Here is a 141,128-nt window from a genome sequence, read left to right as displayed (position 1 = left end):
GAACCTAACCTAACCTAACCTAACCTAACCTAACCTAACCTAACCTAACCTAACCTAACCTAACCTAACCTAACCTAACCTAACCTAACCTAACCTAACCTAACCTAACCTAACCTAACCTAACCTAACCTAACCTAACCTTTTTTTTTTTTTTTTTTTTTTTTTTTTTTTTTTTTTTTTTTTTTTTTTTTTTTTGTGGAAAATGCGTCATGCAGAAACACACCCCCGGGGGAGGGTGTGAATACTGCCGGACTCCTACCGGCTAAAAACCACATGGCATTCCCTCGCCGCGCCTTAGTGTTGGGGACCCGGGTTCCCTTGCGTAGTCCACCGGGATCCCAACGGCGTTGGCCCGCACCGGCTCGCGGGCCCCGACTCAGTTTGGGGTGGGTACGAGATGTTGAATACCCACCCCCATCTAGGGGAAGCGCGCGGGGATGCGCGCGCGACTTCCCAGGGCCATGTTGGTATGGGGTGGGACTGCCCCCGCAGTCGTCACCCCGGCCCTGTGGCGATACAGAAATCGCCGGGGAGGAGCGGGCCTAAGAAGCCCGATTCCACCTCCTCCCGCTGCTCTCTCTCCCGACCTGCCTAATTGTTGCGTTGGCCGGGCGGAGGAGATGGGACACTATTGGAGTCCCTCCTTCTTCTTCCTCTCAATCTTCTGCGACGAATCAAGGCCGCGGAGGGGTCCAGTTCACGGTCCCTTTCTGCCGCCTCTTTCTTGCTCATCACGGCCTCGCAGAACCGTACAACCGCCGTCCAGCACTCCCGACTGGTGACCATCTGCCTGGCTATCGCCGATAGCGAGAGGTCATTTCCGATATCCGCGACCAGGTCGCGGCGCTCCTCAGCAAAAGCTGGACATTCCTCGATGACGTGCTGCGCCGTGTCCTGGTCGCAGACGTCGCACTCGTGACATTTAGGCGAGACTTCTCTTCCGGCAATTTGGAACAGGTACTTACCGAAACAACCATGTCCGGTAAGCACCTGTGTCAGACGGAATGTCACGGGACCCCTACGCCTTTTGTTCAGCCATTCCGACAGGACGGGCAGAATGGCCTCCACTGTCCACCGACCGGTTCGGGAATCCTCCAACCTTGCCTTCCATTCTCTCCTCAGGGCCCGCTTCAGTTGAGATTTCCTGGCGTTGACATCGCCAGGAAGCGGCTCTTCGCCCCGGCTTCTGAGAGCTGCGCGCCAATTGTACATTGATGCGCGAGCCCTCGCCTCCAGGTCCCAGGGAGGGGATCCCGCCAGCAGACAGGCCGCGTCCCCCGAAACGGAGCGATACCCTCGTATGGCCCGTATCGCCATAGCCCTTTGAGGGCGACGCAAAGCGGCCACGTTCTCCCTATCGAGAGCCCCTACCCAAATGGGGGCACCGTAAAGGGCCATCGACTGAACCACCCCCAGGTATAAACGGCGACAACAGTCGCTCGGCCCTCCCAGGTTGGGCAGGAGCCTGCTGAGCCCGTTCGCAGCCGCCATGAGGCGGGGGGCCAAGTTTTGAAAGTGGGCCCTGAAATTCCATCGCCCGTCCAGAGTCAACCCCAGGTAACGGAGCTGCGGCTTGACCGGAATACTCGTCCCGCTGACCATGATGGACGACCCCTGTGGCGGGGCACGACGTGGGCCGTGGAAGCAAATGGCCTCCGATTTCTCTAGGGCCACCTGAAGACCCAGCCGACGGATACGGCCGACTACTAGAGCTGTGGTTGCCGTGACCAGCCTTGACGCCTCTCGGTAATCGCGACCTCGAGCCGTGGCCAACGTGTCGTCCGCGTAACACGTGAGGCCCGCACCCGGCAGCAAGGCACCCCGCAGAACAAAGTCGTACCCGACATTCCACAGGACCGGGCCTAGAACCGAGCCCTGCGGAACTCCACGCTCCACCTCTTTCCTTATTAGTCGGCCATTGCGCCCCACACAGATCACCGTCCTGCTTTCCAAGTAGGCGCCGATAACATTGCGCAAGTACCGAGGCACGCCGTGACATTTGAGGGCCTCCTCGATGCAGCAGAAGGGCAGGGTGTTGAACGCGTTGGAAATATCCAACGACACCGCAATAAGCACCCCGCCCCGGGACACCACCTCATCAGACATATCCCTGACCCGCGCAATAGCGTCAATCGTGGACCGACAACGACGGAAGCCAAACTGAAACGGAGACAAGTTAGGACCCTCTCGTTCCAAGTGTTTCACGAGGCGACCGGCAAGGATGCGCTCGAAAAGCTTACCGACCTCATCGAGCAGAACGATGGGACGGTAAGCCGACGGCGAGTCCAAAGGGCGTCCACCCTTCAGCAGTAGGATGAGCCTGCCCACCTTCCACCTATTAGGGAACCGTCCCGTTTGCAGACAGACGTCGTAGACTCGCCGAAGATAGTCCCCGAGCTCGTTTAACGCAAGCGCCAGCGCCCGATCGGGAACCCCGTCTGGGCCCGGGGCGGTCGATTTGGCCCGCATTTTGTCCACGGCCAACTCGAATTCAGCCGAGGAGATACACGGCGCTTCTCCCTCACTGTCGTTTCCTCGTGCCGGTCGCCCCATGGGCGGAGGAGCAAATTCGGGCTGCGAAGGGAAGAGTGCGGTCAATATCCGCTCCAGTCGCTCGGGTTCCAGCGTCTCCGTGAGGGGTGGTGCCCAAGGGCGAAGTTTTCCCCTGACACAACGATAAGGCCGGCCCCACGGGTCCCGGTCTAGAGTCCCTAGGAGTTCCTCCTTGGCTTTAGCCTTGGCTTCGCTGATCAGGTGCTGAAGGGCCTTCTTGGCCGTGCGATAAGAGTCGTATAGCTCGGCTTCGACATCTCCGCTGCGATTGAGTCGTCTGCGACGGTACCTGGTGTATCGCCTCCTGGCGGCCGCGCAGTCTCTCCGCTGGATTGCAATTTCTTCCGACCACCAGTGTACCTGCCGCCTGGGAGGTGGCGGTTTAGCTCGTGGCATCGCAGCGTCGCAGATACGCGTCATGGCCGCGCCGAACTTAGCCGCTCCCGCTTCCACCTCGACTTGTTCCTCCGAGTTTAGAAGCCAAGCTTCGACGATGGCAGCCTCCAAGAGAGCATCCTGATCAAGGCGTTTCAAGGCCCACCTAGGGAACCGAGACGCGTTACCCGCCTGCGAGGATGAAGTGCGGACCTCCTGCTGGACATCAAATCTGATGTACGCGTGGTCAGAGAGAGTCTCCACATCGGCCACCACCCGCCAGCCACGGACACGGCTCGCGACGGATGGACTGGCGAAAGCAACGTCCACTATCGACTCTCCCTGCCAGCGCACGCAGGTGGGAGTATGGCCCACATTCAAAACAGATAGGCCCGCGGCCAACGCCCAATCCTCCAGGACGCCGCCTCTCGTGTCAGTTGCTGGGGAACCCCAAGCCGTAGATTTGGCATTAAAGTCCCCCATCACCAGTACTGGCCGAGTGTGGTACCGGCCTAACAGAGCATCCAGCTCGGCAAGAAAACGCTGGAACTGGGCGACAGTCCTGTTGGGGGAGAAATATACTCCGACCACCACTATTCCCTCCCATTCTACCAACACGGTGCCTGCTCCTTTGGACAAGAGGGTAGTGGGAGCTGAGGGAATGTTACGTCCGGCAGCAACCACGGCCACAGTACCATCTAGGTCGCCGAAACAGTTCGCCCCGTCGGGCAAGAAGTACGGTTCCGCGACCACCATCAAATCGATCGACCACTGCGCCGCGCTCTGCATAAGCAGGTCCTGAGCACGGACGCAGTGGTTGATGTTCGCCTGCAGTAGACGATGAGCCATTTAAGCGGCGGTGTCCATTGCCTCCCCCGCACCCCGGCCACTGGGCTGGGCGGCCGCCTTCGCGGCTCCTTTCTTTTGTTTTCGGCCGGTCGGTGCGCAGTTTTTGGCACCCACGAAGTGCTCCGCCGGACGTCCTAGAGAGGCACAAACCACACACTTGGGTTTGGCAGAACATGTCGCCGCTCTGTGCCCCTCTTTACCGCACCTATAGCAAAGGCCGCTGCGGTCCTCTTCCTGCGGACACTGTGCCCTCACATGTCCACCTTGCAGACACTTATAGCACCTCAGCGGTCTTTGCTGCAGCAACTCGCATCGCGCCGAGACCCATCCCACGAGGATTCTACCCGCCGAAGTTATCTTCTTGATGGCCATGACCGGGCCGCGGACCCAACAAGTGCCCAGGCCGGAAGCGTTGCGACGGATTTCGCCGACTTTAATGCCCTCCTCTCGGCATTCACCGGCCCGAGCGACAGCAGCGGTGAGCTCCTCCCGGGTCACCGAGTCGTCCAGGCCCGAAATGCGCATCTCGGCCGTCTTTTCGGGTCGGGACACCTGGACCGCACTCTCGGGGAGCACCTCCCGGAGTTTTGAGGCAAGAGCGTCAGCCTTATCCCCGCTCGTGGCACCAGAGATTTCGATGACTCTGGCGCCGGTTGCAGCGGTTCTGCATCTAATAGACTCAATGCCCAGGGAGGGAAGACTTATTTGGGACTTTGCTTCCCTCAAAACCTGGGCGTAGTTAACGCCATTTCTCTGTGCCTCTTCGTTTATGGCGACAACCACCGCCGCCGAACGAGGAGGACGCAGTTTGGACGGCGCCGGCTTCTTCACGCTCTGCGTCGCCTTTTTTGGCGCGCCCGCCTGTGTTTGCCGTTTCTTGGCTCCCCGTTTGACGACGGTGGTCCACCCCTCTTCGTTAGTGTTCGCCACCACCGGCTGGGGCTGCGCTCGCGGAGCGGCGTCTGGCGCCTGGGACCCTAAGTCCTCGACCTCACTTGCCCTTCCCTTCCTCGCCTTTTTCTTCTTAGTCTTTGAGGCATCCGCCACGGTTGGAGGCTGAGGGACCGACCCACCAATTGGCTGCGTTGCCGCTGATGCTCCCGCTTCTGCCGCCCTCAGGTCCGCGGCAAGCGGGATACGCCGCTTTTCCGGTAGCAGCCGGTCCCTGATGCCATCGATTTTTTCATCGATGGCATTCCTAATCATCAGCATCAGCTGGTCTAGGACGTCCTGGTTCCCCAGTAATTGAGGGGAGTTGACGGGCAGCGCAGCCGGCCTCTCACTTATAGAACGCACTTCGGCGCGTACTTCTTGGAGCTCCTTGCGGACGTCATTCAGCTCCGCACGCAGCCGCGCATTCTCCTCGATCAGCTTTATGTTGTCCTCAGAAGAGGTACACTTGGCTATGTTCACAGTCGCCGACCTGACTGTTGCGACCACGTTCTTCAGGTCGCGAACATAGCCACCCTTCAGGTTTTTAGACCTGGCAGCAATTTGGGCGACCACTTCCATGGCGTCATCAATCACTTTGGACAGCTCATGGGTTGTTTTCGCCTCTTCCGCAGCGGGCAACGCTGCCTGCGCGCCTCTGCGCGGAAGAACCCGGCGTGCCAGGTCCGAAACTTCTTCCATAGCCCGCAGCTCAAGCTCTTCCCTCTTGACCTTGTTCAGGTATTCCTGAGCTTTGGCGAGCCCGACATATTGGCCGGTTGTTGGCGGCCGACCACGTCCTCTGCGCGCTCCTTTCGCCATGGAGGAAGGCGATGACCCCTGCATTACTTCCGAGCCAGAGTCGGAATCCGGCTCGTCCGCAAACATCTTCTTTTTGACCCCGCCCGGAGTCGGCCCCTGAAAAATTTGGAGCTCAACTCCCCCTCAGTGGACTTGGTCTCCTCCATGGGTAGCGACGCAACAGTCATCAAGCTACCCGTATCCGATGAATCCAGAACATCCATCCTTTCCTCGCTTGCGGTTCTGTTGAGTGCAACACTCGGGCTTCGAGTCAACACCACCGCGCACTCCTTCAATCTCACCATCTCTTTCTCTCCGCCCTTCCCGGGCTCCGTCACCACACCGCCCTTCCCGGGCTCCAACGTCGCTCCGCCCTTCACGGGCTCCAACATCACGCCGTCCTTCTCGGACTCCAAAACGTCAAAAGAGTTTTTTATATTTAGCGATTCCATTTGATTCCCACGAGTATGGGGGATGAAGTCACACATGGGGTCGCCCCCTGCTTCCATGTGCGGCCTAATACACACTGGGTGCGGCAGGTGCCCAGCGGTTGGTGCCCTAACGGCCGATATGACGTTACCGACCACCCATTCCACGAAGCACGACGTCGAACACAGGAATTTGCGCCCCACGGCGCGATCCGCAGAATGAGCTGCCCCTCGCCGGGCACCGGAACTTGGTACAAACGGATTTTTATAGAGGTTTACTCCTCGCGGCCCGGGCGGTTAAGCCAAGGCCCCCGTCCCCTCACTCAGGTGTAAGACATGACCACGCCTTCGTGAGGGATTACGGTTTTTCAGCGGTGGCACAGAAGCCAGCCCGGCTGCGCAGCAAAGCACCCGCCGGGCCCGCCGACCACTCCTACTACGAGGAGCCACGGGACAGAACCCGCCCCCGCAATGAAAACACAACGAACCCAAACTTGGGCTCGCCGCACACCACCTCTGTCGGAATATTAGCCGTCGGTAAGTGAGATCTCTAAATAGCGAGAAGTCACTTACCGCCGTTGCCCAGGATGCACCAGGCCCCAGCCATTGTCAGCCACCGTTCCCGCCGGACGTATCCGCACCAGGACAAGTGACCGTACAATGAGCCAGGGCACTCTTGGAGGTTTTCCGACCCAGCACCCCAACCTAACCTAACCTAACCTAACCTAACCTAACCTAACCTAACCTAACCTAACCTAACCTAACCTAACCTAACCTAACCTTTTTTTTTTTTTTTTTTTTTTTTTTTTTTTTTTTTACATGTGGAAAATGCGTCATGCAGAGACACACCCCCGGGGGAGGGTGTGAATACTGCCGGACTCCTACCGGCTAAAAACCACATGGCATTCCCTCGCCGCGCCTTTGTGTTGGGGACCCGGGTTCCCTTGCGTAGTCCACCGGGATCCCCAACGGCGTTGGCCCGCACCGGCTCGCGGGCCCCGACTCAGTTTGGGGCGGGTACGAGATGTTGAATACCCACCCCCGTCTAGGGGAAGCGCGCGGGGATGCGCGCGCGACTTCCCAGGGCCATGTTGGTATGGGGTGGGACTGCCCCCGCAGTCGTCACCCCGGCCCTGGGGCGATGTAATTATCGCCGGAGAGGAGGGCGGGACTACCTGCCCGTTTCCATCTCCTCTCCCTCCACACTCACCCGGCCTGCTGGGTTCGGCAATTTCACCGGTTGCTTCTTACGCTTCTTAGGAGGAGTGCAGGCCTTGGACCCCACCCAATGGTCCGACGGCCGGCCCTGCGCTGAACACACAGCGCACTTTGGGTCGGCCGCGCACATCGCCGCCTTATGGCCTTCGTTTCCGCAGCGGTAACATAGACCGCTGCGGTCCTGCTCATGACTGCAGGATGCCCGCACATGTCCTTCCTCCAAGCAGCGGAAGCACCGAAGCGGCCTCTGCCGCAGGAGCTCTGCTTTCGCCGAAACCCAGCCTATACGAACTCGGCCGGCGACCGTCATCTTCTTAACTGCTTGCAATGGAGCTTTAACCCAGCAAGTGCCCACCCCAGATCTAGTACGTCGAACCTCTCCGACTCGCACTTGGTCCACCTGACAGCCGCCCTCCCGGGCAACCGCAGCGACCACTTCCTCCGACGTAACACTGTCGTCCAGGCCCGATATCCGCATCTCCGCGGACTTTACGGGCCTGGAGATTTTGGCCATATTCTCCGGGATGAACTCCCGGAGCTTCGACGCCAGAACGTCGGCCTTCTCCGCGCCATCAGCACCTGGAACCTCAAGAACCTTACCGCCGGTGATCGCGGTGCGAAACCGCATATCTTCGATCCCCAATGCGCGGAGATCGATCCTTCTCTTGGCCTCCGCAAGGACATTCGCATACGCGACACCCTCCCTTTCCGCCTCCGGGTCCAACGTAATAATAACCGCCGCGGAGCGAGGCGGTTTCAGTTTAGAAGGCGAGGGTGCGCTCGTCTTCTTTGCCTTCTTCGAGGGGGCCGAACCGGCTTTCGTCACCGGAGGGTTGACAGCCACAGGCTGCCCTTCGGGAACACTGACGGTCTTGCCCCGTTTTCCTTTTACGACCGTCGCCCAGGAGGACGCGGTCACCTAACCTAACCTAACCTAACCTAACCAAACCTAACCAAACCTAACCTAACCTAACATCTAACCTAACCTAACCTAACCTAACCTAACCTAACCTAAGCCCGACCCGTTTCTGACTGGGGAAGAGAACCCCGGTCGCCGACTCTAGGGGTGTCGGGCACATCTGACGCCATTGTTCCAGCCTCTGGCAAGGTTTGCGTGGAGACCGCAGACGCAGACGACACCTTCTCAGTGGAGGGGAGAGCAGAGATCATCTCTTTCACCTCCTTCATAAGCGTCCCTACCATTTGGCGGACGATTCCGCCGACGTACCTCATTCTTTGAACGCGGAACGCGCTCGCCTCTCTACGACAGGGACAACATCCGCCGAGATACCGGCATTGGCCGCTGGCTTGGCAGCTGGCTTGGCAGCACGAGCCTCGGCCAACTGCCGACGCAGGTACTCGACTTCCTGCTCAAGTCTCAGGTTCTTTGAGACCAGTGGAGAGACCGACGTCGGAAATAGATCCCCCTCCAAGGTGTCCACAACCTGTGTGATCCCGGCCAAACCCTCTTTCAGGGTCCTTAACCTCCCTTTGAGGTTCCCTGCCTTCTTAACAACATCGGTGAGAGCATCCGCTTGCCGGTGGACGAACACTTCGCCCTGCGGATACCTCCTCGGCCACTTTAACCTCTTATTCTCGGCGGCGGCAGTAACAGTGGCGCCAGACCTAACGTCGGCCTAACCCGACTCCGACAGTATATCCGACGCTTCATCCCCTCCGGAAAACCTAACACTCTCATGATAATCCAAGGCCGTCGCTGGAGGGCAACCAGACCTTTAACCTAACCCAGCGGAACCGCTAACCTAATCTTCCTCAAAGAATCGGTATATGAACTGCCGCCGACAACCTCCTTCTTAACCTAACCTGCGAGAACTTAACTCTCGACCCCACTCTAACCTAACCGGACCTTTTGCGGACGGAACTTGGACATCGCCCTCATCCTCAACCGTAAGTCCTGTATCAGACTCAGCAATGTACGCCTTTTGCGCCAGGAGCGTAGTCCAGACCTAACGGCAACGGTTCCATTTCCATCTCCTCATCAATTGGGGATGTGCACACGAGCTCGACCGCGGAGACCCGCAGTCGATCTCGCCCGCAACCGCTCCTCAACAACTGTGACGAGTGCGACGACGACCTAACCCACAACATCCTCGCCCAGTACTACCTAACACTCTTTCAGAACCTAACCTAACCGACTTCTTACTAACACCGCCCTTCTCGGGCACCGACTTCTCTCCGCCCTTCTCGGGCACTAACTTCTCACCGTCCTTCTCGGACACGACATCAATTTTGGGTTTTGTTTTTGACATATCCATACTTGTTCCCACGAGTATGGGGGAACCTTCACACGCAGGGGAGCCTAACTGCTTCTGCTGCTAACCTACATACAACGGGGTGCGGCAGATACCCCGAGGTTGGTGCCCTTGCGGCCGATGATACTCCACCGACCCGCCCGCAGCACAGAACACGCTAACCGAACTTATGATGTCCGGTAGCGTGCACCGCACAACGAACTATGCATCGCCGGGCACCGAAGCTTACACAAGAGGATTTTTATAACCTAGGTTTACCCTCGCGGCCCAGGCTAACCTAACCTAACCCCCGTCCCCTCACTCGGGTGCGAAACATAACCTACCTACCTCCGCGAACCTAACCTACGGTTTTTCGGCGGTGGCACTGAAACCAGCCCGGCTGCGCAACGAAGCACTCACCGGGCCCGCCGACCACTCCCACTACGAGAAGTCGCGGAACAAAACCCGCCCCCAACAAAACACGACAAACCCCATTACTTGGGGTCGCCGCTCACCACCTCTGTCGGAACATTAGCCGTCGGTAAGTGAGATCTCTAAATAGCGAGAAGTCACTTACCGCCGTTGCCTAGGATGCACCAGGCCCCAGCCATTGTCAGCCACCGTTCCCGCCGGACGTATCCGCACCAGGACAAGTGACCGTACAATGAGCCAGGGCACTCTTGGATGTTCCGACCCAGCACCCCAACCTAACCTAACCTAACCTAACCTAACCTAACCTAACCTAACCTAACCTAACCTAACCTAACCTAACCTAACCTAACCTAACCTAACCTAACCTAACCTAACCTAACCTAACCTAACCTAACCTAACCTAACCTAACCTAACCTAACCTAACCTAACCTAACCTAACCTAACCTAACCTAACCTAACCTAACCTAACCTAACCTAACCTAACCTAACCTAACCTAACCTAACCTAACCTAACCTAACCTAACCTAACCTAACCTAACCATATCATAGTTGAAAAATTTTTTCTGGAATTTCGCTGTTTTCTCGCTGTCCCTCGTTGTCAAAGTTGTTGTCTAGTCGCTCCCTACAGTTTAATATAGTTTTTGCACCCCTCACCCCTTTCTACCCCCCGTTGCAAGTAGTTTTTTGTTATTTAGAAATCTCAAAAATTCTCTCGTAAATTGTCTTTTTTCGTCGTTTTTTCTCCTTGAATAAGTTAGTTTTCGTTCCCTCTTGTCGTTCGTCTACCTATCACCCCCCTACCCCCGTCAACCCCCTGAATTTTGACTATATACCTACACGAAATCGTACTATTTCTCCCCAATTTTCTCCCCCCCTGTCGCTTTTAGAATTTTTCTAGTATTTTTCCCGTGCTGTGCGCTCCGTCCCGAGTGCATAGACACCACACTTGTCCCCATCGGAGCACTTTTGCGAAATAGCATCGAACCGAGCCTACCTAAGCGCTCCAAGATTCAATAATAACATATCATAGTTGAAAAATTTTTTCTGGAATTTCGCTGTTTTCTCGCTGTCCCTCGTTGTCAAAGTTGTTGTCTAGTCGCTCCCTACAGTTTAAAATAGTTTTTGCACCCCTCACCCCTTTCTACCCCCTGTTGCAAGTAGTTTTTTGTTTTTTAGAAATCTAAAAAAATCACTCGTAAATTGTCTTTTTTCGTCGTTTTTTCTCCTTGAATCAGTTAGTTTTCGTCCCCTCTAGTCGTTCGTCTACCTGTCACCCCCCTACCCCCGTCAACCCCCTGAATTTTGACTATTTACCTACTCGTAATCGTACTATTTCTCCCCAATTTTCTCCCCCCCTGTCGCTTTTAGAATTTTTCTAGTATTTTTCCCGTGCTGTGCGCTCCGTCCCGAGTGCATAGACACCACACTTGTCCCCATCGGAGCACTTTTGCGAAAAATTTGCCCGCCCACCCGCCCATTTTTCTCACTGTATAAGGTGGAAATTTTCGAGACAAAAAATTTTTATTTTCTTTTTCGTTCTTTTTCGTTCTGGAATTGATAGTGCTGCCTCTCAGCAGCCCCCCCGTCAACTTCTTACTCACCTTTGCTCCCCCAGTTAGCGTAAAACTTGAAAATGATCCTAGCACGGTCACCGGTCAGGCGACCCGTCAACTTGCCGTCGGAGTCAGCCGAGGCTCGCAAGGCTGATTCTGCGGCCCCTCAGGCTTCCCCCTTCTTCAGGTACCTCTCATCCACTGATTTTCTCCCAACGTGGAGACCAATAACAGACTCAAACTCCGCCAGCCTCAGCCGCCACGACAGTGTTTTTGATGATAGTTCAGCAGCTATCTCGTTACCTCTCTCACAAAGTACTCAGTCGAATGTTGTAGTAGAAGGAACTGACTGCTCGGAACGCGTGCAAACTCTGGCATTGGGCATTGTCAGAATCCTAAGACAGGCCAAGTCTGTCACTGCGGATATGAGAAACAGAGCCATCGACTCGGCAAATCAAATTGCTTGGATAGCCGGTAACTCCATGGCCCGCCGCATAAAGGAGATCGAGACAGAGTCCGCTGCACATAAACAGGAGCTCACGTCTGTACGCAGCGAGCTCAGTGAAATTAAGGCCCTCATTGAGAGAAACAAATCGGATAAAATCTATAGTGACGGACAGACAGATCTAAACTCACTCACAGCTACAGCTCTAGACCCAATAATGCAGGAGATTCGCAATCTAAGGGCGGAGCTGACTAAGCGGGAAGAAGTCTGTTCCGCAATGCACGTCACTAAAGAGCAATTGGATAGGATTCTCGATGATAAGATAGAAGCCATAAAAGCCGATATCTCCACAGCAAAAACTGCCATCCTAGATATGAAAGAGGCTAGACATGAAGAAGTCATGGCATTAATGCATGAACAAGGCACTGCTCTTGACACCGAAGTTGCTCTCAATGAAATCAAGGAGCAAATTAAAGAAGTCCAGACTAAAATACAAGAAAACGCTAAGGCGACCAGTGTAGTTGTGAACGGACCAAATGCGAAGAAGCAGGATGATCCGTCAACTGCAACTGTAGCACCTATCATAGAACCCAAATCAGGCAATCAGATCAACAAAAATAAACCGCGTCGTCCCAGCAGTTATGCTGAAGCCTTAAGAAAACCAAATTACGCGGTCTTAATTGAATCGGCCGATCCCAGGAAAACGTCTGATGACGTTATAAATCAAGTAAAACAGAACGTTAACGTCATCGATTTAGGCATTGGCGTAAGCAGAGTAACCAAGATCAAGAACCAAAAGGTTGTTATGGCATGCGGGTCCCAAGAAGAACGCAGAGCCCTTCAGGAGGCGATACGCCAAAAATGCACACAGATTTCGGCTAGAAGCACAAGGGATAGACTCCCACAAATTAGGCTTGTCGGAGTTGTAAATAGCCTCACAGACGAACAGATAGAGAAAGCGGTCACCAGCCAAAATCGACATCTGCTTGGCTCCCTCCCTCCCAATTCGCAGGTCAGGACACTACGTAGGACCAAAGGTAGAACACAGGAAATCAAGAACGTGATTCTGGAAGTATCGCCTCCGATATGGAAAGCAGTTCAAGGACAAAAGCTTCACATCGGCCTGCAACTGGTGCCTGCAGTCGATCAGTCGCCTCTTACCCAGTGCTACAAATGCATGGGATATAATCACAGGGCGGCTGAATGCAATGAAACAGATCAGATGTGGGCATTGTGCCCAAGAGCATGATACCAGAGTGTGTCCAAATAGGAACTTGACCCCTCAGTGCTGTAACTGCAAAAAGGCAAAGAGAGACCTTGAGCCTCATCCAGCATACAGCCAAGACTGCCCCGACTGGCAGAAATGGGATGGAATAGCAAGGGCCGCTGTCCTATACTGCTAAGGGCGTCGATACAGTCAGGGCAACAAACGCCCAAAATGCACAGGAGCAAATCAAGATAGCACAAATTAACCTTGGGAGGGGACATTCCGCCACACAAGAATGCCTGAGAGAAGCCAGTCAGAAAGGTTACTCAGTCTTGCTGCTTCAAGAGCCTTACGTTGGCTCCAAAGGGTACTTAAGCGTTGGTAGTAACAGTCGAGTCATACAAAAGCTACATAACAGAAGCCACCCGGTAAGGGCAGCCATAGTCATACTAAATCCAAGTATACGCATAATAGAAAGTCAAGACTGGACCACAGAGGACATGGTTGGATTAAAAATCATCGTTGGTAACGTGACGTATACTTTTGTTAATGTTTACCTAGACAAGACGCACAACATTGAACAAACAATGAACACTCTTCGTAAAATTGTTGACTCGACTGGTACTGCCAACCTCCTCATTGCGGGTGACGCCAACGCCAAAAGTCCGTGGTGGGGATGTGATACCGAGGACGAACGAGGCAGCAAAATAATGGACACGTTTGCAGAGCTTGGGATGGAAGTCCTCAATCAAGGGTCGCAACCGACATTTCTGGTGTATCGACAAGGACAACCATGCCAAAGCATCATTGATATTACGGCCTGCTCGTCACAGATCCTCAACACAATTACAGACTGGCGAATAAACCCAAGCCTCTGCTCGTTGTCGGATCACATCCCGATTACCTTTAATCTTAAAGCCACTACAAATCTTGATACACACTCTGGTTCGTCTACACGGGTATTCTTTACTGCAAAAGCCGACTGGAGCAAATTTGAAGAAGCACTTACTAATAACCTCCAACAACAGAACATCACCACTGAAACAATATCGAACACAAATAACACTACTGATCTTGAAAACTTAATACGGAAATTTCATGACGCTCTAACCGGTGCTTGCAACGACTCGATTCCCAAGCTACATAGTAAAAAATCTATAAATACTGCAAAGTGGTGGACTTCAGACCTCTCTAACCTAAAAGCAGAACTTAAGAGAAGCAGAAATAGAATAAAGAAGGCAAACGCCAATGCTAGAAGCTTTGTAGTACAAGAATACCTAAGGAAAAAAGAAGAATATAAGAAGGAGATACAGCAAGCGATTACAAAAAGTTGGAAAGAATTCTGTACGGGTGAAGAAAGAGAAACGGTCTGGCAAAGATCCTACAGAATCATAAAACACTCCAGCAAAGATGTTCGCGAAAAACTGCTAACGGACAATAACGGTACCACACTCTCGGCGGATGAGTCTGCAGCCCTCCTAGCCAACACCTTTTTTCCAGAAGATGATCCCACAAAAGACAATCACGAACATACTCAAATCAGGCAAAAATCAATAGAAATCTCTTCAAAGAATCTACCCATCGACAGGCAAATTGATCTTTTTACTGAACAGGAGTTACGCTCAGCATTACAGCATGCGAACTCTAAAAAAGCCCCAGGTTCGGACGCATTCACTGCAGACATCTGCCAAAAAGCCTTTAAGACATGTCCTGAAGTATTGCTAGCGATCTATAACCGGTGCCTTCTCCTGAGTTACTTCCCTGAAGTATGGAAGGAGGCCCATATAAAGGTTATACCTAAACCTGGCAAGGAAGACTACAGTATTCCCAAGTCATATCGACCCATAGGCCTTCTTTCACTATTAGGGAAGACCCTAGAGAAAATGATGGTGAAGAGAATACAGTGGGACCTTACTGGTCGGGGCTCTCTACACCCCAACCAGTACGGCTTCCTTCCACAAAGAAGTACAGAGGATGCACTTTACGACGCACTGAGCATAGTTAAAAATGCCATAAAAACTAAACAACTGGCAGTCATTGTCTCCCTCGACATCCAAGGAGCCTTTGACAGTGCTTGGTGGCCCACTATTATTACACAGCTGGATACCATGGGAATCGACAAGGACTTACTACAACTGATAACCTCTTATCTGTCGGGAAGGAAAATAACTATTAATTACTCTGGTGCAACAGTTAACAGGAAAACTAATAGGGGCTGTATCCAAGGATCGGTCTGTGGACCGATTCTGTGGAACGTTCAATTGAATCAGGCACTTGAACCCTCCCAATATGACGGAGTACACATACAAGCCTTTGCAGATGACATACTCCTCATAGCCCAGGGTAGCACTGGAGAGGAGGTGGAGAGAAACTTGAACCAAGCGCTTTCAAAGATACTTCAATGGGGCAACAAGCTCAAGCTCAAATTTGCCCCACACAAAACGCAAGCAGTTCTCTTCACCAAGAAACTCAAGTATCATACTCCTAGGCTCGTGATGGACGGAACATCTATTGAACTGCGGGATGAAGTTAAGGTTCTCGGTTTAACCATAGACCGGAACCTTAACTTCAATTCTCACATTCGCGCTGTCTCTGCAAAGGCTTTAAACATATATAAATCAGTGTCTAAGATGGCCAGGGCTCAATGGGGCCTGAATCCCGGTGTCCTCAAGTTAATTTACCAATCAGTTGTAGAACCGACCATCCTCTATGCCGCCAGTTGCTGGGCCCATACCACCTCGAATCACAATGTTGGGAAAATTCTTGACAGAGTCACCAGGCTCTTTGCAATCAAAATATGTAAAGGACATAGAACTACCTCGTTCTCTGCCAGCGTGGTGCTTGCGGGGATTCTTCCCCTTAAAATCAAAGCGATCGAGCAGGCTGAGCTGTACTTAATTAAGAGGGGAGAACCTTTGGGAGCGCTGCCTGGCAGAGAATTTGAAAGTCGCACACCGGTCTCCTTACTACCACATCCAACCAATAGAAATACAGTTCCTTTTAAAATCATAAGCAGTCAAACCGAACTAGATGAGGTTATAGATAATAACTGGCCGAGGTTCTATACTGATGGCAGCAAGATAGAGGGTAAAGTCGGCGGTTCTGTCACATGTTGGATCGATGGTAAAGAAGTCTACTCAACCAGCTTCCGCCTGGAAGATTTTTGCTCCGTCTTCCAGGCGGAACTAGCAGCCATACTGAAAGCCATCGAGACAATGTGCAATAAGTCGAGATTCCATACTGCAAACATCTTGAGTGACTCGAGATCAGCTTTAGAGAGTATTGCAGATCCATGTCCACTCCACCCCCTCACCATGAAGATCCGGCAAAAAATTCAGAATCTCCAACAATGCGGTGGAAAAGTATGCTTCTATTGGGTGAAAGCTCATACAGGAATAATTGGCAATGAGCGCGCGGACGACCTCGCCAAGACAGCGGCTCTGAAAAAGAAGACAAGGCCCATATATGATCGGTTTCCTCTAACGTACGCCAAAAAGGTATTAAGGGAAAAATCACTAGATAAGTGCCAAAAATTATATATAGAATCCAACACAGCAGCCGTAACAAAAATATTCTTACCAGATATTCGAAAAGCATATAAGATAGTAAAGGAAATAGAAATAGATAATACAATAACTCACCTTCTCACCGGACATGGAGGAAACCGATCATATCTTCACAGGTTTAAACTGATAGATAGCCCCAGCTGCCAATGTGACAGTGAAACCCCGCAAACCATACAGCATATACTTTTCGACTGCCAAAGATTCGCTAAAAAACGGTTTGAGTGCGAGTTCAAACTGGATGCAATACTGTCAGAAAGCAATATGGAATATATATTTGAGAATAAGGAAACCAGGAATATATTCCTTAACTTCGCAAAGTCTCTGCTAAGGGTCGTGGCAAGAGAGAATGGAGCAAGAATAGTTGATTAAGACGATAAAGGTTTATACACAGCTATATACATGGTTAACAATTCATATTTACATAGTTTTACAATTTTATATACACTAAATTTATACATGGAAAAAAAAAAAAAAAAAAAAAAAAAAAAAAAAAAAAAAAAAAAAAAATCCTCAGTACTATACACAGTTATAACATATACAGATAAGAAGGTTGTCGCAAGAACAATAGCGACAGAAAACACAGTTGAATAAAAAAAAAAAAAAAAAAAAAAAAAAAACCTAACCTAACCTAACCTAACCTAACCTAACCTAACCTAACCTAACCTAACCTAACCTAACCTAACCTAACCTAACCTAACCTAACCTAACCTAACCTAACCTAACCTAACCTAACCTAACCTAACCTAACCTAACCTAACCTAACCTAACCTAACCTAACCTAACCTAACCTAACCTAACCTAACCTAACCTAACCTAAACCGTAGGTTTAATTATTCTCGTATCGAATATCTTGAATGAGTTAGAAGAAATTATAGCGAGTTTTATATTATCAGTCACGACATCTTGTGTTCTTTGGTGGCACTATTACTTTATATGCGACATCTTGTTGCCAATAGTGGTACTATTACTATTACTGTCGACATCTTTGGCCAGCGGTAGCACTAATTAATTTTAGGTCGCAGGACGGTGTCCAGCTTAGAATATTGTTTATATTGTATTATATTCTATATTTTGAATACGACCATACGTACGGTACGGTACGGTACGGTACGGTACGGTACGGTACGGTACGGTACGGTACGGTACGGTACGGTACGGTACGGTACGGTACGGTACGGTACGGTACGGTACGGTACGGTACGGTACGGTACGGTACGGTACGGTACGGTACGGTACGGTACCGTACGGTACGGTAAGTACGGTACGGTACGGTACGGGTACGGTTATTCTCGTATCGAATACTTGAATGTACGGAAATTACGGTTTTATATTATCAGTCACGACACGTGTACTTTGGTACTACGGTATCGGTACGGTACGGTACGGTACGGTACGGTACGGTACGGTACGGTACGGTACGGTACGGTACGGTACGGTACGGTACGGTACGGTACGGTACGGTACGGTACGGTACGGTACGGTACGGTCCTATGCGATTCGACAATATGCGTTCTAAAAGTAAGCTCTTCACACATCAAAACCGCCAGTTCTCTCAACGAACTTACCCTACTTATCAATAAGCTACCCAATTGATAATTATAAGTAATCTTGTTTACATTTCGACTAAACGTGTTGGAGCATTTGTTGTTATTGAATATTAAGTGATTTTTTTTCACTCCAAAAAAAAAAAAAAAAAAAAAAAAAAAAAAAAAAAAAAAAAAAAAAAAAAAAAAAAAAAAAAAAAAAAAAAAAAAAATAGTAATAATAATTTGGGAGAAAATCCAACAGCTGAATGTTTCTGGAGAAGTACGTCATTATCTACACTATCGAATGCCTTTTTAATATCAAAGTAAGCTGCATCCACCTGACAGACTGGGTCCACAGCCTCTGTTACATATGTCCAAAATGACAACAAATTAGTAGCCGTCGAACGACCTGGCCGAAAACCATGCTGAGGTTCATTAACATCCGCCCGTCAAGCTGCCTACTAATTCTATAGTGTAGAACCGATTCGAATAACTTTCCGAAGGCAGACAACACAGCTACCGGTCTATAGTCGCATACCTCTGATTTGCAGTTACCCTTAGGGATAGGAAATACACGTGAGATTTTCCACATTTCAGGATAGACACACTCCTTAAGACACAAATTAATGAAATAGTTAATAGTTGATTCACCTCCTCTTCTTTCAGCCATACGCCTTAATACAAGATTTAAGTTACGAAATGCTAGTCATAAATTATTTGCTCTTCAAAATTACAAAACCAATGCTACTTACTATATACTTCGTACTATAATCCACTCGTTAGAATGTGCCGATAATATAATGACCTTATGCCCGACCACAAATTCTTTGATTCAGACATGTAACTGTCATCACTCAGGGGGTGCGTGAGCCGTTTGGCATGAACTTTTATTAGTATATGGTGATGTAGTTCATGTTTAAATTAATAACTAATTATAAGATAAGTATTGATATTATGTAATTTAAAAAAAAAAAAAAAAAAAAAAAAAAAAAGAAAAAGAGTTTGTAGATCCATGTGTGTGGAAATTTAGTATTCACGGTCTTTGATATCAGATTCTTTTATATCCCAACGATGGCAAACAAGTAAACGATCTCAATTGTAAGTAAACAGTCACTAATTGGCCTTTGAAGATTGCAACACCAAAGACTGCCACATCCATAAACCTCCAGGGACGACGACGACGACCAGGGAATTAGTGGATGCAGGTGGCTCAAGATCGTTCTTTATTGCAGTCTATGAGGAAGGCCTGTTCAACAGTGGACGGACAATGGCTGAGATCAGATGATATATTTTATTTATAATCAGTACTGAAAATAAAACACCAGCTCTATGAACTTTCCAATGACAGTATCTTTATTTTTATCATCTACATTTAAACAATTCTAAATGGCCCGGTCAAAACCTAACACAGCCATCGCTTCATCATTGGTTTTACATTGGAAGTTTATTGTTAGTTGGCCCCTTACACGTTGAATATTCAAAATTCCTTTCTTATTGTTCACCAACGCTATGTAAATAAAGAAACTATCTGTAAAATTTAATGATCTTAGATGTAGCAGTTTCGGCTGTGATTGTGATGTTGATATATGGGTCAGTCACTCGGCATATATATATATATATATATATATATATATATATATATATATATATATATATATATATATATATCTGACTCGGCAAATGTTGTTTTACCATATACATTATTTTCTTTTTTTTTGGGGAGGGTCACCCTTATATGCACACAAAATTTCATTAAAATCGGTAAAGCCATTTCGGAGGAGTTTGGTAACAAACACCGTGACACGACAATTTTATATATTAGATATATATCTTTTATATGTAGATATATATCTTATTGGGTAGGTCTGAGAATCGGCCAATATCTATTTTTCATACCCCTCAATGATAAGGGTGCCCCCTAAAAAAAAAAAATATTTTTTTATTTTTTTGACAAAATTTTTTATTTTTATTTAAATATGATTTAGCATTGAAAAATACATACAACTTCAAATTTTCACCCTTTTACGATCAACCTCTGTTTTTTAAGCGCGATTTTTATATTCCGCAATAGGGTTTCAAGATGGCAATCGAATATAATTTTCATGTATAGTTTATAATTACAATATGCTTTAATTATATCTTTTTTATCAACTCTCACCGGTCGATAATTGATCAACTAACAATCGATCATTTACATTACGGAGTAGGGATGAGGGCGAAGCCGGCCTCCTTTCTCTCACTCTCTTTACAGTTTTCGTCCATTTTTTTTTTGTTTTTAACTTGTCTAGATCGTAGCGGTGATTGTTATACGTCATTATATCACTTTAACTTTTCAGTGCAACTCTCATGTTAATTTTATTCTCATAGTGAATTTGTTATTTTTATGTTGCTATTAAGTGGTCATTTGTATTTTGGACAAGGCATGACCATAATGTATATGGCAAAACAACGTTTGCGGGGTCAGCTAGTATATATATAAATGATATTTCTTAAGTTTATTTATTATAATTAAAGAAGTGCTATAGAATAAACTTTAAATGTCGTTTCTTTGTTTACAGGTAAGATATAACTGTAATTCATTGTTTTAATATGATTAGTGTTATGTTATAATAAAGTTTTAATATATTAATAAATTTATTTTATTAATAATAAAATAAATTTATTTATTAATAAATAAAGTTTTTTTTTTTAATTTATAAAAAAAAAAAAACTTTATTTGTTTACAGAGAAACAATTTCTAGTTTATTTTGAAAACCCTTTAATAAATTGTTAATAATCTTATATTCATTTATTTCAACAGAACTTAATGAAATGTAACCAAGATTTAAAGAATATAAGAAATATATGTATATTAATTAATGATAATTCAGTATGACAATCTAAGCATACGAAGTTTTTCCCGTTTACATTTTCGTAAAGTTCTGTTGGGGCACGTTGTAAATCACCTTGCATTGCAGCGGCGAGGACTTGCGCTCACGGTTAATAAATAAAACGAAACAACTTTACATGAACAGATTTATTCGTTGACTCTCCGGCAAACTTAATTGGTCCACCTTTTATTGCTTCTAACTAGAAAGTGCATTAAGAAGGAAACGGGGACAGGGTGTGGGCGGCGGCGGCGACGGGGGAGGGTGGCGGGGGCGACGCGAGCCACTGGCACAGCACGGGCTCGACGGCATGCGAGTGGCCCCGGGTGAGTGCCGCCGCGTCCTCGCCGCGCCGGAACCGCGGCCGGGCGCTGGCGGCGTCCGGACGGGCCGCGCTCGGCCACTCGGGGGACATAGCGCGCGGAGGCGGACGCAGCCGGTGGACCAGCGAAGTTGCCGCGGCGGCTGACCGCGCGCGCACCTACTCTTACTTAACCTAACTATATACAAAATTAGTACCCGTTTAGTTAAAGTATGTAGAGACTATATACAGAATAGAAAATACTCTCTGCGAGGACGCTCTGTGGGAGTGTCCGTCGAGGGGAACCGACGGACCTCTGGGGTTAGAATCGTCTAAGTCGGAACTCGCGGCTCGCGACTCGCGCTAAGTACGAGGTGGCCTTCGCGAGCGCAGCCAGCGTCACTGCGGCGGCGCGGACGGCGCGGAGGGCGCGGAGGACGCGGCGGGCGCGGACGGCGCGGACGACGCGGCGGCCGCCGGCGACGCGGGCTCGGCGCTGGACAGGCGCGCGAGCGTCTTGTAGAGCGGCGAGTTGACGAACCGCGGGTAGGAGTCGCGGTGCATCAGCGTGTAGATCTGCAGCTGCGCCTCGTCGAACGTGTGCGGCGTCGGCTCCACCATGTTGCGGTTTACCACCTCGCGCACGCGCGAGTCCAGCGACACCTGCCCACCAATGTTACAACACCGTTACCACTCTGCTTGCTTACCTATTCTGTTAATAAATGTATATATAATAAAGGAAACTAGTGAGTGATTCAGCTTGCCCTGTAACAAGCGTAGGTATAAGGGCATACTCGTCTATTTCTCACAATAAATAAATATGGTTGTGCTACAACTTCCTTCAATTTATCCTAACATTCGTTATAAATGCCAAAGTGAATTTGTTTACTAAAGACCTAAATTTCTGAATAGATTATGATGAATTATAGTATAGAGATAGATACGACCCTGAAGACGGTTATAAACTACTGTTCTGACAAAATATATATATAAAATATAAGAATTATTTTGGTGAGCTCGATTGCAATAGGTTCATAAGATTTGTAAATATGAAGTATAAATACAGGTAGCAGTGTACCTCTTTAGGCGACAGAATGGAGATGTAGTCCTCGTAGATGAAGCGCGCCTTCTCCTCGACGGCGTCAGGGTCGGTCTCGCGCTTGAGCTCCTCGCACGCCAGCCAGAACATTATATTCTCCTCGGAGTACTCGCCGCGCAGGAAGTCACGGAACACCTTGCGGCCAGCTGCCGGAACGACAACTACGTCAGTACCCACTACCAACTGGCATAGGGGGGAAAAGATTGTCAGTAATATGGACTACCAATTCCATTGCTAGAAATATAACCTGTCAGCTTGATCTCCCCACTAGGACCGCGGACACGATTCATCACGATGGGCTAACTGACCTACATTTTCATTTTCACCTATCATCCTTCATTAGAGTCCCGCCAGACGGGGGGGGGGGGGGGGGGGGGCGTTACCATTCCATTATTCTACATAAAAAAAAAAAAAAAAAAAAAAAAAAAAAAAAAACCTCAAATTATACGAGTTAAAAGTTAAAATTAAAACGTTAAAAGTGATACTAATTAGTAAATAAAAAATAAATAAATGTTTAATTATTGTTAATGTAATGAGGATTATGCAAATATTTATATTATTTATCGAAATATGAAATATATATTATAATTGTAAATATAATTACAATTTTCGCCCATTTTTGTTTAATGGAAAACATAGCAGTAGTTAGTTATTATAAAGTAATTACTTCCAAAATATATTCACATATATTTGTGATTCGTACTTAATAAAAATAATAATGCTTATTTTTTGCGACCATGCAAACATACAATATTTTTGTAAATAAATGTCATTTCATCCATTCTTTTGTGTTTATTTCTCTATCTTCCGCCTTCATGATAAATTTATTTAGAAGTTATCTCTCTACGGAAATATTGTACATTAAGAACTATACAGCACCTTCGAATCTTTCGTCTTAGTCACGGTCGCTTTATTATATAACTAATATCAAAATTCATAATTTTTACATTTAAAAAAAAAAAAAAAAAAAAAAAAAAAAAAAAAAAAAAAAAAAAAAGAAATAAAAAACGCCTGTACATTTTTATTATAAATTTAGTATAACGTAATTGCGTACTAATAATCTAAGATTTTAAATAATCTTTTATAAAGATAAAAGATTTATCATCTTTTTTCGTTCCCGAACATAGTCTATGGTCGCCAACCGAAATAAATAAATACGGAGCAACTTCATGGTCGCTTTACATTACTTATTTCGGTCGTGTTTTGCTTAGAATACGAATTCAAACTGAATGTTCCACGGTAGCCACTCTGCACTACAGAAAATTATATTGTGTGTGACCGACCTGCACTCCGCATGAGCCTGTCGAACGACTGCCCCCAGCTCTGGATTTCCTCTAGACTCGGCCTGGAATACACCAACTTGTGAACATTATAATTTAGCGGGCCCTGCCGCCTCTACGGAGGACTACTTAATAAATCATAAAATAGCTGGTGAGGCTCGAGACAAGCAATAGAATACAAATTGGCTAGAATATTTTTAAAAAAAAAAAAAAAAAAAAAATTAATTCCCCAGTTGGACGACGCACATGTGTCCTCGTGAGTTACCGTACATGAAGACTGAGGGAGGCATTATACCTCTATACCCTGTAATGTCACTGTCATATTCCATCCTACAACCAGCCACCTGTATGCTATCGATTTAGAATTTTGAATACTTTTAAACTGTGAAAATTAAATGTCGTATAAGAGAATATCTTAGTATACGAATGGCTGTGCCGTGTTAGTGTTAATGGCGAAGCGGTGAGTAGTGTACTAACGGCGCATCTCCGTCGGGCAGCAGCGGGTCGTGCGGGCCGGGCTCGCGCGGCTTCTTGCCCGGCCCGCCCTCCGAGCCGCGCGCCGCCAGGCTGCAACCACACACACCTGCTATTATTATCACTGCATCGCTCTCCATTCCAGTGCTCCTATTGTCTAAACGCGACCGACATTACTTATCATTCTTATATTTAAAGATAATGGTGGATTTTCTTCAGAACGAGACTGTAGGAGTCTCTACTGTGGACTGGTAAGTAACGGTAAAGGTTAAAATAACAAAAATACATAGCACATCGGTAGATATAAAGTGGTGTGTTGTGAAAGGTTTAGAACATCCAATAGGTTGAGCTTTTATATTTGTCATACGGCGGACCTATCCACAGAGACAGATTATAAAGTTTTGTCGTAAATGATTAATGGTATTGCAGTGTAAATCGAAGGGTTTGGAGGAGTTTGGCAAACCGTACAATTGTCTAATACGCTACGGCTCTAGTAGCCAGTAACTAGGCGATTAATTTGCATTTTTAACAACTAAGATCTCGAGAAAAGCATTCAAGAAGATGACCTACTACCTACTGCTATATTTTGTTCAAAATATTAGCACTAAATAAAAATAAAATTACTATATGAAATGATAAATCACGAAAAGATGCAGTTTAATTAGAAAAAAAAATATGATACTGATCCGTGAATGCAGTAGTGTGGCGAGGTAGCGACGCGGAGCGGGGGCCGCTCGTGCTGCGGCGGTGCGGCGGGCGGCGCGGCGCCGGCCGCCAGGGAGCCCGGGGCCGCGGGGACCACGCAACTTACCATTTAGCCCTGCGTTCAAATAAGCTATAACGTAGTAACGTAGTTAGCGGATAATCCTAATGGACAAAACGGACGAATGAAAGGCGACAGACTATGGTGTTGCACTCACTGTCTCGTAATAACTATCTTTTATATGTGTGTATCTGCCTGTATGTATGTATGTATGTGCTTGAGAGAGAGCAAAGATAGGAGCCTCAACATGATCCTCAACCTATCATTGTCCATAAAACCCATAAGACAATGTTCATCAAATTAAAACTCTATAGTTAAAAGGACATTACTTTGAATGCCGTTTTGAATTTCTGACTTTTCAATTATAGCAGGCAATGTCGCTGTATTAGAAAATTATGCTGGCCATTATAGTCAAATATATTGGATTCAAATGGTGTGGGAGCAACGAGGATAAGTGAAGTGTTACATTGACCATGTCCGCGAGTCTACTGGTGGCTGCGTCATTAAACAAAGTAGCCCGCAACGCTTGCAGCTCTGTGTTCCGCTTTAAGTAGTGAGACAACCGCGAGTTGTGGTCTATACGCGACAATGTGAGGCAAGTGACGAGCGGCCGGGGCGTGCGGCCGGCTGTGTACTGACCAGGAGCAGGAGCAGCAGCAGCACCAGCACAGGCAGCACGGCTTGGCGGCGGGAGCGGGCGCGGGCCGGCAGCCGCGCGCCAGCGCTGACAGGCTGCACATCTGCAACACGACAGTGCAACACATGACACGAGTGTCACCCGCCTCCACCACCCCGCCCCTCGCTCACCGCTCACCGCTCACCGCGCCGCCTGCGTATGTACCTAGCCACGGCTTTATTCGATTATAGTAGTATAACTACATAATAATGTAGTCTTTCCATCCTATTTTACTATTACCATTAAATTACATGCTAATCAATGCTTGTTTTATTATATATAAAAAAAAAAAAAATTACCTCTAAAAATGATGAATAGAAAATAATGAATAACAAACAAACTCAATTGATGTAGTGGTAACGAGCTGCGAATAAATAATGCCCTAGTTGTATTATAATAGGAAAACACTGATTTCCAAAGTTCTCAAATTAATATTTTTATACATCTGGACGACACAGTATACTCTGTCATATCCATGGTACCGTCACCTATATAAACAAGCGATAGTTTCGCTTTACATCAGGTAAGCCGACAGCTTGTTTGGCATTCTAAGCTGCATAAAAAAATCTAAATTGTTTCTACATTGGGCTTCTGTTCAGCTCAAAGAATTAGGTGAAAGGCCCGCAACAGAAATGAAATATTGAGTGAAACATGGCCACGAACAATATCCCCTTGAGGAGAGTCTGTTATTTTAATAAGATCTCTCTCCCGTGATACACTGGCACACATTGTCCCACACACGGTTGAAATAGGTCGCGCGCCTCGCGCAGCCCGGCCGCCCCAGTCGCCCCAGTCGCCCCAGTCGCCCCAGTCGCCCCAGTCGCCCCAGTCGCCCCAGTCGCCCCAGTCGCCCCAGTCGCCCCAGTCGCCCCAGTCGCCCCAGTCGCCCCAGTCGCCCCAGTCGCCCCAGTCGCTCCAGTCGCTCCAGTCGCTCCAGTCGCTCCAGTCGCCTGCCGCACGCAACCATTGCACAGGAACACATTCTTAAACACATGCCTACAATTGTGAATAATTAAATAAATAGTCAATAATACTAACAGACTGTAAGCGTTCCACGAAGCATATTGCCTACTTCTTCACGTTCAGTGATTTACATCCCATTCATTAGAAAAAAAAAAAAAAAAAAAAAACAATAAACGATCGTACAATGTTCCTATTCTGGAGGCGACTATATAAAGGGCCCAAACACAAATATATTTTTACCTATCGAAACATTAAAAATTGTGTCCCACAAAAAAAAAAAAAATCCGAATTCAAATGTGACTAAACCAGTTATTTTCCGACCAACTTTTCTTTTTTAACCGAATTTCTATGAAACTAATCTGTATTAATATCCTTTCAAAAAAAAATCCTAACAAACAGTCGAATTGAGAACCTGCTTCTTTTTAAAGTCGATTGAAAATAGGAATTGTACGTTTCGTTATATAATATTTATCGTAAATTACAATACTGGGGGTACACCGAACAGCCAGCACTACAGAACTAGCCGAGATTGAAGACATTTGGTTAGGTATTCGAGTGTAGCTAGGTACTGGAACGAAATATTAATACATATTATAATTGTGAAAGTGAGTTTGTTTGTTTGTTACTTTATAGCACCTTAACAGCTTAAGCAATCTCTAAGCAATTTTGTATCCACATACTGTACAGGATAGAGGTTATAGGCTACTATATATGCTGGTCAGTAGACACGTCGCGGGCAAAAGTTAATATTATTACAAATACGAAATTTTATGATAACTAATGGGTGTTTGTTAGTCTCTTAAATAATAACTACTAAATGAAATTGAAAGAAAATTTTATAATATATATTTACGCGTCATACAATGCCAGCTATTACTCTCAAACAAAACAGAGCACGTTATTACTGACTCTGGGACACGACGCACATAGGTACGAATATGTATATTGAAATATATTGTATATATTGTAATGTATATTGAAAAATAAATAAATAAATACATGTTTATTAAAAAATATACAACAAGTAGCCCTGACTTTACTTAGGGATAGGGCCACCCTGTTCACCTAGCAGTATAAAATATACTTTACGACCTATTCTCTACCTACCAAATATACATAAAATAAAATTATACATTTCAGAGGATTGCAACCATAAACACCGTGACATGAGATTTTTATATACAGAAATTTTATTATTTCAGTATTGCATTGTAGAACACTGTACTAGGTACAGTGTGTGTACAATACACGAATACAAATGTTATATTTATGCAGAAACAGTAAATATAATGTTAAATCCCATTATTATTAGACATTAAAAAAAAAAATATTCACTACTGAGATAATAATAACATTGCTGTAATCTAAGCAATAACATAGTAGGATTGATAATAATGGGGATTAGTAGCCCCATTGCTAGCACACCTTGACATGTCAACCTCCTCGCAGTTCCCCCTGGAAACCATCGTGTTCTAATTCCCATCGCGATGAACTAACTGACCTGCCTTTTCATCTATCATCCCTCACTGATGGCCCGCTAGCGTATATTGTTAGCACAGGCGGAGTAAACATTCCATTATAATCCATTAAAAATAATAATAACATTGATCTGATGGTGTTGAGAGACCAGCAGATAACAAGATTCCCGAGAATGCACAACAGATGGTTGGTAGGTCGCGATAACAATACGCTGGTACATGGCCACCACTAAACTCTTACGAGGAACAAAACAGAGCACAAAAGAAAACTGAAAATTATGCGATAAACGCAGCTAATTGTAATCTCTTGATAATTATAGTTGGTAAAACAAAGGTAATCAATAATTATATAAAAATTAGACGTGCAAAGCGGATGACCAGAATGTGATGAGAGAGATAACATACAAAATGTGTGGTCTATAAGTTGGAAACCTTTGGCCATATATATCTTAATCTGTCTGTGGCGTCATAGCTTTCAAACGGATGAACAGGTGCAAGTACACTGAATGTTCTATTAAAGAAAACATTCAATTTGATAACTGTGCCGTAGTTTTCTCTCAACTCCTCCCCAATTTATTGCCAATGTCCATAACATGTTATTGGCCCGAGTGTTCAGGTGCTCCAACAGCTGCATATAAAGCTGGATTTGCAACCCGTACACCAATAGTATTACTCTGAGTATTACTCCATCGTACCCATCTACCACACCAAGTGTTTGGATGCCAATATAACCTTATCCTCGAGTTCATTACAGAATTATACGTCTCTAGCGGTACCAGCGGGAAGACAAGATTGGAATGCTCTTGCATATGGGCAGAGATGCGTACTGACTGATAAAAAGTGCCTATATTCTTTAATTCATTGGTATTTGTGATACAATCTACTTTTAAATACAGTACATGTGCATACACAACACAGTGGGTGGTTCGTCGGCCTACTTCAACGCTGCGTTACAGTGAAACAGTGATGTGAGGCGGTGCACGCGTACGCGTAGCGGCGCGGAAATGGCACATGCGAGACGTGAAGTAACGCGAAAATAAACAAGAGTTTGTTTGGAGGGTAGTAGGTGAGGGTCGCAGCGAGCGGCCGCGGGAGGAGAGCGGACAGCGGAAAGCGGAGCGCCGCATGTATTTATAGTCCGGGCGCTCTCATTGAGACGCCTGGCCGCGAGCCGTGGGCCGCTGGCGGCGGCCGCACGGTGTTTACTGCGCGCGGCCGGCCGCTGGCCGACGCTATATCGGTGCGGCGCCGCCGCAGCTGCAGCCGCCTCTCGATTGTAAACAACACGGCAACGCAACGCGCGCTCTATTCACGTTATGGATTCGGCGCGCTCCTCGTGTCCACACTGCCCTGCCCTCCTTCTGCATCTCGAGATAAATAGTAGCGACCTGCCCAGTGATGCGTTTTGCATTGAGTACTAGTTGTTTATATTGTTCGATGCGAAATTATCTTTCTGAGCAGCTGAACAAGGGCTGAACAACACTTTCAGCCCTCGTTACAAAAACTAGATACTCCAGGTATTACGAAATAATCATGATGTACATTCTATAACTGAGACGACTGTACCGTTATCATGCTGCTGGGTTTCATCGGTACCACAATGTCCTATCAGGTCGAATTACTAACATTAGCATCACTGTTTTGTTTATAAAGCATAGTGAACATCAGTACACAGAGTCACTCATAACTATTTAGGCAGAATATTTGCCAACTTGGCTGCACTTGACTGCTGTCCATTCAAAAGAATACATTCACGGGCCGTCTCCAATACTATAACTTTTTTCGTATAGAAAAAATTTTCAGATTTTCAGTTCTTCATCAGCGAAGCTCAAACACAAACCTGGTCGATATGACCAGAGCACACACTAGTGCTGGGGGAGGCAGAAGAAGGGCTCGACACGATCGACAGAGCGCGCGCAGCACGTGTGCGCGAGGCGCGACACATGCGCGCGGCGGGCGGCGGGCGGCGGGCGGCCGATCGATGCCGCAGCACGACCAGGGCGGCGGCGGCGCAGCTCACCTGCCGGCGACGGGCGGACGGGCGGAGCGGCGGCGGGCGGCTCGCCGGCCACGCCGGCGCTAGCGGCGGCGCGGGCGCGGGCGCGGCATGCGGCGAGCGCGCGGCCGGCGGCGGCTGCAGGCGCGGCGGCGGCGGCGGCGGCGAGGGCTGCACGGGGACGGGCCGCGGTCGGGGCGCGACTGAGCATCGACCGAACCGCCGACCCGCTCTCCGCCCGCCGCCGCCGCCGCCGCCTCCGCCGCCGCCGCCGTCGCGCAGCCGCACGGCCTCGCGCCTGCGCGCTGCACACGTCCGCCGCCGCCGCCGCCGCCGCCGCCGCCGTCGCACCGCACCGCACCGCACCGCACCGACCGCACCCGCCCCACTGAGCGCTCTTCGAGCCGCGGCCGAGCATTGTCTTCGTGGTCTCATCGACTCTTACCTGACAGAAGTACAAGATACGCTTCAACGAATATTAACTTTCAATTATCGATATAATAATAACAGTAACAGTGGGTTTAGACTTTTGTATTTGGCGCTTGGATATCAAGCAATCAAGATCTTTTAGACGGGTCTCCTCAAACTCATAAATGTCCTTTGCGATCTTATGACGCCATTGTGGTCAATGCATAGCAGGTTCTTCTCAAAGTTCGCCGATATGCTATTAGAGAGCAAATGACGTTTAAGTACGTCTCGATATTAAAGATGCTACCCCCGGAATTACGTTTTTCCTTCGAGAATTCCGTATTGAATACATTTTTAAGAAGCCAGCAGTCATTCATACGGCACATTTCAGCTGAACGTGACCAGGCCACCTACGCCAATTTTTATTAAAATGATTTCAATCCTAAGTACTGATGTCTGACTCTACATATACGGATCTCAACAACTCAGTCTACTTGCCCCGCCAGAGTATACCGATAGTGCAGGCGAGGTTACGAGTACCATTTCATCTTCACCTATTAAAAAAAAATCTTCCCCTTATGGAGCTTATATTCAGCAGCGGACAGTAAGAACTGAAATAATAATAAAAATAATATTAAAAAAAAAAAAACCAGTGCAGTGCACCTTGCACCGCGAGCAGCTGGACTTCAGATGAATTATTATTGACGAGTATCTATAATCGGGACAATACAGTGAACAGGCCATACTACAAAACACCCGACTACGTCGGCGGGAAAGGGATCATCAGTAGTGGGCTCTTATAGCCCTAGTGCTAGACATATACCCTATCAGATCGAGCTACATACGAATTTTTGTAAAATTCGTCACGTTGGGCTAACTGACCTTTTTTAGGTATCATCGCTGACTGGTGCCCCGCCAGCGTATGCCAATAGCCCTACCACAGCGGGGTTACTATTTCGTTATCACCCATTACAAAAGACCTTATTCGTCTTACTAATAAAGAGTTAAACTTGCTGTAGACAGGTGTTCGATACTTGATTGAAAGTCACTACAAAAGCGTGCACTACAAAACATTTGTTTATTATCTAAATAAAAGAAAGTCTAAGTTATTAAAAAAATAAAAGACGTTTATCTAATATATAAAATTCTCGTGTCACGGTGTTTGTTACCAAACTCCTCCGAAACGGCTTTACAGATTTTTAAGAAATTTTGTATGCAGGTAGGTCTGAGAATCGGCCAACATCAATTTTTTTATACCCCTCAATGATAATGGTGACCCACCTCTAAAAAATATTTTTTTATTTTTTTGACAAAATTTTTTATTTTTATTTAAATATGATTTAGCATTGAAAAATACCCAAGCAAACGACTTTTGTACAAAGTCTCCCTCTGGTAAGCATCTTTCTGCATCCTAATGTCTGTATCTTCATCTTCAATCTAGTGTAGGTTCAAAATTCAACATAATTTAAAGTAAATATATACTTACTTTACTCTTCGCATTGGGAATGTAAGGTAAGGGAGGAATCTGTTGTTATTAAATAATATCAAACAGCCTCGTTTCTATATTTTCTTACGTCGACTTTCTCACGGCTCCTGTTGAAATGCCAATAATTAATAAACTTCTCAGTTAACTATCGATGTATTCAGTTCAGTGTGACAGCATAGGTACTCTTTTACGAACTTAACGGGTTATTATTAGAGCATTTAAACCTTAAATTTACCAGAGGGAAACTACATAAAACTCGTCTGCTTGGCCAACTCCAACTACTCATGGTCCACTCCTCATTCTTGCGTCCTGCAAGTTGTGTGTGTATGTGTGTGGTTGTCCTCTGATTTGAAGCGTGAAATATAGCTGTATGAATTCACTGAACTGATTTACAGGGTATAAGAGCTCAACATCAGTGCTTAGGAATTGCAACGTATGAGGCGTGTCGTGGATGTCATGTAATGTTCAAATTGCTGTTCATGGCTAACATGGGAATTGACAGGGTACAGAAGAATAACACCTGAGTCCTCAGGAATGGCAACGCATGAGAGGTATCATGGGCGAAACAGTATACTCTGTTATGTCCATGGTACTGCTCGTGTCTCTAGGCGACGGTTACCACTTTCCATCAGGTGGGCCGTCAGCTTGTTTGCCGCATATACGTTTTCCATGGAAATGAGATAATTTACTACAATTAAAATCATTCTACATAGTGAGGTTAACGGTCGTCTGGAGGAGATTACATTAGCGTTAAAATCGCCTATTGTATTGTATTTTCTACTGTTTTCATTTTGCTCCCTTTATGTACTTTATTCTTCAGTATTGGTGTAATTAAGTGTTAAAAAATAAATACTGACCTAGAGGCACCACACAAGTTGTCACCACATCAAAACTGTCAAAATCCATAATACAGATATTACAGGAAAATAAAACAATGTTAGCCATACGGTCTGGTTTTTACAAAATAAATAATTCCTAATTCCATTATTGTGTCCATGTAAGAGGCCGCGTGGTCCCGGCATAGAATAAGCCACCCCTTCCTATCCCGTGGCTGTCGTAGGAGGCGACTAAGGAAAATAATGGTCGACGATAGGCAGCAGCGTCCCTCTTACAATATCTCCAGTCTTACTACGGTTGCCAACCCGCCTGCTAAGCGTGACATCTACTGGATAAATCCCCCCCAAGGGGGCGGCTTGTGTTTAGCAGTGGACAATTAACGGCTGATATGGTATACATATAGGAATGAATAATAAATTTAAATTATTCAATCTTGTTTCGTTTTGCTATATGGAATTTTTTTTAATATCTAAAAGAAAGAAAGCAACGCGAGTTCATAATCAAATACATTTTTGTGTAAAGAAAATTAAAAGGTAGTTAGAGATTATTTTCTGTACGGAACCCTCGGCTTGTACGTTCAATGTACACTTGACCGGTGTTATTTACGTCCTAGACTGTGTGTTTATCTCAAAATCTACATAGCTTGTATTTTAAATTATTTTACTAAGAAGTTAGAGTCTTGTGACAGACAGTCTGATGGACTGCTGTCCGTCCGTCCGTCAAGTGAAAATTTTACTACTTGTTCACTAGCGCGAATGATGGCAAAGGTCATGCCATGTTTACCAAGCATTAGATAATACTAGCTGTGTGCCGCGGCTTTACGTCAACGTAGGATATACAAACCTCCACGTTTACAATATGAGTAGTATCGACCAATGACTACGGGCTAGTCATTCGACAGCAACATTGGGCGAATACGAGGAATTGATAAAAAAAAAAATTACTTTTTTAATAAGGTTTTTAATTATGTACAATACAATTTATCTGTAGATAAAAGTGGCACCTTTATTTCATTTATTCCCACTGGTGGGTCAATGGTTGATATAGATGAAAGTAAATCTACTCTTCCACCAGTTCCTGGGGAAACGTACCTGCGGATCAAGAGGAATAGCTCATAATTTCACTGCCAAGATGAAATTCAACCTTCAAATCGAATCCTCTTCTGTAAACATTAATTTGTTTAGTTTAAGTGTTTTGTAAAATTAGACATTTATTTATAACCTAAACCTTTATTGTTGTGTTTGAATTATCTTTAAGATATATTTTATTGATTTGATCTTAACTGTGAACTAATTATCATACGACAATAAATAAGGTTTTATTTTATAGGTAAATGCATCTTGATTAATTCGTTACTTAAATATATGAAAAAATGATTTTTTTATGCGTTTCGTGCAAGCATATTCCGTAATTTATTAGTCCTGTTAAAATAAAAAGTTTCAGTTAAACTTGATACACAAATACCCTCATTACTCTGGACTGCAGAGCTCTAATATCATTGTGATGGGTTACTGGCTGATGGGCTAGTCGAACACAAGCACACGCACAGTACACGTACACGCACACGTACGCGTACACGCACACGCACACGCACACAGGCCATCAAGAAGGCCGTGTGAATCTGATTTACGACAGTGACAGAAAATGAAGAAGCAACAGGGTGTTCACGCCGTAGAGTTACGATCCGGATGACTGGTACGACGTAGATAATGTTATAAATGTTAAAATGGTTATTTTTGTATACTATACTATACAGTGTGTATGTTTCTTACTATTACTGGAATCATAACCACAGTAAAATACCTTCATAGTAAAATAATGATTATCAGTATAGTTACCGAAATAATGAGTGTTTGTTACGTTTAATGCCCTCACAGTATCAGTGAAATTAAAGATTTCATGCAGTACCTGTTGCAATAAATACCTAGCGGCAAATAATTTTAAGGTAAGGATAAAAAAATAACTGTTCTCCAATTAGTCATAACGTTAAACAAAGAGAACATGAAATGAGAAGGAGGCGCGCGCACCGCGTCCAGCGGCGCCGACTTCCGCGGGAGGTGGCGCTCGGCTCGGTGGCGGTGACGGTGACGGTGGCACGGCCGGCTCGTACATTGAGTATCCGAACATGTAAGGGAGCGACGAGTCGAAGGTTCCATTGCGTAGTCACGCATCGCTCAATACGTTCGTTATAGTGAATGGGTGAGATGAAGACGGGCGGCGGGTGGCGCAGGGGGCGGCGGGCGGCGGGCGGCGGGCGGCGGGCGATCGATGGGCGGGCGCCGGCAGGGGCAGGGCGGGTGGCGTCAGTCGCGGCCGGCGCGCCGCCCGGTGCTGACTGCGGAGCCGAGCGCCAGCGGCCGCGTCGCGCGCTATCGACCGCCGACCGCCGCCCGCCGCCCCCGCGCACCCGCGCCCCCACCGCCCACGCGATCGATCGCCGCCCTGCGACCCGCGGCTCTCGCAACGCAACACCGTTTAGTAGTTCGACTAGCAATAGTTCCTCGGACGCATATACGCATAGGTACGTAGCGTCCTCGCGACCACCACCCCGATATCGATATCGGCCGTGTCTCCAGGCACTCCAGGCACGGCAGCGACCATAGGCACAGTCCGAGTCCAGTGTCATCCCGCCGCTAGAGAAAATGTCGCACCTTTTTCAAGCGAATTGCGTTGAATTTACAAAACCGCTGAGCTGGAACAGTGGTGCGCGTGGACGAGGTCGGCGGAGGGCCGTGGCCGTGCAGGCGGCGCGGCGCCGCCGGCCGAGCGCTGCCTACCCGCCATTGACGAGGGCCGGGGTGGCTGCGTGCGTGCTGCACCTCCACTCCACACGCGCCGCAGCCCCGCGCCCACCGCCTCGCTCGCCGTCGCACCGGTGCCCATATAACCACCGCTATATCACATCGATGCGCCAAATTAACGAATAAATCGAAACACATATTAAAAAACCCACCCATCCGTCGTAAATAATTTAGTTTTTAAAATCGGTCGTATTGAGCAGCAGTACATTCTGTGATAATGATTGACAATTGAACAAAGTACGAGTACGTACATATAGGTGCAGGCTTATTTTTTAAGTGTGCTCGGATCGCAACAATCGGGGACATTAAATAAAATAGAGTACGAGTAGAGATAAGTACTGGCATGTCGTACTAGCTGACCTGACGCCGACCGACGTTAATTGTCCTATCTAAATTCCAATTGTATTTAAATGACAAAATCAGTATGGGATCAACATGGAATTATCTATTGATTGCTAAAATAATTATCAAGATCGGTCCAGAATTGGCGAAGATATCGAGGAACTTAAAAGATTGCAGGCCAATTCAGAACATCGTGTTCTGATAAAAAATACATTACAGAATTTTCTTTGTCTAATTGACATTATAGATTGGTGTCATAATTGCAGTTTGTGTATGTGGTTTTTTTTTTTTTTAATATTAACATATTCGATTAAAATTTTCAAAAATCTATACATTTCTAAATAGACATAAATTTTTTATGAAATTAGCCCCGAGACCATTTCAAATTATTATATTTTTCTTTTCTTTACTATACTCAAAAATACTGTCTAAGACGATATAAGCAAATTTATTTCATTGCATAATATAGTTAATAAATATTGAATTAAGTCTAATTATGGACCCTGTCGTGCGCAGCGACTAGGAGAGAGGAGACTTTTTTACTTTATAAAAATAATTAATGAGTTTAAGGCAATATTATACGATCTTTATAATTTGCTTACAGTAGGTACGTATTTTCTGTATTATTATTAGTACTGATAATTTAAGTATTGATATGTATTTATTGATATTGTAATTATAGTCAATAATCTCTATAATAACTTAAAGTTCTTTAATAAATAGTTTATTAATTATAAAAAAAATATGTAGTTTAAAATTCAGCCGTCCACATACAACTGAAAAGTTGGTTGTTGGTAGTGTTGGTTCACGTAGCGGTGTAGGGAGGCTGCCTGGTGGCCGCTGCGAAGGGAATGGCAATACGACAAGCTCACTGCCACCTGTTTTCAGGCAACGCAATACTGCATTTTGATATGCCATACACAAAATGCATCTGCCATATAAATAACTATCTACATACGTTGCACCCAAATGCATTTACGGCGCAGGTGTACGAATACACCGATGCGTGCACAGAAACATTATTTGACATATCAAAATGTACTCGTAGCATGCTGCAACTGTACAATGTACAACTAAAACTAATTAAAAAAATAGTTATTACTTGTCTGCACCTGGTTTTTGTTTAATTCTTTTGAGAAATCTTATAAATTCTTTCCTTATCTTTCCCTAGCCCTTGTCTACATCTACATACATACAGCTCTATTTTTTTTTCTATTAGCCTTAATTAAGTACAATCTAAATTACACTGAAGAGTTCAATTATACCTATAGGTATAATACTACGAGTATATATAGAGAGCTATTCCTATACATTGAATGTTTCTTGAACAATTTTGAATAACTTAAGTATATTTCAAATTGTATTTTCCAAAAGAAATGAATCATTTTAGCTTAATAAAAAGTGTAAAAAACGTTATCCCTGGACGGTTGCATGCTGTGTGCATTTTATTCAACCACGTCTTTTTCATTTAATCACGGGTCTCTCCCAATAGCACAGGGAAGTTCCCATAGCCACGCTGCCCAGGCGGCTTGGTATAGCGTTTATTTCCGAGTTTTCAATCATTATTCTATTCTCTAAAGTGTTTCTTATTCTGGGACTAAAAAGGTGTGACACATTACATCGTATGGACCCTCGAATGTGTCGATTACACCAACTGCAAAATACGTGAAGAGACACGCACACCGATTGAATTTTTATTTTCTTTTTATAGATCAGTGATTGGCGGTTAAAAAAACAACGAAATGGAGGGTGGCGCAGGCGTGGGCAGCGTGGCGTCCCTCACCATGGACTGCGAGGACATGTTCAAGGAGATCACAAAGAAACTATATGGCGAGGAAGCGACCGTGGGTGTGGGCGTAGGCGTGGGAGTGAGCGGCGTCGTGGGTGTGGAGTTCCCGGCCGCCGAGCGCGACCTGGAGGACGAGCTGCGCCCCGAAGAGCACATCACCGCCTGGGGGCTGGCCGCGCTCATGCAAAAAGGCTTCCCACCTCCTGGCATACTACAGGTACCTTAATATGGTATATGGCATATTTATCTGTGGCATTGCTTCTATTCTAAGAACAAGGACTTGTATTTCATTTTGGTATTTCGTAAATTTTGATTAGAGACATGTATAAGCATATTGTCACAGAAATAATAGACATTTTGGAAATGTTTCGGAGCTTCTAAAACAAAGTAAGTAGCTGGCATGTGTATGCGGAAGGTCGGTCAATTCGCGTCTACAAAACCGTCAACCGTCACGCATAATTATATATATACGCGTAACTATATATTTATTACATTTGGTTAATGTAATCCCAGGCTAACTTCACACCACGTATCGACACGAGCGCCGAGGACCGCTGGACGGCGGCAGAGGAGCCCCTCGCGTGGGCACACTCGCGCATCGCCGCCTACAACCCCGCCCAGCGGCTGTTCAAGTGCGCCGACTGCGAGTGCGTGGGTTTCCTCGCGCGCGTCGCCGAACACTGGCTCGGTACACACTCGCAGGTATGCCCGGCGACCACACCACCAGGCCACGTGACCACGCGTGCTTACGACAGACGTGAGTACAGCGTCCGTGTGGGCGACGTGGGTTGCAGGCGCGCGCGTTCCAGTGCCCGGTGGGCGGCTGCGGGTTCGCATCGGGCTGGGCGCGCGGCGTGCGCCACCACCTGGCCCGCGACCACCACTCCGACCCGGCCGCCGCCGACCACCTGCTGCGGGACAACCCCGCGCTCGACGACCTCACGCGCTACCTGCAGCGCCTTAAGAACAAGGTACACCCACACCCACCATCACCGCTTCCCGACTGTTCATCTCGTTAAATATTCACCCCGTGTACGTCCATTATACTATCTAGTTTACTTTATTCACTACATTCTCTGTTAGTTTAGTGTTTATAATAGTTATACCGATGTGTAGGTGGAAGCGGGCCGTAATGACCGAAGAGGTGGTGGTAACGGTAGCGGCGAAAACACCCAGGCGACTGAAGTAGGCCCGGGAACGGGTGGCAGCGCGACGAGCGGCGTCACTAGTGAAGCCGGGAAGCGGTACGCGTGCGGCTCGTGCCCGTACGCCACCGACCGGCGCGACTTGTTCACGCGCCACGAGAACATTCACCGCGACGAGAAGCCGTTCCACTGCTACCTCTGCCAGAAGCAGTTCAACCGGGCAGATCACGTCAAGAAACACTTTCTGCGCATGCATAGAGATCAGCCGTATGATCTGAACAGAATCAGGCGCGCTCCTGCTAAACCGCAACAGACAGCGGCGGCCCCCGCCCTGCACTACTACAGTAAGCCGCCGGCGGAGCCGCCGCCCGCGGCGCCCGCGGCCGTCGCGTCGGTGGCGGCGGGCGCGGCGGCGGCGGCGGCGGCGGTGGCGGGCGGCACGCAGCTCGAGTACCGCACGGCGGCCCCCGTCAAGCTGGAGAGGGCGCCGCTCACCAAGGCCGAGAGCTCGGTGGCTGCGGTACCGGCCGCGCACAAGGCGGTCGCGAGCCTGGCGCCGCCCGCCGCCGCACCCGGCACGGCCGCCGGTGTGCGTCGCAAGGTAAGGCTCAGGTCGCAGTCCACGCCACTGCACGTATCGTAAACGTAGGCGGCCGTTGACCAGGCATGTCGTATCGCACAGGGCGAGAGGCGGTACGCGTGCTGCTACTGCGCGTGGTCGGGCGTGGACAACTGGTGCCTGAAGCGGCACTTGAACACGCACCTGAAGCCGTTCGCGTGCGCGCTGTGCGAGTACAAGGCGGCGCGCGCCGAGCGGCTGGCCACGCACGTGCACAAGGTGCACAACAAGAAGGCGTGCGCCAAGTGCCCCTACCTGGCCGACGACCAGCACCAGCTCGCGCACCACCTGCGGGACGCGCAGTGAGTCTCCGCTAGCCTGCATGCGCCTGCAACACACCGGCCGCGCTCATACCTACACACTACTACTACACGTACACAGATACACCATTACTTTGAACATGTATTATATACCTGCTTCACTGTCAAGCATAATGGTTTAATATGTTTATTTTCTCAAAGAAATACAATTCATTTACACGAGAAAATACAAAGTTTTACAAATATGAATATATGACAATTGACGGTAGAGTAGGAGTTAAATATTACTCTTCAAAAAGTATCTACCAAATTTTAATGCAAACAAAATAAAATCAATGTTCATGTGGGTAGGTAATGTATGAGACAACACCGACACAACTCCAATAACGTGTATGATTTCAAATATCGCTTTATATTTCTTGAAATATCGCTTGGGAAATATTTTTTGCTACGTTTGACTTAAATTTACATTAGATAACTATGAGTGGTGTCGTATAAATAGCTATGAAAGATGTAGCTTGTACAGGTCAGTCGCTTGTGTCACAGTCACATCGAGAGCCGCAATCTAAAAGTGCCGACGGGCGTCGGGCGCACCACCACGGTGGGATTCGCGAGCGCGGCGTCTCAGCAGGCGGGCGGCGCGGGCGCGAGCGGCGGCGCGGCGCCGGGCGGCGGCGCGGGCGCGGGCTCGGCGCCGGGCCCGGGCGGCGCCGACGCGGCCGGCGCGGCCAGCCGGCGCCGCGAACAGCGCGCCGCCGGCGCCGAGCGGCTATTCGGCTACCTGGAGGCGTCGGACGGCTCGGGCGACGAGTACGAGCCGGCGTCGCTGGGCAGCGAGTTCACGGCGGCGCCGGCGCCGGCCGGCCCGCCGTCCGCGCCGACGCACTACGCCCGCGACAAGGAGAATGCGGCGCCGCTGCACCACGCCGTGCACCACGACCACTGCCTACGTTACTGAAGGCCTCCCGCTCGCGCGCCGCTGCCTCGAGAGACAGACGACTAAATACCCCTTGCAGCTACATTCCATATCTGTGATTGCAGCGAACAATTTTGTTATGAACTTAGATACCTACCCATTCGTCACTATTTGAGCTTTCACATTCAAATGGCACATGGACCAACATAATTATTCGTTTTATCTGTGAAGACAGGGCCGTCTTAATCGTCTAACCCACTGGGGTACAAGTATCATCTGTGTATAGCATCCTTCCATCTATAATTTATCATTCAAAATTTGAGAATTTTTTAAAGGACGTATAAGTGGAAAAATCATTTGTGTCCCTTGGAAGTCTACTACCCGATGCCTCCACCCCTTGCATCCTCAGGTTACGACGGACCTGTGTGAAGACGATGGAGAATTATTTAATTAATTATTACGTAGGTATTATTTTAAAATGTTTATTAAAATTATGTGTACATATAGAGTGTAACTATGAGATTGTTAAGAATGATTGCTTGTTTTATGAGCGAATTTAGAAATATACGCAATATTTTTAATGTCATCGTTCCAACTGTTGTTATAATCATTTTACAACCCTATTTACCTACCCATTCAGTTGACGTGATGCCTATAAAAAATAAGTAAGTGAACGTCGTTGGTGTTCCTTAGCTACAGCTTTTGCCAGGAGGCGGGCCGTATGCTTTATAGTTTCAGAGTTGTGGATAACTTTAAAAAATAATATCACCAGTAAAATATAAAATAAAAAATTCAATTGTCATTTTTTATTGCTGATCATTTTATTTACCAGAGGGAGACTTTGTACAAAAATCGATTGCTTGGGTACCTCTGTCCCATTCGTGTTTCAACCGTGAAGCAGTTGTGTTTGCATGGCTGTATTTCGGTTTGAAGGGTGGAATATGGCGTGAATTTTCTGGGTACAGAGGAATAACACTTGAGTCCTCAGGAATAGCAACACATGGGGAATATCATAGGCGAAACAGTATACTCTGTTATGTCCATGTTACTGCTCATGTCTATAGGCGACGGTTACCACTTTCCATCAGGTGGGCCGTCAGCTTGTTTGCCATTCTAAGTTGTATAAAAGAAATGATAATGAAATACCAATTCCGCCCGCACTGTCCGTGAAAGAAGAATTACTTAGCTTTACGCCGTGACTACACCAAGAATTAACAGCGGCGGTGTCCAGGGGAAGCCGTCGCGTCGGTGATCATAGTCACATTTCACTTTCATGTGAGCAGTGAGCTTGTTCTGGGTGGTCTCTGCCCGTTACGACTCTTGGGTCCCATACGGCTATTATTGTAACCCACACAATACCAATTTACAACACGATTACAATTGACTGATGCAGGGGAAGGGAAGAAATTGTTAGTAATGTAGACTACCGATCCCATTGCTAACAATATACCTTGTCCTCCACGTGATCCTTTCTGGAAACCATCGTGCTAAATTCCAGGTGTATTCATCACGATGGGCTAACTGACCTGCCTTTATATTCTCACCTATCATCATTTACTGATGCCTCGCCGGCGTATCCCGTTAACGTAAGCAAGGCTACCATTCCAATATTATCTATGAGGGGGAATGGGATTATTAGTAGTGGGGTCAAATAGCCTCATTACTAGCAATATACCTTCTCAGGTTGACCTCCACGTGGTTCCCTCTGGAAACTATCGTGAACAATTCTTGTTGATTTCATCACGATGGGCTAACTGATCTACTTCATCCTTCACTGGTGCCCCGCCGGTGTATACTGATAGCGCGGGTGGGGTTACCATTCCACTATCCATTATCACCCATTAAAAATATATATATATTATCTATGAATAAAAAATTGACTGATGCAACATCAGTGAAATCTAAAATTGAGAGAACACTAGAATGGGTCTCTGATCGGGGGCAGTAAAACTTAGTCCAATTTAACCACGCTAAGAAACAAGCTTGCGCGTTCACCGCTAAAAGAACATGCGCTGTGGCTCCATATTTCCAGGGGACATCCCTTAACATCTCTAAAAACATTGGGATCTTTTGTGACGACATCTCTAGTGACGTACAGGTCCGTGACCACCTCTAAGCTAAGGTGATGCTGGCATCCAAAAAAAAAACTCGGCGTGCTTCATGAGCGATCCATCAACGACTAACATTCTATACATCGCAAATCCGGCCCCACATGGAGTATTGCTGACACTTATGGGCGGGAGCACTTAAATACCAGCTTGTTTGAGGGGGGGGGGGGGAGAGGAGTGTTAGTAATGCGGACTGCCAGTCCTATCGCTAGCATTATATCCTGTCAGGTCGACCTCCATGTGATCACCCTTGGAAACCCTCGTGCTGATTTCCAGATGTATTCATTACAATGGGCAATGATTTGCCTTTTCAACCTTACGTATCATCTTTCACTGATGCACCGCCAGCGAATGCTGTTAGCGCAGGCGGAGTTACTATTCTATTATCATTCATTAAAAAAATACCAGTTTGATTTCTTCCACTCGGTGAAACGACGAGCTATGAGAATTGTTGATGATCCTAGGCCTACATGTGGTGTCGAGTCCTTAAGATTTTGCCTCACTATGCGTGTTCTACCACTTGTGCAACGAACTGTGCTCGAAGGTTTGTTTGTTCATTAAATTCACGGCATCGATGCCAAGTTTTTTTTAAATGGTTGATAATGGAATGTTAACCCCGCTTGCGATAACGGTATACGCTGGCGGGTACCAGTGAGAGATGATAGGTGACGATGATAGCAGGTCAGCTAGCCTAGCGTGAAGAATTCCACTAAAATGAGCCACGATGGTTTCCAGGGGGAACTGCGTGGAGATCGACCTGATAGGGTGTATTGCTAGTAATGGGTCAGGTAGACCCTATTACTAAGAATCCCTTCCTATGCCATCGACGGCCCCCCCTCCGTCGATGTTCACCATCATATCTTAGAACCTGGATACTCGCATACAACGCGGTTTTAGAGATGTTTCCTTCACAAACGGTCAGGTTATGAAATGACCTCCCTGTCGAGGTTTTCCTAGATTACAGATGGGATTGTTAAAAAAAGTGGGGGGGCGGGGGTTAGTTTCTTCAATGTCGGCAACGTATGAAACGCAACGGCATTGCAGGCGTACATAAACTACGGAAATCACTTACCATTAGGCGGGCCATATGCTTGTTTACCACCTGTGGTACAGAAATAAGCGAGTCTCTTCTGGTCCTTCGAGCCGGATGTTATCATCATTACTTATTATTTGCAAACTACAAGTAATGGAGGAGGCAGCAGGTAGTTAGGTGTGATACAGTAAATAAAAAACAACATCTTGATAATACTGGTTTAATGAGTACATGTTACCGGGTGTACAGCACATTCGACACACTATAACAGCACGAGATGGCTCCGAGCACTGCGCCTGCCGATATAAGGTCACCACCACTGACAAGGTCGAGCAGCCGCACGCTCGCACGAGCCCGTTACATCTACACGTGCGTTCGTACTCTTAAGAGCGGTTATCTCGTCATTAAAGCCTTCTCACCGAAGACTCGACATTTAAAGCTTTAAAAAAATAAGACCGATATTTATATCACAGATAGCGTAATAAGATTCTTTACTCTACCCACGGGGAAGGCTGCCGACGAGATAGAACAAACGAGTGCGTACATATTTTGATTATTATAATTTTGTTCTCTCGTTCCGGAGCCGCGGCTTTAATAACAAACACAGGCGGCACGAGCGCTGTCGCCGTAACCCATAGCCTTATATAGCATTGTACACGATACCGCACGGCTACGGCACCGCGGGTGGGCACTGATCGAATTAAAAAAAAATTTTATACCGTTGCAACGTGATGGTAGACAATACACATACGCGTAGTAATTAAATAGAAGGATGCACTACATCATTATTACAAAATCGTTGTATATGAAAATAAACAGTCATCCGCAGTCGATTCAATCCTAATTTAAAGTATGCACCTCTGTTTACTTTGTACCCCGAAATATTCTCGGTCGCGACGCGTCCGACGCCGTCGCGCCGCGTCACACTCGTCCCGTATAAAAATAATACACTCTTACAATACTAGTACATTCAATATAAAACGATGGACACTTACAAGAACTACACTCCGACGCCGCGCTACCACCGAGGGTGATGAGCGTGCACCCTGAACGTTTTCACTCGTGCAGACAGTCGCCACGGACAAACGGTATACAGCTACGTCTCGAAGCGAACATCGGCACGAGTATTTTATTATCCCGTACGTGGACATAGTAAAATTACGATGAACACTTGGTCAGGTGACGCATTAAAATATGATATATCGCACCGTTGTACTCGAAGCTACACACTGCCCTCGGCGGCGCGTGCGAGGCGGGCCGTGCCGCGACTAGGCGGGCGCGTCGGCGGGCGGCTCGCAGTCGGCGGCGGGCGCGGCGGGCGCGGCGGGCGCGGCGGGCGGCGCGGTCGGCGCGGTCGGCGCGGCCGGCGCGGGCGGCGCGCGCGCGTGGTGCGGGTGCGGCGTGGGGCGGCGCAGCAGCGCGGGCTTGGCGGCGAGCGCGGGCTTGAGCGAGCCGCCGGTCAGCGTCAGCTCGGCGAACTTGGCCGCCACGCGCGCCGTGTTGCGCGCCGGCACCGGGCTGCCGCCCTCACCCCCCGCCGCCGCCGCCGCCGCCGCCCCGCCGGCCTCCGCGGCCGGCCGACCTGCGGGTCGCACACGGCTCATATTACATTATATACATACAGCTTCGAGCCTTAAAAACGACCACACTTTTGGTTTCCTTTTTACTAGTGTTATAACAACAAGTGTGCACGCCGTATCTTGAAGAGTCGATGTAATCGCTCGCAACCGATAAATATCTCAAATTTTAAACATACACACGTGTACATTCACATTTTTTTAACACAATTCGCCCTATTTTTAGTATTGCAAATATTTAAAAAAATTCTAAACAGTTGAACTAAAATTCCCGAAATGAAATGGATTTTTTTTCAACAAGAATTGAACTATTTTCAGTTGTATTTTATGCTACTTTCTTATTTACTATAGATACAATATTTAATTAGATATGTACATAAAATGTTACGACATAATCACTTGAACTATTAATAAAAATATTTGAAAAAAAAAGAAAAAAAATTTACTAAATTTAATAGTTCTATCGCTAGTGAATTTTGTGGGGAGCAACACAACTAGATATTAATATTCATTTATATATATTATTTATATAATGAAGGAGGCATTCGAGAAGAAATAGACAGCTAGGAACGGGGCCGTGCATATTTCGATAGACATTCGTGTACGGGTGGGCAGCCTTCCCTCGGAACTATCGCGGATAATTCCCCGAAAAATCGTCGCGACGGGTCGATCGATTAAAAATAAATATACCTGTGCGAGAGGCGCTTGCGCAGCGTGTCGCGGTTGTGCGCGAACGTGTCGGCCGAGTCGGTGTCGGCGTCGGTGTCCCCGGCGCCGTCGGCGTCCCCGGCGTGAGCGGCGGCGGCGCGGGCGGGCAGGTCCAGCACCAGGTCGGGCGTGCTCTCGGCCAGGCGCGGCGCCGCCTCGTCCGCCGCCGCCGCCGCCGCCGCCGCCGCCGCCGGCTGCAGCCCGGCGTCCGCGCCGCCAGCCGCGGCCGAGCCCGGCTCCACGCTCGCCGCCGCCGCCTGCGAGCACCCGCACGTAGTTAACTTCTCAGTTTACCGTTCCTTTTAATGTATTTATATAAAGTTTTTAATTAGGAAAATACTACTTGTTAAGAAAATAAAACGTCCGAAGTGCAGTGCTCACTGGATACTCGATAGAAATGTACTCGGCTCTCAACTAAACGCATCCTTTGCTATTTCTACTTGAGTCATTTTGTTAAGAAAATTAACAAGTTTATTACGAGTGATAAATAGAAAACCTATAGAAAACCATCCACAGGTTTTGACTTGGAGTGAGCAGTAACTCCGTGGCATTGAACAATTTTGGATAAACAAAAAATGCGCCGTATTGTAGGGCTAGTATTATGCGCAATTTAGTATTGGAATAGAATAACAATCATCTTTATTAAAACTTATTTGTTCCACAAACTTTTTTTAATTCTTTTTTTTTTTTTATAATTGCAAAACTTAATTCGGAATGTCACTATTTATATGAAATACTACAAAGCTATATTTTCCCAATATTTGGTATTACCTGCGTCGGCACCGGCGGCAGCCGTCGCTCTGCACTGCCAGCTCTGTAATATGTATTTTATTCCTCATTATTCAAGCAGTCATATTGCACAAACATAAACCGTCGTAACTATTAGGAAAATAGCCAAGTGCCACTAACAAATGTAGCTACTAGCACTGTTCATGTTGATAGTAATAATTGTACGGTGACGATACGTGAGGGCGAGGATTCCACGCAGTAGGGGTCACAGGTTCAGGCACCTGAAGGCACTTGTACAATTCAGACTGGTAGACAGCCTGCAATCGTCACAGGGATGCTCCAAACGGTCCAGAAAAACAATGCATTATGCTGTATATTTTAAGTGAGAGCCGACATGTATGTGAAAATGTGAAAAAGACTCCATTTTCCGCGCTTAGCCTCTCACTTGGGCCATTGTGCGTATGAGTCGTGGCTAGTGCAGCCAACCTAGCTCCACCCAGAAGCGCAGAAGCTTCCTGGGTTCTTCACAGGCCTCATGAAGCGACCTCACCGTTCCGAGGATTTCTAAACGTTGATGGGCCACAGCCTCACATTCCAGGATTACGTGAGCAGCCGTTTCTTCGGCGTCGAAACAGCCTCGACATAGAGGGCTGTCTGTGGCTCCTATTGTGTATAGATGTTTGTTTAATGGACAATGACCCGTTATTGTCCCTATCATTACTTTGAGGTTTTTTCTATCTAGATATAATAAACGTTTTGATAGTCGTTGATTCAACGTAGGCACGGCTAATTTTGATTGTCTGCAATCAGTAGCCTGTATCCATCTTTGGTTTTGTATGTTAGCGGATCTTTGACGAATCCACATTCGAAGTTGTGAGAATGGAAGAGGAAGAAGTGGATACGGGCCTACCACCCTCGTTCCTGAGCCTCTTCTAGCTAGTTCATCTGCGGCATCGTTACCATAAGATCCACTGTGCCCTCTTATCCATTGGAGGAAAACTCGGTTATTGGAAGATATCCTATCCAGTGAATGGTGGCATTCAATTATTAGTTTGTTGTTTGTCTTGTTGTTTCGTAATGCTTTTAGTACTGCTGCGCTGTCGGATAAGAATGTAATGCTAAAACCATTTATTCCTAGCTTATGTACAGCTGCAGCAGCCTCGGTTATTGCAACACATTCGCATTGGAATATTGAGCTGTGGTCACCAAGCGGTATGTGCACGTTTATATTAAGATCTAAGGAAAAGACTCCGGCTCCTGAACCGTTCTCAGTTTTGGAGCCATCGGTGTATATGCGTAATTCATGTACACCGGATAGGTCCTTTTCCTCTTCGTTTATTTGTACTTGGTATTTTTTGTTAAATATATAATGATTATGAGTCCTGTCACACGGAGCCGCAATCAAAGGTTGATATTCGATTGCCTGGTTCAGAATAGCAGTGTGGGGACTGTAGTGATTTTTATCCCATAGATCCAGATGCAGCTGATTTGTATTAATTCGCTATATAAATACTATGTAAATTGTTTATTTCGTCAACAAGTTTCAAAATAAGGGTGGAAAGATGATGTATGAAGATGACCTAGCCACATTCAGATGAACTATGCGTGTCCACCCATAGACATATTGTTACACTTGCTTGTCAGTAGTAAATCGTTAATAATACACAGCGCTCGTCTCCATTACATCCCACGTACACATCGATTAACCTTAAAATAAGTCACATGTATATTTGCGCAACTAATATAATATTTGTAGTCCAGTATTATTCAATTCCTTAACATTGTTTACTTCATTTCGCACTGTATAATTATGTGTGTGTAATACAGTCACATTATCAGATTCTAAATATAGACATATTTCATGTTCTTTGCTGGAGAAACCACGGATGAATCATATACTGTGGCTTATAAATGTCTTCTCTGTCACTTTAAATTGAATGCCAGTTAAAATACAATATCTAAAGCAATGTTTCCCAACCTTTTCTTTGTCATGGCCCTTTTGAATATTTTTAAAATTTTTATGCCCCTATTCATAATTTTTTTCGACAAATTTTACTTGACGACTCTTATTACCCAGTTGATATTTTGGTAACGTCAAACGAAATTATACCCAATAAATATTTACAGCGTTTTTTTTAATTAAGTTTCTTTGTTAAATTTGGTACAAGTTGAACAAGAAGGTTAAAATTTTTTAATTGCCCCCCCCCCCTTAACTATCAAATTGCCCCCCCGTGAGGCGTGGACCCCACGTTGGGAAACATCAATTTAGAGTTTCTTAGTGCTACTACAAGAGATGTAATATACAGTACGTGTTGTGGGTAGTTTAATAATAAATTATATGGTAACTTTAACTTGGTTCTTACTCTACACCAGCGGTGGAAACGTGTCGTATATAGTACATACTATGAAATGATTTCCGAAATTTCGGGGCCGAACGAAACACAAATTTGTTATTAAAATTGTATAATACAAATTGTTTAAAATGTTAAAATATCGTTCCTTTGGACTTTTATGATAGGATTTTTTTTTTACAACACAGGGGCAAACGAGTGTGCGGCTCACCTGATGGTAAGTGACTACCGCCGCCCATGATCACCCACAACATCAGCAGCATTGCAGGTGTGCTGCCGGCCTTTTAAAAAGGAATATACTCTTTTCTTGAAGGTTATGTTGTCGTATCGGTTCGGAAATACTGCTGCTGGAAGTAGATTCCAAAGAATGGTTGTGCGTGGAAGAAAGTGCCTTGAAAAACGTACGGTGGAAGACCGCCACTCGTCCATATGATTGGGATGAAACTTTAGTTTGTGGCGGGTTGTACGGTGGTGAAAATCAGCAGCAGGTTCGTTCGAACAACCTCAGAACACTCCCCATGATAAATTCGGTACAAGATGCACAGAGGTGCAACATCTCTGCGCAGTTTCAGTCATTTATGACGAACAACATATTAAACTCCATTTACTGTACCGATTCCTGTATGAACGAAAACACGAAATTAAGTCCGAAAATTTGTAAATTCATTTCATGGTAGACCCCCTGTAGTCGTACTATCCTTAATCTATGATTCTAGAGTTTTTTGTCGTGACTGGCAGTGTGTCGGTTATTGAGTGCGCGGGTATGACAAAAAAAAAAAAAAACGTAACTTATACTGGGTCGAGTTTTATGAGTGAAACAGTGAATTAGTAGAATAATGAAGGAGATATAGCAGTACATAATAATAATAATAATAATAATAATAATAAATTTATTTGCTTTAAATAGGGTAGGTATCGGTGGTCTTACATTACATAAAGTTTCGTGCCTATTTAGCCATTACAGAATAGCATGCAAATGTCACATTTTGACAGAAATTGATTAATTTAATTTATGCATCGACAACTATATTAGAAATTTATCTATTCTTTCTTGAAAAATTCGTCAACAGAGTAAAAAAAAGGTGTACATACGTAAACAAAAGGTGAGCATTACACAGACCTGTGGCTCTCTGTGCAGGCGGGGTCGCACCACTCTCCACTCTCGCCGTCTTCACTGATCTCATCTGGAAATATAATAAGTACAAGTTTTGTTTTGCACCATATTTACTTTTTATCAATACAGTTATTTATAGATTTTATAAAAAGTTTTGTCACACTATGTCACCGTTTTCTCTAGTCACACAATTAATAGTTATGACGTCAGTTTTCCGACAGGGGAAAGAGGGGAGCTTATTAATACGATGGTAGAATGATTATAGAGTGGTAGAGGGACGTCGAAAATTGACAAAAAGAACAATCGTTGAATCATTTAAGAGTATCGAGGGTCATCTTATTTTATAATATCATGTCGAAATGCAAGAATAGGCAGCGGGCAGCGGGCAGCGGCGGCCGGTGTGACGACAGGGACGAGACTCACCGTCGTCGTCGTCATCGTCGTAAAGCGAGAGGTCGTCGGCGGCGGCGGCGGCGGCGGGCGGCGCGGTGGCGCCGTCGGCGCGGTCGGCGGGCGGCGAGGGCGGCGGCGAGGGCGGCGGGCGGTAGAGCGCGTGCGGCTCGATGTCCTGCGGGAAGACGTCGGCGTGGTGCAGGATGGTGCGCTTGACGAGCTCGTTGACGAGGTTCTGCGCGGCCAGCTGCGCGCCGCCCTCGCCCCAGGCGGCCAGCAGCGTGGGCCCGAGGCAGATGGCCAGGTTCCAGGCGTCCATCATGTTGCGGTGGCTGTGCGCGGCCAGGTGCGCCAGGAAGGCGAACAGGTAGCGCAGCACGAGCAGCGCCGGGCGCGGCAGCGCGGCCAGCGTGGCGCGCAGCCGCCGCACGAAGTCGGCGTCGGCCGGCAGCGCCGCCAGCCGCAGCAGCGGCTCCTGCAGCGCCGGCGCCAGCAGCGGCGGCCGCACCGAGCGCAGGTACAGCTTCAGCAGCCCGCACACCTGCGCACGCGCCGCCTCACACACGCTACTACTACCACTATACGACGCTCCTCGGTATGAGGACGTAATTTCCTGACAATATCTTACACGAGGGAGGAAAGGGATTGTTAGTAATGGGGTCTAATTTCCGCATTACTAGCAATACACCCTATCAGGTTGACCTCCTCGTGGTCCTCCCTGGAAAACATTGTGTTGAATTTCAGATCACGATGGACTAACTGACCTGCATTTCATTCTCACCTATCATCCCTTAGTGGTGCCCCGCCAGCGCATAACGATAGCGCAGGCAGGGTTACAATTCCATTCTCACCCATAAAAAAAATATCGTACACGACGCGCCTATTCTGCTGGATAAATATTCGATAAAACTATTTATTTGGTTAACGACACTTCGTTTGATTCTGGGTCAGCAGTCCAAGACTATCCAGTGTATAGGATGTGAGACCGAAAAAACGTAATCCCATTTAAACTATTCCCGGCTACACTAGAAGACGTATTCAAGATTCTGAATTGAAATATACGAGGTATTAATATTGATGGCGTGTATATATCACATCTCCAATTTGCCGATGATGTATAGTATTGACTGAAACGTTGGAGGATCTCAATCGAATTATAAATAATTTCCAAAACTGCTTCAAAACGTATGAGGAATACCTATACCTCGGACAAGTGACGCAGCTTGGTCTGGGCCATTTCAATAAAGAGATTGATAGACGCATTCCGCTAAAATAATTGATATAGCTCTCATAAATGTCAGGTGAAGTAATAGAGGGCTATATTTATTGAGTCAGCAATGATAGATGGAGAAAAAAAATCTTGGAGCTGAGATCGCGTACAGAAAGATGCAGGGCTACTTTCCTTCTAGAGGGACCGACGATATTAAAAAGACGGACTGAAATGGATAGATGCGAAAAGCTAAGGATCGCACGTGGTGGGACATTGGGGAAGGCCTACGTATCGTAGTGGATATATACAGATTGAAATCATGATAATGATCGGTTTGGTATACAAACAAATCGTTTCTTAAAATGAACATATGATTTTGTGTTATTATTCGAGTTGTGCACATTGTACATGGAATGCAGAGCTGCAGAGCTTGTCATCACTAAGTATTACCGAGTTGATGTCGGAAGCGTCCCGCACGTGCGCCAGCGGGTCCTCGCCACGCTCGAAGGCGGCCCGCAGCGCCTGCATTTCCACCTGCGACCCCGATACGCGGAAGATGCCCTGGTGGTGCAGCCCTGCAACCACATTTATTTAGATCTACATAATCCATTTTTAGAACCTCATACAGTCGCTAATAATTCCGCCACTTGCTTCGATAACATTTTTTTTAAACTGTGAAGCTAAGGTTAAAATTAATTCTAGCTGTCTAGGCTCAGATCATTTTAAACAAAAATCGTAATTAAAAACAATAGTGACACAGGACCTTAAAAAAATAACATGTCGGCAGATCACTAAAAATAATTTGTCACGGTTTAAACGTAAAATTGAATTTAAAAGATTTGTTTCGAAAATATCAATGATGACTCGGATGATGCATGTGAATGAGAATGAGCGAATGTGAAAAACTGTTTAAATGTAATTGAACGTGAAGCTAGTAGTGAATTCAAAACAAAAACTTTTATTATAAATGTAAAAACAAAGTTTCGCGACTGGGCGACGTCTGGTATGTATAAATCTAGGGCCAACCTTTATGAATTATATCAACAAAGTAACTATACAATAGATGTATTGTTTCACGAGTATGTAAAATCGTATTTTAAAACGTTTAAAAGGGTTTACAAAACAGCTAAGTCCCTTTGCTTAAGCAAAATATTTAATAATTTTATGAGGATCTTTGGCGTATATCTATTAAAACAAATTAAGAAATAAATAAAAAACATTTGGTAAAATAATTGAAACTGATGCATCGTCTGTTGCTTTTATTTTTAATAGGATGACACTAAATTTCCTAATGTTAATTAAATAATGAAGTTTAGTAAAATTATATCGCTTTTTAAAGATGAAATTGAAAGTGATCTAGTACATTATAGACTCATTTCCAATCTTCCCGCACTGCGTAAAATTTTTAAGAAAATTATGTTGAATCAATAGGGAAATTATTTTAACGAAATAATTCATAATAATAGCGTTTTTAGTGATCTATCTAAGGCTTTCGATTGTGAAAATCATGATAAACTGAAAAAAGCTAGCTTCTTCTTCAACAAACAAACATTCTTACCGTAGTTTCACAGTACATATACGCAAACATTTTGTATATACGCAAAATCTTCATCTATTTCTTAAAATCAACGATCTAAATAATCTTAACACTAGATACAAATACGAACTTGCTGTTCCGAAATATCGTTTAGAAAAAGTTAATCGGCCAAAGGATATTTTGGGTCTACATTTTAATAAGTTTAAAACTGTTATTAAAAATACCTACTGAACAAAGCCTATTACACGCTAAACCAGTCTTAAACATAGTAGACAACATAAGTTTGGGAATCCCTGCACTAAACGATTACATGAATAACAAATGTGCATAATGTTAATCGATGATGCTCGGGCTTCTCAAATGATCATGTAATTTTAGACATAGTACATTTAATAATAAACATAATGTTAACAGAGATTTAAAAGAGTAACTGTAGACTTTCCTGCGAGCTCTTCTTAACAGATAACAACTTTTCGAATCTTGGAGTAGATTTAAAAAAAATACGATTATAAAGTACTTGAAAATAAGTCTGTATAAAGATGATTTAAAAAATTTGAATTTGGAATATGGGCATGAGCGGCCAAGCATACGTACCATACGTCGAGATGACGCGCACGCACGACGTCAGCACTACGGGCAGCCGGTTATCGAGTGGCGCCGCAAACTGGCCACGGCGCAGGCGCGCGGCGGCGCGGCGCGGAGGCGACGGCGGCGACGGCGGCGACGGCGGCGGCGGCGCGGGCACGCCGGGCAGCAGGCGCGCGCGCGCCGCCGCCGCCTTGCTCTCGAGGCGCGCGAGGCGACCCGCGCACGCGACGTACGAGCGGAACTTGTGCAGGTAGTAGTCCTCCTGGTCGCGACGCGGCGTCTCGGCGTCGTCGGGCGGCGGCGCGGGCGGCGGCGTGGCGCCGGGCCCGAAGAGGCCACTCACGTCCCACTGGGCATCGCCGCCCTCCATCTGGCGCACGAGCTCCGCCTCGGCCGCGTCGAGCGTCTTGGCGCTCTCGCGGCACTCGGCGCGCAGGCGGCGCGCGCCGTCCTCGAGCTGGCGCAGTCGCTGCGCCAGCTCGTCGGCCACAGCGTCCGCGGCCGCGTCGCTGTCGGGCGCCGCGCCACCCAGCAGCTCGCGCAGCTCGTCGTCCTCGCGCGCGGGCGGCGTGCCCTGGTAGGCCAGCGGCCGCGGCGCCGCGAAGGCGGCCGCGTGCGCGTCCACGAGTCGCTGGCGGTCGGCCAGCGCGTCCAGCGCGTCGGCTGCCGCCAACAGTGCGCCGGCCGCAGCCGCCGCCGCGTGCGCGCGCGCCGCCTCGGCCGCGGCCGCCGTGCGCACGGCGCGGCCCACCACCGCCTCGAAGCCGACCTCCGTGCACTGCAGCCAACGGTTCCCGGTGACGCGGCCGCGCTCGCCCCGGGCGGGGCGGGGCGGGCGCGGCCGCGAGTCTCACCAGCATTATGTCGGCGATGTCGTCGAGGTAGTACCGCTGCAGGGTCGCGTTGGCCGCCTCGAGGCTCAGGACGTAGTCGGCGCGCGCCTTGAGTGCGCGGGCCCGCGCCTCGCTGTGCCGCGCGCGCCGCTGCAAACGAAACGAGGTGAGCGCGGCGCCGGCGCGAGCGTGCGAGGCCGGGCGAGGCCGGGCGGCGCCAGCTCATTACCTTGTCGAGCTCCTTGTCGAGCGCCTTGATCTTCTTGGAGCGCGGCGGGTCGGCGGCGGCGAGGCGCGCGCGCTGGTCGTGCGCGGCGCGCAGCTTGGAGGCGGCGGCGCGCCAGTCGGCGGCGGCGGCGGCGTGCAGCTTGGCCGCCTGGCCCGCGTCGGCCAGCGCGGCGGCCAGCTCGTCGTGGCGCTCGGCGAGCACGTCGCGGCACTTGCGGTGCAGGCGCAGCGCGTGGTCGGCGGCGCGCTGCAGCCGCGCGGCCAGCGGCCCCGCATACAGCTCGCCGAGCGCGGCGTGGTCGCGGGACAGCGCCCGCGTGTGCTCGAGCGCGGCCTGCCAGCACGCGAACGCGCCCGTCAGCGGCCACTGCTCGCGCCTGCCACCGACGTCGCCGAGTTTTAAGTACGTCAAGAAACATTTTTTATCGAATACCGTATCAAATCTGACATCTTCGACAAGAAATATAGATGTATTGTTTTTCAAATATTAGCGGGGTAGGTGCTCGATTAATTATTGTAACTGTAGCGAACTCCTTCCTACATTTTTATATTCTTATTGTCATTCGAAATTTATATATTTTTATGACATATTGTTTTTACATTCAAAATACATTTTGCTAATGTCTGTCTCCTCATCTTTTCTGTAGTTTTCATTCTAAAATCCTCTCATTGCATATTAAAAGTATTATCTCTGTTTCAGTAACGATGCTCTTGATGTTTTATTTACTCGTATGGATTGCTGAAAACGTTCACCTTCAGATTCATATTTATTATTTTTTTTTATATATATATACAGGTTCGGGTGCCAGGTGTTCGACAGGGTTGCATTCTTTCGCCGCTATTGTTTAACGCATATACAGAATGTATTATGAGACTGGTGTTGGACGGGTGGGACGAAAGCGTCTCGGTTGGCGTCGACGGATGTGTAACTTGAGATACGCTGATGATACTACTCTTCTTGCGCAGTCTAAGAACGACATGGAATTATTTTTGAGACGCTTGGAAACTGTAAGCCTCTCCTTTGGACTCGAAATCAATAGAACCTAAACTAAAATGATGATCGTGGCCAGAGTTGAACATAACAGACCAAATATAATGACAACCGGCAACTGTGAAGTTGTTACGAGTCACGTATAACTTGATTCCACGATCACGGAAGGGTGTGAGGATGAAATAAGGAGATGTGCTATGTGCACAAAAACAGCTGCGAGTAAACTGTATAAAATCTGAAAGAACGGCAACATCACGAAAAATACCAAAATACATATAATGAGTTTGGTTTTCCTAATTTTCCTGTATGGTGTAGAAACTTGGACGATCAGGCAACAAGAAAAATTGATGCTCTAAAGATGTGGTGCTGGTGACGACTGCTGCAATTGGATTACCTTTCGAACTAACGTTTCCGTTCTGAACGAACTGAAAATCAGAGAAAGATTATCGTCGACTGTTCAAATACGAATTCTTAAGTACTTCGGCCATATCATCCGAAATGAAAATTGTATGGAACGTCTAAATGTCCAAGGGTCACACATCAATCTATTGTGGAATGCTCTCGCTCGGCTGTGAGCAAAAGTAGATGGAGACGCATTGCGAGGACCTCAGTCGCGAAGGAGGGCCTCATTGTTGATCTATTATTATTATAAAAATCACGATCACTCTGTCAAGAGTGTACGACTGAGGAGAAATATATACAGGTGAAAGGGGCAGATTGACCAAAACGAAAATAGCTGATTTAGATGAATGGTCTAAATCAAACGGCTTATTATTTTTCCACCGGAAATACACCACAGCCATATAATAAACGATTCTTAGTTTTGACGGCGCGCAATGTATTTTAAATTTTACGGTTTCAATATGTAGATTACATTGCTGTTTTTTGGTATTTCCCTAAAAACTATTATAATTTCTTTATATTATGACATTATAAAGAGTGATTACATGATTTTAAATGAAAAAATGACATGATTTATTTTATATTTTCCAGAAAGTTCGCAGTGTATTTGAGTTGAGTATAGTGGTGGCGGGGGAGGCAGTACTTGTGGCGGTGGTCGCGGTGGCGCTGCAGCGCGGCGCGCGCCAGCTTGTCGAGCGCGCGCGCGTAGTCGTGCTCGAGGTCGGCGCGGCGGCGGCAGTAGTCGTGCAGCTCGCCCGCCACGCCCGCCGCCGCCTCCGCGCGCGCCTCCAGCACGCGCGCCTGCTCGCCCAGCTGCAGCCGGATGTCTGCGCGAGCGCGAGCGCATCACATCATACCACTACTATACACTAATATACTCTACATACACATATTTGGAAAAGAAACAAATTAAGGTAAATACATGAAAATTGTAACTTTTTTAATTATTTAACTATAATATTTTTTTATTTATTTTTAATATATTTCAAAGAATGAGGTTTTAAGAAATAGTAAAATTTTAAGGTGAAGATTAAAAATCAATATTTATGGATCCACGTGCACTCTAAACATGGACAAATAATGTCAGTAAAAGTGGCAGCCATTTATATTTTTTATAATTAACTGATTTCTTTGAATATTAATATTTTAGAATCTTTGTAAATTTAAAATTATTATTAATTAGAGTCGAAATTAATTGAAGTAGTAATAATTTTAATTTAATACAGATTTTTAAATATACCTATGGTCAAATAACAAAGAGCATTTTTATAAAATATATAAAGTCCAATATAAAATCTCTTTCCTTTTAAAGTCCCCTGAAAATAGTGACTCTTTTATTAATAATTCAAGTAATTGTGTCATAACAATGTAATTTAATTTTATATTAAAGTGTTTGCATTATACTTAATAATATTATTGTATTCTAATATTTATGCTAATATTACACTTATATTGCCTAAGAAAATAGCATAAATGTACAAATAATAATTAAAAATAACTCAGTCCAAATTAAAAAAAAAACCTCGTTTCAGGAATTTTAACTAAATTATAGGAATTTCTTTTTTATAATAGTCAAAACATTCAATTTCCTGTTAACTCAGTGGAATGAATCTGATGATAATAAAATTATAAATACCTAGTCTGGACTTACATATACATACTTATTTTAATTAAATCGAAAATAACCGCCTGTAAATATGTTCGGTCCGGCCGCGTTATATACGAGTACGAGTACAGCGATATTCTATCAGAACAATATGACGACGTCCGTTATTAGTTAAGTGGTGCCGATGACAGTGGTGGTGGCGGTGGCGGCGCAGGACGGTAGCGGTAGCGGTAGCGGTAGCGTCACGAGCCGACCGCGAGCGAATTGCATGTACGAGGTTTGTCCGGAAAGTACGTATAAAAGTTTTTTAAAAATTTTATTTTACAATTATTCAGGTAAATCAATTTTATCCCCTTCAAAGTACTCCCCCTGTGACATAATGCACTTGTGCCAACGCCGTTTCCACTGTGAGAAGGCTCCTTGAAAGTCCTCTGGTTGTAGGTTTCTCAGCTGCCCCGTCGTAGCTTTTTTTATCTCATTTATGTCCCCCAAATGCCGCCCCCGAAGTACCAATTTGGTTTTTGGGAACAAGAAGAAGTCACACGGGGCCAAATCCGGCGAATAGGGGGGGTGTTCGGTCACCGTAATGGAATTTTTACTCAAAAACTCACGGACAACAAGAGAGGTGTGGGCAGGGGCATTGTCGTGGTGAAGAATCCAACGCCCCTCTCGCGCCAATTCTGGACGAACTCGTGCCACACGAGCTTTGAGGCGTCTGAGCACATCGACGTAGAATTTTCCATCAACTGTCTGGCCTGGAGGGACGAATTCTTGATGGACAATCCCACGAACATCGAAAAAAACAATCAACATTGTCTTGACATTTGAGCGGGATTTTCTTGATTTTTTTGTTCGTGGTTCCCCGGATGTCTTCCACTCTTTGCTTTCACGGCCATTCTTGCCGAGTTTCGAGAGAAACTTGATTACGACGCGCTGCTCTTCAACGGAAGCGGGCTCCATGCCGACGGGGTTTCGTTAAGAGGTAACTTCACAGATGGCGTGACAAGCCAGTTCGCACCGCACGGCGGTCAGACCAGAACTGAAGCATTGTTAGGGACATAAGGAAGGGGTCCTGCGCTTACCTGGCCTCCCCACTCCTCTTTCTCGCATTCCAGAACACTTTTATACGAACTTTCCGGACAGACCTCGTATATTACTTCTAGCAAAACTCGCACAATAAATCAAAATTCAATAAAGTTGATGGCCAAAGGATTATAGATTATTTTTGTCATGTATTAATAATATAATTCATGTGAAAACGACACGGGAGCAAACTCTTTTGATTAAAAACAATCATCAGAGCAATACTTAAAGAATGTAGTAATAAAAATACATAATTACATAATAAATTAAAAAAGTCGGATATTTTTGAAGTCTGTCAAAAATAATAAACGGACTAGACCATGACTCAATCAAGAGGAAACTTTAAATCAGTATAAGTAAAAATTTGATCGCTGATTCGCTCTTTTCGTCTCTTTATGTGGCCACTTGTCTAGAGACTCTGATCTCTATCAAATCTGACTCATTCCGGATCGCTTTTAGCCAAAACCTTGTATTTGGTGTGCGCGACTAACAATTATGCGAATACAGTAGAAAATTACTGCTAAACGTCTTAGACGGCAGTCTCTATTACTATGTTCACATTCTTGTACATAGAGCGAGCACTAATTATGAGAAAACATTGTCTTACATTCGATACCTAAATAACATTATGAATGTTCAATGTATTGTAAATATTTCCTGTTCCACTACGTTAGGTTGACTGCGAGTGATCACTTTGTGGAGGAAAGTTCACTATTGTTGGTATTATCTCTGGCTATGTTGTTAAGGTACACTCTCCTGTAGTGAAATGGTGTCTATATATTGTGGAAATAGTAACAAAGGAATTGGATAGATAGATAGAACTGTATTTGTACAGTCAATAAATAATATATAAATATTTATTATCGATAAATATTTGATAGCACTTTATACATATATATTTTGTGTTTTTGCATGATTAATTACCAGTTAAATCAAGTAACAATCGATAATAAGAGTATTCACCAGAGGGAGACTTTATACAAAAGTCGTTTGCTTGGGCACCTCTGTCCCATTCGTGTTTCTACCGTGAATCAGTTGTGTTTGTATGGCTGTTTCGGTTTAAAGGATAAGATATGACAGTGAATTTACTGGGTACAGAGGAATAACACTTAAGTCCTCAGAAATGGCACGCATGGGCGAAACAGTATACTCTGTTATGTCCATGGTACTGCTCATGTCTATAGGCGACGGTTACCACTTTTCATCAGGTGGGCCGTCAGCTTGTTTGCTATTTTATGTTGCATAAAAAAAATTAACCGACCATCATAACCGATCAAAAATCACAATCCATATTTCATAAAAAATAGCGATGGGTAACTAGCCAAAATTTAAATAACTCATTGAACATGGCTATTTATGGTTTAATAGCCGGCTATTTGGCTATTCAGCTATTGTATGAAAGACTCATTATAAATGACTCAATAGCGTTACGCTTAGTGTTAGTTATTTAATTAAAGAATGGCCTAACTACATCACATTGAATTCCATCCTCAACGGAGTAACATATATGTTAGAAGTTGCGATTTTTTTTATTTCATTATTTTTTATTAACCAACTACTTTGTAAAACAATCTTATAATTTTGTCCATAGCAGTTCCATCTATGGAATGAGTTAAGCTTTGCTTTATAAGATACAGGTCTGGCCTGGTTTGGGGACTAATGGTAATGCAGATATTTCCTCGTTGTATATAAATTGTAAAAATTGTAAATTGTACCTTATGCAACTGTATCTTTCTTAAATAAAAATATTATTATGTTTATGTTTTGTTGCATTGATCATAATTAAATGAATCAACTAAAATAAAAATGATATAGATTACAGATGTCGCTTACTCTTGTTAATGAGTTTTGATAATATCCACCGACGGCATTACTATTGACAGCACCAACTGTATTGTGAAGCCCCTAGCGCGTCTCATGCACTGCTATTTTGAGGACTAAAGTGTCTCCGACCCTGTACTTTCACTGCCGTATTGCACCCTTCAAAGCGAGACGGCCACGCGAGTACAGCCGTTTGGCGGCAGAAATACGAAGTGGACAGATGTAGCCCTGGGTAGGTACTCAAATCGTCCAAATTATACAAAAATCGTCTTCCTTATGTACCTATATATTTTTTATTAAATTTTTGTACAAAGCGTAAACAGAGGTATGCACACGCCTATAATCGCTACTGTACAGAGATGTACTCACTGTTGCCGACGTAGAAACACAACATTCAACGATATGTAATCTAATATAATAAAATTGTAACTGGACGATGTCTGTACATGGAAAATATTAAAAAAAATTTAAGTGGTCCTAATAGATGTAATACAAAACCAACCGCCGTGTGGTCCCGACGTAGAATGGGCCACCCCTTCCTTTCCCGCGGGTGTCGTAAGAGGCGACTAAGGGAGGATGAGTGATGGGCAGCAGCGTCCCTCTTAAAACATCTCTAAAGCCTAACCGCGGTTTCCAATCCGCCTGTCAAGCGTGGCAACTACTGGCAAAACCCCCCAAGGGGGAGGCTTATGTTCAGCAGTGGACGGTTGAAGACTGATATGATGATGAGGAGGATGTATATAAAACAAACGATTTTTTTAAATTTAGTCTGGCATCACGCAAGAATTACTGTATCAAATTGAATGCGGTTTTAACAGTTGTGTTCCTGAAGGTGTAACTTAAAATCTGGTGTTTTAGCACGATATACCATCTACAAATTGGTCTACTATATTGGTTTTCCTTCTTCTAAAAACTGCGCGTACGTTAAACTAGTATTTTGAACTGACTCAAAAAAGAAGGAAGTTCTCGATTCGGTTGTAGATACGTTTATTTTTAATGTTTGTTACTTCATAATTCCTTTAGTTGTAAACTAATTTAGAAAGTTCCTTTTTTATCTAAAAGGATATACTTACAAATTCGTTCCATAGAAATTTTATCGAAATCGGTACAGTAATTTTTTTTAGATCATAAAAAACTTGTACTGCCACAATTGAAGCCGATATTTTTTGTAGAACATAATTTAATTATGCAATATTTTTTACTAATGTTATACATGTAATTAAGTTGGCCGGTTTGTTTGTTTGTTTGTTACTTTTTGACTCCTTAACGAATCAGACCATCATGATGTGGCATATACGTACTATTTGGATATGACGGAGCCTTCTCTACCGTATCCTTACATACCTACTCTAAATTTTATTCCGATCAATTCACATATCCGGATGACGCGGACAAGATCGGGGGTAAAAATTAGTTAAGATATTATTAGTAAAAATAAGTTATAATGTTTGATTATTTGTCGCTTCCAAATTAATACATTGATGTGATTGTCAAAATAGCTACTTTGTTTTACATTTGATCCTTTGTTAAGGCTATTGGTTTGTCAATAAGTGTTGACTTTCCATCGCTTTGTTATTCTATTGAATAACAAAGCGATGAAAAACAAAGCAACCTAGTTATTACTAGGTTTTTCTCGCGGCTTTGTTCGCTTCTCAATCAGTATAGTCTAACGTGTTAAATTAGGTTATAACCCACGCATGCACCAAATTTCTTGTAAAACCTTTCAGCCGTACAAGCATGCTCGAGTATCAAACGTCTAAAGCTGCAAGCATCTTTTACAGAGTTTCACGTTTGTAATATTAGTACGAGTGGTGTCAGGTAGCTAACAGATCATTCGTTTATACCAAACACTGTTTGAGGATTGTTTACATCAATCTTACTGGAATGACTTGACTGCTTATAAGTATAATATATAACTATTCTTTCGTCTGTGGTTGATGAAGGTCCATTAGCATGAAACGAGCAGTCATATTAAAATTTCAAAGGAGAGAATGGTTTGGCAGTAGATGAATGAAAATTAAATAAAGAATATTAAAGTTAGAAACCAGTATCTTATAACTCTGCCTAACTTTGTACAATATCATTATAAAAGCTTCAAAGTATAAACCTGACCCTTTGGAGACCTGTTTATTTGCATTGAGACTATTTATTTTAAGGTTTACTTGCACAAGAAGTCGTAACTAAACAAAACATTTTTATATTTATCAAACAAGTAAATATATCCTGTAAGGACATGGAAACAAAGAAACTAAATAAATAAATGTTGGAATGATTTTTAGAGGAGTTTATTTGTCATTAGCCAAACTATTTGCTAAGTAGAATTTTATAATTTAATTTGAAATATCCTCAACGTTAGGTAGGTAAGTTTAATAATTACTTAAAACACTGCTGTTTACTATAATGTTAACGACGAATACTATAAATATCACTATGTAGGTATTAAGTATAAACATTACGGCGCAGACAAAGCCGCAAACAGATAAACGGAACGAAACCGAACGCTTTATAACGTCTGTAATAATTAGTATTTAGCGGATTTATAAGCCTTAGACAATGATACAACTAGTACCTACAATTACATATCTACCTAGCTGTTTACTATCGTATTTGATAACACGACATTTAAAGAAAATTAAGTTATTGCTATAAATGAATATCATTGTAGATGATATAGATCTAATGTTCTATCGATACCGGTATATCGCTCGTGAGAAGAATAATAATTGGTAGGACGGGGAGCAAAAACGCCATGCCACGCCTGGTGTGACTACACACATCGCCCTGTAGGAAGGAATGATGTTAATGTTTTTTAATTTAATTCGAAAACATGAATAAATTTCGTATATTTATGTAGTGACATAAATATACGAAAGCTAGCATCGAAAGCTAGTTACAATGCGCAGACTTGATTTTCTTATTTATTGTTAGCAACGTGCAAAAAAACTGAAGCCAGGCCGGCAGCAGCTGGCACGCGGCGACCGCCCCCACTGTTACCTGTCCGCTTTTGTCCCTCGTGTATGTACTCATGCACACCTGCCCGCGGCTGCGCCTGCGCCCATATGCCACACCGAGCACGGAGCCGGGCCGCTCGAGCGCCCGCGCTGTGCGTCGTGTCGCGTATGATACACGCACACGGCACCACTCATACTTGTACAGCACATTGTTTACACGCGCCTCTTACTAGTGCACAAACCCTAGACACCGACACACTTCTCCTTAACACAACACAAAAAAATAAAAAATCTAAAACAAAACGGGTAAACAAATGTGACAATGAAATCCACAGAGAAACGGTAAATAGATCAACGAGCGGCAGCGGTTCACGTTAGCGTTGTTATAATTAGTTATTGGCATATAACAAGGTGCCGACTTGTTTATGGCCACTAATAGATCATAACGGAACACCACGAAGTATCGCGATCTTGATCATCGGCTGCGTGGACGTGCTGTGACGATCGACGCGAATACATTTCTATCGAGTTAGCGATGGACGCCATCCTCGACATCTCCGGGCGCTACCCGCCGTATGAATAAGTGACGTGATGTGATGTGACCGTACCGGGGTGTGCATTGGCGAGATCGGGCGGCCCCCAGTCATGTCGTGGCTGCACGATGCAGTGAAACATCGCTGAGGCGGCCCGCAGCCGCCGGCGGTCGAGCGGTGGACTGCCGGCTCGGCGCGCCGGCGGGCGGCGGCGGAGCGCGAGTCCCGCCGCGCAGCCTCCGGTTCCCGCCCCCCGCCCCCCGCCCCGCGGCACCCCTGCGCTCGTCTCGCGCCCGCGCCGTCGCCGTCTCCCCACCCGGTATCTCGCACCCCTCGGAACTCCGCACGTCATCTCGTGCACCACAGACTCGTAGTTCTCCAAAACAAGAACGACGCAAGTACGACCACAATATGATCGCTCTTGGTTGCTTAATTTTACGTAGTCATTTGAAAGGGAAAAATAGAATTGTATGCTTGCCTGCGCGGTCACAAACGAGTTGATCAGTCGCGAGCCGATTCGATTGATATCAGTGGAACATGTTTTCGAGCCGATCACAACAAGGGAAGTTCACGGAGACTGTAAGATTGTAACCTCCACGGGCACATACGTATACACCATGTAAAATGTATAGGTTTGTATCGATTACTTGCTACTGCCATCGGAAGCAGTCTATTTATAAGACTTTGTTTATTTTTCAATTTTTATTGAATATCTAATGTAAACTAACTAATGTAAATAACCACAAATTAAAAATAATGACAAAAGACAGATTAATTTTTTTGCCCACCTATTTGTTTGTAAACTCAAAAATTCCTCAACCGACTATAAATATTATGTGTCCAATACAAAGCTACATTAGCAGCGAGTAACATCCATCCATCACATTTATAATATTAAGAATATTATAAATGTGAAAATAGGTTTGTTTGTATTACCTTACAGCGCCTTAACGGTTTAACCAATCCACAATCAGCAGATCTAATATCGTTATCAATCCAATCTATCGACAATGACATTTTGTATTGCAAACATGAAACAACAATTAGAAATTAGGCTAGAACCGAGATCGGCTCGTAATAGTTTGCATTGGCAACTTACACTTAATATACATGTATCAGAACAATGTGGAACTATGTATTATGTCGCCAATATTGCAATTTGAATGTACAAAATGTTTCAATTACAATATCGATGATCTATTGGAATTTAATTCAAGAGTAATTCCACAGGTATATACGTACTATATGAAACGAAAAAGGATGTAAGCAACTGTTTACCCCGGTCATCATATCCCGGTCACGTGGACAAAGTCGCAGGTAAAAGCTACTAGGCTATATATTCTTTTTAAAAGTTTGCGATTATCTAACAGTTTTTCGTTCAAATTAGCCAAACAAAATATGGGTAGAAACAACCGAATGATATAGTCATATAATGATATTAATACTTATTAAACTGAATATTTTCATATCACGGTTGATTATGTAGGTATTACATGAAAATTCCTCTTTAAACTATTCGAATTAGACCTTTCGTATAGAAGTGACGACTTGTGTAAATGGTGCGAATGAACTATATACAGCTATAAGCTTAGTGCTCTTACAGATATATTGTTGTTATCACATATTGGTGCAAGTACCTACTACATTAAAATACTATCATTCTATCTAGCCGTGCGAAGCGAGTCGGATTACTAATAGGTAATAAAATACTAGATGTGTTTGACCCCGACGCTTAGACAGTACATCCATACAAAAAAAAAAGAATAGGCTGATACTTAGGTAAATACGATGCACTCTAAAAATTAAATAATTATAACATAAGGTCCAAGTCCCACAAAAAAAAAAAAACAACTTCAATGGTGACAAAACCAGAAATTTTGATCTAACATTTAAACTACTCTATCCTTTTAAAACCTCTATCTGTCTGAAGTCAATATAAATACATTTGTATTATTTTTTATAGAATGCAAATTTTCAATGATCACTCACAATATTGGATTCTAGATTTGTATAGCTAGGACTGTACGTCGATGTGGGGAGCGTGTTATGTCTGACAGAACATTGGCTTAAACAATATGAAATAATTTGTCCTTTTGAACATTATAATATAGCTAGTTTTTTTGCTAGGAACAATGCCATTCATGGCGGGTCAATTATTATTTTAAAAAATGATGTAGAATATAAAAACCGTCAAGACATTGTAAATATTTCTATTGAGCAAACAATTGAACTATCTTGCGTAGAATTAGTTACTTGTATAATAATTTGCGTTTATCGTCCGCCAGCGGCTTGTTTTGATTCTTTTGAACTGGCTATGGAGGAAGCATTGAGACGAGTCGCACGGAGGAATAAAACATTATTTGTATGTGGCGATTTTAATGTTGATTTATTATCGGAATGCTCAATAAGCTTAAGATTGATTAACTTATTTAAATCATTTAATTTGCACAATCTTTTTTTAGAACCCACTAGGGTCGCAGGAAATTCTGCCACTTGTATAGATAATGTTTTTTGTAATTGTGAAGTAAAGGTGAAAATGAATTTCGACTGTCTTGGATCTGATCATTACGGACAAAAAGTTATAATTGAAACTAAGGGATCCAAAGGGACTCAAACAATTACATGCAGACAAATAACACAAAAGAATTTGGCACGTTTTAAAAATAAAATTGAACATAAAATATCTAGTGTCATAGTACCTCAATATGACCCGGACATTGTATGTGAACATATTTTTAATTTAATTGAACATGAAGCTAGCAGTGAATTTAAAACAAAAACATTTTCAACTAGTGTAAAATCAAAGTTTTGTGACTGGGCCACGTTTGGTATTTATAAGTCTAGGGCTAATCTTTACGAACTTTACGAAAAACGAAGCTATATATCCGATCCCTTATTTCATGAACATGTAAAATCTTATTCGAAAATATTTAAAAAGGTTTGTCATACAGCTAAGTCTCTCTATTTAGGTAAAATAATAACTAAATCTAAAGATAAAATAAAAGCCACTTGGAAAGTAATAAATAGCGAAACTGGAAAAGTTAATTTTCAAAACAGCAAAATAGCTTTAAATATTAATAACAAATTGGTAAATTCCGACACAGAGGTCGCGCATACATTCGAATCTTATTTTACTAATATTCCATTAATTACGACACAGGCTCTAAAATCTTCCCCGTCTGCTGCTGAAACTTTACTAACAGACAATGTTAGCAAGTCATCAGCTGTATTTAACTTTAGACATACATCATCAGTAGAAATAATGAAAATATTCAAACAACTTAATAATAAAAAAACAGAGGATCTATGGGGTATATCTGTTAAAATACTGGATAGTATAATGGAAATTATTGCGCCCTCTCTTGCTTTTATTTTCAATAAATGTATAGATGAAGGTAAATTTCCTAACATAATGAAAATTAGTAAAATCATACCGCTTTTTAAATCTGGAGATAGGAGTGACCCAATAAATTATAGACCTATATCCATACTCCCAGCACTCAGTAAAATTTTTGAAAAAATAATCCTTATGCAACTTGTCAGTTATTTCAATTTAAATAATTTAATCCACAATAGTCAATTCGGTTTTTCCAAAGGTCGTTCAACTACAGACGCAGGTGCAGAGTTGCTTAGACACGTATTTGCTGCATGGGAAACTAAAATGGATGTGATAGGTGTTTTTTGTGACCTTTCTAAGGCTTTTGATTGCGTTGATCATAATACATTGCTAAAAAAACTTGCTTTTTATGGCGTCAAAGACAATGCTTTAAATTTAATAAAATCTTATCTATCTGATAGAATACAGAAAGTGAAGATTAGCAACGCTACGTCTGACGGGTCACTTGTGCAAATGGGTGTACCTCAAGGATCTATTCTCGGTCCATTTTTATTCCTAGTTTACATTAATGATCTCCCATATGCCATGCAGGATAGATGCGGCATAGTATTGTTTGCAGACGATACTTCATTGATTTTTAAAGTTAATAGAATGACTAATAATTATGACGATGTAAATAGTGCTTTGCGGCGTCTCCTGCACTGGTTTACAACTAACAATCTTATGTTAAACGCTAAAAAAACAAAATGTGTTAATTTCTCTCTATCTAAAATTTTTAATACTAATTGCAATATTAAATTAAATGACGAATCTCTCGAATTTATAGAATCTACTGTCTTTCTAGGAATCACACTAGATAATAAAACACAATGGGGTGCACAAATTCAAAGCCTTGCAGCGAAACTAAGTTCAGCAGCTTTTGCCGTGCGTAAAGTTAGACAGTACACTGATACTGATACTGCTAGATTAGTCTATTTTAGTTATTTTCATAGTTTACTCTCTTATGGAATATTACTATGGGGAAAAGCGGCAGATATTAAGAATATATTCATATTACAAAAACGTGCCGTTCGAGCGATCTACTGTATGAAGAGTCGTGACTCATTAAGAGAGAAATTCAAAGAGGCAAATATTCTCACCGTTGCTTCTCAATTTATATATTCAAATATTCTATATGTTCATAAAAATCTTGACTTATTTCCAAAAAACAGCAATATTCATAATATTAATACTAGATTTAAAGACAAACTTGCTGTCCCCAAGTATCGTTTAGAAAAAGTTAATAGGTCTTTTATGGGAATAGGTATAAAAATTTACAATAAGATACCAAAGGATATGTTGGAATTACCCTTAAATAAATTCAAAACATCTGTTAAATCATATTTACTGAGCAAAGCCTATTACTCACTAAACGATTACTTGAATGACGAGTGTGCATGGCAATAGTTGTTCATGCACTGAATTTTCATTTAATGTTAGACATAGACACCTATATAAATATACATTGTAAATAAACTGGCTTTAAAAAAAAAAAAAAAGTAATTCAATTGAGTTTCTTGCCAGTTCTTCTCAATTGGATCTATATACCGAACTGGACGGTAGGGAAAATATAAAATTATAATGTAAAAATTTGACGTTCATAAGCGGCTAAAATGTCCTACATGAATAAATGATTTTTGAATTTTGAATTTTGAATTTTTCTGAAATTCTGAACATCGCCGAGGCAGTTCGAAATCTGGAGTAGAGACACTGTGGACAACGCACAATGGCTCATGGCTGAGCATGCGATCGGCCACCGTGGTATGGGAGCGTGTAGTGACTGGTGAGTGTCCCGGTGAGGAGGCGCGGTGCAGGGCGCCGGGTGGCTGCGGGCTGCGGGCTGCGGCCGGTGACCGTACAACCGGTCTAGAGGCACTGCACACATGCGATGCAAGCACAACACCTCGACATCTGGCATCTGTGGTGGCGCGCACTCACACCCACCCGCCCGCACCGTATACTTAGTAAAATGTTCCAATAAACAAAATAGATACTATTCCTATATACTCAAGTTTGTAGTAAACAATACATCCGGCCAATATTGGAGCACCTACAATATAACTGGCAGCTAATGCCGTTCACCCGTAGCACATGCAGGACACTTGGTCTGGACGATAGTAATCACATTTTGATACTCGCAGTAATAATGGTGGCTCTGAGAGGAATATTTCTTTTTATGCAACTTAGAATGGCAAACAAGCTGACGGCCCACCTGATGGAAAGTAGTAACAGTAGCCTATAGACATGAACGGTAACATGGACATAACAGAGTATACTGTTACGCCCATGATACCCCCATTGCGTTGCCATTTCTAAGGACTAAGGTGTTTTGTGCCTCTGTAAATTCAGCCATATCCCACCCTTCAAACAAAAACACAGCTATGCAAACACAACTGCTTCACGGTGGAAACACGAATGCGACAGAAACAGAGGTACCCAAGAAAACGACTTTTGTACAAAGTTTCCTCTAGTAAATCCATATACATGACTATATGTAACGCGCAGACTTGCCTGCGTGATTTACACGCAACAAAAAAATCCAAACAGTAGCAGCTGTTTTGAAGTAATGCGCTTACATACATCCGATATTGAATTTTTATTTATTTATAAATAAAATATTAAAGCAAATCTATAAATTGTCACTACGAGCAACCTTTATTGAACAAAGTAAGTACTGCTACATGTTTAGGTATCCACCAATTGCATTTGTGCATTATGTTATTGATACTGCCCGCTACTGTGACAGTCCGCAACGTATTTCTGCGACAGAATGATTGCCACAACTTGTGACGCCGGATATTTTCAATCGACTTAAAAATCAGTTCCGACCTCAGTTGTAGCAAAATCGATTATAATAATTTAAAATCTAAACTACTGAGCTGATTTTTATAAAAAAAAATATGGGACCAATCTTACACAGTACCCTCATACAAAAAAAGGCTGAAACGTAGGTAAATACGACGCACTGTAAAAATAAAAATAAAATAAAAAAGTCTGTGTCCCACAAGAAAAAATCACACACAGTCACACAACCAGTTCACAACCAGTTATTTTGGTCTAAAACTAAACTACTAAACCGATTATGATAAAATTTATATGGGTCCAATCTATAAGTCATTTATTCAAAAAACAATGTACATTGTGTGTGAAATAAAGGATATTCATACAAAAAGCATTACAATAAATTGAATATTACAACCATTCAATAACAGTTATAATAATAAATATATTTTACAATGAACAATGTCAACTTCATCCGTAATATTATATATATGTCAAATTTATTTTTAATTCTGGTATTTACATTAATCACCAGTACAGAAGTCATGAACGGAGTAATGACATTTTTTCCAATAAAAGGGATCGCAATTTAATCTTAAAAAAAAAATGAGATTTTGTACAAATTTCAACTGGACAGGTAATTTATTAAATAACACTACTGCCTGATGTACATAGATGAAGTATATCCTTTCAGATAGAAAAAAAAAGAATTTTCAAATCTGTTTACAAGTGACGAAGTTATGAGGTAACAAACATAAAAATAAATACAACCTAATTGAAAACTTCCTTCTTTTTGAAGTCGGTTGACAAGAGGTGTTTACGTTATTATTGCTTCTATATTTAATACGCGATCTCTTCGTCAATTCTAAAATAATTCAGTGGCTCCTACTCGTGTCCACAACGGAGTTGTCAAACAAATTCCACTTAGGACTCTTAAGGAGGTTATACCTTCTAAAGAGGCCAACACAACAGCATCTCCTGTGGTAGACACTAACGTCTATAATGTTAACTAGGATAATCATATTACAAAGACAAGTGATTTCTGTAATTTTAACACAATAAATCCTCAAAACTTAGTATTACCTTATAAAACTACAACTTTGTATAGCAGACATGCCTACTGTATTAAAATAAGCATTTATAATGAACTATCGGGCGAAATGAAAACACTACCCGTAAATATATGTAAAAAGAAACAAAAGATAGCTAATAGAAAAATGTTTTAACTCAATTAATTAATATTTTTAAGCTTAAATATAATGTGACTCAATTAATTGTCTGTTATTTGTAATTTTATAATTTATTATTAATAAGTAAATATGTTAACATTTATATAATATGACGACATAAATAAATATGTGGCATTCGGTTTTGTTTTGTGTTCGTATCATAGCACAATTAAATAAATTTTGTACACCAGATTCTGGTGAAAAGTGTGAACAATATTTAAATATTATGTACCATCCTTTTTACCACTTTTCAAACAAAATAAAGTTATTTGTATTTGTACAATAAAACAAGTCGACCGTCATCATACTCCAAGTATGTGTAAGAAATAAACGTGAAACGCGTACCGATTAGTCTACCGACTGACAGACCGACGGTATAAAAATAGCAAGCGGCGCGTACAGCGGGAACCGGGATACACAACCATATTTCTAATCCTGCGACCGAACTAAGGTAATCATATATGTAGAGATAGTAAGTTTTAACCGCGACTTCATCTGCGCAACTAACATGTTAACTATGTTGATTGGCCGAGATAAAAATTAGTCTACCTATGTCCTTCTATCACAAATACAAATTTGCATGGTTGGTTGAGTCATTAAAACCCCAAAAAAAGGTAACAAACAAATAGCATTCTCGCTATAAAAATATAAGTTTGGTCCCGTGTGAAGATGTGATATCAGGGAGAGCGGCAGTATCTCCGCCAAGCCGTACTTTTTGTCAAAGCTTTTCACGGTACTTATGACCCTCCCCGTAACTTCATTGTGGTTAAGCCGAAAAGTTTGAATTTTTAGTAATTTATTTATTTATTTTATATAAAAATCCACAGCTCTTAAAACACAACTTACATGCTAAGTCTTTTATAAATACAGCCAATAACGGATTATATTTATACAAACGAAAATTTTAATAAAAAAAACATACTATAACTATACTGACAATTTATTCTCTTTTTTGAATCAAAAACATAAAATATAAAAAGATGCTAAATCTCTGAAAGCAGAGTTCTTCCATTACAAAAAGTTATAATGAGATCTCTTGTAAAAACCAAGTGACTTACTGTAGTGTCTGTGTAAGCACTTATTCGACAACTTTGTTATAAATTGTTATCTATCAACATTTACAGTGACCGATCTATATTAGACATCTTTATTACTATAATAATTACAATGACTTGGCAATTGCACCGCACCATAATTATAAAAGAATAATATAAAATTTACTATTCCGATTACTAAGCAAGTCTAAACAGCGAACTTAAAAACAGAATATTTTATTAGTAGAAAATGTTAAGTGGACCAAAAATGTTCCAGAAGTGACGAAAATTACTTAAACAATTCAGCGACAGGCTCGATTTAATGTTTAATTTTGTACATACATACATTTCTGTCACTCCTGTCGCCCATTAGGATAGGCAGATACAATGGAACGTCAAATGCTTCGATTTAATTTTGTATGAGAACATATACTATATATATACATAGTAAGTGAGGATTCGGATGTTTGCATCGACTTGTCCGTGAATCAATAAGCGGCGGACAGACTGCAGACCGCGACGCTCGGATCTGCCACCTGAGTAAGTATCCCAAGACTCTAAGCCACATACAAGCGGCCTGGTGTAGGTACATCCAGACACTACATTAACACTAATTGCTACGTCAAATTTACAGAGTTCCCGCCTGTGCTTGCGAACTCTTTGACTGCGGCTTAGCAATTAATACTGACAGTACGCGTAAACTTCGCCATGGTACTCGTAGGAACTACTTTGTGTCGGTTCTATTATAGTACGGTCTATAGGCAGACTTTTGAAAATTCCCAAATAAAAAAATAAAATTGAAATCTCATCAAAAAGCCTTCAAATATATTTCTGGGCCTACTTTAGAATAAAAATTTGTATGCGGAGTACACGTATTTAAAATTGTGAAATTTATATAAATGTGTGTTACTTCATTTACGCGCGCGCGGATGTGTGTGCGCGTGTGCGCGTTTGTACATAGCTTGAGCTCTGCAGTGACACTCATGTGGCACCTACTCGTACGGTGCGCTGGTGCAAGACACGTCACTCACGCTCCGCCCGGCGACCGGCGGCCGACAGTCGCTCCTCGCTCCTCATTAGCTTGCTGCACGAGGCCTCGCACCGGATGCTCGCAGCCCGCCAGCACGCATGCGAGCGAACTGCTCGGATCTACATCATTGTTTGCGAGCATCAAGCCTAGCATATTGCATGCAATTTGTTGGATTCTACAACACGCCGACTCACCGACTAAAAGCTTACTAAGTCCTTACGTGACTAGATGCACCAGAATATTGTCACCTCAGTGTGTTTACATAGATACAATGTCTTGCTACCAACGTTATATTGAAACTTTAAATGTATTATAATTTATTATCAAGTAGCTCTCACTAGCGACTCGTCTGCGTGACCGGGATAGGTATACCCGTCCTTCTCCATCTCATATAGTAGTTATATTTTATGGCGATTAATTGAGCCGTTAAGGTGTTAAAAGGTAACAATCTCAATTTCATATTTGTAATAAAAATATACGCTAGACACAAAAATTAAGGGACATAAAAAAAATCCAAATTTTTGGGTGATTTTCAACAAGCTGTAACTCCGAGGAAAATGATAGTACTGCAAAAAAAAAGTACATTGTAGTTCCAAGTGTCTAGTTTTCAGACATGACCATATTATATCATGTTTGGGTCTGCAGTAATCCTAAGGAAACTACCAAAAAATAAATTTGCAATTTTTTTATCTAAAAAAAGGTCTAAGAGCTTAAAAAAATTTTTTTTTCATTACTTCTTTTAATACCTTTTTTAGAAAATTTAATACTCTTTAATTTGACGTAATCAAAAAGCATAATACTCCGTGCACTGGCTACAGTTCGGTGATCTCTTCGGAGAGACCGAGGGTTTTGTCTGTGCAATACAGGATCAAGTGGTTAAGACGAACAATTACCGAAAGCACATTCTGAAGGATGGCACTGAGGACATCTGTCGAGCATGTCGCCATCCTGGAGAGTCACTCAGACATGTGCTTTCGGGTTGTTCAGCTCTTGCCAACACAGAGTACTTGCACAGGCACAACCAGGTAGCCAAAATACTCCATCAAGAGCTAGCTCTGAAGTACGGCCTCGCGAATGAGAGGTTGCCGTACTATAAGTACGAGCCACAGCCGGTCCTCGAAAGCGACAGCGTCAGGCTCTACTGGGACCGATCCATCATCACGGACAGGACTGTTCTTGCGAACAAACCTGATATCGTGGTGATGGACCGGGCACTTTCGAGGGTGTTTTTGGTGGATGTCACCATACCGCATGACGAGAACCTCGTGAAAGCCGAAACCGAGAAGAAGAGAAAATATCTCGACCTGGCTCACGAGGTGACCGAAATGTGGGGGGTGACATCTACCGAAATCATCCCAATCGTTATGTCGGTGAACGGTCTTATCCCAACCAGTCTGGAACAACATCTCAGACGGTTGGGATTCCGAGGCGGCTCACTCCCGGGAAAGATGCAGAAAGCGGTGCTCTTAGATTCTGCCCGCATTGTACGCCGGTTTCTCTCCCTGGGGCCCTGAACCCCGGCCGACTGTGCTTCTGCCGGGGGTTAGTTGCCATCTCCTCTCCTTAAGAGGGGAGATGAGAATTCTGGTAAAATTTAAAAATAATAATAATAATAAATCTATTTGCTTTAAATAGGGTAGGTATCGGTGGTCTTACATTACATAAAGTTTCGTGCCTATTTAGCCATTACAGAATAGCATGCAAATGTCACATTTTGACAGGAATTGATTAATTTAATTTATGCATCGACAACTATATTAGATATTTATCTATTCTTTCTTGAAAAATTCGTCAACAGAGTAAAAACTTTTGCTAAGTAACCATTTACGTAACACAATTTTAAATTTATTTAATGGAAGTTCCTTTATATCCGTAGGTATATTGTTAAAGATTTTCAAACACATCATATAGGAATTTCTTAATAAACGGCTAGTTTTAGGAATTGTATTGGTCACTAGTTTTTTAGGGTATCTTGCGCTTCTTTGTATTTGCTCTTTTGCTTCTGTAAACATGTGCTTATTCAATTTAACAAATATACCCGCTTCAAGTATATACAGACTGGGAACAGGTAATATATTTAGAGACTTAAAATAAGGCCTACAAGAAACATCAGGTGCAATATTACATATAGCACGTATACAACTTTTTTGCGCGACTAGTATTTTCCCAACATCAACGCCATTTCCCCAAAGTAGCAATCCATATCTAATCATGGATTCAACATATGAAAAATATGCTGTAATAGCAGTATTTTTATTGGCTATCTTGGTTAATTTGTAGAGTGCAAAAGGGAATCTTTTAATCTTTGCACATACCTTTTCTATTTGTTCTTTCCATGTCAATTTAGAATTTATTGTTAATCCTAGAAATGTCACACAATTTGCATTATTTATAATTTGTTCATTTATATGTATATTAATTGAAGTATTTTTAAAGTTATTAAAATTCATCATTTTTGTCTTTCCTACATTTATTAGAAAATTGTTTTCTTGTGTCCATTTTATAATAAATGTCAATGTATTTGTAATGTCCATTTTATGTTGCAATATTGAACATTCTTTATCTGTATGCATGTACGATCATTTGCCGCCGAGTTATCGTCGTATAGTCGTCAGTCAAAGCAAAAAAGTACTTTTTAACTTTGACAATCAATAACTCTGAAAATAATGATCGTATAGGAAATCGAAGAATGGTTTTGGAAACTACACGATTTTCTCTATAAGATACCGTAAATGGCTATTGTCAAACTTTTTTTTTTTTATTTAAGACTTTGACTAAAAAAAGACAAAAATTCGCATAATTAAGGATATTTGGATAACTTGGTATAACTTCGGATAAAATGGATGAATGAAAGATATCGTCGGTAATTTTTCAACCTCAAAGTGTTCTCTAAAATCCCTGAAAACTTAAAGCGCTGCGATTTTTGTTTCATACTGCTTCGTAGCTTCAAATTCTTTGTTTTTGCAAAAATCACCATTACGAGCAATTTTTTATTTTTTTTTCATTTTTTCAAATAAAAATTCTCAAAAATCTTTATTTTTCATTCAAAGATATTGATTTTATAAGAAATTTGAAAAAAATTGAATTTTTTTCGTGGTACGTTTTGGATAATGCTAATGCAAAAAAATAAAATAAAAAAAAAAAATTAAATTTTGTTTCAAATTTCTTATAAAATCAATCTCTTATTTAAACTTGGCTAGATATGCATATATAGGAAGTGTACGCTCCACTCAAGTAATTAATTTAATTGCTAATTAATTACTTGAGGCGGGGCCGACTCTGCGCTAGTCAGCGTTGCCAGATTGATATAATTTCATAATTTTGGATAAAAAAATTTCAGTTTGCGAAGTTTTGGGGAAAATTAAAATAGGTTCGAAGTAATTTGAGTAATACAGTGAACGCTCTATATAAGCAAATCACTTAAACCGATTTAAAAAAAGAAAATCTTATTGGGAAAAGTTACAGGGAACAAAGGTGTATAAAAATACTGTCTGGAAAATATTTTTACTTATTTCTTTTACTCACTAGGCTGACTAAATTAAATAAAATATAAAGAATGTTGCTTATATAGAGCGTTCACTGTATTTTTAATTGTTTTGATGTTTGTAAACAGTACAGCGATGTAATAAATACAATATTCATAATATACCAATGAAGGTAGTTAAACAATTAAAAAATACGAAGGGTTTTTTTTTTCTTGTTTACTATGTCTTTGTGACTGGGTAAAAGTGAACGCTGACATTTGGATAAAAATAAAAAATTTCGTTTGGTAACCCTGACAGCGCTAGGGTACCGAGGGTTGGCGGCGCGGTGCGGAGGTGCGGAGGTGCGGTGGTGCGGTGGTGCGGTGACGCGTTGGTGGGTGCGTAGTTGTTAGTTAATTAGCCGGGAGCGGGAGCCGCCCCTGTCCTGCTCGGGGCTGTCCGACGCGACGTGTCAAGTCACTCTACATTACACTATGTAGGGAAGTCACCACTCACCACTTACCACTTACCACTTACACTCACACTCGCACACAAACAATATATTTTTATAAAACTTTTGAACATTAGATTTGGCGACTGGATAACCCTACAATCAATTGTATAATCTCACTATGTCAATATGTCGGAAGTAAGTACTATAAAACAATTACTCAAATATTCTCACAAGACTGGAAATTAAATGGTTTCACGCGGTGAAGGCGCGGTTCCATTTAGTTTCCAATAGCCTGTCTGTAATCTGTAATGCAAAGAAATTTGTATGTCAATTTTAAAGAGAATTGTAAGTCAAATTTAAATGACTATTACTATAATTATCACACTTCTCAACAAGCGTATTGTGAAGAGAGCGCGTCACGGTTAGAATACGTATTACGTACTCACTAAAGACCGCCGGCCGTTTATTCGAGAGCACCGACGCGACGGCCGACTCATTCATTCAACAAACGAGCATAACAAATTAACATAAACAAGGTAAACTGAAGTAAACAGTAAGTACCGATGAACAATGTAACACCCTCGTATCGAGTAACAATATATGTACTCATATTATCAGAGTTTCCGATGAATTAAAACACTTTGTGATTGAAATGGCATCGTTTTCCTTCTTAGAGCATTCTGTCCTATATCTTCATTTAATATAGGTTTATTTCGGAGCTTTGATCTATCAATGATCACGTCAGGGCCACCGTAATCTAGTGTATAAAATTGAATAGGAAAGATGATTAAAGCACTGTCTCGCGTAAACTTTGTAAACAAAATGCTACATAAAACACTTTTAAACAGTTGAGAGCGGCTCTTCCTAGAATGTATGTAATCTCTACCGCTTCCGAGTTTGTAAATATACTTCCTAGTACTCGTATGTGTGTTGGAAATGCAGAACGCGTGGTCCCGATTACTTAAAGGGATACATTGTTTGTGCCTTAATAAATAAAGTCTTTAAAAACCTCCTTTGCTGTCTTAGTGAAATATGCAGACAAATTGCCAAAACTTCTAGTAGTAAGATTAAAGTTTTGGGAAAGCGGTATAAATTATTCCACTTAGCAATCTAGTAAAAATATGGTCAATCAACTTTTTAAAACATGATTGATAGGTAGACATTTATTACTTTAACACTACACCAGACAGAGAGGACGTATCTGTATCACAGACAACATTTCAAATTTGTCTGAGCTTTATTCATATTCTAAAAGAGAACGCTCAATTCGTCTTTTTTGAGGTTTTAAAAATAAGCTTCGGTTTCCTTCCTCGTTATCGAGCGTGGCGTTCGTTGATGTACCTACTCGTATACCTACAATTTACTACACCACTACGGGTTGTCGTTTTTACTTTCTGTTAATTTCCTAAATAAAGAGGTACGTTATATTACTTCTATAGTTAATTCATATGTACAGTCAACTAATCTCAAGACAGTCATCATAAAAAACATTCATTCGTTTTTTATTGGTATAACTCCGAAGTCAAAATGTGAAAATACAAAATGAGATGTTAATCGTTAAAAAAGACTACGAAATGAGACGTCTCATTACAAAAATATTGATATCCAACCCAAAATGTCAAAGATGTACTTAGTGATCGGGGTCCGCATCTGCCTGGATCGTGCGGATACGATTAACACAAGGATCACCTGTAGTTGTAATATAGCAATCAATGTGTATGTACATATAATGAAGTTTGGGCCGTTATCATGCGCGAGAGCGGCGTGTGGTGGACGTGCGAGCAGGAGCAGCAGCAGGCGGCTCCATGGCGGCGGGCGCGGCACTGGCGGCGCGCTAAATATAGAAAGTACACGCCGCCGCCACCCGGCCACCCGGACACCCGGCCGCTCGGCCGCCCGGCCAGCCGCCGACCCGTTCTGATTCACCAGCCGCCGCCGCGACCACGCACCACAAATCCACAAGGAAATGTTCCTCTTAATCATTGCTTGTCTCGAAGATATGGTGATATCTTCAACATCATCACACCTATTTTTGAACACAGCAACGCTTATATAGTCAGCTGTATTGCAACATGAAAGGCGACTTGTGATAAATGAAATAACTATTGGTACTTGAATTATGACGGGATGAGAGTGACTCTATTGTATAAGCCTTCCCCATAAGAGCAGTTTTGCCAGTAGTTTCCACGCTTGGCAGGCGGATTGGCAGTTAACCACAGTTAGGCTTTTATGGATGTTTTAAAAGAGACGCTGCTGCTCATTCCTCGCCCTACATTAGTCGCCTCTTCGATACCCACGGGAGAGGAAGAGGTGGCCTATTCCATCTCGAGACACACGCGGTGATTCTACTGTATGTGACTATTGTTGTTACAACTGTTACAATACAAGGATACATAGCAAGCTAATGAGTTGCGGTGGCCGCTCTCAATCGGGCGGACTACATCCTTACTTGTTTACACTCAATACTTAATTTAACAGTGTAATGACCCGATATTTTATTGTTTTGTTTGTTAACATAATCTCTAACGTATAAAATTCCTTTTCACATGAAATGTATGAATTCGTGTGAAGCATTTGACTATTTTGAAAAATACTGCCATGGAACATTGAAAAACCATGACACAGATTGCAAGCAGTTATCCGTAAGTATTATGTTAAAAAAAATTATAAGTCAACACGACGTGCACGAAATAGTCTGCCATAATGAACACGACGGCAACTAATTACTGCCATTATCTACTAATATTGTCTCTGCCTGAAATGGCGCAATGGCGAGCCCATTGTCGGTGGAACCTGACGTCTCCGCGCCCGCGTCGTGCAAGCTGAGCTGAAATCTCTTTGTTCTCTGACAGGTTTCACAGTTTTCTGGTTCTCTATTCTTTTACTAAAAATTAATAAACTATATAAATAATATATTAAAATAATAAATAAAATAACTAAATAATAAAATATTTTTCAGGGACTGAGGGTGTGGGGGGAGCTTTTAAAAAAGGCGATAAGAACTCAGAGATATGCACTTTGTGCATAGTTACTATCGCTCATATTCTGGGGCGGTCACATCCCCCCCCCCCCCCTCTGAAATACGCCATTATTAGTTTTTACTAATAGCGACAAGCTTATTTCTACTGTATATTATTAAAAGGAAATACAGATTGCTTAACTGATCGACACACCGCCGAAATGCTGGGCCTAATGGCATGAAATTTTGCATAGAGGTTTATAAATAACACCAGTGAGGACGTCCCGAGTTGGGAAAGGAAATAACGCCTTTAGCTTTTATGCTTTATGTGTTGTCGGTTTTGAATATTACTGTTTGTCTCTGATATATTAATTTTTTTGTCTTACAGCCAGCAATAGGTCATTCTTCTGTTTTTTTTTTTTCATAACATATACAATACAATACAAATATAATTAAACACAAACACAGGAAGCAGCGACCGTGGCGGCTTTGCCATTTGTGTCCCACATGTGGCAGCCGACATTAGGCGTCCGTACTCCGTACTATACTATATATTCTCGCTCCATGGTCCATATGGAGCGACGCAGTATTCCTAATCCTAAGCGTAAGAAGTGGCGCACTCTAATCACTCGCTAACGCTGTACGCCGCCTTGTAATGTGTTTGTTTAATATTCAGGTTAGAGTAATCCCGCTTTACTCGGAATTTTCCAGAGCTCGTATGTGCACAAAATAATACTTTTTCTCGCAATGATACGGCGCAGATTGTCTATTTTATATGCAAACAATATTACGAGCGGTCCGTATCTACTATTGTTATTATTGCTACAGAATACCGATGTGCTATATACAAGTATAGACCGCCATCTAAAATACTTTTATGTTTATTTTTACGATATATTTAGATAAGTTCACTATGAGACATGGAAGAACTAGGAAAATGTTCATTGTAAGTTGACAGAATTTAATGATTTACATTGCAAGTCGTTGCTAGGTAAGTCACGACAGGGGCCTTCGTGTATGTATAAAGAAGGCGGCCTAGAAGCTATTGACATCGGAGGGCACCAACCTCACACAAGCAGTAATAGTGATTTACACGTAAAGCTACCTAATTACCTAATTATAATGAACAGACTAGAAAAGGCAGAGCGTATATATTAATCTCTGATTGTGCACATTAACGAGGTCAGAATATCTCTTAGGCAGTTTAAGAAACAGCCAAGGGGTCCCACATTGGCTAGCGATCGCTTCTCATGAAAGCTCATGGGTCCTAAATGGATAAGTATTAATCAGTAATCAATGTAGCCAGTGCAATCGCTGACGCTTACACACCAAGTAAATCACATTTTAGTTTTATACAGTACATAATACACGCTTTTTTTATTCTTAGGATTATAATTTGTAGACGAATCCCGCGTACTCCAGTCCGGAGCGGATGCAGCGCGCGGCGTGGGCGCGGGCCGCCGCCGCGCGCCCCGACCGTCTGAGACGAGAGGATGTAGCCAATGCTCTCGCCGTTAATATCTGCCGTGTCTTGTACCCCTCTGCCTACTTTACACTGCATCATTTATTCATTATCCAACTAAGAAAACATTAGTGGAGCACGACAAAATAAAGACAATTTAGTAGCCTTAACCACTTTAAAAAAGGGAACGGATTTTGATAATTTTCTTGAAATTTATATGGTTCACTGAGGTATTAGTGCCATTTGTTATGATTGAAGTTGCCATTCTTTTTTGGAGCGAAAAATTTGCCTATAATAAACACATAATTTTTCCATCTATATACTAATAAAATTATTTTTTATTACCTCCAGCAAGCAGTCGTGCAGTAAATTCCTTATTGACAAACAGTTACAAGAAACAAAATGTTTTTTAAATTTTTCTAAAATTCCTTAAGTTGTATGATAACAGGAGTTGAGGGAAATAAATGACAAGCAACAATAAACTAGACTGTTCCTAAGAATTCCTACAAACCAAACAAATACAATGAGGGTTGTTGACATAAAAGGTGCTGTCAAACCAATAAATGTGTATGGTCTCAATCAATTGTCTCCTACATAATGAGATATTGTCTTGCTATTGAGGATATGCATAACATTTATAGAGTGTCATTATGTTAGTAAACTACTCAAAGTACTAATGCAACACTTTTAAAAAAAAGGCTTCCTATTGTTACCCTAAATTTGTTCTTTTACATGCCATAAGTGGTGGGAAAGGGATCTTTAGTAACAGGGTCTAAGAGATCTATTGCTAGTAATACAGGGTGTATTGCTAGCAATCAATCAGGTTGACCTCTCTTTGGTTCCCTCTGTAAACAATCATTATTACATTAACCATAACTGTTGAATTTACTATGTGTTGAGTCACACATGAGTCAACTGACTTGCTTCATCCTCACTTATCATCCTTCATTGATGCTCAGCCAGTATAAACCAATAGCTGATCGGGGTCACTATTTCATTCTCAGCCATTTAAAAAACATGCCCTAAACATTAATCACAGTTAAGTTGCACAAAATATGTATTATATTCATATTTTTTAAAAACTTATTTCAATAATCTCTAAATACTTTTTTAATGTCAAAATACAAAATTTCAGTATTGATACATAATTAGTATTAACAGATTCTTATATTGTATTGTATAATCTTTATTGAACATACTTGACATTGGATACTTTATGAAGATATAAAATGAATAAAATATAATAAAATATATATCAAATGAAATCATATTTATTTGCTTGCTACATGGTATAATAAGAAGTTACATATACAGGTACATAACATGCAGCACCCTGCAGAGGTATGCAGCAAATGTTAAAATGTAGTGTAATAGTGGACTTATCCTATAGAGGGATCTCTTACAGTAAAATTTTCTTCTTTTTACATATTTCATATTATAGTTCATAATAAAATTACTTTTTGAACCATCACTGAGGAAAATGTAGCAATGCTTACATATGAGTATTTTTTGCATTATGACACATTTATTTAATGTATTGCAAAACAATAGATGGGTGAATAATTATTTACTTAAACCTTGATGCAAAAAAGGTATGTTTAGTGCCAGTATCTGTGCATTAGTGGCTTCATAACAATCAAAAAGATGTATAGATATTAAGAGCAATTTTTTAGGTGTTTGATTAAAACCAAAACAATAATAGGTACCCAAAGTATCCATGTAAATGAACCATAATAAATAAATAAATAATAAACTCCTAAGGGCACTCATTAATCAACAAAGTCAAAATTAAGGTTTTTCTATCTGTAGTAGCTATGCTTAGTCAAGCATGGAATCTCCCTTTATAATAATTGTGTCACAAAAAAAAACAGATTTCAATTGTGGCTAAACATTTTGATTTAAAAACTAAACTACTGAACCAATTTAGATAAAATTTCTATGGTACCAATATGTACATATATCCTTTCAATCAAGAAAATAATTTTCCAAATCAGTTTACAATAGCTGGAGTTATGGCCAAATATAACCAACCTTCTTTTTGAAGTCAGTTGAAAAAAAGAAAATATCTGTCTATTAATTTATGCTTATTATATAAAGATAAATGGTTTATTAAACCAATGTGAACCATAGAAACCACCTTTAAAGTTACCAACTGACATATAGTTTAGTGATAGATAATAGAGACAATTCTCTTCAGTGGCAATATAATATGCATGCAAGTACTACATATTCAATTAGAACATAAATAATTAATAATATTTAACTCAGAATATTTAAAAACCTGTTGAAATTATGTGTGGTTGTTAAAGTTTTCTTATACAGAAAGGGAAAGTGGTGTGGAACAAGTGAGTGTATACAAACAATGATTATTTACAATGAATGCATATTGTGTTGTAACCATTGTATAATTTCTTAAGCATTTTAACAGTCATCCTATTGAAAAGTGATAACCATAGCCATTGCTTACGGACCTGGATAGTTTTTATTTAAAAATGAATGGATAAAGGTGACATATCGCATTTTTATTTACAGGATATACAAAAGTTTAAAGGCACATTTGTCGTTATTCCAGGATACCTACAAAGCACCGAGTACCTACAGGGATGACATAATACTTTGGTAATTAACTTACTGCTAAATGCAGCCAGCTTTCTGGTGGAGCCGAGCCGTTTCATGGGCGTGCGTGGCTCCATGTCGCGGTCATCGAGAGCGGGCAGCGCCGCCGGTGCCTCCGTCGTCGTCGGTGTCGTTGCTCCAGACATTTTCGAAAGTTTCGCCACTTTTAATATACGAATTAACTGAACGTCTCTGTCACATTATTTAATAAGATTTGTATTTATAAAAGATATGTTACGAATTCAAGTATAACATTGTTCGATTTGTAAGTTATGAACCTCCGTCAATACGAAAATAACGATGTTGCTAAGACTCGGATTGATTTAAAGAATCACATAAACTGGCAGAAAGCTCTTAACATTAAAGCATTCCACTGTATCAGAATTTTTAAATAATTAAAACTTAAATTCTTAGAATGGAAAGCCTCATAATTTTAACACTTTAATAGCGAGGAACAGATGATCAAAAACAATAATAGCGTCACTATACAGAATGAACGTTGGACAAATTGAAACTGTAGCTTTTATTCCAAGCTTATGTTTGGTTTCAAATACTTTCGTTTCGAGCGAGCTTCACTGAGTTTGACTGACTTGATTGAACTGAACTGACTGCAGGCTGTCGGTTCCAGTATTGCCAAATACGAATATTTATTTCTTTTTAAATTTTAAACTTTAATTTCTCTACGAGCGATGAAAAATAATGTAATTTCATTTTATGTCAATCAATCATGTGTTCAATATTATCTCAATATAATGCAATACATAAGTTATAAGTATATTTTAAGAAAAGGTATTAAATATGAATGTAAAAAACCTTAAAATACATTGATGATAGCGTGAAAAATAATATAGTCAGAATTAAAATGAATGCGGATATGACCGTGAAAAGAGAAGATTGGAAAAGAAAAATATATTACGCCGACCCGAAGTATCAACTAGGATGAAGGTAGGAAGATGATAGTGACGTCAATATAATGTCATATAACCATCTCCAGTTTTAAATTGATTTACAATTAACGTAAACTGGGGGGAGAAAGAATTGTTAGTAATGGAGATTACTAATCCCATTACTAGCAATATATCCTATTAGGTCGACCTCCACGCAGTTCCCGTTGGATTTTTCCATAGGAGGCTATTTTATATCGTTATTATTTGCTCTGCTATCATATTTAAGTGAAGAACAGAAAGCGATATTAAATACATATAACAAGCAAAATAAAATGTTACAATCGACAAGTTGCTTAGCAACAACATCGTCATCGATAGACACATAATTAGGACGTATATCTATAACTTATACTACTAAAAGTTAAAATAGCTTACCGTTAACTGGCTTGGTTCCATACTATTATCGAATTTACTAGCTTATTATTATCCACCAAGAAGATTAAATTATTATACTTCATAACTATTCCATTTTTCCCATTTAGTTCCCCAAGAGATAATTTTTTACCCAAAATTACAAAAAAAATGCTTAATTTGGCAAAGCTAGTCTCCACCAAAATGATTGGTTTTGTGAAACGGTGAGCAGTTAAGTCAATCAATCAGTTGAATGTCAGTTCAGTTGATAAATAATAATTTGAAAGTCGAAGCTGATTTGGCGGGAGTATATTAATTACATATTTTACGTGTAAGTACGCTTAAAACATTTATCTATTACTGCCACTTTTCATTGTAATTTTATAACTCAAGAACGGGCTCACCTATCCAAAGCAAATGTTTAAGCTTTGTTCGGGTTATTTAGTAGGTGGTTTAGGTAAAGTTTGCACTAAATCGGTGGAACGGTTCTTCATTAATCACATTTTTTGTAACAAATGCGGATCATTTTGTTAATGGGGATTTTTGTGTCAAATTGAAACTTTTTTAAGATGGGGATTGTGCTGTCAAATCGAAACTTTTTCGGTGTTGACAGTACAAGCATGTTGTTATGTCATTCATGCGGTTATTTCATTTTAAATGTGCTTCCATTAAAGGAAATTGTCAGCGATGCTTTGCAGATGATTGCTTTGTTTATATTTTTAAACATATTATTGAGTGCATTCGAACAAACAGTGAGTCTTGAATTGTTAAAATGTATACTATGTATATGTGTGCCGTGTACTTTTCTCGGGTTTTTTAGCGAAATTTGTTTGAATAAATGAATTTGATGTTTTTTTTTTTTTATTATTTCACTTTATAGGTAACGAAGCACGTACCGGGCCGCTAGTTTAAATATAATATTTAGAACCATCCTTACTAATATTATAAATGTGAAAATAAGTTTATTTGTTACCTCGTAGTACCTCAACGGTTTCACTCACTTCTTTCACTTTCAATCACTACAAAAATTGGTATACACTTACTATATGAAATTGAAAAACAGGTTACTTTTTATCGTCGTAAGTAGCCTGTCTTTTTACATACATATCCCAGGCACTTGGACATTGTCACGGACAAACACTAGTAACAAATATTATGTACATATATGTAGTCAACAGAGATAATATCACATTTAAACTAATTAATACTCTGAAACTTTAAGTATTTAAATTAAAATAATAACAATTATGTGAATATCTACAAATTCTAACTAAAATAAAATTATATCATTGTTAATGTATTGAAATGATTTTAATTTTATATTGTTATTTTTATTACAACCCATCCATCATACACAATTAATCCGACTTTGTCTATATTACAACAATAAGTAACATTCTAAACACCAACAATGTATTTGAGGTTGTTACTCTATCATCAGTACCTATATTTTTCTTGTATTTTGTGTTTTGGTTTTAAAAGTGAGACCAAAGAGTATATAACCAGGAAAGGTGGAACATTATATAGAAAATAAAAAAATATAGAAGCATAACATTGCGGTCTTTAAAAATAGCAATGTATTTATACATTCAGTGCTGGCCATAGGCTTCTCTTAAGGCACACCACTGAGTACAATATCTAACTCATTTTTTCTAGTTTTTATCAACCACTCTATGTAATGTCGTCATTCTACCTAGTCACAGGAGGTCCCACACTACATTTGCCAATACTCAGTTTCTACTCCATAATATCTCCACTCCAATGGTTGTCCAATTATTTATTCACTGTCACTTCAGCTTGAAAATCTTTTGAGTAGTTAGTTGATTAGAATTATTTTGTTTATATCTGCTACCATTAGTATATGTGTGACTGCAAACATTTAAAGATTGACTATTAATATTAGTAGAAGTTTTACAACTTTCAATATTAGTTAGTTTACATGTTTTACCTCTAAACAAAGCATATTAGTAGGTAAATGCTCAGAAAAAGTTAAAATTTTTCAAAATGCTACTGGAACAATACCTAACTATATGGTAATAGAAATAGTTTATGGAGGGGGAGGTTTTATCCATAGTTACAGAAAAAATACGCTTACAAAGATATCGATTTTATATACATATAAATGACAATGGAATAGAGCATGAACAAGGGAAGGCGGAGCTAGGTGTAGAGGCGCAGCGTGCCGTCGGCGCAGGCGGCCAGCAGCCAGGGCTGCGTGGGGTGGAAGCGCAGCTGCAGCACGCACAGCCCGTCGCGCGCCGCGCCGCCCGCCAGCTGCTTCAGCGGCACCAGCAGCGGGTTCTGAAGCAGGTCGCTGCCACACACATAGTTTGTTTCAAATCATATTGCACAATTTTTGGGTACTGTTAATTTTTAAAGCTGACGACTACCACTATATACCAGATGAACAGTCAGTTCGCTTCCAATTTGTCTTCCAAAGATGGATTTCACCAAACTCAAATTTATAAATGGATAACTATACTACCGGCAGTCTATCCTACGATCTTAATTTCGAATAAAATGTTATTTTTCCATGTAATCTTAACTCATAACCATACTTGGAATAACTATGTGCGACCAGTAAAGTGAATATGGAATAAAAATATTACTGGACAAATTAACATTGTTCTGCAAGAGGACGACGTAAAAGCTTATATCAATTTACTTTTGTCTTATTACAGTATCATCATCATATCAACCTTTATCTGCTGAACATTGATAGGCCTCCCCCATAGACTGTCATAAGGAACGGTCCTGAGCCCCCGGAATCTACTGGTTCCCTGCAATGGATTTGAGGCTGTCATTGCAACTAATGGGTTGTCCTACATTGCGTTTCCCATTCGAGGTCGCCATTCAAGGACCTTTCTTCCCCATCGGTTGTCTGTTGTTCGAGCTTTGTGACCATTTTGCCCATTACCTCTTCAATTTGCTTGCCCTTCAGGGTATGTCTATCATTTTGGTTCTTTTAAAGATATTTTCATTTTGGATTATATCACCCAAAAAACTCCAAGCATAGCCCTCTGCATAACTCATTGAGTAACTTGAAGCTTATGCATACAGGCAACCATGTAGAACAAAGTTTCAGTTCCATAAGCCATCACTGGCAACATGTAAAATGTTAAAGACCTTCATCTTTAAATTTTAAGTCATTTTGGATGAGAAGATATAGCGTCGTTTTTTGAACACTGCCCAGCCAAATTGGATTCATGAGAACAGCAAATATGAGCAGACCAGTCCCAATTACATTATTCAAAAGTATTTGGGTTTATTATTCAAAAGTATTCAAAATATAAGGGATATCATTCTATATGTCTTCTATAGGTTATTGTCACCCTTCTTAAAGTACAGAACTACCACACTTCTGCTGCACGCCTCAGGCGTAACAACGTTATGGATGACGAAATTAAATCGCTTTTGAAGGACTGAACATTGGTTTTGCACCCGCTCTCAGAAGCTCTGCTGTAATTCCGTCTTTTTGATAGTGCTTTAAGCTATTTAAGAGTCATTTCAATCTCGTGCAACCTAACATCTGGGATATCATCGGTATAGTGTCGAGTGATTTTAGCTCTTTAGTCGTTATTCCCATTGGTATGCGGTGTCAACGATGAAGTGTAGTGTCCATAGAACTTCTCAGTCTCACTATAAATCTCAAATATGGTGGAAATCATATCACCAGTGTTTGTCTTTAATTTATCTTCGTGTTTTACTAAGTTTCACTACCATTAGTTTGTTAGCTCGTATATGTACAATAGTAAATGGATGTGTGTACGAGATACTCACTTGTATACCATGCCGTGCGAGACGACGATGTAGGGGTCGTCGCCGGCAGAGGCGAACAGCGGGTACCGCGGGTGGAAAGTCACCGAGCGCACCGCTTTGCCGTGCAGTCGCAGCGTCTGGTACGGCTGCGGCGACAGCTGCAGGTCGAACCTGCGTACCGCACACACACTCACATATTTCAGTTGATAAAATAGTGTGATATAATTATCATATACTTACAGCTACATACGGAACTTATACTATTTTATTATTATTCACTTCAAATTACTCATCGTCCACTGTCGAACGTAGGTCATCTCTATATTTTGTTACACATATAATACTGAGTCATCTGCATTAATCGTTCCGTAACAAAAGCAACAGAGAAAGAGTGGATGAGACAAGATTTGCTACTGACCACATGCACTTGCGGTCGTAGGAGGCGACAAGCAGGTTGTCGCCAGCTGGATGGATGGCCATCGCGCTGATCCACTGCGCACCCGGCTGCAGCTTGCGGACCAGCTCCTGCTTCACCAGGTCGTATACGCGCACCGCACGCTGCGTCTGAAACCGCAAATCACCAAAAGAGCGACACATTAAATTAATTTAAAATTGTCGATCCAGGAACGAGGAATAATTTTGTTCGCGCATACTTACGGCGACGAAGAGCAGCGGCTTTGTGGGGTGGAAGAGCGTACACTGCACAAGGCCGCGACAGCGTGCGAAGGGTAGCTGGCTGCGGCGCCGCGACAGCTGGTGCACCAGCACGCCGCGGGTCGCGTCCCGCACCGTGGCCGCCACGTAGTCGCCACGCCCGTGCCAGCACACCTGTAACACGTCGGCAAACGCTGCATACGTTACGCACGCACGCACGCACGCACGGCACCGCGCACTCGTCAACATGTACTCACGTGCGCGACGGGCTTGAAGTGCGACACGAGCACGCGCACACCGCGCTGCCAGTCTTCCGCCGACACCTCCTCCCAGCGGACGCACGCCGCCGTCCGTTCGTCCACTGTGAATAACACTGGGTTTTAGCTTTTCGGCTATATCCACAGATGAAACTTTGGCTTCTGCTGAATAGAAGGGAGTTAGTCGAGCATGAGAGTGCAGCGCAAGATTCTACTCGAAATTAGGGACTCGGTATTTGTTTTGCTTGGAGTGGCTTTAAAGAGATTTCGCATTCGTCGCATATCTATATATATAGACGAGTGCTTCGAATAACTAGTTGTACTAACCAAATCTCCTATCTACAAATTTCTATACTGTAAAATATATATTGACGTTTGGCTATTGAATATTTATATCGTATTACATAGATCTAAAGTATAATTTAAATTTTTTATAATAATTTGTCGACGAAACATTCAATAATAAAAAAAGTAAGTAAATAAAATTTTACATGTGCAAAAATTATAATCGTTCATAGTGCGGTGAAATTTAAACAGTTTACAGGTGGTTAACAGGTAACAATAAATAAATAATAAACAAATACTGTTTACTGGTGAAAAGTTCTAAGAAAATGTCATCGCTACTGATCGATCACTACTTTTCTGTAAAGAAACGTCAATTTGTTGGCACAAGTAGTAAGAGGCGGCCGGGCAAGGTAGGTAGGGACGTGTCGGGCGACTCACTGGCGACGTCGTGCGCAGGCGGCGCGGCGGCCAGCAGGCGGTCGGTGGCGGCGGCGGCGCGCGCGGCGCCCACGCGGCCGCCCGGCGCCAGCAGCAGCAGGCGCGCGCCCGCCGCCGCCGCCGCCAGCGCCAGCCCGCGCGCCGGGCCCCACGCCACGCTCGCCACCGCCGCGCCCGCCGCCGCGCTCTGCACGCAGCGGCCCGTGCTCGTCTCCCACACTGCGAACACCCGCCGCGTTTTTATTATACCACAAACGAGGTCTGCTGGTACCACCAGGATTGATTGATCGACAAAATTTCTCTGATACTGCACTGTACATGACTATTTAGATACAAGCGTATGAGTATAAGGTCCCTGCCGATGGCGACCGCTGCGATGTTAATACGTGGCCGGCAGGCACCATTTCAAATAATTCCTCAGAACACAATCCGTTATACGAGCGGTAGAACAAAGGGAGGCAAAATCTCGCTTCAGTCTTAAGGGCTCGATACCGCCTGTGAGCTTCGGATTGTCAACAATCGTCATAGCCTCTTTGAAAGAGGACCAGGCTAGTATCCGGACTCGGCCCACAAATAAGAGCAACATTCCATGAGAGACCAAACTTACGACTTGTACAGTAATAGTCTTTGTCTCGGGATGAAGTACCGTTTTGTTCTATTGAGCACCCCGAGCTCTTTGGACGCCAGCTTGTCCCTATCTTCTAGATGACCTCGGAACTCTACAGTGGTGGAGATGTCGACACCGAGAATCCTAATACCTTTGAAGATGACAATGAATGTGTTCTTGAATTGCGGAGCTACAATAAATAGGGATTTTTTTTAGCGGTGATCGCAAAAGAGGGGATAAATTGGACTAAGTTTAGTCGTCACCGATCGGATACTCTAGCAAGTGTACTTTCGATTTCAGACACAAATTTGCGATTAGTCTCCACAACGGAGTGAGGAATATCCATTGATATGCACCAAAAACAGCGTTGAGGACAACACAGAGCCTTACGGGATGCCGGCATTAATGTCCATGCTATCAGAACTACTACCGTCAACCACGGTTTTAATGCATCCGCTGGACAGAAAACTAGCGATCCATTTGCATAATACCTCCTCGGGGAATCCGTATGAAGGCAATTTCGACAGAAGACCATTATGTCAGACCCTTTGCTATATCTAGACAAACCACCAACGCCTCACCCTTACTTTCAACAGCAAGAGCCCAGCGGTGTGTGAGGTACGAGTAGTTGAACGATGGTGATAAAAACCCAAGGAGCTTTGTATAGATTACATGCTCTATCACCTTAAAGAGAAGAGAAGCGATGCCGATAGGCCTATAATTCGATGGGTCCGATCTATCTCCTTTTTTAGACACAGTGTACACAAGGGTGGTTTGCCCTGTGGAGAATGATAGTGCGAAAAGACGCGTAAGTACTGGACACAACTCAGGAGCACATTTCTTTAATACCAATGCTAGTATGCCATCTGGGCCATTCGACATACTGACGCCAAGAGATAATAATTCCCGTTGAACTCTCCATTGTGTTATGTAAATTTTCAGCATGGAAGTGATAGGTGGCACAGTGTCTCCAGCGTCTAAAGTGAGACAAAGAGAATGTCTCGTCTTGCCACCGCGGCCGAATCGGCGGTCGATCGCGGATTATTGGTGACCGAGATCGGCTTAGGGGGCCGCTAGGTAAGGCTAGCGGCCTCCGCAAGTCGCATAGTCGCAGGTAACAAATTTTTATTCGGGCCTCGTCATCGATCCTCGTGTCACAATTATAGTTGCATACACGAGAATGTCAATCGTAGTATTAAAAGTAAAGGTAGTCTTATCTATGGGTAAAGGCATTTCAGACAAATTGACACGACAAACGTATCATTTAGATATTTCCTACAAAGCTGATATAGTAGCCCAGATATACTGAAGCCTCAACAAAAAATAGAATAAAAAAAAAACAAGTGGAAGCTGACCGCGAACGGTGCCGTCGTCGCCGCCAGAGATGGCGTACTGGCCGCTGGGGTCGAAGTCGACGCAGCGCACGAGTCCCGTGTGGCCGCGCATCACCAGCGCCTCGCTCGTGGGGAACGGCCGCAGCTCGCGCGGCGACGGCAGCTTCGGCACCAGGTCTTCCGCGTTGATCGTCAGCTGCGCGCGGCCGGACCATAGAATGTCGAGTCGATTAGAAGATTTTAAGAGAAAGTATTTTTAAGATCGTGGATTATAGACTGTTTTGCTAGAATTGCACGATAGTGGAGTAGGGAGCGCTCACCCGCATCCTGAGCGCGCGCGGCGCCAGGTAGAGGTCGAGGCAGCGCAGGAAGCGCTCGCGCACGAAGCGCTCGTAGGCGGGCACGGCGCGCAGGCTGCCGTGCGCCGTCGGCAGGAACGTGTACTTGCGCCGCCACGGCGTCTCGCTCAGCGCATTCCACTCCTTCATCTGCAACAGCGGCGACAGTGAGTCAGCGGCGGACTCCGGGCAGCGCCTCCGGGGCACGGCCAGTCACCACGAACCTCTTTCTCGTCCAGTAGATACTCTGGCGGCGGGTTGTAGCTCTCCGCGTGCGTGGGGAGCGGCCGCTTCGGGGCCGGGATGTGTTTGTGGATGCCGCGAAGTTTCTCCTCGTCTTCGTTCGTCGTCGAGCCCCAGAGATTATAGAACTTCTTCTCCTTTATGTAAACAGACAGTACAATGAGCACATAATAATGTACAAATTACATATTTCTTTATATAGATCTGATTAGATTCCAAGTTTCAGTACAGGAAATTAGACAGGAAACTTGACTACAAATTGGAAAGTTAAGTAATTACTGTTTTTATACAAGTACAGATGCCACAGAAACATGATAGAATCGACATAAAATTAACATAGACTATTGTATTAGGATTATTTATTTACCTGCAAAAATAATGATATCTACAATATATGTATAATAAATAAAAAAAAAAAAATACAGACACCAATGTCAATTCATGCAATCACCTGCTGGTTCATATTCAGAGAAACACTATGTGCACGAATGCCACTCCTGACCACTGACCTTTTTCTTTCTCCTTTCCTTGGCTAGCTCTCTTCTAGTCTTGGTCCAGCCCATCTTGAGAGCATGCACGATCTTGGATATCTGCTGCTGCTCGCTACGGGATGGCAGGAAGGAGCTCTTGGGCTCGGGGAAGGCACGCAGCGGCGTGGCGAGCACCTCGCGCGAGAACCACTCGACCCAGGGCTGGTAGTCGTCGTGCGCCGCGTCGGGCAGCATGGACGCCCGCAGCCGCTGCAGCAGGCGCAGGTCGGCCGCCGACAGCACCACGTCCTGCCCTGTGCGCGGGTCCCGCACCGTGCGCCAGAACTCGGGGTCCGAGCACTTCCTGCACACAACAACACACTCCAACAACTCACACAACAATAACTAATCTAATTGGAAGCGCAGTCATGACCACTGTTAATAAACTACGTTTCTGTATGTGTGTGTTGTTAGTAAACTACGTTTCTGTATGTGTGTGTCGTATGTCTGTGTTTCACAATTGCACACCTGTAAGGTGTGCAATTGTGAAACACTTACTGTAGGAACTGGTCGATCTGGTCCCGCTGCGGCGGCTTCATGATGCGGCGGCCGTCCAGGTCGTACCCGAGGTGCGGGTAGTCGCGGTACCACCAGGTCGGTACCTCGCCCGTCGTCACCACGCGGTCCTCCTCGTCAGATGAGTCGCCCTCCTCGTACTCATCTACCAACACCCCAACAACAATGCTCATAAAATTCATAATTTTTTTGATTTTTTTTTTATTACCACAATTGTGTATGTTTCAGTGGGTTGATATTTTGACACAGTTATAAGAGTAACAATAACCTAAAATTATAATTTTTTTCTGAAATGTAATTTTACCTTATACAAGCTTAATTAAGTATTAACAAATACTCATACCTTAATAAACTTCAGTGACAACAACATGTTAAAGTATTTACAGCTGAATAAAATATCAACTAAAAAACAATAAAAATGTTAACCACAACAATGAAATAAAAAAAACACACCTTTTTGTTCAACAGGTTTAATAGTGACTGAGGTTTCTTTAATTTTGTCAGCTAATGCATCAATACTACTTTTAGCAGCCTGCTCTTTTATTTGCTTCACTTTTTGTTTTTTGTGTTTTCCTTTTGTTGGTTGTGTTACTTTATCAGACTCATTGTTTGATTGCCCCACGCCACTGGCTCCTGATTCTGCTCCACTGTCAACACTTTCTGTTTCTGTACTGTCATTATCTCTTCTTTCATCATCATCACCTTCTTCACTTTCTTCAGTGTCATCATCTTCTGAATCTGTTAGTTCCTATACAATAATTCAGTGCCAATATATATATATATATTACCATCTGATATTTTTTTAAGAAATAGATTTAATTATGATTATGAAAGGTCAAGCAAGTATGAAAATACTTATATAAATGTTAATAAAAGCAATAAGGTGTAATATATATAATAAAGGTCAGTATATATATATATTGACCTTATTTTATATATATATATATATATATATATATATATATATATATATATATATATATATATTAGTTTATCATTGATTCCCTATTACAATATACTTAATATATAATTAAATAGTTTTGTAATATTTCACACTAAAATCTGTGCAAAATTTTAATTAAATTGCTCAATATGATGAATATTTGATTATCAGCTGTGGCTGTTCTTACCGAGGACTCGTCTGAGGCACTGTCTGCAGACACATCTTCACCAAGTGTGGAGTCGGCGCTATCATTAAACAGTACACCCTGGAAATATAAATAACTCTATTATGCAGAAGAATATTATATTACCATAAAACATATTTATAACTAAATCTATACTATTATTATAAAAAGAAAAAATCCCTTTTTTTTAAGTTTGTTTTAATTATTTTATTAAATTATTTTATTATTATTATATTAACACATATTAAATTAGTTTATCATTACAAACTATGTAATGGATAAACTAATTTAATATGTGTATATTACCATGTTTATCATATGGATGTCAGACATGGTCTATAATAGTGAAATCTTTAAATAAACTACATATCTACCTAAACAACACTGCAAGAAATATTTTAAACATAAAATTAAAAGATAAATTAAACAATATTAATAGATGTAGTAAAAACTGTAAAAGAACTCAAGTGGAGGTGGATGGGATATATCATGAGAAGACAAAATAATACATAGACTAAATCAATCACAGACTGGTATCCAAGATATAAAACATGAAAGTAAGTATACCAGAAGAAAAGATACACATACATGACATAATAAGAATAGCAGGAAAGTTGCAGTATAGATTAACAAAAGATAAAGAAACATGGAAGGATCTTGAGGAGGCCTATGTCATGTATGTAATTGGAAATGTAGATTAGTATTTGACGTGTTAAGAGAGAAAAAATATAACACTTTCAGCAATAAAGACTAATTATTATTATTAATAGGTAAACTCAAAAATTACTCAACCAATTTTAAGAATTCTTCCATTTATAGAAAGCTACACTATCAGGAACTAACATAGGATATATATTTATTTAAAAAAAAATAAAGATACCTATGAATATTACGTTATTGTAGGATTTTTTTTTATACCTTGTATTACATTATTGTAATACAAGGTATAAAAAAAAATCCTATTAAAGCTAATATAAAATACCAATTTATCTTTCTCCTACCCATAAGCAGTTTTGAGAACACAAGTAAACAAATATGAATACTTATATATTAAATCATTTATCAGTGTCATAATGTAAATCAAATTTACATGCAACAAAATACTATTGCATTACTTAGAACAGGATAGAACAGAATATTTTTTATATATTAATTTTGTTATATGAATAAAATACAAAAGCAAAAAGTAACACCGATAAATAATTGTGATATTATTAAAATTTATATTGCCCATAATATGTGACATATGATATCGACTTTTATGTGATTATACTTGATACTATTTATATATATCTCTAAACTAAAACATGATAAACTAAAATGTGGATTATTTAGATAATATTAATATATTTATTTTATAGAAATGTTATGTTTGAATAGTCAGTGAATAAGCCATAGGAACTCGAAACAGTTTGAAGAATGTAACGACTTACATCTTGTTCATTGTCAGAGGCGGATTCGCCTGCCTCTTCATGTTCAGAGTCCGTCACGTCATCGTTGTCGCCGTCCAACACGCTCTGGATTAATTCCTCGTCTTTTTCAGGCCAGTTATCCTATGTACATATATTTTTATTGCACTTTTTATCTTGATCTTAAACATAAATAATAAAACAAGTTCTTAACCATGTTTACCTTTTCCTCAGATTCAGTTTTAGACGTAGGTACTTTTGCTTTTTGATCAATTTTTCTTTTAAGCCCCTCTTTGTAAGGAGGCATTTTGAATAAATAAACGTATCTAATTATTAATTGTGTTTGATTAAAAAATGTTAGACTTAAACACGTGCGAAGAAATAAACTAGACTCACTGTCACTGTCATTGACATTACGACGTTAACACTTGACATTTATGCAATGCTGCCAGCATATGCGTGATTGTGGTGAAGATGACTGAAATCATAGTATTAGACTAAGAAGGGATGACAAAACGAAAGCTGCAAATTATATGATTTTTTTCTTATGCAAATATAATTAGTAAAAAGAGGACGAAAAGTACACATCAGCTTATATTTTTGACAATGAATCAAGTTCTTAGGTTATATACACTGTTCTTAGGCTGAAATTGACTTACACTGATTGCTTCATAGCTTTGTGACAATCTGTGTCAATAATTTTTTTGAAATTGTGTTTTTACGAAGGTCGAACTGAATGGCCAGGATATCGCAAAAAAAATTAATTTAACCATGTTGCGCCACTTTTTCAAATCATTGGAGCCTTTAACTAACAAATTGGTAGGTAAGTCTTTGTTTTTCTTAAATTACTTGTATAATATTATTGATAAAAATGCATCAAATTTGGTTTTGGTTATACAAGGTTATAGTTAAGATTTTATCTGAAGTTTTTTATTATTCCTATTAGAAATACTAAAATCGCTATAGACTATAATCAATTATGTTTATGTTACTGAACATTTATTTATACTAATGGCAGACAAGGACAATATCTGGCGTTGGTAGCAGTGGAAATGGCGCGGGCGCTGCAGTAAGTCCTTTTGAGCGAAATTGTGAGACCAAAGAACAACAGTTGTCAGCTGCTCTCAAGAAAACGCTACCCGGCATCACTTACATCAGTGTGGAAGATATATCTGGAGGATGTGGTGCAATGTTTGAGGTAGGTTGTCTACACACTAAAACTTAGGAAATTATCAATACCTTGTGCTCAATTTGTAGTAAAGTTTACATGATAACTTATTGGACAGGTGTTTTTTTTTTCTTTTGTAACATGTTAAAGACTGCATGCCCACTGGGTCACTCTGCAACAACATTACCGGCCCTCATGCTTATGGGTAGGTACACATATTTTACTTTGTGACTACACAACTACTGAATTTATGTACAATAATTGATTTGCTGCACCCTCATAGAAAACAATATATATAAAAATTTTATAACTTAAGAATGGGCTCACCTATCCAAACCAAATGTTTAGGCTTTGTTTAGACTATTTAGTAGATGGTTTATGTGAAGTTTGCACAAAATCGGTCAAGTTCTTCATTTCTCACATTTTTTGTAACAAATAAATTCAATAAATGGTGGATCATTTTATTAATAGGGACTTTTGTGCCAAATTCAAACTTTCTTTAGGATGGGGATTGTGCTGTCAAATTGAAACTTTTTTCAGTGCTGACAGTACAAGCATGTTGTTGTTATTCATGCGGTCATGTAAAATTTTGTTTTTATTATTTCACTTTATACGTAGCAAAGAACGTACCGGGCCACTAGTACTGTATATAGTACACTTAGTTAATTTGGCATATCGTCATTTTAAAATGATTTTCATTGTTAAATGCTGGTCTCTATACGAGGTCTGTCCGGAAAGTTCGTATAAAAGTGTTCTGGAATGCGAGAAAGAGGAGTGGGGAGGCCAGGTAAGCGCAGGACCCCTTCCTTATGTCACCGTAAAATTTTGTTTTTATTATTTCCGTTGAAGAGCTTTATACTCTCGAAACTCGGCAAGAATGGCCGTGAAAGCAAAGAGTGGAAGACATCCGGGCCACTCAGAAAATACTGTATATATCAAGTACACTTAGTTAATTTGGTGTGGCATATCGTTCATTTTAAAATGATTTTCATTGTTAAATGCTGGTCTCTATATGTGACAAATAATTTAGCAATGTGGTCTTCAATATGTTAATATTATTGAAAGTGGTGTAACATTATGACCTGATCTATTAATTAGAAGATATCCAATATTTATTGGTAGAGTGCAGTGAATAGAGGAAGTTCTTGATGCATTTATTACCTATTTATATTAACTATTGAAGTGTTTTGTTTTTTTGTTTTGTGCTAAATTTCCAATTTGAAAGAAATTGTACCCTTTAATAGTTTATTTGACTTTATTTACAATTCCTAGAATAAATAATTAACAAAAGAATAGTTGAAATATGTTTTAGTTCTTATGAATAAGGGCGTTAGACATCAGTCTTGATAAACTATTATGATGTGGGCCTGTCCCAGTAATTCCATCTCAATACCTGCCAGAATATTATACCACCTAATTTATTATGTTAAAATTAAAATGTATTTTTAGTTTACGGTATAATGATACTGTCATATTTGAATAAGATGAAGTCTTTGATTTGTAAAATTGATAAAAAAAATAGTTATATATATGACTATTGTCTCTGAAACTGATAATTAAATATAAAATAAAATTTATTCATTTGTCTTATGATTACTGTTGCAGATTAGTGTTGAAGCGAAAGAATTTATAGGATTGTCAACAGTGAAACAACATCGCTTAGTGACAGACTCCCTGAAAAAAGAAATAGCAGAAATGCATGGCATCCGCATCCACACTTCTCCATCAAAGACAAAATGAACAGAGAATGTCTTAATTTGTGATAGCTTTAATAAATTTGTTATACATAATTTCATGTATGTAGCTTTTAATGTAATATATTTTAGAATAAAGATGTTTAAATAATAAACAGTATATTACTATAGTTTATTTTTAGACGTTCCTCAATTGATAAGTAGATTTAGATTCTAGATTTAAACAACCATTTCCATTTGTCGCCACCAGCGAGGTTTACTAGTTCCATCCCATTTTACCCTATGCTAATACATGGGGTTTGTTATTAACAGTGACTGAGGGTTCCATTGCTAGCAATATACCCTTAATTACTAAGAATATAGCTGATAGGGTTGTCAGGTCGACCTTCACACGGTCTCCCTTGGTTTGTGATTAATAATTTTTGGCAATAGTTAATTATTTTTAATATCTGTGTATATAAATAATTATATTAAGAGTTTAAAATAAATAAACTAAATGTCTGGTGATCAACTGATCTAACGCTACTTATCATTGTCAGTTAGTGGGGCACTACATCATCAGAGCATACCGATGGCACAGGCATAGTTATGATTATATTGTTCCAGAAGTATCCCACAGATTAGAGAAGCTATGTCTAAAGACTAATCTTCATCCTTTCATATAAAAATATGAGATCTATTTGTGAAGCTCCATACAAATTTTCATACATTTGTGCATGATAGGGTTACCAGATTACAAATTATTACTTTAGATTAATTTAAATAAGTGAAGGTCGTAATTTAAAATATTAGAATTAAATAATCCATTATAATATTTAACTTTATTTACACAATTAGATTATTTATTATATTCCAAAGATTGCGGTAGATGGAACTTCATAATTTTTTGATATTGCTTTAAAAATTAGGTGAAGATTAAAAATCTATATTTGTGGATCCATGTATATTTCAGAAATGGACGGATAATGTCGCTTAAGTTTAAATTTGCTTTCTTAATACTATTTTGTTAATCCTTATCCAAATAAATACTTTCATCACTTTATGTACAAATGGCGACATTTTAATTAATTCTGGTAACAAATATATATAATAATTGAAGAAGTATATGGATCATCAGAATTCGATTTAAAAACAATGGGTCTTATAACTGTACTATAAAATATAAATTGGTCAATTTGAATAATATTGACATTCATATTTGAAATCTATATGGATATCGGTTTTAAAAGCAATTTGTCATCAACACTAAATTCATATTTAAAATATAATTCTTAATTATCAATTTTAAAAAGCAATCGTTCAAATAACAAAGAAAATAAAAAAGCCATTTTGATTAATTCTGACATCGGATCTATATTTGAAGTGTAATTGTATAGAAATCTTCCGAATTCGATTTTTAAAGCAATCGGCAACACATTTAAATAACTTTATTGACCAAAATAAAATATGGTACAAAAGGCGAACTTAATGCTAGTACCTTTCTCTACCAGGCAACCTCTGGGATGAACAGTGAATCGTGAACATATATAAAAATTATTTAAATGAATAAAAGATAAAGACGAACTTCCAAATAAATTCATATTCAAGAGTCCGTCTCTTGAACATTCATTTATTTGGAAGTTCTCGGATACCTTAAGGCAGTGCGTTCCAGAGTCGTGAAGCTTGGATGGTGAGAGAGGCTGACATAAAGATTTTGTGAAGTGGTGTAAGAAGTGAAAGGCAATTATTAAAACGAAGATTAAGATTATGAGTGTTACGGAGATATTACAATATAGATTTCAGATATTCCAGAAAGAAAAACGAAAAAATAGTATACGTATACAAATATATTTTTTTTTAATTGTTATTGAAAAAAACGAAATCTCATTTACGAAATTTTAATTCAAAATGTAAGGAATTTGTTCGAAGATTTGTAACAACTAAAAATGGCGCGAATTCTTTTAAAAGAACTATGAATATTTTATTTATACTTAAAATTGAAGATAAATATCGGTTATGTTTTCTTTATTAGTTTTATTTTTTGTCCTTTATATTTTATGTTATAATTTTCACCTTTGTAATACCCAAAAACTCATTTATTAAATAATTAAATATAGATACGTGTGTAGCTAACTATTTTAGTAAGTATACAGAACATTTGAAATCTTTGTGGAACAATAATAAAAAAAAAGAAAATCAGCTGACAAAAAATCAAACCAGTTGGCTCGTGCCCAAGGTGACTTTTTTTTTAATGAGTGATAATGGAATGATAACCCCACCCGCGCTATCGGTATACACTGGCGGGGCACCAGAAAAGGATGGTAGGTGAGGATGAAACCGGTCAGTTAGCCCATCGTGACAAATTAAACAAGAATTGTTCACGATGGTTTCCGAACCACGTAGAGGTTGACCTAATAGGGGATATTAATAGCAATGGGGCTGTCAAAATCCATTGCTAACAATCTATTCCTCTCCCCCCCCTGCTAAGGGTGTCAGTTAGCTACTTCGCAAAATTCTTTTATTTTCAGTGTGACCATTTGTGGCAGATTTTTGCTTTTTTGGCACATTTCTCTCCTAACATTTATCTGTGGCAGTTCATAATGATGATTTACAAAAGTGGCAGATTTTAAGGATTAAAAAAATTACATTAACTAACTTGAATTTTCACACGTTTAACATTGAACAATATTTTCAAAGTTTTACAATTCTTGGATCCATAGCATATGCTTTACAAAGATCTTACATCAACTTTAAACGTTGCGAATAATTTTCCCAACATAGTAGACGAAAACAAGATTCAAAAAGTTAATGATGAACTTCAACAAATTAAATTTGTTAAAAGTGTAAGTGATTTATTGATCAGGACGAAGTAGCACCACCTGCATAATTTTGAGTGTAGACAAATTTTCGGGAGCGATTAAAAAATTCAGGATGTGAATAGGGCTATAAAAATATCCAAATATTACAAATTTCACGAAAGCTTTATTATGTTTGCCCATGTCAAACGCTTCGTGCGAAGAATATTCTTTCAGGTGAATCTAAACAAAACAAAAATAAGTTCTTAAACCAACATGTTTCAGCTATAATTAATACAAAAGAAAAAATAAAGGAACACGGAAACTGTGTCTCCTTTAAGCCAATTAAAAACATGATCAAAAAGATGTCTTCAAAATGTATGTACTTGAAAAATGAAGACAAATATTTGAAGGTAAATATTGATACGGAGACTAAACATATTTTGTTGATTAAAGAAATTGCATTGAATTTGATATACATATTTTTTCTATTTTCTTATAGGCATATTTCTGGCATTTTTGACGGAAAGTGTGACAGATTTTGGTAGATTATTTGCCCAGTCTGTGGCAGCTTCGCTATTAATGAGATGGTCACACTTACTTTTTCGATCCTTTCTATTCACTGTTTGTTTCTAATGTGTTTTTCTGAGCAAAATGGCTCTCAATTTGGTTGTCAAAGTTCATCCTGTTGTTTTATTTCAAATTGTGGATGCGTATGAACGCCGAAATGCAGATTCACACAGAGTTATTGGCACATTACTTGGTAAATACTTGTAAAATTTCTTTCTAATTAAAAAGAATATTTTTATGAGGTGTACGTCGACGTCATGCCTTACAATTTGATACATTTTGTATACGTAAAATGATCACTTATTTAATGTTCAACATAATAGACTTCTAGATTTTTATATTTGGAAAAATAAGTTATCATAATAGTATTTAAATTTCTTGCGATAATAAAACCGAGATTTTAATTTGCATTTTGAGGTTATGTTATGTTTAATACACTACAGGCACATCAGACAAGGGTGTAGTGGAAGTGACGAACTGTTTCTGCGTACCCCACAAAGAACATGCGGACCAAGTGGAGGCCGAGCTTAACTATGCTATGGATGTATATGAACTGAATCGAAGAGTAAATGCTTCAGAAAACATTGTTGGTAAGTTTACATTCTGTTTAATCAAATATGATAAATGTAATATTTCTAACTGGGCCTAATGTTCACAATACACACTAAAATTATATTCTGACTGTTAAAAGAATTGATTTTTTTGTATTAACATTTATCCACATTTTAATCGGTCATAGAATGTAAATGGTTGTCGACGTTGGACAAATGATGTGATGTGTAGGCATGCCCTTTCATAGTGTTAGGCTGCCTTTATTATTAGATGCTATTATTATGAAATGAAATTAAATTTATTTATTTGTTATAAAAGTAGTATGCAATATACATTTATTATATTACCTATTATATTATGCATTTACAACAGTTTTTTTTTTTATTTTATGTATAAAATGTTGCAATATTGTATATTAGATCTAGGTTCAGTGTTGGACAGTTTGGAGTTGATATGATGATAATCTAGATGAAATTTGCTGTGTGGTTCTGGCATAGAATAGGCCATCCCTTCTTTTCCCATGGGTGTCATAAGAGGTACTTACCTCATAAGATGATGATCATTAGCTTTTATAGGTGTTATTTCTATATTTAATATTTCAATTTCTAATTACAACAATAAATAAATATATAAAATGAATTATATATGTTGAAGGTGTGTGGTCCCAGCATAGAATAAGCCATCCCTTCCTTTGCCGTGGTGTTGTAAGAGTCGACTAAGGGAGGGTGAGGGATGGGTAGTAGCATCCATCTTAAAACATCTTCAAAGCTTGACTGTAGTTGCTAATCTGCCTGCCAAGTGTGGCAACTATGGATAAACCCACCAAGGGCGAGGCTATGATCAGCAGTGGACAGTTAAATGCCTATATGATGATGATGAATATTTTTCAAGTGTATTTTGCATATATTTTTGGTTAGCCATGTGTCTATTGGAATGATTTTTGCATTTTAGAATTCCATAAAGAACTAATTATCTACACATATATTCTTTTATAGCTTGATTTCCTTGTCACAGAATTCTGTCTGTGTCAGGTAGCAGCCTGGCATGCAAATATTGATTTAAATGTATACTAAACAAGTGATAAAATTTATTATAATCTTTTTTATATACATATATATTGCAAACTTCAAACCATGCACCCTGCATATGAAAAAATGAAATTATAGAAAAATAGAAAAAAAATATAACTATGTGAAGTTTTGTAAAAATTGTCTGGAAGAGATTGCCATTCATTAGAACCACCTTTTGTATCTCTTCATCTTAATATTTACTATTGTTTTTGTAATTGTGCAATCAAGTGAAAGTATAAAAATAAATTATAATTACTAGTTTCTATAATATCTTAAAATTATGCATTTTGCATACTAAAAGTATTATTGTTGTGCATACTCAGTTTAGTGTGGTGTTTGAAGCCTTCACCTATCAGATGAGATGAGGTGAAGTGAGGTGCAGCTGTAGTTATGACTGTATGGCACAGGGTGGTGGGCGACGGGCAACGAGGTGACCAACCACTCTTCGGTGATCCACGAGTACTACGCGCGCGAGTGCCGCGAGCCAGTGCACGTGACGCTGGACACGTCGCTGGCCGGCGGCCGCATGGGGCTGCGTGCCTACGTGTGCGTGGCGCTCGGCGTGCCGCGCGGCAAGCCAGGCTGCATGTTCACGCCCATTCAAGTCACCCTCACCAGCTACGAGCCCGAGGTAGGTACACTCCGCTCCCTCCACTATTGCTACCACTGATACTGCTTTTAGCTTCTAAGTCATTACAATTAGAATAAATTCACTGTGTTACATAAACATAATTGTTCACATTAATTATTTATTTATCAATATTACTCCATGTTCACATTTGCAGATAGTAGGACTACAGTTATGTCAGAAAACCATGGGCCCGGAGGCCGATCGCGGCAGGTTCAACCAATGCTGGATCTCGCTCAGGTAGCTGAAGCTGCATCAAAACTGTCATCATTGCTTGATCAGGTATGTGCATTTATTTTCTCTGTTGTTTATGACATTATATTTTTGTCAATATTATAATTTGACTGTCACTGCACTGGGTTGGCTGGAAGAGATCTCTTTCAGAGATAAGCCTATCCCTGTTTACAAATTGTTAAACTAATCGCTGTATTATTTTTTTACAAGTGCAATAATTAATATTATAATCAATAAGAAGAGAATTTTCAACCAACTTTAAAAGGAAAAAGTTTATCAATTTTGTTGAAATTTTTGTTTATCTGACACTTGTAGATGGTTCTTTATACCTTTTGGCTCCTGTGTAAATTTACTCTATCATTGTCTAGAGCTGCACTACAGTTATTTCGCAGCTCCAAGTTAAATGATTATTTTTTGGTCAGCTTTCTCCCTCCTCTTCCATAAATTTGCTTCTAAAGCATTGGAGCAATTATTATACATATTTTATAAAATAAACTACTGCATGAATTTGGCAGAAAATACGTATCCATGATGTGAAAATGGAATGGTAACACTATCTGCATTATTGGTATATGCTGGCAGGGTACCAGTGAATGATGATAGATAATATAGTAGGTCAGTTTGCCCATTGTGATAAAATCACTGCGTGTATAGTTCCCGCTTAACGTGTGTGTGTGTGTGTGTGTGTGTGTGTGCGGCGGCGCAGGTGCTGCAGTACGTGGAGGACGTGCTGGCGGAGCGCGTGGCGCCCAACAACGAGGCGGGCCGCCAGCTGCTGCAGCTCGTGCACTCCGTGCCCAACCTCGCCGCCGACACCTTCGCAGACGCCTTCGCCTCCAGCGTCAAGGACCTGCTCATGGTACTGCAGCCCCCGCCTTTTTTACGAATTTAATAAAACGAAACTCTGTAAAATTACACAGTTTCAGTTTAGATTTAAACATTTGAAGCCAGTTTATGGCCGGTGGAAGCGTTACTTTTTAGCTACATACATTTTGGTGTAAATGTGTTGCTGATGAAAAATAAACTTTTCAAAAACAAGAATTATGCGCATAAACAGTAATCAGCTACATAAATATTATGTATTATATACTTTTTTGCATATACGCAAATTAACATGTCTGTATCACGTCGATAATAATTCATTCGATAGTACTTTTTTTATACAATTTAGAATGGCAAACAAGCTGACGGCTCACCTGATAGAAAGTAGTAACCGTCGCCTATAGACATAAGCAGTACCATGGATATAACAGAGTATACTGTTTCGCCCATGATACTCCCCATGCGTTGCCATTCCTGAGGACTCAGGTGTTATTCTTCTGTACCCTGTAAATTAACTGCCATATCGTGGGATATTCAAACCAAAACACAGCCATACAAACAACTGTTCACTGTAGAAACACGAATGGGACAGAGGTACCCAAGCAAACGACTTTTGTACAAAGTCTCCCTCTGGTACATAGTACGCTTCTAATTTTGTTATTTTATTTCACAGGTGGTGACCCTTGCCCAGTTGATCAAAACACAGTTGCAGTTGAATGAGAAACTGACGCTGCTCACGTCGCAGTAACGGCCACTGTCTCCTAACCGTGATAACAAATAATCATTCGGTCCCGAGGTCCCGAGGTCCCGAGTGACACTCGTGATAACACCAGAACATCATCGGTATTGGCTCTACATTTTAATCACGTGATTCAGTTGAGCGACCTGAACTTTTTCTGTATTAAATATTATAATTTTTAATAAACTGTTCAGAAATGAGTTGTTTTTTTTTATTTTTTGATACGCAACATGGAATGTTGTTTGTTATTCCACGTTGCTGACCTCTTTGATGGAAAGATCTCCGATAGATGTGAATAGTGTAGAACAGTGTGATGACCCTGAAATATTAGTTCTATATTCCATAGCTACTCAGCTACTACACGGTACAAATGTGTTGTGGCACCAGAGACAGATGATAGGTGAGGATGAAGCAGGTTAGTTAGTCCATCGTGATGAATTTAACAAGAATTGTAATTCCTGATGAATTCATCATGATGGGCTAACTGGCCTGTTTTCATTCTCATCTATCACCCTTCACTGGTGCTCCGCCAGCGTATCCTGTTAGTGCAGGCGGGGTTACCATACTACGTTCACCCATCAAAAAAAATACCCTATCAGGTCGACCTTTACGCGGTCCCTCCCTGGTGTCTCGCCAGCGTATACTGATAGCGCAGGCGAGCTTACCATACCATTATCATCCATTAAATAAAAAGCGGTTAGATACCTGTAGGCTTTTATTTTTAATTTTCTTTTTACTGCTGTTTAGTATTTTGTTCCTCCGATTACCCGGTCGTTTACTACATTGAAAGGGATGAAAAGGATTGACTATACGTAACAATACACATTAGGTAAAAAAACAAGTTTATTGTGTACATAGTGTTGGTACACTTGTTACAATAGTAGCGAGGTGACGGCGACGGTGACGGTGACGGTGACAGTGCGCTACACACAGCCCCCGCCGCTGGGCAGCAGCCGCCGCGCGGCGTGGCAGCGCCACACCCAGTCGGCGCGGACGCGCCGCCCGCCGCCGCCGCCGCCGCCGCCGCCGCCGCCGCCGCCGCCGCACACCACGTAGTCCACGTCGGCCGCCTCCTCCGGTGGCCTCTGTTCATCACCAGCACAAATACTTACACACCGTTATATCAATACAATACATTATACTCTTAATTAATATTAACAATTTTCAATTACATTTTAGTCGACTTATAGTTTTTTATGTATTTTAGCTTCTTACGAATCTTTGTGTTTCAATGCAAAATATTTGCTAATTCTAAATTTTTAACCGACTTCAAAAGAAGGAGGTGCTCCTTTCGATCATATTTTTTAAGTTACCTTATTACTCCATTAGTTATATAGTTGCACTCAATGCATGAACACAGCCTCCCGCGTCGCTGATCTGATTGAACAGTAATAGTATGGCTAGGTTAGGTGATAGAACACTATATATTGCCATCTCATTTTTTACTTTATTCTGTATATGTGTGTGAATGTGTATGTATGTGTATGTGTGTATGTATATGTGTATGTATATATATATATATATATATATATATATATATATATATATATATATATATATATATATATATATATATATATATTATATATATGTATGTGTCTGTGTATGTACATGTATGTGTATATGTATAATGTAGATTTGTATATGTATAGAATACCAACGCACTACTTATATAACTGTTTTTTACTTGTGACGCTATGGTTCTTGCTGAAAAACAGCGCTGTAGCGCTTCAAGCGCTGCAGCAATATGCTGAGCACGGACCTACATCACAGAACATTGCGACACACACGCGCGTATTATAAACGGATTTGGCGTTGTATTGTTTCTGCCTACCCTAATGGGAGACAGGCGTGACAGATATGTATATGATTTGGAAAATTCTTATTACTTATACATGTTTTACTAATTACATAGCATTATACTAATTGATAGAATAAATTGGTAAAATTTCCATAGTTTTGAAATAAAACTGATTTTGTTACAATAGAAATGTTAGTCGTGGAAGGCAATTTGAATTTTTAACAGAATATTTTTTTTTACAATACAGAGGGCAAACGAGCATGCGGCTAGCCTGGTGGTAAGTGACCGCCGCCCACGATCACCCACAACAATCATGCAGGCTCCATAATACTATAGTAAATCTATTTACTTCATTATAATTATTGTCTTTACAGATTATTAATTAATTAGGCACGATCGTAATTCTCGTATCTATATGTTTCCGCCCATAAGTGTCAGCAATACTCCATGTGGGGGGCCGGATCTGCGATTTGTAGAGCATATTAATGTTTCGAGCTGATCCGGTGGGATCCGTTTTTTAAATGCCAGCTTTACCTACACCTCCGAAGCGGCTTCGGAACTGTACGTCACTAGAGATGTCGACACCAAAGATCCCAATGTTTTTAGACATGTTAAGGGACATGCTCTCGAATTGTGGAGCCACAGTAAATGTTTTTTTTTTTACGAGTTATTCTTTTAAATTTTATTGACTAATAAATTATATGGGGCCTTTAGGATGTACAGACATACTCGATGGTTATTAAAGATTATTCCTGCTCTATTTATGGTTATTGGAATAAGGAGCTAACTGAGTTCAGTTTTTAACTCACGTCCACGACGACGCCCCCGTACGCCTGGATGTATCTATTGAGCAGGCTCTTATCGAACGTGTCGCCGACGTCGTCCGCGAACGCGAACGTGTACCCGTCGAAGAAGTCCGGCAGCGGCCCGCCGCCCTGCTGCTGCTCCTCCTCCGCCTCCCTGCACCATACACTCGCCTATAAATAAACTATAAGTACACAGTTTCTTACACAAAAAGAGACAGGGGGGAAAGGGATTGTTAGTAATGGGGTCTAATTTCCCTATAACTAGCAATACACCGATCAGGCTGACCTCCACGCGGTTCCCCCTGGAAGCTAATATGTTTTAATTCTAGTGGAATTCGTCACGATTGGCTAACAGACCTGCTTTTTATTTCTCACCTGTCGGGGGGAAAGGGACTGTTAGTAATGGAGACTGAGAATCCCATTGCTAGCAATATACCCAACCAGGTCGACCTCCTCGCGATTCCCCTTGGAAACTATCGTGGTTAATTCCTGATGAATTCATCATGATGGGCTAACTGGCCTGTTTTCATTCTCATCTATCACACTTCACTGGTGCTCCGCCAGCGTATCCCGTTAGCGCAGGGGGGGTTGCCATTCCATTTTCACCCATTAAAAGAAAAAAAATCTCACCTGTTATCCGTCACTAGTGCCCCGCCAGTGTATACTGATAGCGCAGGCGGGGTTACCATTCCATTATCACACATTACTCAAAAAGAGACATACGGTGTAAATACAAAAAGACAGTACCAGAGGGAGACTTTGTACAAAAGTCGATTGCTTGGGTACCTCTGTCCCATTCGTGTTTCAACCGTGAAGCAGTTGTGTTTGCATGGCTGTGTTTCGCTTTGAAGGGTGGGATATGGCATGAATTTACTGGGTACAGAGGAATAACATCCGAGTCCTCAGGAATGGCAACGCATGGGGGGTATCATGGGCGAAACAGTATACTCTGTTATGTCCATGGTACTGCTCATGTCTATAGGCGACGGTTACCACTTTCCATCAGGTGGGCCGTCAGCTTGTTTGCCATTCTAAGTTGTATAAAAAAAACAGTGTAAATACAAAAATCAGTGTAGTCAGAGTCAGCAAAGCTGGACGGTTAAAAATATTACACCGTATTATAACTCGTTTCCTAATACTTAATATAAACGTGCAAATGAGTTTGTATGCATTTTGGCGCCTTAAGGGTTCAATCAGTCATACAGAATTCGACGCATACGTAGTCTGGACGGAGGAGAACAGGCTACAGGCTACTTTTTACCATGATTGATCAATACAGTATGTTGACAAGGTATTTTTTAAAACTATTTATATATATATTTATTTACTAATAGGCTCTCAAAAAGTATAATTTTATTTTAGATTTTTTTCTATTATAAAATATACAATTTTGAAATACCGCCAGTTTTATAAAAAATGGTTTTCAATTTACCACAGAGTTATGTCGTATCTGGTTGTTTACTTCTGTAATATTACCTGGGACGGAGCTCTGTGTCGGTGTCGTCCCCCTCCTCCTCCTCCTCCTCCCCCGCTCCCTCCCCCGTCCCGGCGGGGCGGCGACTCGGCGACTGGCTACTTCGAGCTCTCTTCTGTTGTTGAAGCACTTTTTCTATATCATCGTCGGTGTCGGAGTCGTCTGTAACGAGCACGGCGGTCAACAGCTGCGGTACACTGGCTGCTCTGATTAGGAATGGGCGATGTTGTCGAAATATCAGTGATATTAACAAAATATTAATAGTTTGATCTTCAAAATGTCGTTATCTTACATTACATACGAGTAGATAGAGCATCGAGTCTCAAAAACTGGTCGACTTTCTGTCAGCTAGTTGTCAAATTAATTGACTTGTTTTTTTATCAATGTTCTATCTATATACTTACCGTACACAATGTATCTAGACGTATCTATATTTAATTATTTAATAAATAAAATGAGTTTTTACACATTAAAAAGGCGCAAAATTTATAATAAATATAGAAGTTATAAAGGAAACTCCTAACTATTTATCATGCAAAATTGTATGAAAAAGTTGAGCCGCTTTTCTCGAAGAATTTGTATGGAGACATTCTATCTATATAATATAAGATTGTAATATTGTTATGTTAGGAAACATATCGACATGTTATCTCATAACAAGGTTGTATGTTAATAATAATTAGGGAGTTGGTATTATTTATGCGCACTGAACAACCAGGCACTGTGCTACCGGTGGTGTCGAATAAGACGACCGCTTCAGTAGGAACGATAGGGAACTTTAACAGTCTCATAGGCCAGGTCACCGAATACAAGAAAATTGCGACATGTGCATAATTAATAGATACGCCATCTGGCATTTGAATTAAATAATAATATTGTTTTATGAAGATTGTCAAGATTTAATATTATATTTTAACATAAAATATTTTTTATTCTAAAACCATAAACTAACAATTTAAATTTTGTATATGGAAACACTGATTAATGTAGCATTGCAATATGGCGATCTGTTTCCGCTCTCTTCCTCCATCAATATTCATATGGGCGGTTTCGTTTAAAGATACATTTCTTAAATATGCGCCAAGGAATTAAAGTGTAATTTTAAATTTAGTATCGATATTGAAACATTTCGACATTTTGTTTACTATAATTATCAAAGCATTAATCGCTATCAGTTTTGGTAATAAATTCGCACATCTCTAGATCTGATTAATGTTATTAGTTTCTTACTATTTACACTTTTACTGGAATAAAAACTTATCTTTTAAGAAGGAGTTGTCAATAAATATTAACAAAATTTTATTAAAACTGGACGAGTGGTTTTAAATATTAGCGTGAACAAAAATATCGTGACATGGGACATGTTAGTTTTATATGGGGCGTATACGGTGCACGCGACCACTGGTGCTAAAGTACTTATCGTAGATGAGTTGCGACTAACCGGGCGCGGGTGGCGGCGGGGAGGGGTTCCAGGCGGGGTGGCCGGGCGGCGGCGGCGGCAGCCGCTGGCGGCGCTCGCTGGCGAACCAGCGCCACGGCAGGCGGCGCCGCGCGCGGACGCAAGCTTGCAGCCACTCGCCGCGCGCCGCGCGAACCACTTGCCCGCTCGCGTATGCTTTCTGCAACTTCGGCGTGCTCGGGAACGCGCAGCTGCGCACGCGCACGCATTCCTCACACGATTATAACATTCCACCACCAACACTTAACAATAGCAGTAGCAAAATATTGCGATCAATAGATCGTTTCTCAAATGTTTCCTTATACAAAAAACTCTCAATTAATTATTTTTTTAGAAAACGTACAGCTGAAATACAGTCAATATATAATCAAATTTATATCTATGTTAAGCCATGAATCGTTTTCACATTTGCGTAATGACACAACTAATCGATTTTTATATGTGCAAAATACATATATATAACACACGCATACATACACACATCTATAATTATTAAAAATAATTAAATAATAATATAAACTACTATTACCAGAGATAAACTTTGTACAAAAGTCGATTGCTTGAATACGTTTGTCTTATTCATACTTCTATAAAACAATTGTGTGCACGATTGTGTTTCAATTTGAAGAGTGAGATATGGTATAAATTTACCATAGAGTATAGAGAAATAACATCTGAGTCCTCAGAAACGGTAACACATGGGGGTATTATAGGCGAAACAGTATAATATCTAATAATAAACTCTTTATTGCGCACAGTAGAGATGTATACAAGGAGTATTTATATAGAGTGTGCATATACAAAAGGCGGCCTTATCGCTGAAAACAATCTCTTACATACAACCTGGCATAAAAAATGAATAAGTACAGAGAGAAAGGTAGATGGCGCAAATCAGACACGGTAAATACATAAAAGAAATCAAACAAAATGAAAAATATTCTAAATATAAAAATAAGATTACAATATATAAACATACATATATAATATAAATAATAATACATAAACATAAATATACTAAATAGATCAAGATAAATCACACATAGTAAACGTCAAAGCAAATAGAGATAGACAATGAGATTTTACCTGCCTCTTGAACGAGGCAAGAGATTGCACTGATCTAATAGAAAGAGGTAAGGAGTTTACTCTGTTATGTCCATGGTACTGCTGATGTCTACAGACGGTTACCACTTTCCATCAGGTGAGCTGTCAGCTTGTATGCCATTCTAAGTTGTATAAAAAAAATTTAAATGAATAAACCGTGCACCAAGTAGTGCTCGATATAAGTGCGTACATGAGATGCGTGCAGGCCGGCCCCCAGGCGGGCAGCAGGCGCGCGCCCAGCGCCCGCGCGAGCCGCTGCAGCCGCGCGCGCTGCGGGTGCACGTAGCCGCTCAGCACCAAGCACGCGCCCGCCAGCACCCGCGCCAGCTGCGCCGCTGCCCACCACCACTTATATATACGAGTACACCGCATACTGACCAAATAGTACACTACTGCAGCGGCCAGCAACTGACGCATTGATCGATGAACGTGCAAATGTGGACGGAGGCGTAGCCGAGGCACACATACGTGAGTCCATCAATGCCTGGTTGTGGCCAAGGCTTGTATAGTACTTTTCTCAAACAATGCGCGAAAATCAAAAACACAATTTTACTTTTTAAGTTCAATGACGAATAACGAACAATAATAATTTTTCACGCGTCATAATGTTCCTTTGTTTATTTTTTTCAATAAACGGCTTTCTATTTGTAAGCCCGTTCGAAATTTAAACAAAACCTTTTATTAGTTACCTCCTTGGTAGCCATGTTCCGAAGTAAAAGGTCATTCCATTTTTAAATTACAGGACGGATATGAGTTTACATAGTAATTTATCTGGCCGCAAAACACGACAGATATGGATTTTCATACAACTTTTGCCGGCCGCTGCCCCCGCATGTATCTGGCCAGTACGGCAATTTTGATTTATCTCGAAGAAAATTGTCAAAATAATGCTCACATTTCCAAGCATGTTTGAGAAAAATATATTTGCTTCTACATACAGTTATAATAACTATTCAGGTGATCACACTACGATTGTAAACCACTTTTGTTCGTTAAATCACACTAACCGATTGGTGAGACAAACTTCTAAAAAACCACTGAATGTAGACCTCCCCCTCGAGAAGTCTTTGCCAGCAGTTGCCACGCTAATAAGGCGAGTTAGCAACTGCAGGCCATAGACTTTAGTGATGTTTTAAGAGGAACGCTACTATCCCGTATATTATAATTCTAAAAATAAATTTTCCTTAATATTTAAAAGAAGTATAAGAATAATATTAACAAAGCGATAAAATGTAATTAAAACTGTTAATACACACCGTTATCGTCATTAAGCAATGATAAAATTTCGTCGGGATTACTGCTTCCCCCGTTGTCAGCGTCAAATGATTTATCTTTGGCCGTCTTATGATGTGGCGATCTGCTACTCGATTCGTCATCGTCACGTTTTCTTTTCATCGAGTCGCGTTTATTACCATTGTCAGAATGTTTTGTATGATGCGCATTATGTTTATTTGTTTTAGATGAATTATCACTTGAATCTGTAACATCTTTATGTTTTTTGTCATTGTTGTTATCCTTGACATTCGTTTTGGATGCATCGTCTCTCTCTTTCTTTTCATGTTTAACACTTAATTTGGCAACATCTTTATTATGTTTCTTGTTGCTGTCACCATCCCTCACATTTGTTTTGGGTGCATCGTCCCTGTCTTTCTTCTCATGCCGGTGTCTCTCTACAACTTGATCTATTTTACTGTGAGGCTCGTTGTCCTCGTCCGTGTACACGAGGCCGTCCCTGTCTCGACTAGTGCTCGGTGCATCATTTGCGATATTTTGTTTTTTGGAGCTATTTTTAATTATGGGCGACTTTACTAGTTTCGAGGAGTCTAATATATTCTTCAGTATTTGTGACGTAGCTTTTCTTATTTGTGCACCTGTAAATGTTATTTATACCATATGTAAAACAGATTTTTTATAGAAAGGTATAGACAAAGAGAGCGAGACAAATGTCTGGATAGTTTTTTTTATACTCAAATTGTCAAATGGGTTTGGAAATATAAAGTAAATGGATTGAATATCGAGGCTCTCAAATAGAGACTCCATTTTAACATAAATTCTTCTTTTAAAGAATAACTATTGAGTTTCTTGTGGGCTCTTCTCAACAGATAACAACTTTGTCTAGAAAATAACTTTGCATTCATAAAAAAGATTTAAAAATGGCTGTAAACAAGTCTATTTGAATAAAGCAAACATACATATATTTTAAAGTAACATGAAATGTAAACATCGGAGACCTGTGTCTGCGGAGGCGGTGTGCACGGCGGCGAACAGCTGGCCGGGCCGGTAGTCGTCTTCGTCCGAGGACTCGACGGCGGCGGCGGCGGCGGCGGCGGGCGGCGCGGCCATGTTACCCGCCCTTTCCGGCTCGTACACGTGCACGAACGACAGCCCGTACTGCCGACAGACATCACGCTCATATATTCAAGTACCTATATTTCACACAGTTTAGGTAACTGTAAGGAAAATCATTATAAATTATTATTATGTACAACTTGAAGTGGTAAAATGAGCAAGTAGGAAGTGGTAACCACCGCCTACACACAAAGACAGCAGCAGCTGGGGACGGGCGGGAGCACAGGCCGCGGCGCACCTGGCAGTGGTTGTTGTAGGGCTGCGAGCACACGAGCCGCAGCCGGTCCCAGCGCTGGGCGGCGGCGGCCGCCAGCTGCGCGCCGCTGAAGCTGCGCACGCGGTCGGCGGCGGCCGCGCGCCGAGACTCGCCCGGCGACAGGAACACGCAGCTCGGCACTACCACCTTCACGGTATACGTTACACAATTAAATACGACATAAATTATCGATGATCAATTAAGTAAGCTATATTCTGCATGTTGTATGGCGCAGGTGGCGGTTGGCCGGGATGGGATACTTTGGCAGATTTCACTATAAAAAACAGTTTAACAAGAAATTAGTTCTCAATTCGCTTGTATTTTTTTTATGTTTATTACCTCATAACTTCGTCAGTTGTAAACCGATTTGGAAAATTATTTTTCTATATGAAAGGATATACTTACAGATTGGTTTCACAGACATTTTGTTAAAATAGGTTCAGTAGTTTTTAGATGAAAGTAATGGTTATGGTGGTGGTAACTGGTTTTGTCGTAACAATTTTTACATAGCGTCAAAGGTGTCACTAGAAATCTGTCCGATTCTAGTATACGAGCAAACGAGTATGCACCCCGTGCCATAGGACAGTCCTTTCCGCAACAGCAGTATCCTAAGTCCCTTATTCTTCTCATTTACCATTTCTTTTACACATTTCCAACATTCCTTTCCTTTTTTCCTCAAACTTTTGTTTGGGGTTTAACAGTGGACAGTCAAGGGCTGATATGATGTAGATATTTTAACTTTAATGACCAGGTGACGGGTCATCATTTAATGTTACAAAGCACTGTGATACACTTTGATTATGAGTAAAATAGTTTACAATATCTTGTATATATTAGATAAGGATGCAAGGCAATTTTAAACACAACATTCAAATTTTATATTTTTGAACAAATCACAATGTTGCATGATATGATTGATAAATAATAATCAATAAGTTATAAATGTATAAGGGGCTTCCATAATTTTAACATTTCATAATCACAATGTTTGATATTGATAGTAATATAGAGACATCTATTACTCACTTGGTATGGATCATTTGGCGTCTCAGACCTACCGGCCAAAACTTCCACTAATGCAGCTTGATATGCACCAATGTGTATCGCTGATATCTAGTCACAACATATACAGTACATGTTATAATTTCAAACTACTCGTATCATTAGTGAGAAGGGTAAAATTTCTTTTTAAACATAAGAATTTATATATTACTCTTCAGAAAATAATTTGTCTAAATACAGAGTGGCTGTTATCTTCAATAGAATTTATTTTATTTTATCAATAGTATCTTATCAAATGCAATAAGTATGTATTTGATAAGAATTAGTTATAAAAAATAATCGCTAGCAACAGCCGTGATTTTTGTATGCTAAATATAAAAATGTTGAGTTTTCAAAATGATGGAAATCTTTAAATGGAATGATGTAAATGATGAATATCTTTTGAAGAGAGAGTTCTACCAGTGAAACTGATTAGTTTTGTTAAACAAATATGGAACATATTAAGGCTTGCCCTCTAAAACTGGATTTGAATATGCTCCGCAAAATGTGAGTATATATAAAATATAAAAACTGTAGTTAGACACACAGTAGACAAATGTTTTTACTTCATTTGACATATTTTTATAAATATTTTTTTTTATTTTGAGTATGTTTTAAATATAGTATAATATAATTATTAATACATGATTATAATAATATGACATGAACCTGAACAGCTCGGGCCAGCTGCAGCACTACTGAGCATGAAGACTCCCCTTTCTTACACAGCCATCGCTTCTTGCCTACTTCCCAGGCCAGTAAGTTGTTAACCTGATTGTCCTTAAAAATACAATACAATTACAATATTACTTCCAGCAAAATAGTTGAACATATGTTAAACAAAACAGAAAGATAATATGACTGTGTAATGACATCTGTCTAACATTTTCTCTTATTATCAACATGAATCATGCTTAAATAACTGTATGGATATGAATGAAATTTGATACACTGAATAAAACGTAAGCTTAGATTATATAGACAGTGCATCAAACCTGAAAACGGGCCAACTTTTTGTCAGCTAATTAGCAGATTCGTTTTTTTACTGGTGTTCTATATACACAAACAATATACTTTGATGTATCTATATTTAATTATTTAATAAATAAAATGAGTTTTTGCTCATTAAAAAGATTCAAAATTTATAAGATAAAATAAATATAGAAGTTATAAAGGAATCACTCATAACCATTTATTACGCAAAATTGTATGAAAAAGTTGACCTGTTTTTTTAAAAGCATTTATGTGGAGACAGAGAGATACAATTTATCCTAATTTATGTAAAGTCTAGCAGATGTGAAACACAGCTAGTTTTTTATTTTTTCTAGGATAGAAATAAAAAAAATTGTAAAGTTCTTGTAACTGAAGTATGCACCTATTCTCTATGCAGTAAATAAATTAAGCAATTGATTTAAATTGATTAATTCACGAAATGATCCCAAAACTAGTCGAGATTTTCCAATCTAATTATACGTAAGTTAAACCGGTATTTATTACATTAAATAAAATTGTTCCTTTATTTATTTGCTCTATAATTTTGAATTTAAAACTTACTTGATCTTCGCTACTGAAACTCACAACATAATCAATTTTCACTCGTGGCATATTTCTATCACAAATGACTTATTTTAATTGTAAAATAAAATATTTAGTTTCGTTCAGCAATGTATTATCGTAGTCCCCGGTTTGTCTTGTTTATTTACAAGAGATTCTTTTCTGTTACTTTGAGGTTATTTCTCAACAAAACAAACAACTTTCAAGTTTCACAAATTGTCAGTCAATTCAGATTTGTTCGTTTGACATAAGACTGAAGCTGACTGAAGTTAGCTTTGTTCTTAGGAAGTTTCTAATGGAATCGCTAAGCGCTATCGGTATACGCTGGCGAGGCACTAGTGAGAGATGATAAGTGCAGGCGGGCTTATCATACCATTATCACCCATTAAAAAAAATGGGACTGGCAGTCCGCATTACTAACAATCCCTCTCCCCCCCCTTAGAGAGACTGTGTCTAAAGAGCCTAATTGTACAATCTTATATACGACAGATAGTTTCGTTATACTTGTCACCTTGCAATGGATAAACCTGGGGGAAAAATCAGGTAGACCTCTACGCGGTTCCCCCTGGAAACCATCGTGGTTAATTCTCGTGGAATTCTTCACAATGGGCTATCTGTCCTCACCTTTCACTGGTGCCCTGCCAGTGTATATCGATAGCGCAGGTGGTTCAGAGGATACAGGCGGAAATTTCAAGAGGAAAACGTAAGAAGATTAAATATGTTATAATAATAAAAAATGGCTTCTCGGCAAATAAATGTATATTGTATTATAGATTGGTTATATAAATCAAATTGCGCTGTGATAAAATTATGTTATATTATGAGTAATGTTGTTCAATTAGTTGTTTAATTAAAAATGTACAAAGTTTAATGCGGGTTTTACAGTAACATCAGCTTGGACTAGGTACTAACAGCCAGCTGACATGCATTCACTTTGGATGCTTTACCTTCGTACTCAGTGACTTAAGTTCTTTTCTCTTCAGTCATATAGTATCATGTATTTATATACACTGGAAATTAACGCCATTGTGACATCATTGGGTATGTTCGATAGTTCGGGACCATGTTTGGCTTAACTCGGTAGAAACGTCGTGGTAAATCTTAGGTAAATTTAATATATTCTTTAATGCACTAAAACATACAGTAACAACAATAAGTTAATAACAATGTTAGCTATAAATTTATAGGTATCTTAGATTATATACATACAGTGTCTTTATACAAATGCTTGAAGAAAAGCGGGTCAACTTTTTCATACAGTTTTGCGTGATAAATAGTTGTGTTTCTTTTATAACTTCTATATTTATTTTGTTTTATAATTTTCGCATATTTTTAATGTGTAAAACTTTATCGATTAAATTATTACATATATATACGTCAAGATACACTGTGTGCGTAAGTATATAGAACATTAATAAAAAAACTAGTCAGTTAATTTGACAGTTAGCTAACAGAAAGTTGACCCCTTTTTGAGACTCGATGCTCTATCTATATTTAAGAACAAAGAATTACATAGAAGGAATGATAAAATAAAAACTGTAAATTATACGGTTGCCTCCTTTCTTCTTATGCAAATATAATTCGTAAAAAGAGGACGAAAGATACACCGTTAGTTGCTATTTTTCTAAGATCTATATTTCAATTACATGATGGCGTTAATTCTCGTCTTTTACAAAAAAATACATAAATTATATATATGAATAAATTAATATATAAATAAATTATGAAAGCGAAAGTGTTAAGTTAATATACGAGTAAGTATTTATGTACAGCACTATCTAAGCATTTATCTACTAAATGCATAGTGACTATGTAAGTAATTACTATTTAATAAAACTTATTATATAAACGCAGAATAAACTGTTCACTTCAAACAAAAGTTATTTAATTTTTAAAACATATTTTCATATTTTAATGATATTTATAAAATTTATTTTAATTCAAATTAATTTTTTTTTTAAATTCTATAGAGATTAAAAATTAATTAATTTAAACTCAAACAATAAAACTATCACCTGGTTGGTTTGATAATTTTTTTTACCTTCATAAGGTATCTACAATTTTAAAGTAAAACAAAAAATACTGAAACGCCACCTACTAGTACCCAGAATAACAAATGCAATTTCTATTCAAATTGCAGAGAAATGTATTACCAATTCATCACAACCTTTTCACCGTGATAAATATCGTACAACGACCGACGGTATACCGATCTTATACAAGTAGTTCATCAGTCTCTAACAATCCTGTACTTGTGTACTCTAATGATCACTGGCTCCTTCAAAGTGTTGTTCTTTGACGCGTTCCGTTTATTGACCGGTCGTCGTCTGTACGTATATCCTCCGTTAGAGTTGGGCCGCGCGTACAGTATCGTCTCTGTAGTCTGGATCTCCTCTCGCTCAGGGAAAGGTGTGGCGTATAGCAGGTGATTCATGGATGGGGCGTATATGTGCTGGTGAGTCGAGTCCGCTGGCTTGAGTGTTGGATGGCGTGGGTGCTTGTACAGCGGCAGCCTCAGCGGCGTGGGGGACAGGATATGCAGGATGGGCAGCGGCGAGTGCAACGGGATGGCAGCGAAAGCGAACGTCTCGTAGTCGTGCGCGAACTCGCTCGCGTAAACACCGAACGAGTCTCTGCGGCGCTGTACCGCCTCGGTGAGCGGCTCGCCTTGTGACCACGCGCTGATGATCAACAGCAGCAATGACATCTGCAATGATAAACACTTCATTATGTATAAAACAGATAAGGGAGATTGAACAAATTCCTTCGTAACTGGCTTCCATAACCCCAGATTAAAAATTATGAAAGGGAAAGATGCTAGTTGCTCAATAAACATTTGACAGTAGGAGGCAATTTGCTTTATGTCCATACGTCGCAGTTATAAAGAAGGCAGAGAGAACTAAATGCCGAAAGATTTCTTGAGTCTATACAAGTATTGGACATTATGTAGTTCAGTTTATTAGGTATTTTCAGTGTGTACATATAATACAATTTTGCATATAATACACTTTGCACATTTGTTTTCACTAGGCACTTTTGAATCTAAAGTCTTAATTTATTTTACAAAAAATATATAATATATTATTTACGCAATACGAATTTAGTCTACAGCATTTTAAATGACTACAAATGGAAACAAATGGATCACCGATCTGATGGAAACTGGTAACAGTTTGCATTATATATTGCAGGAATAACATCATGGCCATAACAATGTCACTACACTACTCACGAGTAAGGTGTCATGGCTTCGAGACAAAGATTAGACTGCCATTGTTATACTACGGTAGGAAATTAGATATTTAAAATTGTAATGGAAGTGCATACATGCCACCCCTGATATATTGCAGACGGCCTTGGATTACGGTAACTGCTTGCTATCAGGCTATCAGGTAGGCCGTAAGGCTTGATTGTCACATTTGTAGTATTAACAACTTCTATCCTATACCGCAAGAGAGGTGTCGGATCACACGAAGGCATTTAAAACTTCAACACCAGTAAAGAGTATATGCACATTTCAAAGGACATTTTCCTACCAGTCGCACAACGAACATGTTTGGGAAGAGCAATGTGTCCCGAATTGTTATGGCAATGGATCGGGACATGCAAGTCGTTGGACGACTGGTGGTTCTTTACAATGTGGTATGTATGCAATAGTTAGACTCACAAGTGCTTCCATGTCGGTGTCCGCGCAGCGCGTGGGTGTTGTTGCGACTGCCCGCCGGCGGTGGTCGCCCGCGCTCGCCACTCGCCACACTTCAGCGGCCGCTGGAAGTGCTGGCGGAAGTCGCGTGCCATGTCTGCGGCTCCTGTATCGCTGTGGCTCACTACCAGTGGCTCCAGTTTCCGATAGTTGGATATTTATTTGTTGCTGTTATTATACAGAAACAAATACCTATTTGGAATTGAAATCCGTGCTAATGTGGGGAATTTTATTTCAATCTAGAAAGTTTTAAAAATTTTGTATTTTACTCCCAAGCAAAAGCAAATTATTTGACATAGGAAGGGTGACGGGTTGATATATGTAAGTTCTATAGGATCCATTATAAAGAGTTTTTGAATTAGTACAAACATTGTTAATATGGATAGATATCATTGTCCTATTGTATCCCTGTTGCCAAACAGTTGAACTTAGACGGTTGTGCCCTAGTTTCGATGGTAATATAGCAGTGAAATTCCAGACTAATGAAGTTAAACACCTAGTCCTCATAAACAGCTCTGTTTGGGCAGTGTTATATGCCATGGTAATCATAGTGTATTCTGGTGGTCTACCATAAAATGAAATTCCGAAATTTCGGGCTTAATTTCGTGTTTTTGTTCGTATCAAAATCGACCCAGTAAATGGAGCTTAACATTTCGTTCATCATAAATCTTATTCTAATAGTCCAAAGGAATGATATTTTAACCTTTTTAATAATTTTAAACAGCATGTATTATGTAATTTTAACATCAAATTTCTGTTTCGTTCGTCCCGAAATTTCGGAAAATACTTCATGGTAGGCCCTCTGTTTATTACATTACTACCTTTTATGAGGTGGGCTGTCAGCTTGTTTGTTGTTTTGTAGGGCAAAAGCTATATTTGATGTCACTTAAATATGGCTTTTGCCCTACCAAAAAGTTCTTTGGCCCTTAAACTTGGGTCTAGCTACGGTCCTGATTATATTGTACCTGTAATTACTGAAACATATTTACTGAACGTATTTGGAGTGGCGAGACAGTAATAATAATAATCTTTATTTTACTACTCACAAGAAATATTGTACAGTGTATAACTATTTAGCTTTTAACTTAAAATATTAATTCCTGTAAGAGTCTGGAGCCTGAACTAGGTCCAAACCTGTAGTACAGATCTCCAGGCTCTCTCCGGAGTCTTACATTACATTACTGAACATCTACATTATTATATCAATACAAATATTGTGAGGTATTCTTGGTATTCCTACTTTAGAGACGAATGTATGAAGAATATGTTTTTGAGTGTAGTGTGTACCTATTTTTGGGTAGTGAGTGGATAGTGCCAGAAAACTATTCAGGTAAGGACGTCGTATTTCTGTGTTTGATGCCCTTCACCTTGACTCAGGAGAATAATATGATCGATGTGTAGTTAAGTTTCGGAAAAGTGCATATATTTTGCTTTTCACTCATTTCACTTAAAAGCTAAAACTGTGGCTCTTGGCCACAATAGAATATTAGGATTTTGCTCTTTTGAAGGCAAATCAATAAACTGAGTTGTGACCATTTGAACAAAGAAATAGATTGTTACTTGTTTTATCATTCTTTTGTCTCTTTTTACTGTATATGTATTTGTGTGCTGTAAGTAATGCAAATAAATTATATATCTATCTATCTATATAAAAGAGTAGAGGTTTGTGATAAACATACAGCTAATATCTACGGATTTTTTGTTGTACTAGATCCAACTATATATAGCAAAAAATTCTCGACTATATCTATCTGTACTATATCGTTCAAAATTTTCAATCATATGTATTTTTTAAATTAGATAACTAGAAATATGGTTGACCGAAGTTAAACTCGTGTAGAGCTACTAAGCCGCGTGTTCGACACGTCCTCGGTTAGTTTTTGTTAATGTATGTGTACTTATGTGTAATACTTTCTCCCCTGAAACGTAATTAATGAAAATTCAAGCGACGATATGTAGTGGCGAGCCGCGGGCGAGGCGACCGGCGACTTTTCTTCCTTCCGTGTACAGTAGACATGTACCTAATGAACGATTTAGCGCAAGCGGCATAGCGACGGTTATTAATTTTGTTTTCATGAATGTAAAAGATTGGTCACTTCGCTTTTTTTTATACAACTTAGAATGGCAAACAAGCTGACGGCCCACCTGATGGAAAGTGGTAACCGTCCCCTATAGACATGAGCAGTACCATGGACACAACAGAGTATACTACCCCCCATGTGTTGCTATTTCTGAGGACTCAGGTGTTATTCATGTGTACCCTGTAAATCCACGCCATATCCCATCCTTCAAACCGAAATACAACCATGTAAACATAACTGCTTTACGGTTGAAACACGAATGGGACAGAGGTGGCCAAGCAAACGACTTTTGTACAAAGTCTATTTTTATACTAAATGTAAAGTATCCTAGGTGCTAAGTTAGGATACAACATACCCAATATTCATTCAAATCAAACATTTAACGAACGCTGTATTATAGAATTTCTGCCGACTTCAATTACATTAATTATGATTAATAGTTGAAAAAATTATATATTTATCAAAATAAACAGTGCCCTATAGTACTTACTTACCTAATATACATTTCTAACGGTAAAAGAATATTCAAAATCGGATCAGTAGTGCCAGAGATTACCCCGAATATCCAAAGTTACAAAATAGTACCTATAGATAGAAAATAGGACAGAAATAATGGGATTTTCTTTTATTATTTATTTATAATTTATCATCGTTGTGCAGCGGTGATTATCTGTATATTATTTAATATGTTATATATATATGTGTGTGTGTGTGTGTGTATTGTGTATGTAAATTTACTAACATTCGTTTTAAGAATATTGTTACTAATAAATATTTAATGGACCAAAAAGAGTCCGAAATAAAAATTATTATTATTGTCATATCTGTCTATTGTTGAACATAGGCCTCTCTATAAGGGGGGAGGGGGGTTTGCCAGTAGTTGTCACGTTTGGTAGGCGGGTTGGCAATTGCAGTTAGATTTTTGGTGATATTTTAAGAACGACGCTACAGCTCATCCTACAACTGTTAAATTGCCTTAGTCGCCTCTTACGACATCCACGGGATAGAAATGAACAACCCATTATATTTCGGGACCACGCGGTTATATTTACATATACTCAAAACAAACATACAAAATATTACACTTTTTTATACCACGAAGGCGGCAAATAAGCATACAGCCTGTCTGATAGTAAACGTTACTGTAACCTATGGACGCTTGCTACCCTAGGAATGTCACATGCGAGTTGCCAACCCTAAAGAATTTACCTTAATATACCCTTTTTTAAAGAACTCCATACTGTAGTCTCTAGGAAAAACCTCGGCACGGAGCTCATTCCACAGTGTCGAGAAAATTCCTTCGAAACGGCACTGAACGTGACCGTTTAGGTATTAGCGTGTGAGAATGAATTCCTCATAAACATTTTCATTTAATTGTCATTTAGACTCACTACATTGTCATATAGTCAACATTTATATGACACTTTAACTGGTAATTTAACTTTTCTAAAATCAACAATTGATCATTTAAGTTGAAATATATACATACTCTTTAATGCACTTATAAATTACAAAGATAACACAGCTATAAATATAGTGAGCAAGCGTGGAGTTATCTTTGTAATACAGATCTCTTCCAGCCAATCAATATAGTGAGAAAGCATGTACTCGTAGTTAGCAGGCAGCTAAAGTGCACGGGTGCTGTACGAACGACATCAGTACTAATAAATAAGCTACAAATAATCAGTTCAATGAAATATTAATACGTACTATAATATTATAGAGATAACTAGCTGGCTCGGCAAACGTTGTTTTACCATATACATTATTTCGAGAACTATACATGAAAATTTATCCTACTACAATTATTATATTTGATCGCCATCTTGCAACCCTGTTGCGGAATATAAAAATTGCGATTAAAAAACATGAGTTGATTGTAAAAGCGTGACAATTTGAAGTTATATGTATTTTTCAATGCTAAATCATAGTAAAATAAAGATAAAAAATTTTGTCGAAAAATTACAAAAAAAATATTTAGGGGTTATCATTGAGGGGTATGAAAAATAGATGTTGGCCGATTCTCAGCTCTATCCAATATGCACACAAAATTTCATAAAAATCGGTAAAGCCGTTTCGGAAGAGTTTGGTAACAAACACCGCGATACGAGAATTTGATATATTAGATATAATATCTAAATTTTACTTGAATAAAAATTCTTACTTTCTTTCATTATTACATGATGATTTACGAATAATGATGATGAAGATAATGATGAATGTGTCACATAGCGTCTATACAACAATAAGTAGCAGTAACAAAAGTATATTACCCAGACACCTACTAGATATGTATTACAATGTCATGAATATTTGATACAGAAATGACGTCGCTACCTAATAGGCACTTTTATTGGAATATATATAATTTATAACATCGGTAACTTACAAACCTGATAATTATTGCTTAAATAGATCGATACGTGCGTATATATTAAATTAAAGGTTAATTATGTTCCTATCATTTATTTTTATGTAGTTACCTGCAATATGTGGGTAAAGGTAAAGAGGTTATTAATTATCGTACTACCGTCGCGTTAAAACATGGAGTTGTAATTCTTGTTTGTGAGGAATTCTTTCATGTAAACATTTCTAAGTGGATTTGAAATAAATTTGATATGCGCATATAGTATTTTTTTTATAATAGGTGGTAAACAAGCATGCGGCTCACCTGATGGTAAGTGATTACCGCCGTCCAAGATCACTCACAACACCAAAGGCATTGCAGGTGTGCTGCCGGCGTTTTAAAAAAGAAATATGCTCTTTTCCTGAAGGTTATTATGTCGTATCGGTTCGGAAATACTGCTGCTGGAAGTTGATTCTAAAGAGTGGTTGCCTTGAAAAACGTATTGTGGAATATGGATATTTTATATAATGATTTACGCGAGCAAAGCCGCAAGATACAGCTAGTAAGAAATAATATATAAATTGTTGGTGAGGTTATAAGTAATACAATAAAAAGCAGTTTAATATTTCAGTCTTGTTTTATTGTTAAGACTAGTTTATACCTTACTTACTAATACAGGAAATAATAACAATAATGTAATAAAAATGTAACCAGACAATGTCTGTACATGAGAGATATAATAGTTAAGAAAAGATAATAGGTACAGAAGATCACTTAATAGGACCAAACTAATATTTTTTTAGAAATTTTGTTTGTTCCGACATCACGCAAAAAGTACTGCACCAAATTCGATGCGATTCGATTCAATGTTTCATCTTGATACGCCATTTACAAGTGATTTGTTTCACTTTTTTTAAATCTATGCGTACGAAATAACGGGGCAAAAACGCTACTTTTTTATGTAACTTAGAATGGAAAACAAACTGACGGCCCACCTGATGGAAAGTGGTAACCGTCGCCTATAGACATGAACAGTATTGTGGACATAACAGAGTATACTGTTTCGCCCATGATACCCCACATGCGTTGCCATTCTTGGGGACTCAGATGTTATTCCTTTGTACCTAGTAAATTCACTGTCATATCCCACCCTTCAAACCGAAACACAGCCATGCAAACACAACTACTTCACGGTAGAAACACGAATGTGACAGAGGTGCCCAAGCAAACGACTTTTGTACAAAGTCTCCCTTTGGTGAGAAGGGATTTTGCGAGCACTCTCCTATTTATATAACATGTGAGATCGTTCACCACTTGCTGTTGGAAGTCTGCTGTTGGTTCTGACCGAGCGAGGATTGCACCGGCTCCTCCACAATTTTGGACACTTTCACCACCTCGGGCACGGTCACTAGCTTCGGCACGGACACGAGTTTCTGTACTTGCACGACCTGAGAAACATTATAAATTTTATAAGGTCATAAATATTATTTGTAGACAAACTGTATTTTGTTAAAAACTTTTTACATTCTGAAGATTTTACCGATTTGTAGAAATAAAGGTAAATTGTAGATATATTACCTTAGGAATTTCAACAAGTTTCTTCACTGCAATTATTTTAGAAACGGGAGCTTGTTCTGTGATGGAAGAACCCTGGTTGGTTTTTTCTGAGTTTTGTTTCCAATCGTTATTATTCGTGTTCGAATTCCAGCCATTTTCACTCGAAGCTTGACTCCAGCCATTTTCTTTCGAGGCTTGACTCCAGCCATTTCCGCTCGAACTTTGACTCCTTCCGTTATCATTCAAATTCTGAGCCCAGCTGTTTTCGTTTGAACCTTGATTCCAGCTGTTATCTTTTGAGTTTAGACTCCAGCCGTTTCCGATTGATCCCTGATTCCAACCGTTTTCATTCAATTTTTGACTCCAGCTGTTTGTATTCGATGTTTGACTCCAACCGTTTCCATTCGAACCTTGAATCCAGCTGTTATCATTTGAGTTTTGACTCCAGCCGATTCCATTCGAATCTTGACTCCAGTCGTTTCCATTCGATCCTTGACTCCAGTCGTTTCCATTCGATACTTGACTCCAGTCGTTTCCATTCGAACTTTGACTCCAGCCGTTTCCATTCAATCCTTGACTCCAGTCGTTTCCATTCGAACCTTGACTCCAGCCGTTTCCATTTGATCCTTGACTCCAGTCGTTTCCATTCGATCCTTGACTCCAACCGTTTCCATTCGATCCTTGACTCCAGTCGTTTCCATTCGAACCTTGACTCCAGCCGTTTCCATTCGATCCTTGACTCCAGTCGTTTCCATTCGAACCTTGACTCCAGCCGTTTCCATTCGATCCTTGACTCCAGTCGTTTCCATTCGAACCTTGACTCCAGCCGTTTCCATTCGATCCTTGACTCCAGCCGTTTCCATTCGAACCTTGACTCCAGCCGTTTCCATTCGAACCTTGACTCCAGTCGTTTCCATTCGATCCTTGACTCCAGTCGTTTCCATTCGAACCTTGACTCCAGCCGTTTCCATTCGAACCTTGACTCCAGTCGTTTCCATTCGATCCTTGACTCCAGCCATTATCGTTCGAGTTTAGATTCCAGCCATTTCCGTTCGAGTTTTGTTTCCAGCTGTTGCTATCGCTATCGCTCCAACTTAGCTCGCTTTGACCTGTGTTATAACCTCGTTTGTTGCGCTTCAATTCAGGGGCTGCCAGTACTGAAGCTGCTATGAGAACTGCATACACCTGAGTGGTGGAGTTTTGAATTAATTAGATTTACTGCAGATTGCTAACCCGTCTGCTAAGCGTGGCTACTACTGGCAAAATTCCCCTTATGGGGAAAGCTTATGTCCATCAGTGGACAGTTAGTGGATGATATAAAAATAATAACTGCAGATTGAGTAAAATGTACAATATATGTTTTCGATTGTAGATATATTAATACGTATATGGATGCGAGAACCATAGTTAGCATTTTAGTATAGAAAAACTTTAGAGAATAATTTAATGGGGTGGGCTTATCTCTGACAGAGATCTCTTCCAGTCAACCCAATGCAGTTAGAAAGCATGTTGTTTGCTGGTAGTTGAAGACATTACCTAATCTTTAAATATAGGAACCAAACTACTATTATTACTACTACTAGAAGAAGAAGAAAGAAAGAAAGAAATAATTTAATCGAAGAAGCATGCGGCCCACACAGTAGCGCACAAAACAAGAACAAAAGAATTCAAAACAAAACAAACAAAAGAAAATAATAATTGTATACAAATAGAAAGCAATTAAATTATAATAATAATCAATAAACAAACAAACAAACAAACAGTAGGATACCTCTTAAATCCAACATCGATCTCAATCAAAATCGATCTCAATCCAAAATATTGCCTATGACAATTTAATACTGCACTCATGTAACAACAGTTAGGAATTAGCTGTAATTAGGATCGGTTTACAATAGTTTGCATTGGCAAGTTGCACCAATATGCATCTATCAGAACAGTATGGAACCATTATGTCGCTAGTGACAAGTGACGTAATTCAAGGGTGTGAGTTCTCAATTCCAATATCGATCTATTTGAATTTATTTCAAAAGCGACCCCACAGGTATACACAATTATTAATAATATCTCTAAAACTTACGAACGATTTCATTTTGAGGATTGTCTTAAAAAAAGAATAAAACAAAGATGACCAGAACTTATGGGAGATGCGTCAAACTGATGTGCATCTTCGGAATGTTGAACGTTATATAGAGATTAAAACGCGGCTAAGTTTGTAAATAGTCGTACGCTACCGGGTGACTTGCGTAAATACGTACACATTATTTAATATTATAGAAAAACATCACATCTATATCTCGTAAGAAGTACAAAAATAGCATAAGTATTGCATAAATGTTTTTTTTATGCGAATGTTTATTAGTGTTTTTTTTAATGGATGATAATGGAATGGTGAACCCGCCTACGCCAACGGTATACGCCGGGGGACAACATGGAGGTCGACCCGATAGGGTATATTGCCAGCAATGGAACTGATAGTTCGCATTACTAACAGTCCCTTCCCTCCACCATCCCTAGCAGGTATTTATGAAAAATAATAATTCATGTCAATGTGACGAATGTTCGTTAGGGATAAAAATGCTTAAAATAACTGTGTGACCTTGGACATTGGTGTGTATATAGAACTAGAAAATATTACATAAAGATAACGTTTATACTTTTTATGTCTACAGTTATCGCGTGGTAAGCGGTAATCAAGACAGCCGGGCCCACTGAACCAGATGGTAATCGAAAGTTTACTTATAAACCGCGTAACTTTGCTTGTAATTGAAACTATAAAATCGTACATCTCTATCGCTGAATTGTGAACATCTGTTTGTTAAGACAAAAATGATGACTTCCTGATGATAAAAATATCGCTCAAGTGCGAGTCGGAGTCGGTCGCGTACCGAGGTTTCCGTACAAATTATAATAAAAAATTGTGATAACTACAAATTTCCGGTTTTCGTTTTTTTTTGTGAGTTTTTTTTAATGGGTGATAATGGAATGGAAACCCCACCTGCGCTATCGGTATACGCTGGCGGGGTACCAGCGAGTGATGATAGATGAGGATGAAAGCAGGTCAGTTAGCCCATCGTGACGAATTCCACTAGAATTAACCACGACGGTTTCCAGGGGGAACCGCGTGGAGGTCAACCTGATAGGGTATATTATTAGTAATGGGTTCATTAGACCCCATTGTTAACAATTGCAGATGTGAGTCTAATAATAATATCGCCTTTAAAAAAATAATCATTTGTTAGGTTTTGAATTTTCAGATATGATTGATGTTAATATCAGGTAAATTTTAAAACGTATGTTTCTATATTTCACGATTGTAAAAACCCTAACTATAACCTTAACTATTGAAGCTTTTAACAATATATTAATAAATACTGGCCGTAAATTGTATATTTACAGTTACATGATATGGATCAAACAATACGAGCGCAAATTTTTTTTACAAATAATCATGCCGCCAATTACAATGCGCATTGTGCATTTTGTGCATAGCAAATGATGCATGGCGTATTTAGTTTCCGCGGTGCGCTGCACCGGATAATGTGCGTGCACGCCGCGCGGGTGACAGCGCCGGCGCATGCGAGCCTCATTACTACAGTAATTAATGTTATTATAATATAACCATTATTATTGTACACATTAGTGTAAATATTGAGAATACGTAAGTTGTCGTTTTTTTGTTGCATGTAGTCATTACTTCTTTTAATTTTGAGGATGTCGTAAGAGTCAATGAAGTAAATCTCTAGACCAAGCAATCTGGCTTTTACAGTTATGAGTATACGCATTTCTTTTTTTTTTCGTGCAAAGTAGAGCAACCTTTAGCATACAACAACGATCCCTAAAGGGTTAACGTTGCCAGTATTGGGTATAAATTTTTTCTGTTCGCCAAATTTTGGGGAAATGAAATTCTTGGAGAAATGTGAAATGGGCTTGGGGAAATTTAGGTAATTTTTTTTTTAAAATGGGATAATAGTTTTAAAACTTGTAAATTATATAGTGGTATCTTATTAAGTAATATATACAGTAGAGTATGTATGTAGCAAAGTACGTTATAGAAGATAAGGAGAGGGAAAAAATAGGAACTGCAGAAATGACTTTCTTTTCGTCGTTCACTTCGTTGTACTCGTATATAGTAAACCTAGTGAAAAACAATGCAAATTGCAAATGTGCCGGAAAAGTTTCGGAAATCGTAATAATGTTGAGAAAAATATTTAAACTTTGTGTCAAATATCAAAATTTACATTTGGGAACCCTGTCACACCAGAGGGAGACTTTGTACAAAAGTCGATTGCTTGGGTACCTCTGTCCCATTCGTGTTTCAACCGTGAAGCAGTTGTGTTTGCATGGCTGTGTTTCGGTTTGAAGGGTGGGATATGGCGTGAATTTACTGGGTACAGAGGAATAACACCTGAGTCCTCAGGAATGGCAACGCATGGGGGGTATCATGGGCGAAACAGTATACTCTGTTATGTCCATGGTACTGCTCATGTCTATAGGCGACGGTCACCACTTTCCATCAGGTGGGCCGTCAGCTTGTTTGCCATTCTAAGTTCTATAAAAAAAAAAAAACATGGTGCTAAAGGATCTAAATGCGGATTCTAAAGGATCCGTAGAAAAGTTTGCGGAGTTCCGCGAAATTATTTATTTTTGGCTGTTGAACATTATACAACAGTTAAATAAAAATATTATTTTGAAATAGTGCAAAATATGTTTGTGATGAGAACTCATTACAAGTCAAGTAGGTAAAGAAAAGAAAGTTAAAGTTAAGAATATAGTATAGCACTTTAAAATATTTCCAACAATCTATCTTTACGCCAAAATTCCTTGCAGTGTAGGCATATGGAACCGATTTTGTAAAAGTTTTTGTTATTATTTAACATATAAAATTTATATATAGTATATAGTGGGGGCTTCGTTGTCTTAAAATTCTGTAGTTAAATTAGGGTATTTCTATTACATTTTCTAATTAAATCTGTTGTTTATTTCTATAAAAAAGTAATAAATTTTAAATATTACAGCCGAGAACATCAGTTTACACTGCTTTTTCGCTGCGCTGCGATAACTTATTCTAGCTTGATTATAGAAGGTAAGTAACCGGGTCACAATGTCAATATAAAGAGCGCAAAACCTGTAATTCTCGGAACTGGTTTTGTTTTTATTACGCCTTATCAAAATATTGTTGTTGAGATTTCGTGTAAATCACTATTTTACGTGAAAAGTGGAGCGTATACACAGGTAATCGGTTCTCTTTATTGGGTAATATTTTATTGAGTTAATTATGAATGTTTTTATTTTTGTACAAAAACATTATCCAAATTATATTTCAGTTAATTAGTGATAAATATCAAAAATAAGTTATTTTTAGTTATATTTTGTGATTAATGTGATTATTTCGCTAATTGTTAATTCACATTTTTATACGGAAGCTTTTATTCTTGTTTCATTATACATATATGGTCTATATATTTTTGAGGATAAAGATCAATAAATACCGCAGTAAATAATTGGCCGTGTGGTCCCGGCATAGAATAGACCATCCCTTCTTTTCTCGTAGGTGTCGTTAGAGAAGACTAAGGGATGGCGAGGGATGGGCAGCTTTGTCCCTCTAAAAACATCTCTAAATCCTAACTGCGGTAACCAATCCGCCTGCCAAGAATAGTTATTACTGGCAAAAACCCCCAAGCGGGAGACTTATGTTCAGCAGTGGGTAGTTAAATGCTGATATAATGACGATGATGACCACAATGTGTAATTAATGTTGCCTTTAAAACTTTGTTTTATTTTTAGCCTCCTAAAATGTTAGACAAATGACCACCAGCAGTGGACGGCACAGTTACGCTCGTAATACAATTTCTATTCTCCAGACTAAGAACTTATCCTTAATTTGTTAAAAAAAAATATTGAATAATAATACATAAAAATTGGTCATAAGATATATAACGAGGTTTATGTGTTAATTAATTAACACAATTGTGATACATAATAATCATCCAACTTCGTGATATTTTGTAATACAAATGTCTTGATCGCAGATTTAGTTCTGTGGTTGGCGTTATTGCACAAAATATGCAGCTGTCTCTGATTGAATTATCAAGTCGGTTGCTTTATTATTCACGCTTATGAGATTAAAAAAGTGAGATCCAATAAAATATTAATTTTAAAACGTTAAATGTAAAATAAATTATTGTATATACAGGCTACGGTGTTAATAAAGCATTATCTTATCGGTGGTTATAAAAATCGTTTACTGTTAGGCGGACCGTGTGTTTGCTATCCACTATAACGATATAAAAATATTTATTTGAAAATATAAAAATTATTTCATATACTACAAAAGGGAGACTTTGTACAAAAGTTATTTGGTTGGGTACCTCTGTTCCATTTGTGTTTCTACCGTAAAACCGTTGTGTTTGCATGCTTGTGTTTTGGTTTCAAGGCTGGGGTGGGATATGATAATTACAGGGTACAGAGGCATAATTTCTTAGACCTCAGGAATGACAACTCGTGAAGGGTATACTCTGTTATGTCCATAGTACTGTTCATGACTACAAGCGACGGTTACCACTTTCCATCAGGTGGGCCGTCAGCTTGTTTATTTATAAGTTGCATAAAAAAATTTTGCTTTTGAAGTTTCTAAAACTTTATCTAAATCGGTGACAGTATTTTTTTTATACCACTGAGGTGGCAAACAAGCTCACCTGATTGTAAGCGGTTATCGTAGCCTATGTACGCCTGTTATACCAGGGGTATGACACGCGCGTTGCCGTCCCACGAAGAAACCTCTTTACCCCCCTTTTGAAGAACCCCATGCAAGTAGTGACAGTAATAAGAATCTCATTGGATGATTAACATTTTAAATAGCTTCAAAAATACTTTACTTATACTTTTTTTAGTAAATAATGTTTAAATTTTGTCATTTAATACAAGTATACAATTGCATATTCTGTAAATAGTTATGGTATTAATAAACTCTCTTATGGAACAAATTTTTACTAAGTATTGCAATGCAACCGAGGTTTACTGCCTACTCGTGTCTATATTTGGAATAAATAGTGTCATCCAAACATGGATGAGTCACGTCTGTGTGATATTGAGTATTTAACATATGAATACCTTCAGTTCAGTTGTCTTTATGAGAACTAGCCTAGCAGTTTATGATTAAGAAATGCGCACTTAAGATATTGAATTGAGTGAACAAAAAATTACTAAAGTTCTAGCAAGTTAAATTGAAAACATAATTCTTTACCTCATTAAAGCTTTTAGCGATAAGGCCGCCTTTTGTATATGCACATTCTGTATAAATACTCCTTGTATACATCTCTACTGCGCGCAATAAAGAGTTTATTATTATTATTATTACATATTAAAGATTCGTAATTCCACTTTCCGATACGTAATTTATATAAATTTATATTTTCATATCAAAATTTAAACCAAATTTAAAATTAAACACACAGATTAAAAAAACATGTATCAGCTATAATTTCGTGTAATTTGAAAATATGTTTATTAGTTTTATACGTATTATTAGAAAGTGATCTATACTGTATCTTTATTAAATTTGTGTAACTTACAATTCATATAAATTAATTTTAAACACACAGTTTATGGATCAAATTTTAATATTTATTTTTTTCACATTTTTTACTGTTACCCAAATCTGGGAATAACGTTTTAAAAATTACCTTTTAATTAATGTAGCGCTTTAATACGAAACATACGAAAATTATTTTAGCGTTGAAGCTCTTGAATTTTGTTCTCCGTATACTGCTGTTTTATGCACATCTCGTGTATGTGAGTAAAGTATGTTTGTTTTGTAATACCTGAACGCGGTTGAAGTTTTGAAGTTCTGTCTTGAATTATAATTCAAGTTACATGAATTTTATATGTATATTCTCTATATCTAACATAATTATAAAGATTTTAAAAAGTGAAACATCGCATCGCAGATACATGGTAGAGCTTAAAAACTTTATAACTACCTTTAAGCGCATAATTAAAGTAAGCTAAAGTAACTGAGATATGGCAGCGTACTCAGGCGTCCCTCAAGACTGCTCCTGTATACACAAATTCTTGAATTTCCAAAAATGGATTTGTCTCCATTCAAATCCGGTATTCCGTAAATATGAGATAAAATGACCTTCATTGTATTTATCATACGAAAGAGAGATACATTTCTTAATTTATTATTGTGGTTAAAAATTGGACTGCAGTATTAAGAGCGCTGTTAGTATGGAGTAGACAATAAAGAATATATTTTTTTGTATCACAAAGGTGGAAAACAAGCACTGTATGCTTGTTTTCGTCTAATAGTAAACGGTCACTAGCCTATGGACGCTTGCAGCACTAGGATTTGCACAGTGACACGTGCGCGTTGCCGACTCTGAAGAAACCTTAATATACCTTTTTTAAAGAACCCCATACTGTAGTCTGTAGGAAAAACTTTGGCAGGGAGCTCATTCCACAGCCTGAGCGTTCGTGGGGGGAAAGTTTATTTATTTATTGCACTAAGTAAAAAAATAATAATTACATTAAATAATAATGAGAGAATTGTATCACACAAAAGGCGGCCTTATCGCTAAGCAATCTCTTCCACATAACCTTTGGGTAGAGGACATTGAGATAATAATAGTACTAAAGGGAGAGGTAGTAGGATTTAATAGAGGGTTTGAAGCTAGTAAGAGTTTGAGCGTATTATGGCGATTGTTGGGTAAGAACTTTGCATACAAGCATAATAAAAATTGCATACTTACAAGGCAAGTCCTTGTAATAAAGTCGTATATTAATGAAGGCTGAATAAATTTATTGTAAAATCACATATAGGTGATGAAACAGTTTTGTGTGTATCGATGAGATGTCTGGCATTGTGACAGTTTTATATTAGCTGATTCACGGCGCGAAATTGCGTCAAGTTGACACTGAGTGTATTGTATTAGGCGGCCGCCTAGCTGTCTATAGGACGTGCTTCAATATGGCCAGTCTTAGTTAACTGTGAATTTTATTATATTAATAAAATCATTACCACTATCTTCATCCTACAAGTTTATTGCAGGATTATTTATGTTTAGTGTTAACACTAAATATAAATAAAAAGCATATATATAACATGTTTTGCTTTGTTTTTCGGCACATAATACTTTAATTCATTTTATTTTGCATTTTCCATGACGTAATTTTTTTTTTGTGTTTTTTTTATGAGCACTAAGTTTAAAATTACATTATCTCTTTTGTAAATTATGAATTTGGTTTTTCAATGAATTGGTTTATTTGTATTTAAAGTAAAACAAATATACTCGTAGCTATTACACGTTTTACTGAATACCTAACTAAGAGTCTTTGATGCATATTTTAAAAGAATTCCTATTATGATATATTTGATATACGATATTAGACACTTATCACCAGTCTTCACTGTCCATTGCTGAACACAACCCTGCCCCTTGGGGGTATTTTTCCAATAGCTGTCATGCTTAGCAGGCGGATTGGCAACCGCAGTTCGGCTTTGGAGATGTTTTAGGAAAAACACTGCTGCCGATTCCTCGCCCTCCCTTGGTCGCCTTTTGGGACATCCACGGAAAAGAAAGAGGTGGCCTATTCTATGCCGGGACCACTCGGGACATTAGACATTATTATGAGATATTGATATAATAATATAGTTATTAGAAATAAAAAAAATTATATCAAACACGTATTTTTTATTATTAAAGCCTGTACAAAATAAATGATAAGTTTCTACTTAGATATAGTAATGGTATAACAGTATGACTAGTTTCCGCCGCTGACAGTTCACCACCACCCGCTGCCTCCGCCGACGCCGTAGCCGCCACCGTACGAGGCGACTGCGGGCGCGGCGTAGCTGGCGCCCGCCACCACTTTCTTGACGGTCACCACCTGCGGCACGTTGACCACTTTACGGACTTGAACCACCTGGGGCACGCTGACCACCCTCGGTACGCTCACGACGCGGTTTACTGCGACCACCCGGGGCGCGGACACGATAGGGGCGGATACGATGGGAGCGGAGGCGATCACAGGTGCTGAGTAGCTGATTCCACTGTAGCCACCGCTGTATCCGCCGCTGTAACCGCCGCTGTATCCGCCGCTGTAGCCGCCGCTGTATCCGCCGCTGTATCCGATCCCGCCGCTGTACCCGCCGAGTATGCCGCGCTTCTCGCGCACCTGCCCGGCGGACGCGACCGCTACCAGAGCGCACATAGCCACCTGTGGAGTTTTTGAACAGTTGTAATATAAAGAGTTGTTCAACATAGAAGTAATGGCAGATTTATTTATTAAACATAATTTTGAATTAATATTTCCTCATTATATTCCAAGCCTATTCCGTACTATTTAATCCCTATCTACTAACGATATTATAGAATCGATATTTTCTATTAGTCTTTTGTTTTTCTTTATAATACTTAAGAAGTTTAATTGTATCAATGAGTATTATACATTAAACGATTACTTATACGACAAATGTATTTGATTCCAAATGGTCACGCATGGGATATTTAAGTTACTATCTATATTACGAATTACATATGTCTGAACATATTTTATTTCATATTCGACTCAACGTAATATTTACAATAATAGGCTTGATTTGTCTAATAATTTAAATTACTTTTGTGCTATTCGCTAGTCTGTATTGACACATATTTATAAAATTAACTACTGTTGAAAAAAGCAACAGTTTAGTTTCTTGTCTGAAATTGCATTCCGGATGGGTGTAAATTCATAGAAAAATTACTATACAAAATATTTGTAATTAAGTTTACTTGAATAAGAATTATTTTTATACTTATTAAAATATGGTTAGACGATAAAGGAAGAATCAAAATTAAAAAATATTCGAGTAATAGTCGAGTTGATAAACTGTTCTAATTCTGAGGAGATGTTATTGGCTGTTTTCTGTTCTTTAATATGAATACTTACAAAGAGTTTCATTTTGCTGTGTTGGTGGGTTGTCTCGGAGGAGTAGCTGATGATGTGTGATGCTGTGGAAGCCTCCCCCGAATCATATATAGTGGCGACGCGCGAAAACATTACGCAAGCGTCCTCGCAAGCTCAGCTCGCGTGGTTGCAATGGATCCGGCGACGCCAATTAGTGCACAACTCCTGCTTTACTTACACACCGAACTTATGTCATTGTAAATAGTGTGACATGTACTTAATACGATGTAAATGTTTCAACAATTTCATCACCGCCGTAGTTCCATTTACATACTTTTTTACCATCTCTAATTTGATTCATAACATATATTTTTAGAATAGCTTTACATGTATAACAAATGTCTGCGGGAACAAGAATCGATGCACAAGCCATGAACAGGTGAATTAGCTGCTTTTCACGTGTCGCGGAAGACTAGTAGAATTGTATACTGGAGGAAAAAATACAGGATGGGAGGTTGTTCCAAATTTTAATAGTACGACATAAGTATGATGTAATTAATTTAATGTAATTTCTAAAGAATAATCCTGTTTTTTTTTTTTTTTTTTAGTTTAAAGCCACGGAAAAAGGAAAGGAAAGATGTATAACGTTACAGTTTCGCAACGATGTTATATATTTCTTCCTATTGGTCAGCAGCGTCAAACGGTAGCCGGTCACACCGTCACACGCTGCGTGAAAGTCCGCGAAGTCGCGTGTCCTTCACTCTGTAATGATCGTGTAAACTGCTTTTCTTCAGATGTCTACTAGTATTTTGATATCTGATTT

The 141,128-nt window shown here is 40.6% G+C and overlaps 13 protein-coding genes and 1 long non-coding RNA gene across 25 annotated transcripts; 5 read left to right on the top strand and 9 right to left on the bottom strand.

Moving 5' to 3' along the window:
- Positions 1–21,137: 21,137 nt before the first annotated feature.
- On the bottom strand, positions 21,138–30,193 carry LOC113509232 (regulator of G-protein signaling 20). 4 transcript variants are annotated; one of them, XM_052894378.1, is made up of 7 exons: positions 30,058–30,193; positions 25,560–25,660; positions 24,969–24,977; positions 24,161–24,250; positions 23,687–23,748; positions 22,383–22,549; positions 21,138–21,967 (listed from the first exon to the last, which is right to left on the bottom strand). In XM_052894378.1, exons 2-7 carry the CDS (start codon positions 25,658–25,660, stop codon positions 21,704–21,706), a joined length of 693 nt encoding a protein of 230 aa, XP_052750338.1. In that variant the 5' UTR covers positions 30,058–30,193; the 3' UTR covers positions 21,138–21,703. The 4 variants fall into 4 exon arrangements, with proteins under 4 accessions (XP_052750338.1, XP_052750335.1, XP_052750336.1 ...); XM_052894375.1 differs by lacking the exon at positions 30,058–30,193 and adding an exon at positions 29,878–29,997; XM_052894376.1 differs by lacking the exon at positions 30,058–30,193 and adding an exon at positions 29,604–29,959.
- LOC128200547 (protein FAM117B-like) lies at positions 29,981–30,604 on the top strand. The gene has a single exon (XM_052894314.1). The coding sequence runs from the start codon at positions 29,981–29,983 to the stop codon at positions 30,602–30,604; it is 624 nt and encodes a 207-aa protein (XP_052750274.1).
- Positions 30,605–33,302: 2,698 nt separating this feature from the next.
- On the bottom strand, positions 33,303–35,390 carry LOC128200559 (uncharacterized). The gene is made up of 2 exons (XM_052894383.1): positions 34,603–35,390; positions 33,303–33,855 (listed from the first exon to the last, which is right to left on the bottom strand). The coding sequence occupies exon 1, from the start codon at positions 35,388–35,390 to the stop codon at positions 34,743–34,745; it is 648 nt and encodes a 215-aa protein (XP_052750343.1). The 3' UTR covers positions 33,303–33,855; positions 34,603–34,742.
- LOC113517739 (protein charlatan) lies at positions 35,087–41,222 on the top strand. 3 transcript variants are annotated; one of them, XM_052894381.1, is made up of 7 exons: positions 35,087–35,639; positions 37,619–37,913; positions 38,210–38,398; positions 38,491–38,667; positions 38,813–39,442; positions 39,524–39,762; positions 40,267–41,222. In XM_052894381.1, exons 2-7 carry the CDS (start codon positions 37,650–37,652, stop codon positions 40,676–40,678), a joined length of 1,911 nt encoding a protein of 636 aa, XP_052750341.1. In that variant the 5' UTR covers positions 35,087–35,639; positions 37,619–37,649; the 3' UTR covers positions 40,679–41,222. The 3 variants fall into 3 exon arrangements, with proteins under 3 accessions (XP_052750341.1, XP_052750339.1, XP_052750340.1); XM_052894379.1 differs by having other exon boundaries at positions 35,145–35,285; XM_052894380.1 differs by lacking the exon at positions 35,087–35,639 and adding an exon at positions 35,878–36,514.
- Positions 41,223–43,983: 2,761 nt separating this feature from the next.
- Positions 43,984–45,381, bottom strand: LOC128200546 (skin secretory protein xP2-like). The gene has a single exon (XM_052894313.1). The coding sequence runs from the start codon at positions 45,379–45,381 to the stop codon at positions 45,046–45,048; it is 336 nt and encodes a 111-aa protein (XP_052750273.1). The 3' UTR covers positions 43,984–45,045.
- A 616-nt stretch (positions 45,382–45,997) lies between these two features.
- On the bottom strand, positions 45,998–85,461 carry LOC113519190 (rho GTPase-activating protein 4-like). Of its 2 annotated transcripts, none has more exons than XM_052894413.1 (10): positions 64,508–64,672; positions 57,082–57,265; positions 55,047–55,422; positions 54,839–54,967; positions 53,991–54,762; positions 52,310–52,434; positions 50,680–51,190; positions 50,263–50,326; positions 46,834–46,876; positions 45,998–46,319 (listed from the first exon to the last, which is right to left on the bottom strand). In XM_052894413.1, the coding sequence occupies exons 1-10, from the start codon at positions 64,572–64,574 to the stop codon at positions 46,029–46,031; spliced, it is 2,562 nt and encodes an 853-aa protein (XP_052750373.1). In that variant the 5' UTR covers positions 64,575–64,672; the 3' UTR covers positions 45,998–46,028. The 2 variants fall into 2 exon arrangements, with proteins under 2 accessions (XP_052750373.1, XP_052750372.1); XM_052894412.1 differs by lacking the exon at positions 64,508–64,672 and adding an exon at positions 84,854–85,461 and having other exon boundaries at positions 46,006–46,319.
- A 2,765-nt stretch (positions 85,462–88,226) lies between these two features.
- LOC113509211 (ribosome biogenesis protein BOP1 homolog) lies at positions 88,227–98,045 on the bottom strand. 4 transcript variants are annotated; one of them, XM_052894414.1, is made up of 15 exons: positions 97,856–98,045; positions 97,657–97,776; positions 96,227–96,304; positions 95,550–95,844; positions 95,079–95,241; positions 94,560–94,884; positions 94,032–94,187; positions 93,790–93,957; positions 93,491–93,665; positions 91,529–91,747; positions 90,806–90,909; positions 90,552–90,722; positions 90,313–90,458; positions 89,916–90,065; positions 88,227–88,449 (listed from the first exon to the last, which is right to left on the bottom strand). In XM_052894414.1, the coding sequence occupies exons 1-15, from the start codon at positions 97,937–97,939 to the stop codon at positions 88,296–88,298; spliced, it is 2,508 nt and encodes an 835-aa protein (XP_052750374.1). In that variant the 5' UTR covers positions 97,940–98,045; the 3' UTR covers positions 88,227–88,295. The 4 variants fall into 4 exon arrangements, 1 of the variants encoding a protein (XP_052750374.1); XR_008252780.1 differs by lacking the exon at positions 88,227–88,449 and having other exon boundaries at positions 89,926–90,065; positions 91,529–91,584; positions 91,658–91,747; XR_008252781.1 differs by lacking the exon at positions 88,227–88,449 and having other exon boundaries at positions 89,926–90,065; positions 91,529–91,581; positions 91,658–91,747.
- Positions 98,046–98,222: 177 nt separating this feature from the next.
- Positions 98,223–100,654, top strand: LOC113509213 (bolA-like protein 3). 2 transcript variants are annotated; one of them, XM_052894415.1, is made up of 3 exons: positions 98,223–98,451; positions 98,651–98,830; positions 98,951–99,470. In XM_052894415.1, exons 1-3 carry the CDS (start codon positions 98,404–98,406, stop codon positions 99,029–99,031), a joined length of 309 nt encoding a protein of 102 aa, XP_052750375.1. In that variant the 5' UTR covers positions 98,223–98,403; the 3' UTR covers positions 99,032–99,470. The 2 variants fall into 2 exon arrangements, with proteins under 2 accessions (XP_052750375.1, XP_026748333.1); XM_026892532.3 differs by lacking the exon at positions 98,951–99,470 and adding an exon at positions 100,406–100,654 and having other exon boundaries at positions 98,287–98,451.
- A 3,200-nt stretch (positions 100,655–103,854) lies between these two features.
- Positions 103,855–108,083, top strand: LOC113509212 (eukaryotic translation initiation factor 3 subunit F). Its single transcript, XM_026892530.3, is given in 7 exon segments — positions 103,855–104,031; positions 104,282–104,428; positions 105,868–106,091; positions 106,246–106,276; positions 106,279–106,370; positions 107,029–107,181; positions 107,818–108,083. Coding segments are annotated over 7 exon segments (831 nt in total). The 5' UTR covers positions 103,855–103,922; the 3' UTR covers positions 107,893–108,083.
- Positions 108,084–108,634: 551 nt separating this feature from the next.
- On the bottom strand, positions 108,635–119,994 carry LOC116413229 (DNA repair protein XRCC1). 2 transcript variants are annotated; one of them, XM_052894361.1, is made up of 11 exons: positions 119,725–119,994; positions 118,840–118,950; positions 118,156–118,242; positions 117,112–117,276; positions 116,756–116,915; positions 115,781–116,395; positions 114,715–114,859; positions 113,406–113,614; positions 111,967–112,126; positions 110,494–110,661; positions 108,635–108,968 (listed from the first exon to the last, which is right to left on the bottom strand). In XM_052894361.1, the coding sequence occupies exons 1-11, from the start codon at positions 119,773–119,775 to the stop codon at positions 108,662–108,664; spliced, it is 2,178 nt and encodes a 725-aa protein (XP_052750321.1). In that variant the 5' UTR covers positions 119,776–119,994; the 3' UTR covers positions 108,635–108,661. The 2 variants fall into 2 exon arrangements, with proteins under 2 accessions (XP_052750321.1, XP_052750322.1); XM_052894362.1 differs by having other exon boundaries at positions 108,709–108,968; positions 110,494–110,644; positions 119,725–119,988.
- A 1,711-nt stretch (positions 119,995–121,705) lies between these two features.
- Positions 121,706–123,598, bottom strand: LOC116413228 (uncharacterized). The gene is made up of 2 exons (XM_031911110.2): positions 123,392–123,598; positions 121,706–122,431 (listed from the first exon to the last, which is right to left on the bottom strand). Exons 1-2 carry the CDS (start codon positions 123,401–123,403, stop codon positions 121,955–121,957), a joined length of 489 nt encoding a protein of 162 aa, XP_031766970.2. The 5' UTR covers positions 123,404–123,598; the 3' UTR covers positions 121,706–121,954.
- A 5,564-nt stretch (positions 123,599–129,162) lies between these two features.
- LOC128200545 (bifunctional endo-1,4-beta-xylanase XylA-like) lies at positions 129,163–131,504 on the bottom strand. Its single transcript, XM_052894312.1, has 3 exons — positions 131,493–131,504; positions 129,434–130,597; positions 129,163–129,303 (listed from the first exon to the last, which is right to left on the bottom strand). Exons 1-3 carry the CDS (start codon positions 131,502–131,504, stop codon positions 129,163–129,165), a joined length of 1,317 nt encoding a protein of 438 aa, XP_052750272.1.
- Positions 131,505–132,946: 1,442 nt separating this feature from the next.
- LOC128200555 (uncharacterized) lies at positions 132,947–139,273 on the top strand. The gene is made up of 3 exons (XR_008252770.1): positions 132,947–133,073; positions 134,431–134,498; positions 139,198–139,273. It is a non-coding gene; the product is annotated as an uncharacterized LOC128200555 (long non-coding RNA).
- Positions 139,055–140,424, bottom strand: LOC113509460 (cuticle protein 64-like). Its single transcript, XM_031911078.2, has 2 exons — positions 140,348–140,424; positions 139,055–139,633 (listed from the first exon to the last, which is right to left on the bottom strand). Exons 1-2 carry the CDS (start codon positions 140,357–140,359, stop codon positions 139,199–139,201), a joined length of 447 nt encoding a protein of 148 aa, XP_031766938.2. The 5' UTR covers positions 140,360–140,424; the 3' UTR covers positions 139,055–139,198.
- Between the last annotated feature and the right edge of the window lie 704 nt (positions 140,425–141,128).

This window comes from Galleria mellonella, unplaced genomic scaffold (assembly GCF_026898425.1).
Source record: "Galleria mellonella isolate WM207_F2 unplaced genomic scaffold, CSIRO_AGI_GalMel_v1 utg21, whole genome shotgun sequence".
Lineage (NCBI taxonomy): Eukaryota > Metazoa > Arthropoda > Insecta > Lepidoptera > Pyralidae > Galleria > Galleria mellonella.
The sequence above is the reverse complement of the archived record's forward strand: the minus strand, read 5'-3'. Positions and strand labels throughout refer to the sequence as shown.

What these genes read in the sequence shown, in the direction of transcription:
- LOC113509232 (XM_052894375.1), bottom strand. Translation starts at nt 29,982, where the DNA reads ATGTGTCGCGCCTCGCGCACACGTGCTGCGCGCGCTCTGTCGATCGTG. An exon ending in CTGCCCGACGGAGATGCGCC is followed by an intron (nt 23,749 to 24,160) that starts GTTAGTACACTA and finishes GGTGTATTCCAG; the next exon opens with GCCGAGTCTAGAGGAAATCC. An exon ending in CCATTCTGTCGCCTAAAGAG is followed by an intron (nt 21,968 to 22,382) that starts GTACACTGCTAC and finishes ATTGGTGGGCAG; the next exon opens with GTGTCGCTGGACTCGCGCGT.
- LOC113519190 (XM_052894412.1), bottom strand. Translation starts at nt 84,983, where the DNA reads ATGTCTGGAGCAACGACACCGACGACGACGGAGGCACCGGCGGCGCTG. An exon ending in ACATCGCCGACATAATGCTG is followed by an intron (nt 54,763 to 54,838) that starts GTGAGACTCGCG and finishes CGTTGGCTGCAG; the next exon opens with TGCACGGAGGTCGGCTTCGA. An exon ending in TGCCGCCGGTGCCGACGCAG is followed by an intron (nt 46,320 to 46,833) that starts GTAATACCAAAT and finishes GGGTGCTCGCAG; the next exon opens with GCGGCGGCGGCGAGCGTGGA.
- LOC128200545 (XM_052894312.1), bottom strand. An exon ending in AACTTGTTGAAATTCCTAAG is followed by an intron (nt 129,304 to 129,433) that starts GTAATATATCTA and finishes AATGTTTCTCAG; the next exon opens with GTCGTGCAAGTACAGAAACT.
- LOC113509213 (XM_026892532.3), top strand. Translation starts at nt 98,404, where the DNA reads ATGTTGCGCCACTTTTTCAAATCATTGGAGCCTTTAACTAACAAATTG. An exon ending in AGCCTTTAACTAACAAATTG is followed by an intron (nt 98,452 to 98,650) that starts GTAGGTAAGTCT and finishes TACTAATGGCAG; the next exon opens with ACAAGGACAATATCTGGCGT. An exon ending in GATGTGGTGCAATGTTTGAG is followed by an intron (nt 98,831 to 100,405) that starts GTAGGTTGTCTA and finishes TTACTGTTGCAG; the next exon opens with ATTAGTGTTGAAGCGAAAGA.
- LOC128200559 (XM_052894383.1), bottom strand. Translation starts at nt 35,390, where the DNA reads ATGACACTGGACTCGGACTGTGCCTATGGTCGCTGCCGTGCCTGGAGT.
- LOC128200547 (XM_052894314.1), top strand. Translation starts at nt 29,981, where the DNA reads ATGCGCGCGGCGGGCGGCGGGCGGCGGGCGGCCGATCGATGCCGCAGC.
- LOC128200546 (XM_052894313.1), bottom strand. Translation starts at nt 45,381, where the DNA reads ATGAGCCGTGTGCGACCCGCAGGTCGGCCGGCCGCGGAGGCCGGCGGG.
- LOC113517739 (XM_052894381.1), top strand. Translation starts at nt 37,650, where the DNA reads ATGGAGGGTGGCGCAGGCGTGGGCAGCGTGGCGTCCCTCACCATGGAC. An exon ending in CCGCCGGTGTGCGTCGCAAG is followed by an intron (nt 39,443 to 39,523) that starts GTAAGGCTCAGG and finishes CGTATCGCACAG; the next exon opens with GGCGAGAGGCGGTACGCGTG. An exon ending in CACCACCTGCGGGACGCGCA is followed by an intron (nt 39,763 to 40,266) that starts GTGAGTCTCCGC and finishes CTTGTGTCACAG; the next exon opens with TCACATCGAGAGCCGCAATC.
- LOC116413229 (XM_052894361.1), bottom strand. Translation starts at nt 119,775, where the DNA reads ATGCCACGAGTGAAAATTGATTATGTTGTGAGTTTCAGTAGCGAAGAT. An exon ending in CCCGCCGCCACCCGCGCCCG is followed by an intron (nt 112,127 to 113,405) that starts GTTAGTCGCAAC and finishes TGCTCGTTACAG; the next exon opens with ACGACTCCGACACCGACGAT. An exon ending in ACGGGGGCGTCGTCGTGGAC is followed by an intron (nt 108,969 to 110,493) that starts GTGAGTTAAAAA and finishes GGTGATGAACAG; the next exon opens with AGGCCACCGGAGGAGGCGGC.
- LOC113509211 (XM_052894414.1), bottom strand. Translation starts at nt 97,939, where the DNA reads ATGCCTCCTTACAAAGAGGGGCTTAAAAGAAAAATTGATCAAAAAGCA. An exon ending in ATCTACTGGACGAGAAAGAG is followed by an intron (nt 93,958 to 94,031) that starts GTTCGTGGTGAC and finishes CCGCTGTTGCAG; the next exon opens with ATGAAGGAGTGGAATGCGCT. An exon ending in TCGCACGGCATGGTATACAA is followed by an intron (nt 88,450 to 89,915) that starts GTGAGTATCTCG and finishes TGTGTGTGGCAG; the next exon opens with CGACCTGCTTCAGAACCCGC.